This window comes from Schistocerca serialis, chromosome 4 (assembly GCF_023864345.2).
Source record: "Schistocerca serialis cubense isolate TAMUIC-IGC-003099 chromosome 4, iqSchSeri2.2, whole genome shotgun sequence".
NCBI lineage: Eukaryota > Metazoa > Arthropoda > Insecta > Orthoptera > Acrididae > Schistocerca > Schistocerca serialis.
Genome location: NC_064641.1, coordinates 435,962,676 through 436,106,854, shown reverse-complemented (window position 1 = coordinate 436,106,854; position 144,179 = coordinate 435,962,676). Strand labels below are relative to the sequence as shown.

At 41.0% G+C, this 144,179-nt stretch overlaps 1 protein-coding gene across 1 annotated transcript; it reads left to right on the top strand.

The window, feature by feature from the left end:
* The first annotated feature begins 58,187 nt into the window (after positions 1-58,187).
* Positions 58,188-134,917, top strand: LOC126475045 (aspartate aminotransferase, cytoplasmic-like). The gene is made up of 8 exons (XM_050102592.1): positions 58,188-58,372; positions 63,651-63,832; positions 63,927-64,035; positions 89,616-89,833; positions 110,210-110,360; positions 119,217-119,382; positions 121,496-121,638; positions 134,464-134,917. The coding sequence occupies exons 1-8, from the start codon at positions 58,261-58,263 to the stop codon at positions 134,613-134,615; spliced, it is 1,233 nt and encodes a 410-aa protein (XP_049958549.1). The 5' UTR covers positions 58,188-58,260; the 3' UTR covers positions 134,616-134,917.
* The last annotated feature ends 9,262 nt before the right edge of the window (positions 134,918-144,179 follow it).

Sequence of the window (144,179 nt, the reverse complement as noted above, 5' to 3'; positions counted from 1 at the left end):
TAAAACACTATACTACAGCAGTAAATCCAGAATTTTATGTGCTAGGTGGTTATAACTAAACTTTCCCTGTTTGAAATGTTATAAAATGAAACTAATTACCGTACGAGGTGCAAACTTGGTAACATAATGTCAAGGGGAAGAGAAATAATGCAGAATCAATTGAATTGAAACACTTTTAATGTACTGCTACGGTACATCATACCATTACATACCGGTACCATTACTGCTACAAAAGGGGCTCAGTATGGTACCCATCAGTGTCCAGAACAATCCGAAATCGCAGCAGTGCATTCTGCACATCAGAACGAAGCATTTCCGTAGGTATGCTGGCTACCTCTCTTGATACGCTGCGCTTCAGATCAGCACATGTGTGAATGTTCCCATGGTAAACCCTGTTCTTCAGGTAGCCCCACAACCAAAAATCACAGAGGGTGAGATCAGGTGATCGTGCCGGCCAAGTATTTGGAAACGATCGGCTGATAATTCGATCGTTTCCAAATGTGTTTCGCAGGAGCAGGTGAACTTCACGAGTAATGTGCGGTGGGGCGCCATCTTGCATGAAAAATTGTCGAGTTCAACGCGTCTCTCTCCTGTAGGGTGGATATGACAAGCTGGCCAAGCACATCGCAGTAGCGCTGGCCAGTTACACTGCACGTCTTTGGTCGTTGGCCGCCAACCTGGTCAAAAAAGGATGAACCAATGATTAACGTAGCCGTGAATACACACTAGAAGGTGACACACTCACCGTACAGAGGAACCATGCACAGTGACTGGAGGTGAATTTTGTGTGTCCATCTCACCCGTCAGAGAAAAATGAGCTGCGTCTGTCCATAGGTCGGTCCAGGGCCAGCCCTCGTCAACTTCAATCCTTGCGAGAAAGTGGAGAGCGAAGTCAACACGTCGTTGTGCGTCCTGTGGTGCAAGTCGCTGTACGATATGGATCTTGTTCGGATTCCATTCCAGAATGGTTCGAAGCACCTCCTGTACAGTGGACCACGGGATGTTCAACTGTTGTGACACAGTACGCGCACTGCTTGACGATCGGGAATTGTGTGTAGCGTTGTCTGCCATAGCAACAGCGATTTCATCAACCACCTGTGGTGCAACCGGTCGTCGGCCGCTTCCTGGGTTGACGCCCAGTTCTACAGTTGAATCGTTCATCATCCGGTGGAGGAAAAGGACCCGTACGTAATCCTTTCAACCAGCTATATTCTCGAAGTGCAGCTGCAGCATTATTGTTGTTTTGATCATAGAGCTTCACCAATAATGCCCTGCTCCTTTTGTCCAAGCTCATGTTGACAGGTCAACAAGTGCACTGCGATTATCTGTGAGACTATGAATCGCGATGACTGATCACGGCGCCTGGTGGCCGTAGTCGGAACTGGACGGTGGCACTGTGACGCATGGAAATCATGCACCTCTACTCTGGGCATTAATGCTACCAAGCTCGGTACTCGTATGGTAATTAGTTTCCGTGTTATAACGTGTTAAATAGAGGAAGTTTAATTATAACCACTCCGTACTTGTGAATACTTATCGATGAGCTATAAGTTGTCCAGAATAGACATACCTGAGAGAAGAATCCTTACAAAAATAATGGGTGCAGTACGAGTTACAGATGGTTGGAAAACGAGAAGTAAATACGAGATCTATTATAAATATACAGAACACATCAGAAGTAATGGCAAAGCGTTCGAAATCTCTACCGAATAAATGGAAACAGCTTAACGAAACAAATATTTCTGTATTAATAGGGAAAGAAATGAACAGCGGTACGCATTAAAGAAATTAAAAAAATAGAAAGAAACAACAACAAAGAATCGGAATAAACATAAAGAAATATTTTTATGAGAAAGATACTAAACGTAGAAGTCTTTCAAGGCGAAAGAAATTAGAAATCGGGAACAACATGGACAGAAGAAACGAAATGTGAAAACACAACATGAGTAGGTGGTGAAGGATTACCAGAAAAAATATGAAATAACATCAAAGAAAGAATAGGAATTGGCGTTGTTACGTAGTCCTAGTTGCTCAATAGGAAGATAAAACAAGATAAACAACGGATCTTTCGTGATTAATGAACATCAGTGCTAGATCGGAACTCGAACACAGCCTTCCGTGATTAATGAAAATCACTGGCATATCGGCACTCGAACGTGGATTTTTGTACAGGGTATCTGGGCTTGTACAAATGCTCATTGATCAGGATGTGTTCATCACAATTCGGGTTTGCATTTTTAAGCCTTGTTCACGTCGTTACGTCACAATCAGTTCATTTCCATCTGCCTCTTTCACCTCTCATCAGCGAATTCAGACTGTAAAATAACCAACACTAAAGCAGGAACTTATCACAGTGATGCACATGAAACTTTACACAGTACGCTCGTCATCGATTTTTCAGCAAGTCCAACGAAATCTCATGAAAGTGGTAAAAGTTACTGGATTCTTGTAAATAATCCTTTATTAGTCAAGATCTCAAAAATTGTTTATAATTACTGATAATTAGTTTCGGTTAGCCATCTTCCGATCAAATAAGACAATCATTGCTGTGTCTAATCACCAGGCCGAATGGAGATTCACTGACCTCAGTAAAATACATAGTTGTGCGTAGCAGCATTCATAGCCCATATTTTGTAGATGTAAAGCTCTATGAACGTATATAGACGTATCGTTGAAATATACGACATTATCGTAGACATTGCATGACAGCATTGTATCATTTGATATCCACATATAAAGAGCACTTATCACAATTAGCAGACAAATTTTCCCCTGTCACGTAGCACTGGTAAGCAGAGTAATTTGTCCATGTCAGAGCAGGCAGAACAGGAAAATGGATCGCAACGTTCAGACTGAAAGTAGTGAACGGGAAGTTAAGATTTAGTGCTGAGGAGTACTGGCTAGCATGTAGCATAGCGTTATCTCTTACAATCACGCTTCAAGAGCTGTACAAATAACACGTTGCGTGTCTTCCCGGCTATCGAAAGGTGTGTCTTACAGTCCGTGTAACAAAGTTTCGCTTTGTAAGCTGCTTGTGGCGTCCTCAGACAGAGCGTCAGTGACGTTTCAGGTGCAAAGTTTTGCGTGCTGTGTCGCATTTTCCCAGATTCTTTTCCGATCTGAGCAAGTGCATGGCCTTTGCCACCTCCTCATTCCACAGGAGTTGTTTACAGATAGGAATTTGCCCTTTGTATAGCATTATCAGTGCGTCAGATGTTTCTCAAGTCGTTTCCATTCTGATGACGTTGCCCAATGATATCTGGTGAATTTTGCTACTTGTCTATCTTTGAGGAGGCTGCAGAGCGTAATAAATGTTGAGATACGCATTCTCTCTCATTAATATCAGCTTTTCTGCAGTAATTCTGGCATGTTAGCTACACAAGTTCTGAACGAAAGACGAATAGAGACAGCCTCTTTCAACATCTGGATCTATACTTCGCAAGCCGCCTTAAGTGAGAGAGGGTACTTACGAGCTATTAAGATTTATCCCCTTTCCAATTACAATAGCAAACTGTGCATGGAAAGAATGATGCCTCCCTATGAGATCGAAGTCGAATGATTTTTTTACTGTGATCAGTTGTTAAGATATACGTGAGAAGAAGTAACATATGGCCCCACTCTTCTAGCAACGTACGGTTCTAGAGTTTCATTACTAAACCTCTAGGTGAGGCAACACACTCAAATTGACAAGTAATACTCTAGAACTGGTCGAACAGGGATTTTTGTAAGAAATCTTTTCGTCGTTGAATTACACGTCCTTAGTTTCTTACAACGAGTCTCAGTCTCGTATCTGCTTTTCCCGCAACAAGTTTCAGGTCTCTCTGGACGTCTGATCCGAGTACTAGGTAATTACATATTTCATAGATCATTTGAACGTTTCTTTTATCGAAATGATGTGGAACAAGTCCGTTTACAGGATACTTGTGTATATATATGTTTAGTGTTAACATTAAAGATACATTATTTTTTAGTACTACCAAGTTTTTAATAGAAACTCGTCCGTGGAATAGAAGGAGTTGTCCAATGATTTTAGATCAGATTTAAAACTTGCTTAGATTTCTTCCACAGATTTCATTCCTCGCTTGCACTTCTTAGTATTTCTTTATTTAGCAATTTAGGTCCGCTCAGTTTTTAAGCATACCTCGACAGCATCACTCTTCAATCGATTACAGTTTTTTCCCAATTTCCGATGGTCTGCGTGTCACATTCAGTGCTGTGCACCAGATGCACACTTTCAGTAAGTTTTGTCTCATAACTGACGGCAGTTCTCGAGAACTTTGATCTCAGATGTCGCAGTCAATAAATAAAGACCTTCTGGATAATAATATCACTTATTAACGACTACCAGTTTCGATCTACGATCGATCTGGAAAAGGAAAAAGTTACAAAAAATTATAGAAGTGTAACATTACAAACAATATCATAAAAAGTAGCACAAACACCATGAAACCATGAAACCCGCACATATCTGGTGTCACAAGGTACAGTTTGTCAACAGTGGTATGAAAGACAGAAAACTAACACAAAATACAAAGGATGTAGGGGGAAAAAGTTACATAGTTACACGTTTCATTATAAGGTCTCAACAGCGAGAGAATAAGTATTTACATTTCGGTATTAAAAGATGACACACGATGACCGTTAAAAGAACTATGCTGGAGAGACGGATCGAACATTAAGAACTCGTTTCAATTAACACACTCGTACATATAGTAAAACTGCACTAGATGCACATTTATTAACACATTACGATAAAATCACTGGTATCTGCAATAACATGGAGATTTTGGATGGAGCAAACAAGAGATGGTATATTGACGTACTTGAGATTTATGCTGCCAAAATAAAAGAACCATACACGAATGTTAACCCTTTCGGTCATGGCGTCCTCGTATAAGGACATACTAAATAAATGCTTAGTATATTAAAATTCATCAAATTTTACCATTGTGATTGTTTTCCTCATATTGTCACTAGCGGAGAGTTTATTTGAGAACAGTGTCGACATCTCCTGTTAATTTGGGGTACCACAAAACAAAACAAAACTGAATGTGCACAGTCACATGGGCGCTTCCCAGTAATCTTTGAACCTTCCATCAGCCGGTTAATATCTTCTGAGTTTAGGTAAATAAATTTATTTGTGCGTGGAAATGTGCATTCTTGAAGGTGAAAACTAAAGATGTCATTCAGAACGAAAGGTAAGTGACGTATTTACAACTTTATACATGTCTCCAAATGAGGACATTGTGATTGAAAGGTTGTAATAGGACATTATTTCGCTGTCTTTTTAGCCATCTAGGTGATTTCACAATGCCCCGACTCCAAGCTAGACGAAGGCCACTTACAGAAGAAGAAGTTATAGAGCTCCTTAATTCATCTGAAATTGACGATCTATCCGATGATCAAATGGTTCAAATGGCTCTGAGCACTATGGGACTCAACTGCTGAGGTCATTAGTCCCCTAGAACTTAGAACTAGTTAAACCTAACTAACCTAAGGATATCACAAACATCCATGCTCGAGGCAGGATTCGAACCTGAGACCGTAGCGGTCTTGCGGTTCCAGACTGCAGCGCCTTTAACCGCACGGCCACTTCGGCCGGCTATCCGATGATCCTGGGGATAATTTTGAACAAGAGGACAATGATGGAGGTAATGTAAGACGTTTTATACCATACAGTATACTGTAAGCTGAGTAGCCTAGACGCAAAGCCCGCTAACTGCATGATAAGTTACACAGAGATAATCACAGAACACTTGTCTCATCCAAACGACTATGCAATGGCAGCGAGAATGTTATTGTTGCGTACGAATTTGTTACAGCGTAGCCAACCTAAAGCTGAATAAGAGAAATATCTATTCTAATCGTGACAGACTGAAAGGTAACTTTGAATGTCCAAATTGGTAAGTCTGTCTGTTCACTACACGTGCTTTGCGTCCGGACATGGCTGGGCGACAGCCACGCCTATTGGGCATTTAGCGGGCTTTGCACCCGAAGACAGCGGTTAGCTGCTTTTGAAACCGAACGCGATTTTCGACAGCCATTTTTCAGGTTTTGCAGCCTGAAACATATTCCATCACTTAGGCGCTGAAAAAATCTATACGGCCGTGTGCCCACCTCAAAATCGACATACAAATAATTTAGCAGCGTTTTCATCTGGGTTACTCAGATATACTTTTTTATGTGTTTTTCTTTTCGTAATAGTATTTTTTATTATAGGTTCTGGAGAAATATGTTGAAATCTACCGGCCAGAAGTTATTCAAGTTTACAACCAACATATGGGAGGGGTCAACAAGATGGATTTTCTGATCACAATTTATCGCACATTCATCAGATCGCGAAAGTGGACGCTTCGCATGATCACTCATGCAGTTGATATTGGATGTGTAAATTCATGGATTGAGTACAAGAAAAACGCATCAGGGTTAGGTGTTCCATTGATTTGCTTGATTTTAGGGCATGTGTGGCCAAAGTACTGACAAAAATAGATAAGACAGCAGCCAGGAAAAGGGGGCGTCCCACTTGTGAGAGTCCAATGCCATCTCCAAGAACTTCAAAACGAGCCAATGCGGAAGTTCGTCCAGAAGCTGATGTTCACTTGGACAACAAGGCATCTTCCAGTGGTCAGTGACAAAAAATCATTTGGGGATGCAAGAAACCGGGTTGCAAAGGCAAAACCACATTTTATTGTGTAAAATGTAACATTCACTTATGTCTGGATAGAAAAAAATTGTTTCTTTGATTATAATTCTTCACACGTTTAATATCAGTTTATGTATATAATCATTAAGTAAGTTTCGTGTAATTTATGCATTTTGGTGAAATAAATTCAAATAAAACACTTTGACTTTTCGACTTACACTGCACCCACTTGAACACAGTGTCCTCATTTGGGGACGCGTTGTATCCCCCCTTGGGGGCCACGTCGGAGTAGTTTATACATCTGAAAAATTATAACTTAATTTGAAGAACTGGATAGCAAAGCCATGATTCTTTTTCAGGAGAAAAATAATTCATTACCGAAAGGGTTAATGAACAGAATGAATTTTCGTGTAGTGCTTATTATAATATTTACGATGACGTACTCCTGTTAACGTACAATGACTGATGTTATCCTTCGTTCCACCAACAGGAACGTGTTGATCGTGTTGTCAGTAGGTAGAAGGTGGTCAACATAAGCTGCACCCTGTGACACGCGTAAACGCACTAGTGCGTTGCTCATCACTTGACTTGTTATGGAAGGTGGTGCACTCTAGCAGGCACTCGAGTTCCCCACACTACTATCATGCAACACCTATATTTATATGTCGTAATACTGTTTGCTAAAAAGAAGGAGTAGTTAAAATCGAAGCGGTTTACAGCGAATAGTCTAGGGGTAAAGCTTTTCAATAGTAATCAAAACATCCTGGGTCCTAGGTCCGAACCTAGTCACTACTTAAATTTTCAATAAAAACCGTCCAGCATGTTACCCTCATTCTCCCAGCGGCCTTGTCAAACGGGTGGAGGAGCGGACAGATGTTCAGGAAACTCTCTTGCCCTTAGGGGGGAACTGCACCTAAAATGCACAAGAATCAACAGTTATCTACGACATGAGGATGAAGAAGGCAATGGAAACCATTGCATTAAAGACACATAATGTGTATCCATCTGACATGCGGCGTGTAATTGAGAAAGTATTTTGATAATTTGTTTATTGGCAAAAGATTCCGGATTAGTCCGCCACTCCGATCTCTGGGAGGGGACTACCAAAGGAGAGGTGACGATGAGAAAAAGATGGGGAATAACCAACGAAGGGAATGGAATATCGGAAGTTTGAACGTAGTAGGAAAGCTAGAAAATCTGAAAAGGGAAATGCAGCCTATAGTGGGAGTCAGTGAAGTGAAACGGAAAGAAGATAAGCATTTCTGGTAAGACGAATGTAGGGTAATATCAACAACAACAGAAAATGATATAACGGGAGTGGGATCCGTTCTGAACAGGAAAGTATGGCAGAGAGGGAGTTCATTGATAGGGTTCTTCTCATCAGATTCTACAGCGAACCAATGCCATCGATAGTCCAGATATACTTACGGACGTCGCAAGCAGAAGAGAAAGTATATGAGGACATCGGAAGGATAATTGAGTACGTAAAGGGAGATGTAGAACTGATACTCATGGACGACTGAAATGCAGTTGTAAGGTAAGGAATTGGAAAGAAAAACATAGGAATAAAGAAGGCAACTCCCAGAATAACAGTGGATGATAGAAGAAGTACTTCGATTCCTCAGCGAAAGGAGGAAGTAAAAAATCTGTAGCAACAAAACAAATAGGTATTGCGATGCAGCCAATGCGAAGAAAACGCAAAATAAATGATCGTCGGAATAACTTTCATAGCATATAGAAAAGTCAAAGCAACCTTCGGCGAAATTAAAAACAAGGGTGGTAAAATGAAGACTGCAATGGAAATTCCACTGTTAAACGCAGAGGAGAGCGGACAGGTAGAAAGAGTCCACTGAAGGCCTCAGTGAGGGGAAGGAGCTGTCTGATGACTTGGTAGAAGAAGAAACTGGAGTCGATAAGGAAAACAAAGGGAATACATTATTAGAGCCAGAATTTAAAAGAGCGCTGAAAGACCGGGGATCAAATAAAGCAGAAGGGATAGGTAACATTCCGTCGGAAATCGAAAATCGTTGTGGATCAAAGCTGCCTACAAAAGTAAAATACAGGAGAATGCAAAAGAAAGCTGAAGATCTGTTAGATGACGATCAACTGGGCTTTACAAAAGGTAAATGCACAAAAGAGCCAGTTCCGACTTCGCGTTTGATAATGGAAGCAAGACTGAGGAAAAATCAAGATACGCTCACGTGACTTGTCGAGCAATAAAAAGCGTTGGACATTGTAAATTGGTGCAAGATGTTCGGAATCCTGAGGAAAATAGGCAAAAGCTATAGGGGAAGACGGGCACAATATGCACAAGAAACAGGAGGAAAAAATAAGACTGGAACACCAAGAACGAGGTGGTAGGATTAAAAGAGGGTCTTAATATGGATGCAGTCTCTCGCCCCTACTGTTGAATCTGTACATCGAAGATGCAATAACGGAAATAAAAGAAAGGTCCGAGAGTGCAATTAAAATTCAGGGTGAAATGATATCAATGATAAGATTCGCTGAGGAAATCGCTATCCTAATTGAAAGTGAACGAGAATTGCAGAATCTGCTGAATGAGTAAAGAACATCGAAAGAGAGTAAACCAGAAAAAGACAAAAATAATGAGAAGCAGAAGAAATGAGAACAGCGGGAAACTTAACGACAAAAATTGGTCGTCACGAAGTAGACGGAGTTAGGAATTCTGCCACCTTGGAAGCAAATTAACCCATGACGGACGAAGCAAGGAGGGCATAAGAAACAGATTAGCACAGGCAAAGAGGAAATTCCTGTCCATTGGTCTCAAACATAGGTCTTAATTTGAGGAAGGAATTTCTGAGCATGTACATTTGGAGCACAGAATTGTATGGTACTATATCGTTGAAAGTGGGAAAACCGGAACAGAAGAGAATCGAAGCATTTGAGATATGATGCTACAGAAGAATGCAGAAAATCAGATGTACTAATAGGGAATGAGGCGGTTCTCCGCAGATCGCCGAAGAAAGGAATATATGGAAAATAACGACAAGAAGAAGGGACGGAATGATAGGACATGTGTTAAGGCATTAGCGAATAACCTTCATGCTACTAGAAGGAACTGTATAGGGGAAAAATTGTGGGAGGAGACAGAGACTGGAATACATCCAGCAAGTAATTGAGTTCGTAGAGTGCAAGTGCTTCTCTGAAATGATGCAGATTAGACGTGTTTGTTAATTTCTATCTCTCTTACGCAATGTATAAACAAGAACGAAAATATGCGATTTACAGTTTACTGTGAAGTTATTTCTTGTATGTGTATCTTATATTTTACTTCATAACGCATCACACACACAAAAACGTGTTAGGATAACGTGTTTTTTAATCATTTAATTTTATTTATTATTTCATTTTATGACGGAAGAATCTGCGTTACGCTCTATCAGTGAGCTAGCCAATATCTTGTGCATATGTCACGCTACTGACTATACATGTTTTTCCCCACTACATCTTCTGTATCTTTGCATTTGTTTTACGTTATTCATACCTCTGTTGACAAAATGCATCTTGCGGCACATGGCATACACGGTTTTCGTGATGTTATTTATGCTATATTTGATGGTATTGTTTGTTACGGTACGCTCTGTACTTTTTGTCTCCTCTTTTTCCTTTTCCAACTTAGACTTGCACATGATCTGCAAGGTACATCGAAACCAGTAGCCGTTAATGAAAGAAACCGTGACCCAGACAACGTTTATTAAGTTATTAATTCTTCCTCAGTTGCAGGGTATTGTACTTACGTGATCTCCGCCACTTACGTAAGAGAGAAAAGAAAAGAAAGAAAACAAATTGAATTTGGGTGCATGACCCTAGTGATATCGTCGAACGAACGGTGCGGAACGTGGCAGCCAAAACAAGATTACAGAATTTAACCAGACATTCAAATAACAGCGAACTACTCGCCCAACTAATATGAGTTTAGTACTGAAAACATCCATCGAGGATCTCAAATAAAACAGCGTCAATATAGGTTTCTACCAACAACTACACGTGAGTACTCGTGCAAGTAAGGCGGGAGCAACGGTTGACCGCTGCCAGACAGACAGACAGCGACAAGGAAAAAAATTAGCATATTGTTAATCTACAATACCTGTCAAAACAAGGGGAAAAATAAGCTGTAAGCTAACAACCCGAGATAATTGCGTATTACATTCGGACGATTTTATTTGTGTCTAGAAGGATTGTTACTCAGAGATGCAGGACGTCTTCCTGTTGAGGCCCCATGCTCGTTTCTTGTTGGGTGACTTTGTCTCCGTGCATAGTTGAATAATTGTGCTGTTAATGTCAATTGTAGCAGGTACAACAGGCTCCCAAATCAGCAGTTCCGTACCTCACGTATTATACGCTGCCCAGTCATATTAATGTGTCTGTCTGTCAAAAAGCCTGAATAACCACATTTTCCAGCTCGGACAGCTCCGAGACGTGCAGGAAGAGAGTCAACGAGGTTCTGGAAGGTATCGTCAGGGATGAGGAGTCCTGGCGACTCCAGTGACATGGTCAGCTGCGCTAGGTTTCTCAGTTGAGGCTCCATTTCGCGAACAGCCTGATCGAGGTGGTCCCGCAGATTCTTCATTGGGTTTAAACCCAGGGAGTTTGGGGGGAAGGAAAGTACGGTAAACTCACCCTGGCGCTTTTCGAACCACACACGTACACCGTGAGCTGCGTGACACGCTGCATTGTCCTGCTGGTAGATGCAACTGTGCCGAGGAAAAAAGACTGCATGTAGGGGTGAACATGATCCCCTAGGATAGATGCTTACTTGTGTTGATCCACTGTACCTTCCAGAATGACAACATCACACAGGGAACACCTCGAAAACGTTCGTCAGGCCTTAACGCATGTCTGAGCGTTTGCTTTCAGACGTTTCACTTCGAACATGCCAGCGACCATCTGTCCGATGGAGCATTAAACGCGATTCCTCTGAAACAGCCACCCGTCGCCACTCAGTGGGCATTCAGTTGTGTTTCTTATTGGCGTGCAATTTCCAGCCTTCGTCGCTGATGAACAGCAGTCAGCATGGATGCTTGAACCAGGCGCCTGCTGTGCAATCCCATGTGCAGCAATGTCCGCTGAACGGTCGTTGAGCAGACTCTGTTGGTAGCCCCTTGGTTTTCTGGGCCGTCAGCAGCTCAACAGTTGCATGTCTATTCGTCCGTACACATCTCCGCAGCCGTTTTTCAACACCCGCCATCTTTGGCTCGTCGTGCACCTCAGTTGCCTCACCGCCAGTTTTGGATAGCACCAGTTTGCCATACAATGTATAACTACGGCGTCACGCAAACTCTACAGTTAGCCGTCTTGGAAACGCTTCCATCCTTTGCCCGAGCCGGCCGCGGTGATCTCGCGGTTAAGGCGTTCAGTCCGGAACCGCGCGACTGCTACGGACGCAGGTTCGAATCCTGCCTCGGGCACGGGTGTGTGTGATGTCCTTAGGTTAGTTAGGTTTAAGTAGTTCTAAGTTCTAGGGGACTGATGACGACAGATGTTAAGTCCCATAGTGCTCAGAGCCATTTGAACCTTTGCCCGAAAGCCAATGATCATGGCCTTTTGTAGTCGGATACATCACTTCGTTTCTGCTTTACGACAACGACTACACAGTTGACCGCGCTCCCCAGACACACTGTATATACTCTCCACTGCTTGCGCTGACACCTGCCGTCTGGGAGTGGTTATTATATGTTGATGTCGAACACAGACGATGATTGTATTAATGCGACTGTACCGTGTTGTTGCGATGGTATCAAAACAAGATGAATTCATGTAGTGCGAACAACGCAAGCCAACCGGTGTGGCGGAGCGGTTCTAGGCGCTTCAGTCTGGAACCTCGCGACCGCTACGGTCGCAGGTTCGAATCCTGCCTCGGGCATGGATATTTGTGATGTCCTTAGGTTAGTTTGGTTTAAGTAGTACTAAGTTCTAGGGGACTGATGATCTCAGATGTTAAGTCCCATAGTGCTCTGAGCCATTTGAACCATTTTTTTGAACAACGCAAACATTGTTGCAGGCCAGTAATGTTAGACATGGTATCAAGTAGTGGTTTGGCCAATGATGCTCATCGATAGACCCTTGTCACGCCGAAAGACATCCACAACACCGTATTTCACGTGACGAAATGTTCAGCGGGTCATTACTGCACTTTACATCACGGAGTAATTCTGAGCAAGGACGAGGCGATCTTGTTAGACTTCGAAACAACCCACAAGATGTGAATAGTAAGTCGGAATTATTTTCGGTGCTATGAAACTAGATAAACTACCACTGAATCCAACAGCTACAACCAAACTAGAGGTAACAACGTTCCTCGTAAGAAAGAGTTTCAAAACGGTTCAAATGGCTCTAAGCACTATGGGACTTGACATCTGAGGTCATCAGTCCCCTGGACTTAGAACTACTTAAAACTAACTAACCTAAGGGCATCACACACATCCATGCCCGAAGCAGGATTCGAACCTGCGATCGTAGCAGCAGCGCGGTTCCGGACTGAAGCGCCTAGAACCGCTCGGCCACACCGGCTGGCAGAAAGAGTTTCATGTGATATGCTGTTCCTTTTGTCTTTGCCACTTCCATGAAAAGGAAACCAATTTGATCTAATATTTCTAGACTTTCAAAAGATTTTGAAGTACTATCACACTGACGCCTTTTGAAAGAGAATTCATTCCTACATGGTATCTAACCAGGCTTACGACTGGATGGAAAATTTCGTGTCAGGCGGGACGCAGGACGCTATCATGTATGGAAGACACCTACAGATACAGAAATAATATCTGTTGTGTATGACATATATTAACCGATTTGGAAATACTATTAGTTGCAATTTCAAGCATTTCGAACATGATATAGTGATTTATGAGCAAATTTCATCTTGTAAAAATACTAATGCCCTGTCAGGTCTCGGAAAAAATTCAACGTGGTGTAAAAATGCAATTATAGAAGCTATTATGTACGGAAATGAAAACTTGTGCATTTCACAAAATCTAAAAGCGGGGTTTCCTTTGTGTATGGGATCAATAAGTTAAACCTATGGTCAGTCACGTCATACGAATATTTTGGACTCACAATATCTGGAAATATAAATTGGAACGACATCATAGGCTCAGTTGTAGACAAAGAAAAGGCAATTCGCTGGTCAGATACTGGGAACCTGTACTATGTCTACAAAACAGATTCCAGACGAAACACTAGTACAGCTCGAGTTTGAATTCTGCTTAAGTGTATCTGACTCAAGTCGGATTGACAGCGGATATTGAAACTAGGCAAAGACGTAGAGACCTACGAAAGGCTTGCGAAAGTGTGCCACGCGAGAAATCTGGAGGTGTACGAGAGGGGCGAGAGCGCCAGAAAAATATGTACGTCTAATACAGGACATATATAGCGATGCCACAAAGCGGGTAAGAAGGGGTGTAGCTCTAACAGACTGGATACCACCTAAGATTGAGTCGCATGAAGGGTTGAGCCCATATATTTTCAATCTGGTCATCGATGTACAATCAGAAGTTAGAGAGCAAGCTCCTTGGTGTATGATGTACGCAGACGCTATGGTGCTACGCAGCACCAACAAGGCTGAGTTGGAAACAGATCAGAAAGTTGAAGAACAGCTTTGGAAGACACAGGTATGAAAATCAGCAGGATGAAAACGGAGTACATATGCCTAGGACAATAGAGAGAGAGAGAGGGGGGGGGGGAGGAGAAATATCCAGGTGGATAGACAACACTAGAAGAAAGTCGATAGCTTTAAGTACCTAGGATCAACAATGTCTAGGGATGGTAATGCAGATATGGTACCACCCGTAGAAAGCAGATAGGTTGGATGAACTGGGAAAGATCGTCAGATGTATTGTGCGATCGAGGAATAAATCTAAAGGTCAGTAGAGAGATCTGCAATGTTGTATGGAGCAGAGAAATGGACGCCAATTAAGTGACATTGACGAAAGTAGATGTGGCTGAACTGAGAATGTCAAGAAAGATTTGTGACGTTGTTAGATCCGACAGAATCGGAAACGCGAGAATAAGACGCAGCTTTAAAGTGACAGAGATATAAAGGAAGGTTCAAGAGAGAAGACTAGAACAGTAGGGACACTTCATGAGATGGGACGACACATACGTTAGCAAGAGAATGGTAGAAATGATAGTGGAATGTGATGGAGCAAGAGGAAGACCAAGAAGAATGGTTGGGCTGTGTACGTAAGAACTCAAGGGAAAAACATCTAAAGGAAAGGGAAGAACGGAACTGAGAAACTGTTAGACCCCACAAGAGTGGGAAAAGAGAAAGGAAAAGAAGAACAAGAAGATCGAGAATATTCAAAGAAGGGCAGTTTGTGTGACTGGTGAGAGCGAACAACAGAAATGTAGAAAAATCTGGAGTGGCAAAGTCTCGAAGAAAGACGCCGCGCATCTTGCGAGAAGCTGGTTAAAAAACTTCGAGAGCATTTTTTCAGAGCATAAACCGAAAATTTCAATAGACATCGCGCAGATAAAACCATGCAAATAATGTGCAAAAGCTTCATTTTTGAATGGAACTGGAAGAAACCTTAGCATATAGTAAAGTAAGAAGTATACTCTGCCAAGCACTTCAAAATGATTAGCATAGTGTAGATGCGGACGCAGATATAGAAAACGAGCTCTAACATTGTTATGAAATGTTTCCTGGCCCAGGTCCACAACAGATATTATCGTTTGAGGAATGTCTCCTCAAAGTTTAGCCTAACTATTTTGTACGTCTTGTATAGCGTCAATGTGTCTGATCTGTTGAGTTATTGTGTACCTATACTCTGATTTTGATACTGGATTACTGTTGCTGACTCTAGCGCCCGTGTGGTTTCTTACAACAAGAAAGTTGTTAAATACACGGTCCAATCACATTAATGTGACCACAGGCCATGTTCGATGTCAACGTGCAGTAACAACTCACAAACGGCAGGTGGCAGCAGTAGTAGTAGCGTGTCGGCGTGGGTGGCGGGGGGGGGGGGGGGGGGGGGGGGGAGAAGAAGGGCAGAGGAAGGGCGGGTGCGGGAAACAGTGCAGTCGTTGTCTTAATGCAGAGGTGGAAGTACTTCCGAAAACTGTTGGCGTGCCACCGTGGCTAAAATGTAACATGCGTGGCAGAATGGCATATTCGTGCACCGATGCTGACTGCTGTTCATCGGCGACGAAGGCTGAAATTTGCACGCCAGTATCGCAACTGGACGACCGGGCAGCCTTTTCACATCAACCACGTTCTGTGCTCCATCGTACAGAGGGCCGTTGGCGTCTATGGCCCCGCAACAATCGTTGGAAGGGTCTAGGCCGGAGGAAGAAGCATTTTCGTGGCATTCCGTGTGTGAACTCGTCATTCTGGAAGGCACAACGGATCATATGAATATGCATCTATCCTTGGGAATCATGTCCAACACTGCACTCAGTTTGGTTTTTCCTCGGCACGATGGCATCTACCAGTAGAACAACGCTACAGGCAGTATACGCACGTGGCTCGAAGAGCATCAGGATGAATTTACTGTACTGTCCTGGCCACCAAACTCGCCGGATTTAAACGCAATCGAGAATCTGTGTGAGCATCTCGATCGAGCTGTTTGCGCCATGGAGCCTCAACTGATAAACATGGCGCTCGAGTCGGCATGGCTCCACGTCGCTATCGGCACCTTCCAGAACCTCACTGACAGTCATCTTGCGCGCCTCGCAACGGTCTGCGCTGCGAAATGTGCTTACTCAGACTTCTGACAAGCGATCTCATTAATGTGACAGGATGGTGTACAATACGAACAGCAAGGCTCCCAACATATCTTCGTGGATCACGCCTGAAGTTACTAGGGACAAACCGAGTGAGGTAATATTGATTTAAACAGATTAGCCTTCTATTCTGGAGGGTGGAGGATCCAGTCTCCATCAGGCCATCCTGATTTAGGTTTTCGGTGGTTTCCATAAATTACTTCAAGCAAATATCTGGATCGTTCCTACTATAACACTACTGCTGGCTATCTGCCCCATGCCTGTCAAACTAGACATGTAAGTACGAAATGCCTGTATATATGAATTATTTTATTACTGATGCCTTTACATTGTAATGTCACGACACATACAATTTCCCTTGTAAAACTTATGTATGGACAAATGAAAATACTACTACTATTACTATTCCTGACGATGACTCTCCAACTATGATAACATACTACGTCGTCTCTGCCAAGAAATCTCTAATACGTCTCAAATTTCGAGTGAAAATCTTACCAAAATACAATCCGTCAAATCCGTAATTGCAACGAAGCATTGAGGAACCTGAAGGACTCTGTATCGGAATGTTGGAGAAAGTCTGTTGGAGGCAATATTAGATGAATATAGGGTGATTATAATTAAAGTTTAACTTGCAAACCGCTGTAGAAATAACACCACTCGTCAGAATGACGTCAAATTGCAACGGAATGCTATCAGAGAAGGGGGAAAACGTATGGCAGAAGAAAAATAAATATTTACTAATTGTAGCAGTAGATGCCGCTCTAAGCATCATAATTTAATAGTGGTCGACTGCAAATGACAAATGAATCACACAACAATGCCTAACGTTAAACAAACTGTACTATTCAGTGTACATGCGTGTACAGGTGTGATACTGTTAGTTACTAAGCCCATCCACCACAGCAAGGTCATACCACATCGAATGGGAAAAACTGGTGTTTAATTGTCCTGAGGCCAGAAACCGCATAAAAGCATCAATGAAATCCTATTATTAATTTCCGTATGACTGGCGCAAAACATGTTCAATATGCTGTCCACCGTTTTCTGCAAGTTGAAATCGAGAAACAGCATGTTTCATACTCTTCGGAGTGTTTCCAGGGTCAGGTTCAGAATGTGTTGCACAATGCGTGCCTTCAATCCAGCTAAGTTTGCAATGGGAACACTGAACACAACATCTTTCAGATAGCCCCACAGCAGAAGTCACACGAATTAAGGTCAGGTGATCGGGACAGTCAGGCTGTAGGGAAATGGCAGCTGATAATTCTAGCATTTCCGAAATGGCGCTTCAGCAGCTGCCTAACTGGATTTGCAATGTGCGGAGGAGCGCCATCTTGCATAAAAATGATCCCATCCACACATCCACGCTGTTGGAGAGCTGGAATGACGTGGTTGCGCAAAAGGAACTCATAGCGCTAACCAGTGATGGTATAGGTAACAAGACCGAAAACACCTGTCTCTTCGAAGACATGTGGCCCTATGATAAATGATGCCTTAAGCCCGCACCGCACAGTGACCTTTTCAGGATTAAGTGGTACTGGTTGATCTGCGTGTGGATTTTTCGTTTGCCCATATTCAACAATTCTGTGTATTGACATATCCTATCAGATAGAAGTGGGCTTTGTCTGTCCACAAAACCTTCCACCGCCAATCATTGTCCACTTCCATGCGAGCAAGAAATTCTAAAGCAAAGGTCCCTCTTGCTGGCAGGCCAACAGGAAGCAACTCGTTCACATGGGTAATTTTGAACGGATAGCAAAGATGGATGTTTCGTACGATTTTACGCACCGTGCTGACTGGTATGTCCAATGTTCGGGCAATTCTCGGAGCACTACACATTTGCTCACCACCACTCGTCTCCTCCTGCTTTGCTGTGGCCACTGCTTCCACTGACGTCGAATCAATTCGTTTCCTCCCGCTACCATGTTGGAAACCAAAAGAATCCGTCTTTTCGAGTATCCGAATCATTTTCTCCAGACCCAGGGCAGTCATCGGAACAACGCCTTTTTCCAAACCCTTCAGTGTACGGAACTTCTGCAGAGCGACGTGTGCACAGTCATCATTCTTGTAACAGATTTACGAGCAGAGCGCGATCCTGCATGGTGAACGTCGCAAACACGAAAGGAGGAAAAGGCGATCCTGCATGGTGAACGTCGCAAACGCGAAAGGAGGAAAAGCCGTGTACCCAGAGTGTTTATACCAACTTCATTGGGTCGTGCGCATGACAGGTGTTTTCATTTACGTATTCTGCTACATACAGCGCCATCTATTGATCAAATTTCGCACTATTTTTTTTCTTCTGCCATACGATTTCCCCCCTCTCCGAATATATTCCGTTGCAATTTGACGTCATTCTGAGAGTGGTGTTATTTCTAGAGCGTTTTGGAAATTTAACTATAATTATAATCACACTGTACTTCCGGCATCTAATTCGCGGAACGAAGCCGACGGGTCCAGGGGTTCGGACGGGCCGTGCAACGGGCGTGATTGATGCCACCGCAACTCCCCGCGCTGTGCTCTCTGCGTCCATTCAGCGTCACGCAACAACCGGAGAATGCGGCAGCCTCCGGGCTCTTGTTTCCGCGATTACCGCCTCCGTGGCTACAAAACACACCGTCAGTCCTCTTCTCCCAGATATAATTTATGTGCTGCTGAAACTGAAATCCCCGCCTTTGTGTTCTCTCCAGCCGCAGTTCCAGAAGCACTAATCCATCAACTCAACCTCCTTCAACGGTGTAATTGGCGAAAACAGAAACCTGGGAAATGGAAACAGATACCTTGCTTTCATAACCACACTGGAAAGGTAAAGAGCGAGCAGCTGGAAGTGGAAAACTCATCTAACCAAAAAACCGGAATTATTTCAGGGCACTCAGAACCGTAAGGGTCCAAATCACAGACCCAAAATTTAAGAAAACCAGATCTTTGTGAAAATCAAATTTATAGACAAAACAACAGTCTGACTTGTTTTTTAACGGGGTCCCAATATCCTATTATTTCCTACTACCTTCACGCCCGCTGCTTCGATTGCTTAAGCTATGTGGGCTGTAGAGATTTTTTCTGTTTTTATTTAACCAAATTTTTAAGTTGTTCACAAATTGCAAAACCTGCTAAACTTTTCACTCTAATTAAGGCCATCTAAGTTTGGTCTTTTCCAAATGTACATCTGGCCAAAAAGCTATTCTGGTTGCTGGAGTCCAAAGTTTTTGTTAATCACGCCTTTTGCGTTCTTGTGTATATACTTCCATAGCAACTTTCATCACCTAACAAATATTTTTTTAAATATTTAACCGAGAAGTGAGATACCAATTTTCATAATTAGCTTCAATTTTTTTTAACATAACTAAATATTTCCTTAAAAATTTTCATCCCCCGTTGTACTCCCTTAGGGGTTGAATTTCCAGAGACACTGAAAAATGCATTTTCTTTAAATTTCTAAACAAAAAGTTAAATACCAGTTATCATAGATGTAGTCTTAAAATATTGTAGTAATTCTCTAGTAATTATTTATTTTCAAAAACCACTTTCACCCACTATTTTACCCCCTTAGTTCTAGCTTCAAAATTCCCTTAATAGCGACAGGCTTTCAAAAAGCTTTTCATCCCCTATTTGATCCCCTTAGGAGTCGAACTTCGGACAACCTCCTTCTTAAACGATGCCCACAGCATAAGATCCACAGCCTCTCAAAACTTCAAGTTTCTATACTTAGCGGTTTGGGCTGGCGATGATGAATCAGTGAATCATTGTGACCCTATTTCACCTCCTTAGGGATGAACTTTCAAAAATAATGAAACACGTATTTTTGCATCTCTAACCGAGAAGCCAAACACCAATTTTCAAAGACTTAACTTTAAAAATGTTTTCGCGATAAAATATTTTTGTAAAACATTTCACCCTCTATTTCACCCGCTTAGGGGTTGAATTTCCAAAACAGTGACTTGCATAGTTCTAACAGAGAAGTAAAATACAAATGTTCGTAGATTTAGCTTCAAAAATGCTTGCACATCGAAATATTCCCATAATAACTTTCATCCCCCGTTTCACCGCCATAGGGGTTGAATTTCCAAAAACAGTGAAACATGTAATTTTTTATTACTGGCTGAGAAGCCAAATTTAAATTTTCATAGCTTTAGCTTTTAAAAATGATTTCATAATAAAATATTTTCAGAAGAAACCTCATCTCCTATTTCACCCTCTTTGTCGTTGAATTTCCAAAAACACTGAAACACGTATTTTTATGTGAAACTGAGAAATACCAATGTTCGTAGATGTATCTTTAAAAATACTTTAATTGTTCTTTAATAATGATATGTCTCCAAAAAAGATTTCACCGAAACCACTACTTCTGTATTTCTGACAGGAATCTAAATACCAATTTTCGTAGATCTAGCTTCAGAATTGCCTTAAAAGCGGCATTAAAAAAAAAAAAAAAACCTGCATTCCCTATTCGCCTCCTTAGGGTTGAAATTTCGAAACATCCCTCTTAAACGACGCGAATAGTATACGGTGCACACCTTCTCCAAGTTTCAAGTTTCTATTCGTAACGGTTTGGGCTGGACAATGAAAAGTCAGTCAGTAAGTCAGCGCGTTGCCTTTTATATATACAGAGGGAAAAAATAATGCATTCTTTACGTTATGAATTTTGATTAATATTTAGGGTTTACTTATTATTAACGTTAATTCACAATATTTCCATATACAGGCTAGTGACAGTTGTGTGTTTTGGCAATTGTAAAATTTGTAATTAATGTGAAACTAGAATCAGAACTTAAAGAACAGATGCTAAATTCACCACGCACACAATTATGATGCATTCCAACACTTCATGTTCCTCGTTATCATCATTTTCATTAACAGTCTTCTGTGGTTTGAGGTTCAGATAAAAATGCCGATATACCTCCAGTTACGAAGTACGGCTACTAAGTAAATGGTGCAGATACAAAATTATGTTCGCAATCCTGTATGACAACTCAGCTGTGCAGGGCAACAATATTATGCTTTGTGCTTTGGGACCATATGGAAACGAAAGTCAGAGAAATCGTTGACACAAATTTTCGTGACTGTTCATATGCTCTTGTGTGCGAGCAGTATAGACAAAACTTGTTTACCTCAAGATCCACAGATGTCAGGAACATGCATACATACTGCGATCTCAAAATCGACGGCGGTGTGCTTCAGGCCTCCACGATTCTCAGCGCCTGATTTTGTTTGACTCGATGTCAGTGCTGCTCTTTGCAAAAACAATAAAATTTGCATAAGGTTATTGGCGTCAGGCTTAACATAGGATCATAAGAATTAGTATAATGTACTCCACAAGCTCTAAAGGAATTTATAAAACGTGCATCAATGCACACTGTTTGCAATCAGCAGCTAGCTTCTGTCAGGACCAGTCTTGACCTGTACACCGCCTCGTAAGATGATGCAATTTTACACTTTTCCAAGGCATTAAATGTCCATACATAGCAATTCAAACATTCGAAAACCTCTCATAAAACATGGAAGCAAATAAAACATATAAGAAATATGAAAACAGAGAATTCCAAGCTAACAACGGAACATGCTTATAACAGAACTTAATCTCAAATACTACTGGAAATAATAGAATACTAGAAATAATAGAAATAAAGCTTACTGAATTTACACGCACAAAGGCCTGATTGGCTAACTTCAATGTTAATCAACTCGGAAACCGCCAACGTATCGAATTTTTTGTCTTAACAATTATTTCTCAGCACAACCTACCCTGCAGTGCCCTTACTAGCTTTTCGGATGTTAGCGACCACTCCGATGACAGCGGATATTCAGAGCTTAGGACACGTGATGTAGTCAGCCAACAGCAACATCAATGTTAAGTAGCGCGAACACACAAACAGGAAAAGTTAATGGTTTAAATTAATATACATAGAGTTGCTACAAGAAAAGCAAAGCTTTCACATATAATATTGGTCTCTAAGGTTAATAGGCTGCAAGAGAAGCTAAGCTTTCACATATAATGTTGGTCTTTTATGTGCGTATTACACTTTAAGATATATCACACAAATGTGCCAGTAAAATTTCAATAACGACATAAATGTCTGATCTTCTGGGCTCGAAATTCATCTAAATGGCTCGTCATCAAAGAGTTTTTGGGATGTAAATTTTCTTGGAGTGCCAGTACTTTGTTATCTCATGTTTAGTTCTTTATTGTGGCATAATGCCATACGTGCTATAAGATGAAAACGTGCACTTGAAATGCAGCGAACAGTTGAAACTAACCAATAGAGTGGAATTAAACACTTCGTTTCAAATATATTGACTGCCTCAGCGGAAAAGATTAATAAAAGAAAATTTCTTTCAAACTGATGAAAATAACTTCACTGTTCTGCAAAGGAATTAATGCTTGACTGTCAGAAAGATGGAAATAAAATAAAATCTGAAACTAATAACATATTTTAGCCTTCCGTAATTATGTGAATGTATTCACTTGATAGCTCCCGACCACAGAAAACCGCTTCGTTTTCATTTGGCGTGAGAGCTTAAGCGAAGAGGAAACAGCGAAACCACTAAATGTAAACACGGGTCACGTGGAGACTACCCACTTCCCCACTATAACTCAGACTGCTCTGCGCAACGGCCCCGAATCTACTATTACTCCGAACCGGGGAGATAGTAGATAGTGTGCCAGACTGTAGCGCCTAGAACCGCTCGGCTACTCAAGCCGGCTTTGATATTGGTACTTGGTGAATTATATTCTGTCGTTTTATAAAAATGACCATTTTGCCAAAAGAGCCTCGTTTATTTGGTGTTTGTTACAATAGCTGCAGTATTAGAAAGGCCTATTTTGTTTTATACAGCAGACAGTGACAAAATACACGTAATCAGATCGAGAACCCACACCACTCTTGGGTCCTATTTGTATTAACAGCTTTCTCAGTATTAGACACTGATATTTCGATGTTTCACGTAGCAAAACGTTTAACGAACTTCGATGAAGTAACAGATTCTTTCGCAGAAAGGAAAGCACGCTATGTAAAGCTGTAGCAAGATTAGGAAAAAAAAAAAATTCGAGGAGCTAAGGATTGAAGAAATGTGTGCTGTCTAGCTTGTCTTTACTTGTTTTTGTGTATCCTATATTTAATTTTATGTCACACAAAGTAGCTAGTTGTTAGCTAATAGGGAATAAAGGGTGCCAATTTTCTGAAGAGTTCTTATTAAAAAAAATAAAATAAAAGAAGAATAACAAGGGCAGGATGTCAAACCGGCCGACTGGAAGCAGGAGAGGCACCACAGTACAATTTAATTTCCACTGTCTTGAATATAGTTTGATGGCATCCATTACAAAATACACACGTTTCAGTTCCACAGAGCGAAATACTGTGACGTGCAATAGAAGAATTCTGTGTGAAGGGGCATGGCACTGCACGTTGGCACACTTAAGACCAAACAACATGTCTTACATTTCGTCGCCGGTCGCGGTAGCCGAGCGGTTCTAGGCGCTCAGTCCGGAACCGCGCGACTGCTACGGTCGCAGGTTAGAATCCTGCCTCGGGCATGGATGTGTGTGATGTCCTTAGGTTAGTTAGGTTTAAGTAGTTCTAAGTTCTAAGGGACTGATGACCTCCGCAGTTAAGTCCCATAGTGCTCAGAGCCATTTGAACCATTTTTGAACCAATATCAAATGCCTATTAGGCCTTGACGTTAGGAATAGTTTCAAACTTCATTCATACGCTCCAGTTTCTCAAGAATGACGTCGAAAAGCAGTAGTACAAAATTTTTATACAAATTTGGAATCGTCATATTCTTCCATAATTTGTGTGATGTTCCCGTTTCCTCTCCTTCCTCGTTCTAACAAACGGTCTTGTCATCACTAATTCTGTAACTATTCCTGCCAATGTCAAAGCTTATTCGTCGGTTAACTTCACTAACTCTGCCAGAATAATCGATTTAGTTATCCCGCGATTATTCTCCGGTAACGGGATACAGTAATATCCTTTGTTAGCGTATTGGTTCTTGCTAGTCAAAATTATAAAAAATTAACTGAAAATAAAAACAATGAAAAATTCCCGGGTTTTTCCCGGTTTTCTACCGGACGAAATAATTCCCGGGTTTTTCCCTGATCTCCCGGCTGTCTCGGGTCGTATACACCCTGCACTTCGCTCCACTGTGACAGACAGGAATCTCACCGGATATCATTTACTTCGGTCCTCTGGTGCAATAAACGAAGTACATAATTGCTAGCGATCAAGCGCCGCCGCCATAGGTTTCCCACTAGCCGGATCATTTCTTTTTCAGTGTTATGTTGCACAGTTGGTTTCTTCTCGCAAGAAAACAAAATCAATCCATTCTACAATGATGAGCAGTAGAAATAAACCGCTCGCCTTGCGTAAGAAACAAAAAGGTCGCACACCCGCGGCTGTATGTTGATGGTTACAAGTTGATCCCCTTGTCCTGCAAACAAGGTCCGGGAACGACGTCTCGAATAGTGCCGTAGGTCCCTCTCACTTTTCATGTGCTGAGAATTAGACATTCACTACGCACTCACCTCCTTATGCAAGGCGCACCCCAGCCGCGGGGAGGGTTGTGTAGGTATATGATGAAAGGCCCTGGGATGCCGCAGAAATAAGATTTATTAAAAAAAAAAAAAAAAAAAAAAAAAAAAAAAAAAAAAAAAAAAAAAAAAAAAAAGAAAGTTGAAACACCGAGCGACCAGAGAGTTGGCAAAGACGTTAAATATGAGTGCTCGATAAGGCGCAGACAAATGAAAGAAAAAACATTCAATTTTTGTACAATTTTTTGTGTTTTACTCATACACTCTCTCGTAGGTAGAAGGACGATGAAGATGTGCGATTTTAGATACGAAGTATTGCGAGCTCTACGTATCATATGTGTACGTGAATAATATTGTATTGAACAACAATATCAAGTATTTTTTTATTTATTGAAGTAGATGAAGAAACAGATAAGGAGGATTTTATTGATTACGACAAGCGCCCGTGTTTCCGGAGTCCACCGCATAATTAAAATGTAAGCGAAGTCCGATAGCCAAAAGATACAAATAGACACAGAACATTTTTTAACAACGCAATCGTATTATACCCTACAAAACTGTGTCTTCATACGCTTAGTCAATAATATTTAGTAATATTTAACTAATTTATTTATTCCTTTTTTTTATTACAGGCTCCAAGAACACATTGCCAAAAAATTGAGGCAGTACTGCCTATAGCGCGGGTGTTGCTGAAGACGGGTAAAACGCTCCTCTAGAGAATCCTAAAAATCAAGAATGCTCTTGTCACTGTTGTGGAACAGATAAGATACTGACATTCCTTTGATCCATGTTACTGCATTAGTCATATTCGAGGGGAAAACGCCTCACCCAGGAACAAAATGGACTGTCGGTCCACTGTGAGTGAGATCGTGTGAAGAAGAAGACAAGCATTTTTCTTATCAACTGCCACACCTCTACACGGGATCCGCATTCCATGCGATGACCAACGATGTCTGGCAAACGATACTGTCGGCAAAGTGGAGAGTTGGCCATAGTAATGGCATGGAGCCATTGCCTCGTTACATGTTTTTGGCTGACCACCAGATACCAGGTTGTCCGGTCTTCAAGTCGAGAAGTGGATGGTGTACTGCACGCACAACTCGGGCCAAGGTATCGTAGGTTGACGTCGTTCCATCACATTCCAGTTATATCCTTTCGTCATCAGATGGTAAACGTCATGCACCATAGGCGCCCTGGTGTATGGGAGATTGACGTAAATGTAACTGTAGTCAACAGAAAAAGTCCGCCCCCAGTAGCTGAGTGGTCAGCGCGACAGACTGTCAATCCTAAGGGCCCGGGTTCGATTCCCGGCTTGGTCGGAGATTTTCTCCGCTCAGGGACTGGGTGTTGTGTTGTCCTAATCATCGTCATTTCATCCCCATCGAGCGCAAGTCGCCGAAGTGGCGTCAAATCGAAAGACTTGCACCAGGCGAACGGTCTACCCGACGGGAGGCCCTAGCCACACGAAATTTCAAGGTCGTAATGTGAGAAACTGATGAGTATATATGCGCCACTGCAATGGGCGGTAATTGGGAGGTGGGAGCCAGCTCTTTTGCCAGGGTGCCCGTTAAGCTGTGCTGACATCGGGTCAACATCATTATCATCATATTGAAATAGAGGGCCGCCGCTCATACTTGGATGTGACGCGAACTATGCTGCCGTCGCTGGTAGGTAGGATGAGTGTATCGTAACCAAAGACCGCCATCAACCTGTGTGCCATCATCTTCGGCATCGGTATAATGGTAGCCAAGTGGGGTATTCTGGACGTCAGATGACTATTGACATAAGCAACCCTTTGAATCATGTCTGTCGTCTGCAGTAGATTGCCTCGAATGCTCGTGAGTATCCCTTGAATAAGTCGGGTTTAATCAATGACCATCATCCTCCTGACGTGACGTGTAAACCCAGTCCCCAAAATTCAAGTGTAATTAGTAATCAGAACAGGGCCACACTTCCTTCTGGAAGACCACTGCAAATTACCATTGCTCTGGACTTTGTTAAACTCATACAGCAGCCAGCAGCAGTCCCATATCTGGAAATTCACTTCATCAGTCGATCGTGCCTAAAGCACCACATCATCTGCACGCTCGGCAGATGAAGGCATGCCTCTGCCGCGTGAAGGCTTGGCAACCGGGAGAACGAGGTCTTCAACGAATTCAGGTGGTAGGGGGACGTCCGGGGTCATCAATTTCTGGTACATCGTTACCCAGCGAGGAGTCATAAGATCATTAAAAGCGTTGTAGAACTCTAGCGGGAAACCATCCAGGTACGGTGATTTGTTGGTAGTCCCTTTGAGAAGTACATCTTCAATGTCATCAGTCGCGATCGGGTCTGTTAACGTCGCTGTAGCCACTTCATCGAGAACGCTAGTCAGAGAATGAAGAACGTCGTGCTTTGCAGATGCGTCATGATACTCTGATTCATAGAACCGCCGGTAGCGTTCTACTAATGCATCTGCAAAATCCTTTTGGGCCGTCAGGTGTCACCCATCTGGCATGTCAAGGGCTTGTGACAATGGTCTCCAGTATCTGTTTCTTGCTGTTGATATGTGCATTTATGGGGTTTTGCCTCCGACCCATTCCTTACAATGTGCCCAACTGAGGGTGCCCTCCAGTTGGTGTCATGTGAGCGTGATGATCTTCGCCTTTATCCACCGTAATTCCACCTGACATGCATCAGATGGTGCTTGGGTGGAGATCTCACATGGCAGCATGAAATAATACTCCAGCATTGTATTGTTTCACGGCTGTATTGGGTCAGTGTGGGCAGTGCATTCGAGCCACTAAGCGTGAACAGATATGACGATAGGCGCCTTTCACATTCCCATCATTTTACTGTTATCAACTGCTAGCACTCTGGTTCCTTGAGGGACGCAACATTCTGTTTCCATAAGTCCGGTTCACGCCAAAACTCCTGCAGGGTTAAGGCAATGCACAGACTTAAGCAACATGGTTGGAGAATGCCATCGGCCATAGCTCCATATCAAACATCGATGATGTAAGTCCTGGGGAGATGTAGACATGATCCAGACGGCTCCCCATGTGGATGCTGACATAAGCGAATCCTTGCCTGTCACTGTGCATCGCACGTATCTATGAGATGCAGTTCATTTACCATCTAGTTCAATACTGAATATGTGGTGAAGTGTGGCATTTAGTCATAATGCTCCACAAGTAATAGCAATACCTTTTCCATATAACATTGGGTCTTTTCTCTTCGTTTATCAGTATCAGACAGCGCATATAAACTGATAGTACTGACGCTCCAAGTGGTGATGGAGAGGCTCTGAGCTGATGGGAGGTAGATCTCGCTGTCCATCTCGATACCTTACTTCAAAAAGATGGCTGTTCCACAGCCGTTATCCATGCACAATGAGTAGTAGAGGTTGTAAATCGTTGAGAGCAGATCAATGCGAGCTTCCTGCAGGAGGGACATATCGAGGTCCGCTGCCCTCAACGTGTCACAGAACATCTGGATCTTGACCCATGTACTGATGATGTGAGATTAATAGTGCCTATCCGATAAACTTGCATCTGAATGGCGATGTTAGAAGCGCTCATGAGAGTAAGAAGAGCCACAGAGTTCTGAAATAGCTCCACCACTTTCATCAGTTAGAATTTTCAGAATGACATGGTTGCAGCTGCCACAGCCACCCCGTCATCTGGGCCTTCATCGACTTCATCGGACCCTCACCATCACGCTGGATTCATGGTCATGCCGTTGAAGCACTCTACCTGTAGCGGTCAGTGTTTCATTCGCCATGGCGTTGTGAGTTGGCTCTCACTGCTATTCTACATCCACAGGTTTTTTGCTGCTCATGTGCATTACCATTGATGTCCCCTCCACAGGGCGAACTGAAAGTTCCGTGACTGTTTCATCCTGTGGGTAAGGATAGTCGCCATTGGGATCATCTTTCTCCTGAAAAAGTGTCTGGCAGGAATCCGACTGGGTCAGCTGGCGTTTCTTCCTACGCTTCAGAACCCTTTGTTTGCACACTTGGGTGTCAGTGTCCAAAGACGCCTAAGGGTCCTAATCGCAAGGGGCGAAAGCTTCAGTTGGCACAGCGATGGAGGCGACTTACATCACCATTTCCTGTGTCACCTCACTGTCTCCTGGTGAAGGCATAGCTGGAGGGAAGTCAGTTGACGTCTCCATTCCTTCTGCATCGTTCTGCTGCTGATCCAGAGATAGTGATGGTCCTGTCAAAGACGACGCTGCAGTCAATAGGTTGTGGTCGATTTGAAGAGCCTGGATCTACTTCAATGGGATCGTGTTGGTGTAGTCATCACCTGTTCCTCATCTGGAAGTAACTGGGTAATAAGAAGTTGCAGACTGCTGGAACGTATGTGACCTTCTTGTCCGCATCCCAAGCACATCTTTGGCTGACCGTCATCGATGATGGTGGTGATGATGATGATGACACAGTGGCGCCGATGTACAATTAGGACGGGACATGTTTGGAGAGTTCAATACAAATCTTTCGCACACTGTTAAGAATGGGGTATCTGATGAAGTGCGCCCATTTTTGCCCATACGGCTAATCACTTTTCCATAGGCGTTCAGTGCAGTAACCACCGTCTTGGCAGGAGCCTCAAACGGTAATTCGAAGGCGCAAATAGTCCTCTGTCTGTACTCCTGATGTTCCACCTGCACATTACTTATACATCCATCCAAATGTCGAAATTTAAGACCATCTTGGCCGCATGAAAACCGTGTTATTGACCATCTTCATGTACACCACAGAGCTCATGATTGAGAGACGGATGCTGACAAGATCATTACATCTACATCTACATCCATACTCCGCAAGCCACCTGACGGTGTGTGGCGGAGGGTACCCTTAGTACCTCTATCTGTTCTCCCTTCTATTCCAGTCTCGTATTGTTCGTGGAAAGGATTGTCGGTATGCTTCTGTGTGGGCTCTAATCTCTCTGATTTTATCCTCATGGCCTCTTCGCGAGATATACGTAGGAGGGAGCAATATACTGCTTGACTCTTCGGTGAAGGTATGTTCTCGAAACTTTAACAAAAGCCCGTACTGAGCTACTGAGCGTCTCTCCTGCAGAGTCTTCCACTGGAGTTTACCTATTATCTCCGTAACGCTTTCGCGACTACTAAATGATCCTGTAACGAAGCGCGCTGCTCTCTGTTAGATCTTCTCTATCTCTTCTATCAACCCTATCTGGTACGGATCCCACACTGCTGAGCAGTATTCAAGCAGTGGGCGAACAAGCGTACTGTAACCTACAACCAATCCGGACTTGATCTCATGGGAATTGTTCTACTTCTAGTGCCTTCGGCCTTGCATCTCGTTAGAGAAACTGAACTTAGTGGCACTTTGTGGTGTAAATAGTTCATTATTCTTCTATGTAAATTTAGCGCAGAACGACGGCTGAGGTACACAACAACACTGCGGACACGATACCGAGGCAGGGACGTAAACAAGACGTCTGAGTTGCTTCCCTGCCGAAGGCAGACTGACCCTTCAGACTATAACATGTTCATACCAAGGTCCCATTAGATGCAATAAATCGAGTGCGTCTACTCCAGCGGATCGGAAAGTGGAAGCATCGAATCCGTGTGCCTCATGTTCACAGAAGACAGACGAAGGTGTCAGCGTTTACATACAATACAAACAAAAACATTGCAATGTCTCCATCGAAGCGCTTGTATCGCATTTGCCAACAGCCGCGAAGGCTAGCTACACTCAAAGGCGCTAAGTGAGGAACACACAGTGACAAGGGGACCGCGCCTACTCGTCGTCGCCGATTTCGTCCAGATTTATGCTGTATAAAGGGCTTGGCCAGAAATGAAAGTAACAGATGACCAAGCGTTAAAAAAAATAGCATTTTTGGCGCAGGTCGGGTGAGGCATTAGTCCTTATGTTATCGTAGTTGCTGTGTACTGGTTGGCGCAGCGGAAAGAGTACACGACAGTACTACGAAAGTTGAGAAGTCGAGACCCTCCGGGGAAAGCTATTTTTTATTTTCAGTTTTTACGTTCCTTGCACTGTAAATAAACCTAAATGATGATTAAGACATTGTATTAATTATTAGGTTCATTAAAAGCATGGGAAGGAAAGGAAAAGGAAAATTGGGATCATAAATAAATTTCCAGGAAGGGATTTTATGTCGTACATGAGAACTTAGTGTATAAAATTGAATCCTTTTACTATTTTACAGTTGGTTTACGCGTGCTGGGGTAATGTTCATCGTAAAACAGGGAAAGCAGCAATTGTCTTGGAATCTTCCACACTTTATAAACACCACATTTTTAATAATACGTGGTTGTTTGAAAGTTTCTGTAGAAAAACAGACTTGATTCACATTCATAAAAGGTTTTCTCTCATCGCGTAGTTTGGCAGCAAACTATGCTTTGCACCTCGTTTCGCCAAATATTGCTGAGGACAGTTGGTGATGTACAGTTGAATGTATTTTGATGCAGTGTTCCAGGGATGTAATTTCCTTTTCTCATTCGATGGACCGATTTTACCTGCATTTGGAACCCGTTGTTCGTCTGTAGCTGTTGAGGGCTGCTCGAAGGTCAAAATGAAACTATATAACTAATTAGATACTTTTCTTAGAAAGTTATTTACAGAGTCCTTGTGGACGCCGTAATACAATGCTTTCATGGAAATTTATTTACCATCCCAGGTTTGCCTTTGGCTTTCCTTTTTCTTGTCTTTTATGCAAATGTTTCAAAAAATATTTTAAAAATATTGTAAAAATACAATACATTGCGCATTTTTTGGTTTATTTGCAGTGTAAGTAACATAAAAATTAAGAATAAAAGAAAGATTCCATCAGAGCGTTTTGAGCCCATCACTTTCACCGTTCTATACTCTTCCCGCTGCGCCATGCGCTGCTTGGCAAGTACAGTAATCTAAAAAACCCATGCCTCGCCCAACCCGCGTTTTTTTTCGTTTTTTCTAAACGTCGTACCATCTGGAGCTCCCACTTCTGTCACTTCCAATTCTGGCCAAGCCCTACAGATACCGAAAATTTGGTCAAAATCGGTGATAATGAGTAGGCGCTGTCCCATTGTGAGCCGAGAATGCGGATGCAAAGCTCTTAAATTGGGAAGGAGTGGCATGCTGCGCGCTGTAGTGTCACATGGTTGTACTCGTTGCTGGGTTACAATTTGCAAAGAGACAGAAAAGTGATGACTTCTATCGACAGTAGGTTCATGAGCCGATAAACGGCTCGTGCACTTTAATGCAGGCTTCTTCCTTTAAATTTCCCTATTAACTGTATTCATCTTTCCCAATGGCGTGAGATACCTTGCAACATTCTCTATGTTTATTCTCGTTACAAAAATGGCATAGGTGTGGTCACTTTTTCTTGGTTACGGAGGTCTCAGTGATCATAATGATCATAAACCCCCCCTCCCCCCCTCAAGAAAATTTTACACGAAGTTCATATCTTTACACATATAAGTTTCCAAATTTCTTAACTAACTTTCCGAGAATAGCCTTTATTCAGTAAAACGCCAAGGATTCTGTAAAATTACAAGCTATGTTTGACAAAGAGTTCTTTTCAGTTGATTATCTGAGGGCTAGCCCATGTGAGTGGGTCTGTGTGTCGATCTGCTGCATACAGGTGGAGAATTCCAGCCAAGAAAAGGCACACAATCAGCTTGAGAGGTCACCATTCACAGCCTGAGTGGTCCGCCAAACCTCTTGCTGACCTGTCCGATTGTGTGTGTGGATACTGGTGACTGCTTTGATGAGTGCTGTCTGCCCACACTCAGGAAGTGTGGGTTGGCAGGTGGCGGTCAGGCTAAGCGGGTAGATATCCAGACTACGACCACATACCCAATGTCCACACACAAGAGAATGTATCGTTCACCTGTCCACTGGGCTTCTTCGCAGGGTGACTGTACCTGCTGTCAACTACAAGTCCAGCCCGGTACTTTAGTCCACAAGCAGAACTAAGAACTAGTTGGCTACAGGAAGCCAAGTGAGGTAAAGGCCCCCATTCACAGGTGGACCAGTCCACCAACTCATCTGATGAGTGGGTCTGCCGCACCTGTTCACCTGTATTAGGGTGATGGGCACCCTATCAGAACCACAGTGTGTGTACATCAGATCGACTTGCAAACCTCCACCTGTTTGCCTGACTGCTGCCTACCAGGTCAAATGGTTCAAATGGCTCTGAGCACTATGGGACTTAACTACTGTGGTCATCGGTCCCCTAGAACTTGGAACTACTTAAACCTAACTAACCTAAGGACATCACACACATCCATGCCCGAGGCAGGATTCGAACCTGCGACCGTAGCAGTTGCGCGGTTCCGGACTGCGCGCCTAGAACCGCTAGACCACCGCGGCCGGCTCTACCAGGTCATACTCCATCAGTGCAGGAAGGTATGATCTGCCAAGCAGTCACCAATCCACCCACAGTCGGACAGGTTAGTGAGTGGGTTGGCAGATGGATGGGCGTACTGGTTGGGCTGTGAATGGAAGCCTTAAGGTAAGACAGAAGTGGATGGCTCCTCCATCAAGGGGGAAAGAAGAAAGACCAACTTTCCTCAACAGATGGAAACGACTAAAAGAAATAGCATTTTCCACCATCTATGTGCTCACACAGCCGTAGCCTACAGACTTGTATTTACAATCCTAGTGCTAAGTGAAGTACTTATAATGCTGGGTGAACACTGATGTTTATTGTGTAAATTATGGCACTGTCAAAGTTGTGAGAGTTTGTTTCTATAACAGCGCATATCAATCTAAAATTTTCAGAAGAATACTTTCCAAATTATTTATTTATTTTTGTTGTAATTTCTTGCAAATTATATTAATGTGATCTATTGAGCATCTAATGTTAACAGATTATTACCGGTGATATTACATTAAAACGTAAACATTATTAGCGTTATTATTGAAATCCTAGTCGTCTGTACAACATAAGGTGTGGTGGTAGCCATACATTGCCTGCCAAAAATGTGAAGCACGCAGAAGACAGGGTCAGATGTTAATGTAACTTCCTACATACATAAACCATCAGTGGGTACGTAATTGGGTGTTATGGAGTATCCACCCATAGGCTTTGCAATCCCGTCACGTTTCTTTAAACCTATGTTATAGACTGACAGATCATTATAAATGCGTAATTCATAGTAGTTCACAGTTCGTGGACTCGCAGTTGTGTTCTCGCTTCCCGGGCACGGGGTGCCGGGTTCGATTCCCGGCGGGGTCTGGGACTTTCACCTGTACCAAGATGACTGGGTATTGCTGTGTCGTCTTCATCCCCATTACCGTCAGAGGAAGGCAACGGCAAACCACTCCATTAGGACCTCGCCTAGTACAGCAGTGCGGGTCTCCCGCATCGTTCCCCTACGCTCTGTCAAGAAACATGGGACTTCATTTCCATTTCCAATTCATAATAAAATATTCAAATGCCAGTCTGCCTTGTTGGGTGCATTGAAGTAAGCGCCTCTCGGTATTGGCATGGAGAGATGCTAATATTTCTGCAGATACTGAAGCACAAGCATGATGTATTCGTTCTTTTAACACATCTGGATTTTCCGGTTCCGTTTCGTAAACCCTAGCTTTGTTATAACCTCATAAGAAAAAATCCAAGGGCGTTAAATCATGCGATCTCACTGGCCATAGAATGCAACCACCGTGATCTATCCACCGTTCAGGGTACACACAGTTGAGACATTCCCTAACCCTTCTACAATAATGGAGTGGTGAACCGTCCCGCTAAAACCAGTGCCCCAGACTCAACTAGTGGGATGTCTTCTAGGAGATGCCCAAGGTTTAGATCATTCTGTAGGAATTGCAGATACATCCGACCAGTTAGTTTGGGAGTGAAATAAACTGGTCCAGTGATTTTGTCCTCTAAAATGCCGCACCATTCGGTAACGCCCCAGTGTGCTTGCATGCGAGGTGATCGTAGCAAGCGAGGATTTGCAGGAGCCAAATAATGTAGATTGTGTCTATTGACAGTGTCGTTGTTGGCGGAGTAGCACTCATCTCCCCATAAAATCCTCCTCATGAGGTTCGGATTTACGGCTACTTTATTTACGAGAGTCAGCAGAACGACACCCGATTTTGCAAGTCGTTTCCATATAGCTGTTGATGTAGGTACAGCTTAAAGGGAGCCCTTTTTTTGTTCCTCCTGAATTGTTTGTATCTAAGACTTCGATATCCCCAGTTCCGATGCAGCTCTTCTTTGTCCTAATTACTGAGAAATAGGTATGTCTGGGGGAGGTCAAGTGACTTTCATAATGTTAATAATAATAACTATAGTAGCATTATTATTACTATTATTATTATTATAGCTACAAATAACCTAAATGCAACAGCACTATAAGACTTACGTTTATACTACTTTGTACGAATGCGTTATTTTTCTTTAAACCATGCTTGGGATATGCTGCAAAATACTCAGCAGCGTTCCGTGCAACATCAGGTGCGTCGCAGACTGGTCTTTCCATGACACGTTGTTTCAGGAAAGCTGCGCCTCGGTCCTTAAACGCATCTCTGTACGTCTTAAAAGATGTGCAGAAGGTAGACGTCGCTTTACATTATGGATACAGCCTTCGCGCCTCAGGTGCATTTGCGGTGCGTCTCCCCATAGATCGGTACCAAATCAGTGTAGTCTTTGCTGAAGTACATTGCGGTTGTTACCTGTTTCACTGACACGAACTGTAAATAAACGGCCACGCGACCTTATCAGAGCGGAACCAGGAGGAAAACACACGCAGATGGCGGCACAGCTCGGTGGAGTTTCGCCTGTACGTGCACTTTCCCTTTGTACAGCTGTGACGAGGCAATCCTTGTTGTACTGTCGTAGGCGGAGAACACAAAACTACAGAGGACGGCTTGCGTGGACCAGCTGCTACATCCTTATAATTTCTTTTAACCCTTTGTCAAGATCTACGTATCTTTTCCTTATTTTCTGAAGAGGCACGCCAGTCTAATTGTTTTTCATTTCAAATATGTAAGAGGCGATCAAAATATTTCCGTTTGAGGGCGTTCCTGCAGCGTATATGCAATGTGGAACTACTCTGATGCAAATATAAGCACCGACGTCTGGGCAAGGGGTCAGTGTGGTAGACGTGTCCTTCCGACATGTGTGAGGTAAATGAGGGAACGTTACCTATGGAGATGTAATTACCAAATGCGACCAAACAGGACCAACGTGTCTTTTCTCGATTCCAGAAGAACGAATACTAGTAGAATGAAGATTGTGTATAGGCAGCATGTCTGCCGAAAACTACCATTGTGGAATGGTGCGCCAACGGGTGCTACTGCTTTTCGATAATGCTATCCCCAATCGCAAATGTCGCAATGTTGAATTACGCCAACTCAAACGAGAGAACTCGAGTACCTACCACATAGTCCTGATCTCTCTCTATGTGGTTATCACGCCTTCGGTCACTTCAAAAAGGCCTCGAGGGTCGGCGATTCCTGTCGGACGAGTGTGTGCAGTAGGCTGTCACGTACTTCATCACGCAGCATTACACAGTGTTTTGCCAAACGGCTGTGCCTCAACCTGGTGTGTGGGTGGGAAGAATCCTCAGTGTACACGGTGATTTTGCCTCATTGGCACACCGATTTTGGACTGTACGACCTTCGAAAGGATACTTTTTGATCACCCCTTATAGCTTTTAATGCTTCCTCCTTCAGCTTATTTATCAGAAAGTTTATCTTTGGATGTTTCTGATTTATTGAGGAGTTTTAGTTTCCTATGCCAGCCTTTGGCAGCATTCGTAGTCCTGTGGCGCTGGTTAAAACATTCCACATTTCAATTGGTATAATACGATTTTCCGTCCACTGACTGACCGTACAGTCTGTGAATTTCATGCTCCACTGGGCATTTCCTCCATTGTTACCATCCACGTCTCATCGGCACTGTTCGGAGAAAGATGCGCCACTGCACCACACATGGCAAACGGAAATATTTTGATCGCCTCTTACATATTTGAAATGAAAAACAATTAGACTGGCGTGCCTCTTCTTTCCTATCCCCGTATTCATCAGTTAATCTCAGTTTTATATTTTCTTCCGCAGAAGTTGGTTGAAACGAAAATTTGTACCGGAAATGGATGTCTCAGAGAACACTGATTTTATAGTTTTAATTATAGTCATTTCAAACTCTAGCACTGCAGTTTTCGGTGACCATCCAGACATATAATTTTTGAATCCAGAAAATAGTGTTTCATGTGTATTTGGACTTTTATCTGGGAGAAGAACAAATAAAACAGGAAATACCTTTGTCTATGCTTCAGATGTCAAGATGTATAGTGTGCAGCTGCTTAAGTTATCTCAAACAACTGTCAAAGGCCCTCTCCGCAAGAACAGTTCCATTTTCACACAGGATTTTCTCGGATACTTCAAAACTGGACCCAAGGATTCTTTTGCCAGGAACAGGAACATCGTCAGTTTTCAGAAGGCTATTAGCTTCTGTTACTTTCAAAATGCCTTAGGGGAGCTGAATCTCTGAACCAGTGCGAGGGTTCTGGGTCGTCCCAGTAGCTTCTCTTCTCTCTTTACACAGTGCAGGTTCGATTCCCGGTCGGGTTGGAGATTTCCTCCGCTCGTGGACTGGGTGTTGCGTTGTCCTCATCATCATTTCATCCTCATCACCAGCACGCAAGTCGCCAAATGTGATGTCGACTGAAATAAGACTTGCACTCGGCTGCCGAACTTGCCCGCATGGGGCCTCCCGGCCAACAATGCCATACACTCATTTTCAGTCTTGGAGATCTCAAAATTTGGCATATTTGCTAGTAAATCTAAACCTTTATATTTCAAATCTTGGGTTCCTCTTTAAAAATTTGGAAAATAGACTCTGTCTGTTCTTCGCAGACTGTTCTTCCTACAGTATGTACTCTGTTCGGAATTCAAGCACAACCAGTCCGTATGCTCATCACACTTTTTGTGTACCTGGTAGCGATATCCAATCTTGAGAAGACACGGTTTTCCTTTCGTTATTGTAATTATTTCCATTACTCACAGCGTATAGATTTCGTGTAGCTTAGGTCCACTAAACTATACATAAACGGAGGCTTTCGGTGAGGACACTACCTGACCACACGTCTGCTGCTGGGAAACGACAGGCGTAAATTAGCAGTGGGGGAGGTTCTGTTCGGAAAACTGCTTGAACGGAAGTCCCACGGCACCTGTGGCACCTGCAAAAGGACTGGGGACACCACGGGCGGAAGCCTACATTGCCTGTAAATAATTAGAGAAGCAATCCTCTGTGACAGGGAGAACAGCCACCAGAGTATATTAGTGTCCTTCATCTTTAGTACTATTATTGGGCCTGGCAGGGTATACAAGGGGCGTGAACAGCACCAGATGTTGATTGATCACTGAAGACAGCATAATGAGTGCCTGACGGAGAGTGAAAAGGATCTCATTGTCGGTCCCCATTTGGCTGGCTGATCGAGTCGTTCAGTAACCAGGTGCAACAGTGTACTGATATTGGACTGTACAGGAATCTGAGGTCAGCCGTACTCTTTGTCAAGGTTCCAGTCGGAAACGTCTGAACACCACAGGTGAGGATTGCCATATTGTGTACCGAGCACATAGTAACACATTCACATCTGTGCCTGCCATCCAAAGACACGTATTGGAATCCGTGCAACATTCTGTGTTATCCCACGCCACTGGTCGGAGACTAACAGCAGTCAGACTAGGGACTTACCATCCCATGCGTAGGCTACAGTCAACACGACGACACAGGCAGTTTCAAGTGGTGCTGCGACTGAGAAACATGCAGCATTGCGTTATGTTCAGCGATGAATCGTGGTTCTGCACTACTGCAGATAAGCATCGTCAGTGAGTATGGCAACGATCTGGGGAGAATCCCATTCTCCCAATTTTTTGGAAAGACATAACAGTGTTACTCGTGGAGTCATGTTGAGGTGAGTGATTGACGGAACTCTTTTTTACCAGGACAATGCTCATCAACATGTGGCGTGTGTCTCCATGAAGTGTCTGTGTGATGTTGAGGTACTACTGTGGCCAGTAAGAGCCCCAAATCTATCCCTGTTAGACGCATGGGGTTAGTTCAAACGTGGGCCTTCGTGGTGGCTACAGGGAACCGTTCCCAATCAACTTAGCACATGTATCCAGGCCAGAAGGAGTGCAATGTCATACTGATAAGTGGGTTCATACCGCCATGTTATTTGTAAAGTTGACTCGATTTTTTAATCACCAAGAAAACATCACGTATCCTCTCAGCCCATGAAGTTCCATTATGTCTCCCCATCCCCCTCAGGTTCAGGCATTGTATTTAGCGAGGGGTAAAAGGAGAGTCAGTGCACTACCCCAGAACCGAGGCTCCTTCTAATCAGTATAAAAGGCAGTACATAGGCAATTTACTACAATATTTACAGTGCAGTAAGCGTCAGGGAAAAAAATAAAATAAAGAAATAAAAAACAGCCTCAGACACACACACACACACACACACACACACACACACACACACACACACACACACAGAGAGAGAGAGAGAGAGAGAGAGAAAGAAAATTAAGCAATTAAGCAATGTCTTTGGCGCCAAGTAAGACCATACTGCTTCACAGCTTATATGTTTGTATCACCCACCGAATTAACCGAGTTTCAAACTTTGATTCTTAATCGACTCCTATTTATTTTACTGCAGTAGCTTCTCTGTATCTAAATTCTATTTCTGTCTTATGGAGTGAATTTTCTGGTGATTTGCATCTGCAGGTGTGGATTGAGGATCCATGGACTGGCTCCCAAACAGAAAAGCACTTTGATTTTTACTTATGTCGGTTTACACATTTCTTGCCTATCTTTCGGCTACTAAACTAGCATGAAACAGGCATATAAGTAAGTCTGAATTTTGAGGCAGGGATCACTCCTCATCACCAGAAACCAGCAGCGCCACCACAAAGCCAGAGCTGCGCTGAACAGCGAGATGACTAAGCTCTGTCAGCAGCAGCCATGGGTTCGAGACCAGGCTGCACTTGCTGCCAGCACTAAGTACTTCACGGGACTAGCTGCCGTAGCCCTGATAACCTGCCGATCATGCCTGCTGAGTTTCTAAGCAAGACTTGGCGCCATCTGATCCTGCCAGAGGGCAGCGAGTCGCAACCCGCACACAACCGTCTTTGCATGTAGTCATAGTGATGGGGCGAAGGGCTATTGTTCCTCCACAATCCCAATGCAAATAGCGCGCCACTGACGTCAATGGCCGTGGCCTCTAAATGTTGCTGGCCTGCCACAGCCTGTAGTCAGGCAGGACAGATGCTACCGCCCAGGCACTAGCACTGGCCAAAGACAACAGGGAGAGGCATTGTTGCCTCACTACATCATATGTTGAAGTTTATAAAATCATTTCCACAAAGGACTTCTGACCCACCACTTATCCTGCACCCTTCACATCATTAGTGAGGTTAAGAACCACACTTCCAGGTAGTTTTCAGAGAAGGCATTCAGTAATGTTTCCAGAATGTCTTGTCATGCTCACCACTAACAAGACTGTAATTATCCCATCTGCTTTTTGGATGATTTAAGTCTCCTCCGACGACTGCCGTATTATTGGAGGGTGCTTACCTATAAGAAAACTAAATTTTTCGGTTACATTACGAGAGAACTGAGGTGATTGATAGAAGTATAAATACGAGGGCAGTTCAATAAGTAATGCAACACATTTTTTTTCTCGGCCAATTTTGGTTGAAAAAACCGGAAATTTCTTGTGGAATATTTTCAAACATTCCCGCTTCGTCTCGTATAGTTTCATTGACTTCCGACAGGTGGCAGCGCTGTACGGAGCTGTTAAAATGGCGTCTGTAACGGATGTGCGTTGCAAACAACGGGCAGTGATCGAGTTTCTTCTGGCGGAAAACCAGGGCATCTCAGATATTCATAGGCGCTTGCAGAATGTCTATGGTGATCTGGCAGTGGACAAAAGCACGGTGAGTCATTGGGCAAAGCGTGTGTCATCATCGCCGCAAGGTCAAGCAAGACTGTCTGATCTCCCGCGTGCGGGCCGGCCGTGCACAGCTGTGACTCCTGTAATGGCGGAGCATGCGAACACACTCGTTCGAGATGATCGACGGATCACCATCAAACAACTCAGTGCTCAACTTGACATCTCTGTTGGTTTTGCTGTCACAATTGTTCACCAGTTGGGATATTCAAAGGTTTGTTCCCGCTGGGTCCCTCGTTGTCTAACCGAACACCATAAAGAGCAAAGGAGAACCATCTGTGCGGAATTGCTTGCTCGTCATGTGGCTGAGGTGACAATTTCTTGTCAAAGATTGTTACAGGTGATGAAACATGGGTTCATCACTTCGAACCTGAAACGAAACGGCAATCAATGGAGTGGCGCCACACCCACTCCCCTACCAAGAAAAAGTTTAAAGCCATACCCTCAGCTGGTAAAGTCATGATTACAGTCTTCTGGGACGCTGAAGGGGTTATTCTGTTCGATGTCCTTCCCCATGGTCAAACGATCAACTCTGAAGTGTATTGTGCTACTCTTCAGAAATTGAAGAAATGACTTCAGCGTGTTCGTAGGCACAAAAATCTGAACGAACTTCTCCTTCTTCATGACAACACAAGACCTCACACAAGTCTTCGCACCCGAGAGGAGCTCACAAAACTTCAGTGGACTGTTCTTCCTCATGCACCCTACAGCCCCGATTTCGCAACGTCGGATTTCCATATGTTTGGCCCAATGAAGGACGCAATCCGTGGGAGGCACTACATGGATGATGAAGAAGTTATTGATGCAGTACGACGTTGGCTCCGACATCGACCAGTGGAATGGTACCGTGCAGGCATACAGGCCCTCATTTCAAGGTGGCGTAAGGCCGAAGCATTGAATGGAGATTACGTTGAAAAATAGTGTTGTGTAGCTAAAAGATTGGGGAATTCAATGCTGAATAAAACAACCCCTGTTTCAGAAAAAATGTGTTGCATTACTTATTGAACTGCCCTCGTAATATAGACTTGGAAATACTGGAAGTCGCACCCTATACATGTTGTTGATAAATAATTCAGATCTTTCAGATACTTTTGAACATGACACAAAATTCAGATCAAGGCTGGTAGCACAAGTGGGTTACTGCTGCCATCTTGTATTTTTTTGTATATCCCACTAGCACACCTTGGCTAGTTGCCTGATCCTTCATTATTTGAATTATACTCAACTGCCATCTTGCCCCTTTTTGGATTTCTTGCCAACGTTATCTAGCATCATTTAGTTTCCTGCCGAATCCATCTTTGTTTTTGAAATTTGCACCATCACCATCTTGTACTTTTAGACTAATGCAGCACCAACTAGTGGCAGCAGCTTGAACTGTTCCTCATATTCACCATAGCGATTCTGCTAGTAACCACAAACGTGAGACTTCTCGCAGTTTTGCAGTTACGTATCTACATCTACATTTATATTCCGCAAGCCACCCAACGGTGTGTGGCGGAGGGCACTTTACATGCCACTATCATTACTTCCCTTTTCTGTTCCAGTCGCGTATGGTTCGCGGGAAGAACGATTGCCGGAAAGCGTCCGTGCGCACTCGAATCTCTCTAATTTTACATTCGTGATATCCTCGGGAGTTATAAGTAGGGGAAGCAATATATTCTATACCTCATCCAGAAACGCACCCTCTCGAAACCTGGACAGCAAGCTACACCGCAATGCAGAGCGCCTCTCTTGCAGAGTCTGCCACTTGAGTTTGCTAAACATCTCCGTAACGCTATCACGCTTACCAAATAACCCTGTGACAAAACACGCCGCTCTTCTTTGGATCTTCTCTATCTCCTCTGTCAACCCGACCTGGTACGGATCCCACACTGTTGAGCAATACTCAAGTATAGGTCGAACGAGTGTTTTGTAAGCCACCTCCTTTGTTGATGCACTACATTTTCTAGGGATTCTCCGAATTAATCTCAACCTGGCACCCGCCTTACCAACAATTAATTTTATATGGTCATTCCACTTCAAATCGTTACGTACACATACTACCAGATATTTTACAGAAGTACCTGCTACCAGTGTTTGTTCCGCTATCATATAATCATACAATAAAGGATCCTTCTTTCTATGTATTCACAATGCATTACATTTGTCTATGTTAAGGGTCAGTCGCCACTCATGCACCAAGTGCCTATCCGCTGCAGATCTCCCTGCATTTCGCTGCAATTTTCTAAAGCTGCAACTTCTCTGTATACTACAGCATCATTCGTGAAAAGCAGCATAGAACTTCCGACACTATCTACTACGTCATTTATACATATTGTGAAAAGCAATGGTCCCATAACACTCCCCTAATGTACTGTCTGAAAAAGTTGCACAGATATTCAGTCACGTCTCGATATGTTTCCAAAGAAGTGCAAACAAATCGCTCCATGCATGCTTCAGTCACAAAATTGTGAAAATGAGATTATGATGGAACTCGTATCTTTATGGCTGGCCCCATCATTCTGAGCAAAAATGTTTTCCATCCAGTGCTTGGAAATACACAAACTGAGGCTTCTTGTTTTGAGTTATATGCAGAAAGGAATACAGTCCAGCACTGAAGCCCTTCTAGCTAAGCAACTGCATTTCAGCCACGAAGTTGAACACTTCACACAGAAATGTTAACTTCAATGTGCACAGCATGTTGGCTAACCTGCACAACTTATTCAGTGGAGGGGAACAGCTGAAAGTGTACGTTGTTAACCTAAACATTCGTTTGTTGACAATATTTCCAATTTTATTTCCAAAAGCGATGGAAGGCGCCACTGGATCACGAGAAGAAGAAAGTACACAAGGGAAGAAAAGGAAAAGGAATCCTTCAGCATGGAAGACGAATATTTCAAAAACAGCAAAGCTAAAAGGCCAAGAATATATTAACTACAAAGGACAACGTATATCAGCTAAAATTACAGGATGTGACTGCAGGTAATTTTTAATTATATTGGATGTTACTGACAGTTTTTTGAACACTGTAACTAGTGTTTTGGCTAAACTTTATTATGGATCGTCCATGACGCTGCTCTAGTTGACCACGCACATTTTGGCATCGCCTCTGCTAGTATGGCAGTCAATTGAGAATATGTTTCAAAATAGGATTCTTTTATGTTTTCAGGTGCAAGAGGTTCAAGTGCTTTCAAGACATCAGTGCAGATGAAATGGAATCTATTTTAGTACGGCTTCACAACTTGCATTCAGTCTCTTATAGACAACATAACGTCCAGCGATGTCGACCTAGAAAAGACGATTCAATTCGACAAGTCGACAAAGTATTTACTTACCATCTAATGGTGGGTAACACCAAAAGAAATGTATGTTACAAAGCATTTTTGGCTCTTCTAGCTTTAAGTGACAAGAGAGTGAAACGACCGAGAAAGCTGTCTGTATCAGATCAGAGTCCACATGATAAAAGAGGGAGAAGTCCCAGGATAAACGCTTTGTCAGCCACAGTCAGACAACTCATGAGAGAGCACATTAATAGCTACCCAGTAAGAGAAAGCCGCTACAGTAGAAGAACAACTAAGTATTTAGACGCAAGTCTCAATAATAAGTTGGTATATAAAATGTTCAAGGAGAAACATACTGACGTTAAATGTAGCTACCAGACATTTGCTTTGTTTTTCAATGAAAACTACTCCTTGTCATTTGGGCGACCTCAGGTAGATGCATGCTGCTTGCGTGAAGAATTAAAAGTTAAGATTCGAAATCCCCATTTAATGATGCAGCTAAATGGTGTGCAGTAGCTGAGTTGATGGTGCACAAGAGACGGGCTAAAAAATTCTATAATAAACTTGAAGCGGAAACTGAAATGAAACATAAACACCATGTATTATCTCTGGTAATAGATTTTATGCAGAACATTCAGTTACCAGTAATCCCTGTCCAGGAAACATTTTACATGCGCCAGCAGACTACTAATGTGCTTTGCATTCATGATATCGAGAAAAATAAAGCTAAAATATGCATTTATCTCAAGGGAATTGTCAGGAAAGGATGTAATGAGGTATGTCCTTTCTTATATAATTACCTGCAGGACATTCCTGCTGAAATCACAGAGCTACATTTGTATTCCGATAACTGTGCAGGGCAGAATAAGAACCATACTTTAGTAAGGCAGCTTCTATTTTTAAGAAACACTGGCCGATTTAAACAAATCGAGCAATTCTTTCCAGTCAGAGGTCATTCTTTTCTGCCCTGTGACAGGGATTTTACTACAATCAAATGCACCCTTAGAAGACATGATCGATTATGTTGTGTGCATGAAATAACAAAACTGATCATAGAAAGTAGTGCATCTGTGAAATTTGAAGTATGCGAATTTAAAACAGAGGATATCTTGGACTTCAAGAACTGGTGGCCAATTCTTTATAAAAGAAACTGCGTATCAGAAGAAACTATACCAAAGACAGTACCACAAGACCAGAAAGTACATTTTGAAATCAGTACAATAATGCACTTTTCATACAGTAGCCAAATCTATGGATGTATCCCCCTGTATTGATGGTATTGTGAAACACACATTCAGTCTATCTCAACCTGGCCATATGTCACATTCTACTTTTCTACCCAACTGTACATATCCCATGGGGAAAGTTCCAATAAAAGGAGCAAAAATAAAGGACATTACTAGATTACTACCTTATATACTGAATGAGCATGAAGAATTCTACCACAAACTGACACATTGGCCCACAAGTGACATTGTTAACAGTGAAGAGCAAGTTGACTAAAAAAACTTAAAATGATGTATTGAATTGTTTTTCTTCTGAGTCATTTTCTTACTAAATATTGATTGAAAACCAGTTGTTTTGCGTTATCTAATGCTTATGATCCTTCCACATTCCTAAACTATAAGCATATCCTCAAAGTAATATAGGAAACATTATATTTTCCTCAATAAACTACTAAAAGCTTCAAAATCTATTTTGGTCAATGCAGAAAGGACTTCATTCCATCACCAAAAACATTTTTTCCTAAATTAAAACCCTTTAAATGCCTGTAAACTCTGTAAGGACCTTTATACTCGGTCAATAAACAACATATATTATTTTTCTCTAAGCTTTGGTCTCATACTCTAGTGTCTAAATTGTTTTTTTTTTTAGTTTTCTCGAAACTAGGTATAATGGACTGAGGCCCCTTCTGCGTGGAGCAATTCAAATATTTGCAACTTGTTTCAAGTGTGCATGAAGTAAACTTGTATACTGGGCGAAACGAGAAAACATAGTATTCTATGACTAAAATATTAATGAGTCACATTTGCAACTGGTCAAATCGTACAAATACCTGGGTGTGACAATTTGTAAGTTTATTAAATGAAGTTATCACATAGGCACAGTCTTAGGTAAAGCAAGTGGCAGCAGGGGAGAATTTAGCTTTTTGCTGCCCTTAGATAAAGAAAAATACTTCCACCCCTCACCTGACATAACGCACAACTAACTAACTTACATCTGTAGGTAACTGAATACTATGATGGATGATGATAATAACAATAATAAAATAACGACAATAATAAAATAACAGTAATAAATACACAAATATTGAACTCACCACACTCAAGTCAGGCAAAGATGTTCATGGCATGCTTTCTTTGTATCAAATTCATCTACCACATCTCCATAGTCTGGTTGCTGTGTCATGTCAGAATTCGTGGAGAAGATGGCAAGACTGTTAACTTGATCTTGCGACATGCATGATCGCAAGTAATTCTTGCATCTTTTGAAGAATGAGGAAGAGCGCTTGACTAAAGACTAATTGAGTTGCAGCAGTTGACAAAGATACTCATAGTGCAATCTCCAAATCACATAATGCTTTAAATGAATAATCTCATCACTCAAAAATTCGTCCAGCTCATCTTTGTAATGCTGTTGCAGTTTTCTAGCACACTACAGTTGTTCAGTGTTGTCTCATCCAGGAAAATTACTTAGGAATTCAAAATTGCTATAAAGCTCTTCCAACAGTTTTTTTCTCCTATTCAGATATCAACTTGTCTGTAATAACGAGAAATGTGTTCGGTCCAAAATCTTCCTTTCCTCAACAGAAATATTATGTTGGGCTGTTTTGTCACTTTTAATTTTCTTGACTTTTTCCTTTTTGTGTCTTTTTGTGCTTATTTATCTTCCTCTTTTCGACGCCAGAGTTCTATATGTGTCACACATAGAACGATTCTCTGGAAAACTGAAGAATCATACAACTTTACTACAGTCCCAATACCAGCATCAACACTTTGCAGCAATTTATTTTCAGCATTAAAGCTCTTCAATATCGGTGACGAAGATGTTGACATTATTGCAGTTTCCAGACGGTGCAGACTGCTCACCCTTCCAGTTATCTCGCATCCTAGTGAAGGCTTTTGAGTTTCAGGATCCCGAATAGCTTCCAGAGTTGATATTATTCCTACCCATTAATTGATATAAAGTCTTCATGCATTTAAAAAGAAAGATATGACATGCTCCCTTTTCCATTGTTTCCATGAAATTCTATATGTTTAGCTAGAAAAGAATAGAATTCTCCTGTCAGCTGTCGTTCAATCTAGAAAGTTCTGCAATGTGTTTATCCAAACCCATAGTTGTGGCCCCTAAAAATAGGCCCTGTGTTGAGAAGTTTTTGAGAACGGCAACAATCCATTTCAACAAGTCCCTCCAATATTTTTACTTAGTCATAAGCTGTGACATTAATTCCTTATCTATTCTCCCTGTGATTTGTCCTCCAGCTTTAAGAGTTCACTCACATTTCCTGTGATCAGCAGAAGTTTCGTAGGCAGTCCTTTGGGAATGACTATTTTTCTAGTCATTAAATCATCCATAGGTTTTTCAAACTGTGATGTTCCATTAGATAATAAACATGGGATACAAAATACACCACCCTTGCTTTGAGAGTATTCTAAAAATGCTATTTGTTGTTTCTCGCCATTCCTCAAGGTTCTGAAGAACAAATCTTTATTTTAGTACTTGGCGAAGTCAGCTTGAATTACTGAAATCACAACCCCTACTCTGTGCCACATGACTTTGTTTAGCAATATGACTGCGAAGGAATTAATTTATTATCCAGTTCGCAGGATCGTCAGAAACAGAATCACTATCATCACTTGCTTTATATGCGTCATTTGAGTCAACTGAATTGACTGTTTCTGCATCACTATTACTGTTTCTAATATCGGATATGTTTGACTGTGATAAACCACATGCTGCACTATTTTCGTTGTTGTTCATCACATTATTGTACTGCACACTCCGATGTTTGTAGACTCGAGCTGTAACTAGCTGGCTGTGTATAATGTTCAAATAATGATTTTTGCACTCTTTCTCGTAATTTCCTCTTTCTTCACTGGCTTATCTTTCGGGGCTTTTCGGTACCAAGAAACAGTTTCTCTTTTCTGTCTGTCACCTAAAGTAATAAAATAGTTTATAGTAAAATATAAATTACAAACTAAACACTAAACAACTGCACTCTTTACAGTTTCGAATTAAACTGAACTGCCAATCAAGCGGCCTGCTGTTAGATTGACTGGCGGTATTTTCTTTGAAATCGGAAGTTCGAATGAGCACGACTGAGTGTCGACACCAGCTATTTCTATGACAGTGTTAGCGGCGTCTCCCATCACAAAGTGTAACTGTGAGCAAAGAGAATACCATTCCAAACATATACTACATGAGAAAGCACAACACTGAATAAAGTGCATAATGGAATTGTTGCCAATGTTATTCATATCCATTCCATTGTGAGTTAAGCTTCCATTCTTTTTTCAAGAGTTGTGAGTAAAATGTTTTGTAGAAACAGTAACAGCTTATGTGACTCCCATTAAAATCGACCGCCACTTAAAATCCGTCGCCCTAGGTACCTGCCTAGTCTGTGTAGGCCTAAATAATCCTATGGGTGGCAGACTGCAGTTTGTTAGTACAATACTGGGGAAATGCAATCACTCTGCAAATGGAGATTGCATGCAAAACATCCGCATGACCCATCCTAGAATAATGCTCAAATGTTTAGGACTTTTACCCTACAGGACTAACAGGGGATATGGAGCTTATACAAAGAAGGCCTGCACTAATAGTCACAGATTTGTTTGACCAATGGGAGAGTGTCACAGAGATGACGAAAGAACTAAACTGGCAGACACTTTAAGATAGACATAAACTATCTTGTGAAAGCCTGCTTAGAAAATTTGTAGGACAAGGGGCGGTGGCAATGGGAGGGGGGCTATAGCCCCCCCACCCCAAATGGAGTTTCATATTACACTAGATGAAATGACTTCAGAAATCAGCGAATATATTACTTCAACAGATTCAATCATCTTTTTAATAATTATGTAGCAATGTAGGTTGCAATGTATTTCAAATACATGTTAATAAAAGAATAAGAATGGCATTGGATGTATATTAATGTACGATTACCACTTACAAAAATCAAGAAAGCTGAATATGACAGGTATGTGTACCAACACTTAAATTGCTGACCCCAGACAAAAACTTTGAAATCACTGACATCTGGGTCAAATTGTATTATTTTCTCAAGCACACACATTCTGTAGACACGTTTTTACCCTGAACTCCAAATCAGTTACCGAAAACTACTTTAAGCAACACCAAATTTTTCCAATTTGTCTGTGGGGGACCCCAACTCTCCTTTTATTAAGCGATATTTCATTCCCCTCAACCCGCCCCCCTCTTGCCATTAGCCCCCCCCCCAATTGATCAACTTCTAGAATCGTTCCTGTGTAGAACCAATTATAATGGATGAATTTAGGCATATACTACAACCTGCTATGTATCAATCACATAGTCATCATGAAGATAAGATTAGACTAATTACATCAAGCACAGGCGTTTCAGCAATCAATCTTCCCTTGCTTCATTTGTGAACAGAATGGGAAAGAGCCCTAATAACTGATAGAGTGTGACATACCCTCTGCTATGCATTATAGAGTGGTTTTGTAGAGTATAGATGTAGACATAATAATTACATAAAGCCTGTGGATCCATCCCACCTCAAACCACTTACACAGGTATGACGACCATAGGCATCCATGAAGGCGATAGATCTGTGCCGGGCAAGAGGTGGCACTTTCCCCCTCCTGGAATCTCCACTTCTCATTCATTTAATATTTCTGATGTATTTCTAGAAACTATTGTAATTCTACATAACCACAGATTTGTCATTAAAATCACACAGGGAAATCTGTAGATTTAGCAGTCACTAAGCAGTTTAAATTTATTTGGTTGTCACTCTATTTATAGGAAAATATGCCGTTCCCTTGGAGCAGTTGCACTTCTAGCGTGCCCTACAACCAATGAGATTGTAAATCTTTTCAAAACATCGTTACAGAGCCCCCAACCTTTCATCCCTCTCCAGGTCATACAGCCGTTATCGGACTGTAGAAAAGTACTAGATAGAAAGTCGGTGCAGAGTCCAGTGGAAATTAGCACGACACCCTACCCTTTCCTCAATAGTGGTATGGTACATACACAAGGCTGTAATATATCTATCGGATATCCATCCTCAAATCCCACAAGAACACCTCCTCTCCAAGTTAATCATCACAGGAGTTTATCTTTTTGTCCATGGACAAACTAGACTCGTGACAGCTTGTTGAGACTATATTCAGGCATTTTTGTGGAAGAGAAATTATAGTAGACTCTGAAAAAATTGTCATGTCGTTCTGTAGTCCTACTAAAACTAAAAAACAAACTAAAATTTGAAGGTAGAAAAGATGTCCTCTCCAGATGTTGAATACTTTTTCATCTCGAAAGGTTGCAACAAAGCTCTACATGCAATGACACAGTTATGAATATAGCCTAGTCCTATAATGTGTCTGCCTGGATAGTCAAAGAGAGTCTTGATCCAATTAGTTCAATCCTATGCAGTGGAAAATACAACAACTGAGATAGGTATGTGAAAAAACATTTTGTGTGTCATATCTCTTTGAAAGTGTAGTGAGCTTGGATTACCTTAGGGTGACATGCTCTGGACTGTTCCAGTCACACACGTCATATTGTCTGATTGTATGGGGACACTTCCCTCACATCAAAAATATTTTAAAAATAGAGACAGGAGGCTTACACATAATGTGTAAAACAGTTCTTATGGAGCACTGTCGTCCTCTGTCCGCCCCCGGTAGCTGAGTGGCAGTTGCGTTTCAGCCGCGCTCGCGAGTGGCCGCTGTTACCTGCTGCGCTGCGCTTCAATGTTTACATCGCTGTACTTGTGCTTCGCCGAGTGCCGTCCGTCCGTTAATCTCCGTGTTCGTTCCTGTTCCTTGTGATCTGATCGCTCTTTCTGGTCTTGCTGCTGCTACTTGGAATTTCAGTTGTTTAACCGACATTGCTTCGCTGGATTAACCATGGCTACAAACCTAAGGAAGAATACTCTGGTATTTGCTTTTGACAAGGAATCCCGTCCTGTTCAGCCAACATCCCTGGAAATAGATGCCTGGATTACACATGTAATTGGTCTAAATTCTGAAACCGTTCGTACCTGGCAACTGGATCAGGAAAAATACTGTGTTTTTGTGAAGTTAATCAGTGCTTCGACTGTTGATGAAGTGTTACGAAAGTGGAGCTATGAAGTAGAGTTTGTGCGTAGAAATGGTTATAAAAGTAAGGTTTCCATCTGTAGAGCGGACATTCATTACAAAACCGTTCGGGTCTTGAAACTTCCCATTGGAATTGAAAATGATAAGATTAAGGAAGCTCTTTCGAACTACGGAGATGTTAAATCAATTGCAAATGAAAGATGGTCACCTTGCTTTAAACTGCAGTGTTTTAACGGGGTCCGCTGTGTAGAGATGGACGTTAAGACGAATATTCCGTCTCACATAATTTTTGTGGGTATAAGGCACAAATTGTTTATACAGGTCAGAAAGCTACATGTCATATATGTAACGAAACCGGCCACTTCAGACAGGAATGTCCGCGACGAACTGTTGTTCTTAAAAGTAATTTGATACAGCGTCAGAAGCTTACCTTAAATGATCTGTTACCAAAGAATAGCCCAGAACAACTGGTTGAGGATGTTAACGCAGCGGGCCAATCTGATGTCTCCCTTCACGATAACAGTCAATTTCCACCGTTAACAACAAAAGGAAACCCTGTTGCCACTACTCGTGAAACTGAAACGCAACCGAAAAAACGACCTCTGGAGGAAACTGATAGTTGTTCAGAGGACGAGCTGTCTTGTCCCTCACTTCGCAAGCAAAAACAGTGCGATGAGGAGGCAGAGGAACCTGAAGGCAAAATGCGAATGGAAAATAATGAACAGAAAGATAATACACATACGGTACCAGAAAATGAAGGGGGTGTATGCACCATTAATTTGCAAGAAACAACAGGTGCAGTAGCCGATTGCAAAGATCAGAATCTATCTGTTAATAAACAAATTCAGGGAGAGGTTGCAAAACTGCAGTCTCCATTTGTTTCCCTCGATCAGAAAGTGAGTGAAATTAATAAACAACGAAGAAGTGGTGACCAAACTGAAATCACGGTCAACACCTAGGAGCAGGCACCGGCAACCGAAATTGCGAAAGCGTCTGCTGCTGCTCCAGATAAGCCGCGAAGTAAAATACCGACGCAACCAAATGAGAATGTAGCTCGTAACTAAGGGAAGGGAAAATCCGGTAGGGGCGACCCAAGCCCAAAGAACGTTCGGTCCGAAACGGTCATACACGAATCACTGGAAGAAAAATCAGAAAGTTTACCAGGAAATCAGTCTGCTTGCGTTACAAGAGAAAACAACAGAAGTAGGAGAAAACGGGACAGTAACTAATAAACTGATTGAAGTGTTATTCCATGTTCAGCCTTCCGAGAAAACTGTTACAGCTTAACTGAACCCTGAATCACAGGAAACTGAATTAGTTCATCAAAACAAGTACATAGTGACAGCACAATGACGCAATCTTATTCTGTCACCACTATAAACATAAATAAAATCACGACTGGTTTGAAATTATCGGCCCTTAAGGAATTTTTGTACGACTGCTATTGCCCTGTTACAAGAAGTTATAATTTCGGATTTGGCAATTCCCGGTTTTGTCAGTTACATATATGTGTCTCCCGAAACAAGTGTTGGAACAGCTATTTTGGTGAGGGAAGGGATTACAGTAAGCGAGGTGGAACGACTGGAATCCGGAAGGGGAATAGGACTAAATATCTATGATGTGACTATCATCAACTTGTACACTCCTTCAGGAAGTTCTCATCGAGCTGACAGGGCACGTTTCTTCGAAGATGACCTGATACACTTGTTAAGGAAATCGCCAAGACAGTTATTACTTGGAGGTGATTTTAATTGTGTTTTAAATCGAAAAGATCAGTTACCTAATTTTAATTTCTCAAGTGAACTAAAACAACTAGTTACTGGTTTAGAATTAAAGGATATATGGGAAATCAAATACCCCTCCACTGTTGAGTTCACTTACGTCATGGCAACATCACGTAGCTGGATTGAGAGACTATATATTTCTAAAAATCTTGAAACTTCTGTGACCAAAGTAGAAACCATTCCTATGTACTTTTCAGACCATTCAAGTGTCTTAGCTTGCATAAATCTAACAAGACGGTTCGCCGATTCAAGAATCAGTGGAATTTGAACACTTCCTTGTTAGTAAATCATGATTTAGAAGATCTGATTAAAGAAACATGGGCAATATGCCTACGAGCCTGTAGTAGATATGCCACTGCTATTGACTGGTGGGTTAAAATGGCAAAGCCAAAGTTGAGGAAAGCTGTTATTCAATACAGTGCCCAGAGCGCAAGGGAAATGAAATGCACTATAGAGTATTAGTATTCCGTTTTGAGAGATCTATATGATCATGTCTCAGCAGGTTCCTCACTTCCGATAGCAGACATCAAAAAAGTCCAAGCCAAGTTACATAATATCAAGAGAAGTCAAATGGAAGGGTTGAAAATAAAATCGAAGGCAAAAGATGAAACTACTTCCCTATATCATTTAGTGAAGTATACGAAAAACGAGAGAAGGACTTTTATTGATGAAATTCGAACAAAACACAGTACGATTCTCAGAACCCAGCAGGATATCATGGACGAGATTTATCGCTATTATTGCGAGCTTTATTCTGTACATCAAAGTACAGATGCTTCCTCGGAAGAATTCCTTGACATCCTAGCCCCACAGCTGACAGAAGATGACAACGAAAATTTTCTCCAGGTTGTCAGTGAAGAAGACATGTATGAGACTCTGTGCGCCTCACCACCAAAAAAATCCCCAGGACCGGATGGTCTGCCAGCAGAGTTTTACATCCGTTACTGGCCAACAGTAGGTGCGAAAATCACAGACATTGTAAATGAGGTTATTCAGGGTAAAATGATTCCTGCTGAGTTAAAGGAGAGTAAAATTGTTCTGGTGCCAAAAAATAATGGAAACAAAGATTTAAATAATTTTCGTCCAATTTCACTGCTGAATTCTGATTATAAATTAATAGCTAGAATAATAAACAAGAGAATTTCATGCCTTACAGATAAAATTATTAGTCAACATCAGAACTGCACACAAGGCAGAAACATTTTTCAAAATCTAGCAGAATTCAGGGATATCATTGCAATAACTTCTGTAACAAACATAAAGTGTGCTTTATTGTTTTTAGATTTTTATAAAGCGTTCGATGTAGTAAATCATGAATATCTTCTACAGACATTAAAGAAAATAGGTTTCAACGATAGAATCATAAAGTTGATTAAGAACATAGCAGCTGGAATAAATGCTAAAATAGCGGTGAATTGTCAACAATCCAGGCCGATGCAAATACAACGAGGTGTTCCTCAAGGAAGTCCACTGTCCATGTCGCTCTTCGCCATTTCGCTGGAATCTTTCCTCCGACATGTCCATGATAGATTAAAAGGTTTAATATTATCAGGAAATAAAACAGTTACAAGAACCTATGCTGACGATATAGGGGTCATTATAAGGAATAATGACAAGGTAACCATGCTAGCAACTGTGATTGATTTGTACTGTAGAGCATCTGGAGCCAATGCAAACGAAAAAAAAGTAAGATGTTAAATCTCAGAGGTTTTGATAATATCAGCGTCGAGTGTGCAAAATTAGTCTGACAACATAAAACACTTGGGATCACTCTGACAGCATGCCCTATGAAAATGACGGGTTTAAATTGGAAAGCTGCACCAGATAAAGTGCAAGGAGCCATTGTAGAGAATTTAACTCGATATATGAACCAAGTTCAAAGAACACAGTATATCAACTTATGCATCCTTGCTAAGGCTTATTATACTGTCCAGCTGTTTACAATAGCAAGAATGATACCAAGTAGAATAATGTCCAAAATCACCAACTTTTTGTAGAGAGGTGAAGTGTTCAGAGTACCTGCTAAAGTAGCCACTTTAGATCCTAAAAATGGTGGACTAGGATTAACTGATATAACAGATAAAGCCTCTGCTCTTTTTATCAAAAGGCAAGTTAATTTAATAAGAGACCCGTGAGAAAGTGTAACCAGCCAACTTTTCGAGATCATTAAACCTCCAAGCCTGCTTCCTCAGATTGACGTGCAGAATATCAACAGTCGCCTACAGCACGTGAGGATTTTCTATGTTGAGTTTAGTTATGTCAGTGTCGAACTCAGGCAGTCTCGACACTTAACATCGAGAGCCATAATGCGGGAACGAAAGAAAAGCGAAGGAAGAAACAAAATAGAACGACAGTTTCCAAACATTGAGTGGACTGAGATTTGGAAAAAACATTAGTTCTTATGTGCTCACGTCTAATATAAAAACGTCATGGTACAAGACAGTTAACAACATAGTTAGCACCAATGAAAGACGGCATGCAATCGGACTCTGTGAAACAAATTTATTTCAACAATGCCATCTAGTTGACACAGTAATTCATATATATACTTGCAGTGGCCACATGAATAGTTGGAAGTGGATCCTGGAGGAAATAGCTCTGATTACAAGAACATCCCCTGAGTATATATCGCTGTCATTGATACACAGGCCTGAAGCACGCTATTTCCCAGAAGCAAAAAATAATGCTGTGTACTGGTTGCTGGCAAATTTTGTTAACTATATCCTTAACAAATTAGGATCCAATAGCATCATAGAGTTCAAGGTACACATGCTGTGTGAGTTCCACAAAATTAGAAGTTATTTGAATCACAAGAAATAGTTCGGTAATATGTTAAAAATTGTATTTGAAAGAATGGGCATTGGTTAATATAAAATGGAAGACTGTGTTGACAGTGATGTATTGTAGTTACCTTAAGGATACTATTGAAGATTTTACAGTATATTTATGATGTGTGCTTTTTCTACTTCAGAGACTAGTTTGATATTTATAAGCTAATGCACAGAACTTATGTGACATTGAGATTGTGTGTCTAATAGTGTCAAAACACAAAACATTAAAGGTGCATTATTGGCTTATACTAGAAATTTGGAAATAGACAGTTTTTATAGAAATGTCCTTATCGATTCGTTAAAACCATAAGATTCTATCTGATAAATGTAATATTCAATGGCTGGCACATTGCCCTGTTCATTTTTGCACTGTGATGCATAAGTCAGTTTCGCAGTGAAAGACTGATTATATAGATCTGATCACTTCAGATACTTAAGATTCAATTAATGTCCAGAAAGTGTAGTTGGAAGGCTAGTCAACTTTATTATATATCTCCTTTCCGCCATTCTCAAGTATTTCAGAAATTGTCTATATGATTATTAAATTGTTTTATATTTAAAATTATCCCACCAACTTGCTGATATCCATCATAAAGAAATTATACTTCTGTGAAGATTGCAGCTCATGTAATTCAAAGTGCAGATTTTACTTCTTCAGGTTGAAGTTTGAATCTCTTAAATTTTTTTTCTTGATGTTTAACTTAATTCTTTCTGGTAATTAGTCAGTAGCACAATCTTCTGCTGTCTTTCCTTAATGTCGGAGTAATTGAAATGATCAAACCGTTTTGTTTAAATAACTTCATGTATGTATAGCGTAGTATGTATTTGGAATGTGTAACATTGTTTTTTTTTAATAAATGTTTTTATAAAAAAAAGTGGTCAGTGCGATGGAATGTCAATCCAAAGGGCCCGGGTTCGATTCCCGGCTGGGTTGGAGATTTTCTCCGCTCACGGACTGGATGTTGTGTTGTCCTAATCATCATCATTTCATCCCCATCGACGCGCAAGTCTCCGAAGTGGCGTCAAATCGAAAGACTTGCACCAGGCGAACGGTCTACCTGATGGGAGGCCCTCGTCACACGCCATTTCTTTTCATTTCAATGTTGTCCTCTTTTTTTTCAGGCTCAGAATACTCAAAATTATAAATTTTTATAAAATAATTTTCCAAAATTTGCTGCTGGAGGGGGGGATGGGGGAATTTGTGAACACAACACCAGAGCTAAGGCTGATTTGGATATACCAAGGCACCAATTAGCAAGAACTGGAAATTCTCGCTAAGTGAACCCACACAAAATTTTCAACAAATTACCAATCTCTGTTAGATCTATGGATCTAAATTTTCTTAAAAATTATGGGGTACAGCTGGCAATCAGATCACTCATTTTACCATATTAAAGACTTCTTTGAGATGCCTGAGGAGGATATTAACATTTAACAAATTTTCCTACAGTTTGTTGTATTATTATGCGCTATGGTTGTTTGTATAGTTATTTTATGTTTTGTATAATTACGTCATGTATATGCACTCTACCCCTTTATTATGCAAAGGCTTTACACCATACTCTTTTATAGCATAACTTATTGACGCAAATTCTTAAATATTATCCTGTAGGGTGTTTTATTGCTGCTGTGCTTAATATGTATAGGCTACTATAGTTAACTGGCATTATTTTATTATGTTCTTCTATGCGTTACTAAAGCCTGTATTGTACTAAAACGCCGAAGCCAATTTCATGGTAAAATTATCAATGGTGAATAAAAATTCTTGATTCTGTCCAAAGTATACAGCCTGGCAGTCTGTGTGTTTTCGAAACTTAGATTGTCTGACCGTCTTCACAATAAACTCTTCCATGATCGTTCTGTTGTGTGATTATTGAAATGGATTGTTGTGTTGTCCCTATTCCTTGATCCGCGACAGTTCGGATCAGACCGATTACTCTTAAATCACTGTTTCCTCTCACAAGCAATGTGAAAATACTAGCACTGTACAATGAATAGAATAGAATATTTATTCTGTGAAAAATATTCACATTATTGGAAACAGAAAGGAGCACTGTTAAGTTGCGGGTTCCTATGTTCTGACGACGATTCGCTACAAGTCTGTAGAAATGATTGTTTTGACAGGAATCTTGTTTACATAGTCGCGACAGAACATGTTTTCTTCGTATCAAATGCTTTGGTTGGAGGTCGTTGTAAGGTCAGTCAAGCAAAAAGTGTGGAAGGTGTGGTACTGTGGTCTATCGGCTGGCAGCAGTAGAATGTCATCCAGATTTTCTGGCGTAAAGCTTGGGCCTCCCATTGAAGTTTTTGCATTAAATAAAGCATATTTAGATGATTCTCATCCTAATAAAGCTAATTTAACTATAGGAGGTAAGTGTCGTTGTGTATTTCCTTGTGACATGAAAAATGTCAGATATACCAGTCTGTGCGTGTCTATCATTCTAGACGAACGTGTGTGACAGAAATATTTTTCAGCAGTGAGGTGTAATAAACTTGTGAGCCAGTTATAGAAATGATTGAGATTGTAACTTGCACTTTTGTTAAATATGAAAAAAATTAATTCGTTGAAGTTTCGAAGGTAGCAGTAATGAATTTGTGTTAGTTGCTATTACTAGTTTGATACGGGCTTTTCCTACTGAGAACAACCGTATGCACAACAAGAGTTTACTGTTGCAGTTGTTATAATTGTGCCTACTCGAGGCAAGGGTGCCTGTATCGTCAGGGAATACCGTGCAAATAAACCTACGTAAAACTACGTTTCGTGACCACTACAGCATAGGGGAAAGATTTCCAATGACATAATGCTTGTTAAAGTACATATCACAGAGATAATAACACTTCTAAAATTTCCAGAGTTCATCATAATAAAGGAAACACATTACCGTGAAGTATTACTGCAGTAACTGAAGGCAATGTATGATCTTACAAGATCCATTTTCGGCATAGGTAGCTTTATGATCTTCCTTTCTGCAGTATGTTAAGAGGTGCACGTAATGTTTCTGACTGCTTATGTTATTTCCCCTTCACGGCTCATGTGTGAATTCAAAATATTCTGTATGTGATTGGTGCAGGTAAGGTGAACCTTTTACATAACTGTTATCTGAGAACTATTATGAAACTGGCTGACATTAAAACTGTGGTTGCGATTTTTATTGGTCCCATAAATTACCTTTTGTGCAGCTATGTACTTGTAACATAGAACCCATCATTATGATTATAATCTAGACAATTTGTAGGTTCTGCACATACTATCTTACACAGTATATAGGCCTACATAATGTTACATAATGTTTAATGATTCACAGTAGGCTTTCATATGTCTTTGACTACCCAGAGTTGAAAAAATGCTATTTTGTGATGCATTATCATCATATATTGTACATGAGTGGTTATAATTCTAGTTTACTCTGTAAGACTAGTTTCTGTTTCTGGTGTCTCTTAATGTGATGAATGAAACTTGTCACTTACAGGGTGAACTTCTGCCCACTGTCAACACACGTACTCAGCCTGACTATAGAATTCTTCTTCGATTAGAATTTTTTTTTTTTTTTTAGGGGGGTCTCAGTTTTGAGATTTTGTAATTCTCTTGATAGAGGATGTGTTAACTTGATACCAGAGTATTTACATGTTTGTGTGAAATGCACTGCAGTTGTTTGCCGTTTCTTGGGTTAATGGGGAGGAACAGTACCCTGTTCTCTAGCTTCGTAGGGTTTCATTATGCAGTCACAATGGTCTTCTCTATATGCAGTGGTGGAAGTGTCTAAATATTAAGGTCTTGATACAATTTCTTCAAAGTTATTCTTGCTTCTTTTTCAGTATAATTTGAATGGCTTTCTTCTGTAATATGAATATTTTGGGTTTCTAACAGAGGATGGCAGGTCATTTCATTTCCTTTATTTTTTCATGCAGTAATCATTTTACAATGTTATTGGGTTTGTCCTGATAATAAAATGAAATAACTGGCTCAATTATACATATAGATAAAATAGAGATGTCAGTGTTATGGGAATAGTCAGGTGGTTAGCCATGACCTTGATGAAGGCCCCATCCCAGCAGTGGCCTGAAATAAAAGGAAAACCACGGAAAAACTGAATCAGGGTAGCCAAACAGTTAAAAACCTCCATCCTCCTTAACAGCTGCACTCCCTCATTCAGTTGGTCCCATATGTATGATGTTCTTGTATGAAACCAGTTCTACACTGTTCCTTTGCATCTCTCTACACTGACTGCCCACACCACGACACCTTCTGGTGACTCAAGGACCATGAACATGCTGCTATGCCACTTGGGTTCCCTTTGTCTATCCGGAAAACTGACTCTGGGCTCAAAACGTACTGCCGCATGTTATGCACATATCCATATGCTCTCTCCAGTCTACCTGGATGTACAGAACTATTAATGAAATACTTAGTAATGTTTTCCCTGAAATGTACAACAGATTGGAACATTAAGGATGCAGATTTTTTTTTAACAGTTCTTCACGTTGGGCCTGACCACTGCTTGCAGTTTTATTCTTATGGTCCTTTCCTCCTTTTAAAAGTTATGTCTTTGTTTTGTGCCTTCAATCCCCAGAAAAGATTCCCATAGCTAAGAAATAAGTGCAGGTAGGAACAGTACAGCATCATATTGTCACAGGGGTTTGCATGCACACACGTAGAAAAACTCAATAAAGTTTTTCGTCATATTGTAAATGCTCCATATGTCCCACCCCCACCCGTCCTGCGTCCCCCTTACCATGTCTGCATGTCCCCTTTCAGCACGGCATGCCCCTTTCAATCTGTTCAAAAGCACTTTTGACGTGAGTGCGCAGTTCTGGTAGGTAAAAATTGAATCTTTTACGTAATCCCACACAAAAAAAGACATTGGATTATATCAGGAGCATTTCAAGCACAACATACACTTTCTTGGTGCCCCTGCTGCCATCTTGCTTAACTGTTCACTGCTAAGCTCTTGTGGCAGAAATCTGAAGTGTGGCTACAACATTACAAAACTTTCAGAGTTGTTCTATATGATTGGTGAGTTTTATGACAATGTCAATGTAGCTGCAGTGAATTTATGAAATCACTGCAATCATTTATAATAACATTGTATCTCACAACAAGACATTGGCTGTTACAAACTGATGCCAGAACCTTAAGACCAAAATGTACTGGTGAGATGTTTTACCAGTGACTATGATGTTGCTGTCATTAGCAAAGACAACTTCTTTCTATGTCTTCTACTGTCTGGGAAGTATAAGAAAGGCATTGCCACATAAGTGGTATTACCGGTCATCAGACCTAACCATGCTGGATGCCTCTGTGAGTGTGTGTTGTGATTAAAGCTTGATCCCATATTAGAGTGCTGATAGTTTTAACCTGTCCTTTTTAGCCTGGTATGTAGGGTATAGGCCTCTGCACAATGAAAAACCACGCAGTCTTTGAACTGTTTATCCTCGCTAGTTGCGATTCTAATGATGACAGCACTCTGGCTGTGAAAGGTTTCTTGGCTGTAATGCTCTTTGAGAGTTTATCTTTATTGGAAGATAATAAAAGTTTCATCTTGTGTTGTAGCTTACTCTTATGTAAAACTAAAAATTGTCTTAACTGTACTGTGTTGCAGGAACTGAGTGTACTGTGTGTGGTACTAGAGGAGCATTGTTCCAAGGAACCTTACATTTTGTATTACATCCCGAAGCTGCAATATTGCAGTCTGTCTGAAAGGATGAAAAAAGTGGGGCATATAATTAATCAGCAGTCTATCCATCCTGATGTTTGGTATAAAGACTGCTTCTGTGTTCACGGGAATTTTTGTGTAGGGTGTTCTCCTGTTGGAATGGGAAGAAAAAAAATTTGATTAGACATCTTATCACTGGTGGGATCATGAGAGACAGGGTGTAAGCTTATATGGAGGAGAAACGAGGGTAAACAGTTAGGCATAGCGTCACTGAAGAAATCATCTTATCATTAGCATCAGGTAATTTGCCTAAGGTGAGTTTGCAAGAGAGACATTTGAACTGTGAGCCTTCTCACATTATTTTGAGTAAATATGACTCTCTAACTCGATATGCATATGTTATTCCTGTAAAAGTTTGTTCTTAGTAATGGCCTAAATTGGTAATATTCAGATGTGCTCAGTTTTCTCGGAAGTGCACTGGTAATAACTGATTGAATAACATGGCTGAGGGCAACATGTAAATCACTGCAGCCTTTGTAAAATGGTGATGATAATCATCAGTGTTACATGTTGCCACAAAATAGAAGGTTTGAACTCGAAAGCGTACTTATTGGAAAAGGTAAACAGTGAATACAGCGTCCAAAGCTGTCAATGTTACCAGCCTATTGGAGATAGGAGCCTCAAAAAATGAGCAGTGCATGGTATCACAAAATGAAAACATTGTCAGAATAAAGATTGGCAAATTGCTAGGAGATCCACAGGAATAGATTTTGGGTGGCAAAACGAAATAACTTACGTTTAGCACATTGTAAAAAAAGTTACGTATACATCCACTGACAATCAAATGAAAAATGAGAATAAATAAAAATGAATAAAATAAATTTACAAAAAAAGGTAGTTTTTGTATTGTAATGTAGTGTCAAGGAAGCAGACCAATCACAGTGTACCTAGTCATTGCTTGGGACCCGGAGTACCTGATATGTGGTAAAGGCAGAGGGGAAACATCAAAAACGGGCATAAAATTGATGGATATATGTAGGTAACTGGAAAAGGGAAGCAGATTTCTAAATTGTAAGAGTAGCCAACAGATGGACAACATACATTCCAAAAGTTTGCTAAGAAGTCCCTGTCGTCCTCCTCTAGCTTTGAGTAATCAGTAGAAAATCTGATCAATGATCTACATTTTGGTACACACATTGCTGTCTTGTGATTGTTAGGTTTCCAATATTGTTGCAAAAATTGTGACTAACTCGCATAAGGGGTGAATGTGTTCCTAAGAAATCCATAGACATAACTGGAAATCATGCATAGTGATTAGGGTGTGACAGTCATTCAGACCTTCAGATTCACATGGGCTTCCTAAACTTATGTAAATTAATTGAAGATGAGTTAAAATTCCCTGTTTTTGTTGTTGTCGTCTTGGGGGTGGTTGTTGTTGTTTCAATATTGAGCTGTGTACAGTCATTGTTTGAAGAAGATTATTCTTTTGATGTTTGCTTTATCTGCCATTGTCAAAGAATACAGCTCCATGCATGAGAGGGTGTAGTACATAACACTCCTTCAGAAACATCCGAGAAAAATTAATAAAACTAACGTAGCACAAAATACTCAAGCTCAGTTCACATTGTACCATAAATACTTTCCAAGGCTTGTCCAGGTTGGTTATTTGTTTTGATGCAAGGAACAATTTGTCGTGACTGACATGTTGAGTAATTCATTTGGTTTCTTAACTCATACTTGAGTACTAAAAATATATGTACATCAATGTAAACATTAGTGATCCTGAATGTATGCTATTTTTATACAGAAAAGTTTTTGTTTCATGGTGGCAATTTGTTTACTCTTTCGAAATCTAGTAATGTTCCCATTTATAATATGATAATGCACCACTGAATGTCAAATAAGTATCACAAAAACCTTTTAAAAAGTATGTGTTATTACTAGTGTATTTATGGATTATATTTTCTCCACTGATGATTATTTGCTTTTATCAGCATACCGCACAAATGAAGGGAAGCCATGGGTGCTGCCAGTTGTCAGAAAAACTGAGAAACATATGGCAGAGGACAACACAAGCAACCATGAGTACTTGCCAGTGCTGGGAATGGAATCTTTCACATCTGCGGCAACAAAGATGTTACTTGGGCATGACTCGAGTGCTGTAGTTCAAGGACGGGTAAGTAAAGCTCGTACCAGATGTTGTTCCTGATGATAACTTTCAAATTTTTAACTTATTCAGAGTCCTGTATCTTAGTGTTGTGTGCTCTCAGGCTTTTGGCGTCCAGACATTGAGTGGTACAGGCGCATTGAGAGTCGGTGCTGAGTTCCTAAACAGGCACCTACACTACACCACATTCTATTACTCAAAACCAACATGGGGTAATGTAAATTTAGAAAAATTCTATGCGTTATAGAGAGACTTAGTACTACATTTGAAATATAAATTGTGCTCTTACTGACTGAATCCTGCTCTGGTTTTCCATTTAAAAGAACATTGATTGAAATTAATGTAATGTAACTTTCTCTCTAATGTGAAGAAATGTTGTTGGTCCTCAATAGAAATAACTCATAATGGTAACTCATGGTCACAACAGCCAGCCACAACAATACAGTGTTCTCCCCTCCTGAATTATCTATATCATCCAAAGGTTTCACTTTCACCTCTAGATCTGCATTTAATCATGCTGCTTTGGTAAAGGACCTACTTTCCTTCACGTGTAATGTCAACTGGAAATATCACTTTGCAACCACGAAACCTTTCAAACAGGAAACCAGATATTGATGTCAGCCTTGAACATTTCCAGTCACGATCCCAACTTGATACACCACCACTATTCCTACTTCAGGATCACCCCTTGCAAGCCTTCTGAGAATTTATAACATCCAGCATTGCTTCACAACCCTTTCTCAGGTCCTTACAAGATAACCCTAACCAGTCCTCATAAGAACTCCAGTCTCTTTGTTCCATAAAAAACTTATGACTCCATCATTATCTTCCAGTGGACGAGGATCTATCATTTTGGTACTTGACCAAAGGGAGTAAGTAAGTGAGGGTCTATGCCAGCTTTCTGCATACAGCATCTGCCATCAAGATACCACCCCTGTGATACAAACTGATCCACAGATCCTCCTTAAAATCTCATTCCCCTCATACGGACTAACACCTCAGTCCATAGAACATCTTATTCCCTTCCCCCCCCTTTTTTCCTTCTTTTTACCTTCTTCCAAAGACCGACAAATCCAGTTGCCCTGGGTGTCCCATCCCATAGTTGCTGGCTTCGAAGCACCTACTGAATGTATATTTGCCTTAGTTTGTAACATCTGCAGTCGATAGTACAGAGCCTCTCAGGGGCTCATCATTCATTTTCTGAGTATGGCTTGGTGATCCAGGGGTTCCTGAGTTGGGGATTGGTAAGTGCCATCAGTCTTGTATCACCATAAGCTCTGGGCATGCTTCATTGACCACTGTGTGGCACAGTAGTGGAGTGTTGTGTCAGAGGGAACGGGGATCTTGGCTTGCCGCCCAGATTGCGGGGACGGTAAGAACCTCAACTTAAAAACCCTCATTCACAAGGAGTGCCACATGTTGATGAGATGTGTGGCTGTAGAGGTGTAATAGTTGTCAGAAGGCAACCTCTGGGGAACCTGCTGCATCTCAGTTGTACGAGGTTTACCTAGGCAAGCAGGGCTATGTCTAGGTAGACTTCTATTTCCCTAGCTGCTCGGGGGCCAGTGTGGATCCTTCAAAATCTTCTCTTCCTCCTCTCAGTGGAAAGGGTGGTTGCTGGTATGTTACAAAACACAAACAAGAGGGCTTGTGTAGGCAGGCCTTTAGACCTGCTGATTACACAGACGTTTCCAGTATCGAGTAACAGAACACATGCTGGTGGCCAAAATGTGTTTCTTATAATTAAATGGAAAGAGGGAACTCTGAGAAAGTTTCACCTTTCTATATACAAAGAGGTTTAGAGGAAATCACTGGAAGTTTAAAATCTATCAAGTGCTTGTGAAACAGGATCCTGTTGCTAGAAACATCAGATTCCCAACAAGTGAAGAACATCCAGAAAACTCAGTGGCTCAGGGAGTATGCAATAGAAAGTGAACTGCACAACACCTTGAACTATAGCAAAGATATTGACTTGCTGGGATCTGTTTGACATTCCTGAAAAGAACTGAAAGCTGAGTGGTTTCAGGAAGGTGTCATGATGCACAGAACCTAATGAAATGGGTGGATGGCGACCTTGTGAAATTGGACTCTCTTGTACTAACTTTCACCAGCATGAAACTTTCAGAGCACATTAAGTCCTGTTGCCTCTGCCTCAGCATGTGGCCTTATTTTCCTAACCCAATGCGTGAGTTTTCAGTTTTCTGCAGTGTGTGTGTTCATGGCTCTCGATCTTCCACCATAATTGAGTCCATCAACATGAGGTGGCAAATATGAGGTAGCCAAGGAGGTGGAAACGTGGTTTCTACTATGCCAAGAGCATACAACAGGAAAACACAGTTAATTAGCAGGAGTACAAAATAAGAAAGTATTTATTACTTTGCTATAGTCCATGATCAGTTGGTTGACAATTATAGAAGATGCGACTAGACTAAGTGTCTGTAGAATGACATTGTTTACAAGTCACAAATCTTGCAGTGACAAGTTAATCTCTCGTAATCTTGAATGTCGAATCCGGTGAATTTGAAGACTAACTTGGAACGGAGCTACAAAGACTTGATGGCAGCAGTGACTGAGCTGCAGACGATGCCTAACATCGGCGCTGGCTGGCCACTGAGTGCGGCTACGAACTGTAGACTGGCACAACTGCACTACTCTCCTGCTGCACATGAAGTGGCCTAGTGGCGCCTCACAGTGAGCGTAAGTACTGCAACTGGCTGTGTACTCTTTGGCTAACACAGCTGTTCTTCCATTCCATTTATCGAGAGAATCACATCCGGTGGATCGATCTCTCAGGCGGCGGTGTGGTCGTATGACTTTTTTGACGACGTCACGTGTTTGTGTTTGTGTGTGTGTGTGTGTGTGTGTGTGTGTGTGTGTGTGTGTGTGTGTGTGTGTTTCTCCTCATATTTTTAATTTACCTGACTTGAATATGAGGGACATGATCCTATAATTGAGAGGCTCAGTGAAGTTTCTGGGTCTCATTTCTGACTCCATAATTGTCATGGTTGACCTGAAAGCCAGAACTCTTTGGTGCATCAGGTGTGTAAGTTCCTTGCAGCTATGACTTCACCTGGATATTGTACTGTTGCTCTTTCACCTCTGGAACACCTTTCTCAAACTGTCCACGAGCCACAGTGCCATTTGGGATCCATGTGCAGCCTGTGCTGCATTTATTTGGTGTGGACCATGTACAACCCCAGATGCTTGGTTTTAGCTGTCTGTCGTCCCGGTGACTACAGAGGCCTAGCATAATTTTAGATTTTGTGCAGCATAGGAAAGACTGCACTTCTGCTTCCGTTTTTCATGCGACATTCTCTGTCATTTTGTATGAGCCACTAATATGTAGCTGTCTTTATGGGTGGGTCTAGTGAGGGGCCGTCAATTGGTTGCTCTGTTACCCAGAATTGTGTCCTTAAGGGCTGACTGCCTCAAGACTATACTGTCTTAGATGCAGAATTACACTATATGATCAAAAGTATCCGGGCTCCCCAAAAACATGTTTCTTGTATTCGGTGCATTGTGCTGCCACCTTTCAGTAGTCATTAGAAATCGTGAGAGAGCAGAGTGGGGCACTCCGCAGAACTCGTGGACTTTGAATGTGGTTCTGTGATTGGGTGTCACTTGGGTCATACGTCTGTAAGCGAGATTTCCATACTCCTAAATATCCCTAGATCCACTGTTTCTGTTGTGATAGTGAAGTGGAAATGTGAAGTGATATGTACAGCACGAAAGCGTACAGGCCAACATCATCATCTGTTGACTGACAGAGATTGCTGACAGTTGAATAGGGTCGTAATGTGTAATAGGCAGACATCTATCCAGACCATCACACAGGAATTCCAAACTGCATCAGGATCCACTGCAAGTACTGTGACAGTTAGGTGGGAGGTGAGAAAACTTGGATCACATGGTTGAGTGGCTGCTCATAAGCCACACATCATGCTGGTAAATTCTGAACGACGCTTCACTTGGTGTAAGGAACGTAAACATTGGACGATTGAATAGTAGAAAAACATTGTGTGGAGTGATGAATCACGGTACACAAAGTGGCGATCCAATGGCAGGGTGTGCGTATGGCGAATGTCATCTGCCAGCGTGTGTAGTGCCAGCAGCAAAATTCGGAGGCAGTGGTGTTATAGTGTGATCGTATTTTTTATGGAGGGCTTGCACCCCCTTGTTTTGCGTGGCATTATCACAGCACAGACCTACATTGATGTTTTAAGCACCTTCTTGCTTCCCACTGTTGAAGAGCAGTTCGGGGATGGCGATTGCATCTTTCAACATGATCGAATACCTGTTCATAATGCACGGTCTGTGGCGGAGTGGTTACATGACAATAACATACCTGTAATGGACTGGCCTGCATAGAGTCTTGACCTGAATTCTATAGAACATCTTTGGAATGTTTTGGAATGGCAACTTTGTGCCAGGCCTCACTGACCGACATTGATGCCTCTGCTCAGTGCAGCACTCCATGAAGAAATAGCTGCCATTCCCCAAATAACTTTCCAGCACCTGATTGAACTTACGCGTGCGAGAGTGGAAGCTGTCATCAAGGCTAAGCCCCCCAGGCGGCTCGCCACTCTTTGTCCGGTTTGTGCATGTTTACCACGGGGCGCCAGCCTTTGCAGCATTTTTTCCCTTCTGTGCTGCATGTCTATCCTCTTGCTATTCTTTTTCCCCTCTCTTGGGGTTGCCTGAGCTGTAACTTTCCCAAATTGCCGATTGTTCCACCTGTCAGGTTGTTCGGGAGGCGTGACCTGACGTGTGAACAATCACCTAAGGTGTGTGCGCCCCTGTGTGAAGGGGTCCCACAGTTGGAAGGAGTGCGCCATCGGAGATGCTGGTAATCGTGGGGGATTTCCTCGCGATGAGTCAATCCACTTCACCCTCAATATCTACAAAGCATAAACGTAATGAGGCTAATGATTCAAAGATCCTTCCTGCTGCACCACAATTCCTTGTGGTCTCACGTACTGCAGACGGTCAGTCCTTTGCCACGGTAAATGTGTTTATTATTCAGAAAGGTGTAGATGCAGTTGTGGGCACTGAAATCCTGCTCTCGTTTACAGAACGGCATTTTACTTTTGGAGACCACTTCTGATTCTCAAGCACAACTGCTAGCTGCCTTGATTCTCCGTGGTTACCCTGTTCATGTTGGGGCGCATATAACTTTGAATTCTTCCCGTGGTGTAATTTACACCATGCTGCTCAATAGTCTAACCGAGGCCAAAATTCAATCATATCTCTCTGAACAGGGCGTCACTGCTGTCCACCGTCTAATGAAAAAGGTAGATTCCTCCTTTGTGCATACCCACACTCTTTTACACCTGTGATAGAGTGGTGCTTCTGTCCAAGCTCAAAGCAGGCTATGAAATTATCACCATCCAGCTGAACATTCCAAACCCGATGCCCTGCTACTGGTGTCATCGTCTTGTCGACACCCAGGTATCCTCTGTACTCTTAACACGTGGGGCTTCCATGAGCACCTGCCCTGTTTTCTTCGGGCATTTTTACAATACCGAGTTTTCAAGGTGCACGTGGGTTCTGCCTTGTCGTTTATCCAGGAAAATATTGTGCCTCAGGGTTCTGTCCGTAGCATTGTCCTCTTCGCTATTGCCTTTAACCCTATAATGGCCTGTCTCCCATCTGGCATCCCCGGCTGCCTTTTGTAGATGATTTTGCTATCAATTGTAGTTCTCCATGGACATATCTCACTGAATGGCATCTTCAGTGCTGTCGCGATCGTCTTCGCTCCTGGAGCATTAACAATGGCTTTCGCTTTTCCTCTGACAAAACCGTCTATGTGAATTTCTGGTGACGCAAATGGTTTCTCCCACCATCTTTACATTTTAGGCCTGTTACCCTTCCTTTCATTGAAACTACGAAATTTCTGGGGCTCATGCTCAATAGGAAACACTCCTGGTCCTCGCATGTATCTTACCTGTCAGCCTGCTGTACACAGTTCTCCAATGTCCTGTGTGCTTGATGGTACTTCCTTGGGTGCTGCTTGAAATACCCTCCTCCATTTGTACCGATCCCTTGTCCGTTCGAAACTTGACTATGGGTGCTTTGTTTATGCGTCTGCACACCCATCCCTCTTACGCCGCCTCAACACTATCCACCATTGCGGCATCCGTTTGGCCACGGGTGCCTTTTACACTAGCCTGATAGTGTCTGTATGCTGAAGCTGCTGAATTACCATTGTCCTACTGCCCTGACTTTCTACTCAGCAGCTATGCATGCTGTTTGCCTGCCTTGCGTGGCCACTCCTCGTATGCCGCCTTCTTTGATGATTCCTTTGATCATGAGTATGGGTCTCGTCCCTCTTCTCTGGTACCTCCTGGAGTCCACTTTCGGCACTTGCTAAGGTGGCTTAACTTCACACTACCTGCAACTTCCCAGTGGGTGTGAACCCTTCACCATGTTGGCTTCGTGAAGCAGCCCATTTTAACCCCATTTTAACCTTGGCCTTAGTTTGCTTCCTAAGGACGCTACTCTAGCCTTGGTATATCGCCTTCAGTTTCACAACCTTTGCATGGAACTTCGCAATAGTACCTTTGTATACCCTGGTGGGTCTCGAACTGACCGTGGGGTTGGGTGTGCCTTCATTATTGGCACCCGTGTCTTTTGATGTCTGCTTCCGGCACACTCCTCCGTATTTACAACTGAGCTCTTTGCCCTGTATCAGGTTACGGAGTACATCTGGTGACACAGGCTTTTTCAATTGTGTCCTCTGCTCAGACTCACTCAGTGCCCTTCAAAGTCTACACATGCTGTACACTGCTCATCCATTAGTGCAGCAGGTGCAGGAAGACTGTCACTTGCTCACTCTTGGTGGAGCTAGTGTGATGTTTCTGTGGGTTTCTGGGCATGTCGGTCTGCCAGGAAACAAGGCTGCTGACGCTGCTGCCAATGCTGCAGTCCTCGTACCTCAGCCCGCAAGTATCTATATTCCCTCTGATGATTTCTGCGTTGCTGCCTGTCAGGAGGTGGTGTCCCCTTGGCATCGCCAATGGTCCTACCTTCACGGGAAAAAGATTTGGCTTATTAGACCTCTCCCAGTGCCTTGGACGACCTCCTTGTTGTGTATTGGGCATTGCCTTTTTAGCCATTGTCATTTGCTAAGTGGTGCCACCCCACCACTTTGTACACATTGTGCTCAAATTTTGTCTGGCACCTCCTGATGAAATGCCCTTCTTCCTACCATTTACGTTCCAGCTTGGGTTTGCTGTCTGATTTATCAGCTGTTTTAGCGAATGACGTGCAGACTGTCGACTGCATTTTACTTTTTATCCGATGAAGCAACATGGCGAAGGCCATTTAATTTTAGTTTTGGCCCTCTGTTTCTGTATGGTGTCTCTTTCAGTTCTTTTTCCACATGCCTATTTTTATCTATCTTCTCTTCTGTCAATTGGGACTGACATATAGTAGTTGAACTCCTTTCAGTGTTTGTGTTCTATAGTTTTAACTTGGGCATGTATGACCCGATTTATTTTTTCGCCCTAAAGAAAAACAAAACAATCAAGGCTAAAGGTGGGCCAACACCATATTGAATTCCAACATTACCGATGGAGGGCACCATGAACTTGTAATTTATTTTCAGCCAGGTGTCCGGATACTTTTGATGACACAGTGTATATGCGATCTTGTGGGCACTGGAGCATATTAGACATTCATTCGGTGGTGATTTTCTATTCTGTTCATATTCTCAGTGTGTCCTTCACCCTCTCCATCACTTGTACCTAACAGATGTAGTCCAAAATATCCAGGATGCCCTCTTCCAACTAAAATGACTGGGGAAGGAGTTGTCTTTTTGTTGGGTTCCAAGGCTCACAGGTATTGCAGGGAACAAAACGGTGGACTTAGCAGTCAAGGAGGCATGTCGTGATCCTCAGCTGTTTCAATATGCCATCCCCCTACATGCTATAGCCTCGCTGTTGAGCTCAAGAGTCTTGCTTCAGGGGGAGGATGACTGGCTGGAAGTGACAGACAATAATCTCCATCTAGTAAACCCCACAACGCAACTGTGGCATACCTCCTTCCAGCTGTGCTGATGGGATGTGGTCTCCTCAGCCCTATGATGCATGGTTTCTTGTTCCAGAGAGAGGACCCTCCAATGTGTGGTGCTTCTGGCGTACAGATAACTGTGTGCCATGTTTTACTGGACTGTGTTTTATTTTGTGACCGACGGGCTGCGGCAGGTTTGCCGACAGATCTGCCCTGTATTGTAGGTAATGTTCGAATGAATGTGGTTAGTTTACTCACACTGAGTATGAGGGCAATCTGTATTTATTTTCTCAATAGAAGAAAAACTTCTTAGCCAAGATCGCAATATAACACTGTATTTGGGATAGCTGGTTTTGGTAAACTATGTTACCACTATCAGATCTGTAATAACATTACAAAAGGTGCTACAAACTGTTTAACAAATAATGCCAGACTAACGCATAGAGGAATCGGTGACAACATACCTTCATACAGGTTGTTATAAAAATCTTGTGCCAGACACACAATCTTTCCATTAAATCCCCAGATGCACAGTATATGAATGAATGATATGCTGGGACGTCAAAAGTAAAAGCTAAAATTGCCCACTAGGGTGCCACAAGACTGACTGTCAACAGTCAATGCATGATATGAACTGACAAGTACGACAGGCATCGCTGCAGTGCATAGTTTCTGCCATTAAAAGTTAAATACGTAATTTAAAACCAACCATGACCCGAAATATAAAAGCCGGCCGGTGTGGCCGAGCGGTTCTAGGCGCTTCAGTCTGGAACCGCGTGACCGCTATGGTCGCAGGCTCAAATCCTGCCTTGGGCATGGATGTGTGTGATGTCCTTAGGTTAGTTAGGTTTAAGTAGTTCTAAGTTCTAGGGGACTGATGACTTCAGATGTTAAGTCCCATAGTGCTCAGAGCCATTTGAGCCAAATATAAAAGTTCTGAAAGAAAACCTTATTAATGATTTTTTTCCTGACAAAACATAGTTCAGACATGCTATACATCATACTTAGGATAGACACATTCTATCACCACAAAACTGCTAGTACCTTTATGAGAGCACAACTAAGAAAGCACCAGCATAAATACTAAAGAAAATTAATTATTTTAAACATTATAAAAGGGAGTTAAACTGAATGATAAAAAAACTTTTAGGAAATTATTAAAATACAGTGGTGTTCAATCCAAAGTCTGGAGCTAGCGCAACTAATCCTAAAATTATACTATTATATTGCAACACATCATGTTTACAGAACTGAAAGATTAGGCAATGTGATTGTGTATTTGGCCATAATTACTACCTGGCATGCCAACAGAAAGTGGACAAACATGGTTACAGCCTGTTCTTAGATTGAGACCATGGATGTCTGTAACCAAATAATACTGAATAAAATAGAAAATGTGAGGAATCACAATGCTATGAAAGCTCATTCATTTCATTACACAAATATAAATCATGAACTTTTTTAGCATTTATTTTTGGCGTGCCAGCACATTACTCTTGTCATATGGTGTGCATATGGGAATTTAATGGAAAGATTTTGTGTGCATCTGGTACAATGTTTTTATAATAACCTGTACAAAAGTATGTTGTCATCAATTCTACTATAGGTTAATAGTTTCCTCGATTGTGTGAAATCTGCGCCTGTTGCTCTCATATCACGCTCCTCGCTTGTCACCATGAATGCCACCTCCCATTATACCAAATACCCCTATGTATGTGGTCTGTCTGCTGCTGAACATTTCCTCAATCACTGCCCTCCTCATTCCAGTCTTATGACATGCTTCTTGCTCACTTTAATCAGCTTTATACTTCCCAACAATTACTTTACCATTGAGTGGCAGACATGCAAACAGATCAGGGGCACGGCCATGGGAACCAGGATAGCTCCTTCCTGCTGTATGCCAACCATTTCATCGACATTAGACTTCAGCACCTGCTTTTATTTAGATACATTGATGACATCTTTTTCATATGGCGTCACGGTGAGGCTGACCTGTTAAAATTTTTGGAAACTCGCAATACTTTCTCCCAATTAAATTTCACATGATCCTATTTTGAATCCCAAGCCACATTCCTTGATACTGACTTCATTCTCACTGAGGGGCAGCTACAGGCTGCTGTTTACATTAAACCTACTAACAAACAACATTCCTTACATTTCGACAGTTACCGTCCTGTTCATGTCAGAAGTTCCCTCCCATACAGCCGTGGCATTTAAGGCAAACATATTTGTTCAGATGCAGACTTTTTACAGCAACACACCACCAGTCTCACCTCAACCTTCACTGGACATAATTACTCCACGAACCTAGTTCAGAAGCGGATTTCCCTCGCCGTAACATCTAATCCAGGTATTGCTTATTGCTTCAAAAAACAGCTTAGGAGTACAACTCTCGTCTCTCAGTATTAGTCAGATCTCAAATGTATTAATCAGCTACTTTGACAAGGCTGTGGCTTCGTAAAACTGTGTCCTAAAGTGAGTCCCAGTCTCTGACATTTGGCCCACCATACCTAGAACAGCTTTTTACTGCTCCCTCAGTCTCCACAATATCCTGGTCAGATGCTGTGCTGGTACTGCACCAATTTCTCTACCCTATGATTCCTGTCCCTGTAAACATTCCTGCTGTAAGGCGTGGCCTGTGCACACTTCTACCACCACCTATACCATCCCTGTAACCAGCATAACGTACACTGTCAGAGGGAGAACAACCTATGAAATGACATGTCATGTACCAGCTATTATGGAAATACTGTTCGGCCTTCTAGATTGATATAACTATCATCAGGTTACCAGTTAGGATGAATGGGCATAGATGAAGGGTGTATATTGTCAACACTCACTATCTTGTTACAGAGCATGCTCCAAAACGTGACAGTTGTGACCGCAACATGACAGTCGTGACCTGTTTCACCTCACCTGATAACAGAATTTTTTCCCTAGGCACTACTTTCACAGAACTGTACAGGTGGAAACTGATATTAAAACATGGTCTTGCCTTTCGCCACCCACCTGGCCTTAATTTACATGAATTACTTTCTTTAATTTCCTTTGTATTAGCATTTCTTCTCAGTAACTATTTATTCATTCCCTTTTAGTTTTCTTTATCTTTTATTTTCTGACCTGTCTGATACACCACCCCCTCCCTCCCCACCACTATTACCACATCCCCCCAGGGGGTCCACAACTCTTTTGTGGACACGTGCGTAGCGAGCACGGGACCCTGAGCTAATGTGGCCCTCCTTCCTTTCCGGGCTGCATACCTTCCCTTCCCTTTCCGCATCCCTCCCCGTCCCCCATCTTCGCGCCCCCCCCCCTCACCTCTGGCTCTTTCCGTCCCTTTCTCCCCCTCTGGGAGTATGGTTTATGCCTACGTCCGGAGACGGACGCTCAAATCTGTTCCAAATTCCTTGCTTTCTACACTTGCAAGTCCTCGTCCTTCCTCTGTCCTTCTCTTTTCCTTCCCTCTTCTCCTTGCCCTTTTCTCCGCTGCGGCGTTTGAGACCCCCTCTTCTTTCCTTTCCCTTTCTCTTTTTTCCTCCCTGTGCGTGTCTGAAGGCCGACCCACGCACTTCCATGCGTAGCCGGTGACGGGGTAACGCGTAATTCCCCGCCCCGGGTAGACAGTTAGGACACGTACGTACCCCCTGGTAATGGCCAGGCCCAGGGATGGGTGATTACCCGAGCTGATACCTTCCGAAAGTGCCGATTGGTCCCTCCGTCCGTTTGTCGGGAGGTGTGACCTGAGGTGTGAACAATCACCTAAGGCGGGTGTGCCCTCGGTGAGGGCCCCCACAAGGGAGGAGCGCGCCATCGGAGACGCCGGTAATCGTGGGGGATTCTTCCGCAATGGTTTCCTCACCTTCCACTATGTCTGCTCACAAACGTAAGTTCATTGAGTCTCAGCCACAGACGGTTCTTCCATCGTTGCCACAGTTCCTTGTTGTTTCTCGGTCTGACGAAGGTCACGACTTTTCCACGGTCAATGCTTTCATTATTCAGAAAGGTGTCGACGCAATTGCGGGTCCTGTAAAGTCTTGTTCCAGATTACGGAATGGCACCCTGTTGTTAGAAACACACAGTGCCCTCCAGGCTCAAAAATTGCTGCGTACTTCTCTGCTCCACACCTTCCCTGTCCGGGTGGAACCGCACCGTACCTTAAATTCCTCGCTTGGAGTCGTTTATACACGCTCCCTCGATGGATTGTCTGACGAAGAAATTCAGCACTACCTGTCTGACCAGGGCGTCACGGCTGTTCATCGGGTTATGAAAAGGGTTGACTCGAACATCATTCCAACCCACACTGTCTTCTTGACATTTGACAAAGTTCAACTCCCATCAAAAATCAAAGCAGGCTATGAGATAATTTCCGTTCGCCCTTATGTCCCAAACCCTACGCGTTGCTATCGATGTCAGCGGTTCAATCACACCAGCCAGTCCTGTTCCAATCCGGCCAAATGTGTCACGTGTGGCAAGGATGCCCTCCATCCCCTCGCTGCATCAACTGTATGGGTGACCACGCTGCTTCCTCTCGAGATTGCCCCGTTTTTAAGGACGAAAAGCTCATCCAGGAAATAAGAGTGAAGGAAAAGGTGTCGACCTTTGCTGCTCGAAAGTTACTCGCCAGTCGACAGCCCACTGTGCTTCAGAAAGGAAAATACAGCACTGTCCTTGCTTCTCCTCGGCCAACAAGGGAGGCGGCCACGCAGACTTGCGACCTCACCTTTAGTACCACGGTCGTCAGATCGGCCAGCGCAAAGATCGCCCGTTCAACCTCACCACTTTCGCCTGCCCACTCTATGGCTCACCCTTCGTCGGGTTCTGCTAAATCTCGAGCCCAAAAGTCAGACGCCAAGTCTTCGAAAAAAGAGCATTCTCGTGAAGAGTTTTTACGTACCGCAACTTCACAACCATCGGTTCCTCCTTCATCTAAACATCATACTTCCAAGAAGGCTACGAAGAAACACAGTTCCTCTCCTTCTCCGCCAAGGCGTGTCCCATCTACAGCACCACCTGGCGGAAATCGCCCTCGGCCGTCTTCTGTGTCGCTGAGGCGCACTGCTGGTGGCCGGTCAACTGGCCGATCGTTGGTGGCAGGAGCTGCTCCTGACCAACCTATGGATCAGGATCTTCTGCCTTCGACTGGATGCCATTCCATGCTGTCGGTCGCAAGCTCTGAGCAGTCGTTGAGTTGACAGCACACTTGGTCACGTTCCTCCATTTTCTGTTCACCCTATGTCCATTATCCAGTGGAATATCCGCGGCATTCGAGCCAATCGGGATGAATTGTCGATCCTCTTACGATCCTACTCGCCGGTCATCTTCTGTCTTCAGGAAACAAAGCTGCGTCCCCATGACCGCTTTGTTCTCCCTCATTTTCAGTCTGTCCGATATGACCTCCCCTCTGTTGAAGGCACTCCAGCCCATGGAGGACTCATGATTCTGCTCCATGATACTCTCCCTTATCACCCAATCCCCTTAAACAGTTCCTTCCAAGCTGTCGTCGTCCGTCTTTCCCTTTCTGGATACACGTTCTCTCTTTGTACGGTATACATTCCATCGTCCACACCACTGGCACGAGCTGATCTCCTTCATCTTCTTGATCAGCTTCCACCCCCCTATTTTCTGGTTGGGGACTTCAATGCCCACCACCCGCTTTGGGGATCTCCACATCCTTGTCCACGTGGCTCACTATTGCTAGACGTCTTCCACCAAGCGGATCTAGTTTGCCTCAACACTGGGGTCCCCACATTTTTGTCTGCCTCCACGACCAATTTATCTCATTTGGACCTTGCGGTTGGTACTGTTCCGCTAGCTCGGCGCTTCGAATGGTTCGCCCTTGATGATACACACTCGAGTGACCACTTTCCATGTGTTCTTAGACTGCAGCCTCAACTGCCATATATGCGCTCGCGACGCCGGAAGTTTGCCCAAGCCGATTGGACACTTTTTTCGTCTCTAGCGACATTCGATGACCGTCGCTTTCCCAGCGTCGACGATGAGGTCACACATGTTACCGACGTTATTCTCACAGCTGCGGAACGTTCAATACCACGCACCTCCGAATTGCCCCGGCGCCCCCCAGTTCCTTGGTGGAACGAGGCATGCCGTGACGCAATACGTGAGCGGCGACGTGCTCTTCGCATTTTCCGTCACCATCCAACTTTGGCCAACTGTATCCGATATAAGCAGCTCCGTGCGCGATGCCGTCGCGTCATCCGCGATAGCAAGAAGGCAAGCTGGAAATTCTTTATTAGCTCATTTAACACCTTCACTCCCTCCTCGGAAGTTTGGAGTCGGCTTCGACGGTTCTCAGGCGCGCCTAGTTTCTCCCCGGTCTCTGGGCTCACTGTCACGCATGATACCTTAATGGACCCCGTCGCAATTTCTAACTCATTGGGTCAGCACTTTGCTGAGATTTCGAGCTCTTCAAATTACCCGCCAGCGTTTCTCCCGAAGAAACGTGCAGCGGAAGTGCTACATCTTGCTTTCTCCTCTCAAAATCACGAAAGCTACAATACTGTTTTCTCCATGCGGGAACTCCAACATGCCCTCTCTTCTTCTCGCTCCTCCGCCCCAGGACCGGATGGTATCCATGTCCAAATGTTGCTGCATTTATCAACCCATAGCCTGCGTTACCTCCTTCGCCTTTATAATCGAATTTGGACCGACAGTACCTTTCCCAGGCGATGGCGGGAAGCTATTGTCGTTCCCGTTCCGAAACCTGGAAAGGACAAACATCTCCCCTCTAGCTATCGCCCCATTTCTCTCACGAGTAGTGTCTGTAAGGTTTTGGAGCATATGGTGAATTACCGTTTAGCTTGGTGGCTGGAATCCCGCAGTCTTTTAACACCAGCCCAATGCGGATTCCGAAAGCATCGTTCTGCCGTTGACCATCTTGTTGCTCTCTCCACTTATATCATGAACAATTTTCTCCGGAAACGCCAAACGGTAGCAATATTTTTTGATCTGGAGAGAGCATACGATACCTGTTGGAGGACAGGCATCCTCCGCACATTGTTCTCTTGGGGCTTTCGAGGCCAGCTGCCCCTTTTTCTTCGCGAATTTATGGAAGAGCGCACATTTAGGGTGCGGGTGAACACTACTCTCTCCCGTACTTTCTCCCAAGAAAACGGGGTACCCCAGGGCTCCGTGCTGAGTGTTATACTGTTTGCCATCGCCATTAATCCAATTATGGATTGTCTCCTTCCTGATGTCTCGGGCTCCCTCTTTGTGGACGATTTTGCGATCTACTACAGCTCTCAACGGACCAGCCTTCTTGAAAGACGTCTTCAAGGATGTCTCGATCGCCTCCACTCGTGGAGCATCGAAACCGGCTTCCGTTTCTCACCCAGTAAGACCGTTTGTGTTAATTTTTGGCGACGTAAGGAGTTTCTTCCGCCCTCCTTACATCTAGGTCCTGTCAACCTTCCGTTTTCCGACGTCGCTAAATTCTTGGTTCTTATGTTTGACAGAAAACTGTGCTGGTCCTCCCACGTTTCCTATCTTTCGGCTCGCTGTCTGCGTTCCCTTAACACCCTTCGTGTCCTGAATGGTACCTCCTGGGGAGCGGACCGAGTGGTCCTTCTCCGCCTCTATTGCGCCTTAGTGCGCTCGAAATTGGATTATGGAAGCATAGTCTACTCCTCTGCTCGGCCGTCTATTCTTCGGCGTCTCGACTCTATCCACCACCGTGGATTACGTTTAGTGTCTGGAGCTTTTTACACCAGCCCTGTGGAAAGCCTTTATGCTGAGACTGCTGAACCTCCGCTGTCCAATCGGCGGGCAGTCCTTCTGAGTCGTTATGCTAGCCATCTGTCTTCCATGCCTGCTAATCCAGCCCATGACCTTTTTTTCGACGCCTCCTTTGATGTCGGGTATGCAGGCCGCTCCTCCTCCCTACTACCCCCGGGAGTCCGCTTCCGTCAACTGCTCCATTCTCTTTCCTTCCGCTTTCCTAAAACCTTCTTGACAACTTGGGGTACAGCACCGCCTTGGCTCCGTCCCTGGATCGACTTGCTCAGAGACGTATGTCAATTTCCCAAGGATGGTACCCCTACACTTGTTTACCGTCGGGCATTTGCTGCTCTATGTGCACAAATGACGGAAGCCACATTTATTTACACCGACGGCTCGAAAACATCGTTAGGTGTAGGAAGTGCCTATATTGTTGGCGACACCCCAAATCACTTTCGGCTTCCCGACCAGTGTTCGGTTTATACTGCGGAGCTTTACGCTGTTCTCCAGGCTGTCCACTACATCCGCCGCCATCAGCGGATACAGTACGTAATCTGCTCAGATTCTCTCAGCTCTCTCCTAAGTCTCCAAGCTCTTTACCCTGTGCACCCTCTGGTCCACCGGATTCAGGACTGTCTGCGCTTGCTCCACCTGGGGGTCGTCTCAGTGGCGTTCCTCTGGCTCCTGGGACACGCTGGTATCTGTGGGAATGAGGCGGCCGATATAGCGGCCAAGGCTGCAGTCTCTCTTCCTCGGCCAGCTATTCAGTCTCTTCCGTTTACCGATCTACGGAGCGGTTTATGTCGCCAAGTTGCTCATTTATGGCATGCGCATTGGTCAACGCTTCCCCATAATAAATTGCGGGAAGTGAAAGCCCTTCCTTGCGCTTGGACCTCTTCCTCCCGAACGCGTCGTCGGGAGGAGGTAATTTTAGCTAGACTCCGGATAGGGCACTGTCTTTTTAGCCATCGACATCTTTTAAGCGGTGATCCTCCCCCACTCTGTCCCCACTGCTCTCAGCTGTGGACGGTCAGACACCTTTTAATTGAATGCCCCTATTTTAATCCGTTACGCTCCCGTCTGCAGCTATCACCTGATCTATCGTCGATTTTAGCAGATGACACGCGCTCAGCTGACCGCGTTCTACAGTTTATTAGTGACAGTGAAATGACGTCAGTCATTTGAAGCTTTTTTGGGGACAACCAACCCCTTTCTACAGTGGATTTTTAAGCATTCCTTCTGCCTTTAGTTTCTCAAATTTTATGACTTTGTTCCCATTGCTGCTGATTTTAAATTTCGTTTTTTTCCTGTTTCCTACGTCACGGGCTGGGTGCTAATGACCATAGAAGTTTTGCGCCCTAAAACCACAAACAAAAAAAAAAAAACAAAAAAAAACAAAAAAACTATTACCACATGTAATATACTCGTTTGGTGCAGTCCCCAATAGCCAATCTTTCTTTCTTATCCTTTCTGGTAAATCTCTCCCCTGATCCAGGGTCATGGGCAACATTGCCAAACTCTCCCCATTTCCTAAAGCTTGCCAGTCCTTTCCCTTCATCCCTCTTCCTTCTCCTTCAGCCTTTCTGCTGGAAGAAGGAGCCACTGGCTCTGAAAGCTTGCACATTTCTTTAACCTTTGTATGTGTTTTCTCTTGCCACTGCTTGATGAACCAGGTTTTTTTATCGGTCCAATTATATTTTGAGAAATTATTTTTGTTGATCTGTTAGCTATCAAAGAGCTGGAAGTGTAATGTAATGTACACAGGTATTTCGCAGATCCTATGTAAAATCACAAACAGGTTTTAAGGCTTTAATTCAGCCACTCATTGACCTGGCAGTAGAAGATAGCTAAAGGAAGGAAGTGGAAAGTTTTAAATTCCACATGTAAGAAATTGTTCACACAGGAGAATCGTACAAACGTATTGTCGTTTGACCATCTTGCTTGGATGACGTGATCATAAGGATCCCTGGTGTAGAGAAACAACTGAAAGAGTTGAAAAAAAAAATAAGTCGCCAGGTCCAGATGGAATCACAGTTCGGTTTTACAAAGAGTACTCTAAATCATTGGCTTTTTACTTAGTTTGTACAATGTGCCAAGTGATGAAAAAAAGTGCAGATGACTTCTATATACAAGAAGGGTAAAAGAACAGACCCACAGAATTACAGACCGAAATCCTTAACATTCGTTTCCTGCAGAATCCTAGAGCATATTTTGAGTTAGAATATAATAAATTTGCTAGAGATCAAAAAGCCTTTGTCCACGAATCAGCACAGCTTTAGAGAGCATCGCTTGTGCGAAACCCAGCATGCTCGTTTCTCAGAAGATGTACTGTGAACTGTGGATATAGGGCAACAGGTTGATTCTATATTTCTAGATTTCTGAACAGGATTTGATACAGTACTCTGCAGACTGTTAACGAAGGTCCGTGCATACAGGCTAGGCTCCCAGATACGACTGGCTCAAAGACCTCCTAAGTAATAGAGCCTGGTATGTTCTCCTCGCTGGTGAGTGTTCATCGGCGACAGGGGTGAAACCAGGAGCGTCCCAGGGAAATGCGATAGGACCATTGCTATTTTCTATATACATAAATGATCTGGCAGACTGGATGGACAGCAATCTGCAGTTGTTCGCTGATGGTGCTATGGTGTGCTGAAAGATGTAAAAGATAAATGTCTGTAGGTTGGTACAAGATGACCTAGATAAAATTTATAGCTGGTGTAATGAATGGCAGCTAGCTCTAAATGTAGAAAAATGTAATTTAGCGTGGATGAGTAGGAAAAACAAACCTCTAATGTTCAGATCTAGCATTAGTAGTCTCCTGCTTGACACAGTCACGTTGTTTAAATATCTGGGCATAACGTTGTGAAGGGATATGAAATGGAGTGAGCATGTGAGGATTGTGGTAGGGAAGGCAAATGGTTGATTTTGGTTTATTGAGAGAATTTTAAGAAAGTGTGGTTCATCTGTAAAGGAGACTGCATGTAGGGTGCTAGTGTGACCTATTCTTCAGTGCTGCTTGAGTGTTTGGGATCCATACCAGAGCAGATTGAAGGAAGATTGAAGCAGTTTAGGGGCAAGCTGCTAGATTTGTTACTGGTAAGCTCAGTCAGCATGTGAATGTTACAGATAAGCTTGAGGAGCTGAGGGGGGAGTCCCTGGATGGAAGAAGACATTCATTTTGAAGAACACTACTGAGAAAGTTTAGAGAATCGGCATTTAAAGCTGACTGCATAACTGTCCTACTGCTGCCAACATACATTTTGCGTAGGGGCCACAAAGATAAGATACGAGAAATTGGGGCTCATGCAGAGGGCATAAAGATACTCACTTTTCCCTTGCTGTATCTGCGAATAGGAAAGGAAACGACTGTTTGTGGTACAGTGTACCCTCTGCCATGTGCCATATGGTGGCTTGTGGAGCAAGAATGTAGATGTAGATATAATCACTCAAACAAATATATACTAAATGAATTAAAAATTACTGCAACATTGTAAGCTATAATACTAAACAAGTGCTGTTAATAATAATGTGGAAAGGATCACAATCAGAATAGTGTGGAGTATTCCAAATAGAGAACATCTGCTGGTGAGGTATGCTGAACTTCCTTGTTTGGATGACTCTTAAAAATTTTTATGCATATGCTGCATACATACTTCATTGCTGTGGAAAAAAAGTATTTTGTGCTGACATGAAAGAGCTGGATGAAATTGAGGCACCTGAAAAAAAAAAAAGTTTGTTTTGATAACATGCAGCTTCTTCTGAGAATCGCCATTACTATAATGAAGTAGGATCACACTGTTTCACGTACGTAAATCAAACTTGATTTTTCAACTTATTTAAATAAGTGCTTCAGTACAAAATCTGATAGTGTGAGTAAGCTAAGTGAATTTTGGCTTTCCATCAGTGTCTGTATATGTATTGAAGAGAAATTTAGTAATAATGTTTCTCAAACTTGGATGAAAGTTTTGTAACAGTCAGCATGTTAAACTGATATTATGATAGAAGTTCGTAGGCTTCCATGGCCAGTGTCATTTTTAATAAAATAACTTTGTGTTTTGGGCTGCATCATTGTAAATTACTAAAGCAATTAAATTGGTGTTGTTTCGGTTGACTTTGCGTGGTTCTCTTCAGGGCAATTCACTGCTGTATACTGGTGAATATCTTCCTTTATATGCTAATGAAAATAATCAATTATTGATAATATAATGTGAATGAATAGGTAAAAAATCTACTCACCAAGTGGTGGGAGGGGATCACACACACAAAAGGATTCAACTTTTACAAGCTTTTGGAGCCAATGGCTCCTTCTTCTGGCAGAAGAGTTAAGGGGAAGGAAGAGGGGTAAAGGGAAAAGACTGCAGAGGTTTGAGGAAATGGGTAAAGTTTAGAAAAGTTACAGAGAACCTCAGCTCAGGGAAGACTTACTGGACAGAATGAGAAAGAAAGACTAAAGGGACTTCAGAGGTTTAGTGAAAGGGGTACAGTTTAGAAAAGTCACCCAGAACCCTGGGTCAGGGAGACTTACCAGACGGGATGAGAAGGAAAGACTAAGTCTTTCCTTCTTGTCCTGTCCGGTAAGTCTTCCCTGGCCAGAGGTTCTGGGTGACTTAAAGCTGTACCCCTTTCCCTAAACCTCTCCTATCCTTTTCCTTTACCTCTCTTCCTTCCCCTCCAACTCTTCTGCCTGAAGGAACCACTGGATCCAAAAACTTGTAAAAGTTAAATCCTTTCGTATGTGTGTTCTCCTGCCACCGCTTGGTGAGTAGATTTTTTATCTATTCCTTTATATAGTGTCATTTTCAGTTATCTGGTGGCTACTGACATCACATATCTGAGGTGTCATTGGACAGTTTGAAGTGACAGTTATTGAGGGGCTGACAGTACTGTGCCATCCAACAGATACAAATACCACCAGACACCTGTGACCGAGTGCAATTGTGCTTGTCATCGACATATTTTACTTAGCGGGGCAAATTATATGAGCAAACAAATTGAGTGACTACCCCCCCCCCCCCCCCTCCCCCTCCGCCCTCACCTGCAACAGCTGATATATTCACGGAAGCCAAACAGTGCTAATTTAAATGCCCCATTGCATTCACACTGCATGCTAAAGTATGTGGGAAACATGTTTGTCACCTGGCAGAAAGAGAAAGTAGCAGCACTACACATATTTTTTGAGCACCTCAAAGGCTTACATAAGAATGTACAGTTCTCACTAAAAATGGAAAACAGAGTATTTCCTTTTCTGGATGTGGAGGTCTGAAGAACATCTAGTGGCAAACAAGGCCATAAAGTCTACAGGAAGACAACGCACACCAACAGGTACCTACATGCGGATTTGGACCATCATCCAGCACAAGAGAGTGCTGTGCTATGTATGCTGACAGCCCAAGCTTATTGAACTAGTGATGCCATCCACATAAAGCAGGAACTGAATGAGCTCAAGACAACATTCTATGCAAATGGATACAATTGAGACATACAACAAGCTGTGAGGTGCAGCTAAGACAAAGCAAAGATACTCTTCATGTTGCTCACATTCCTTACACAAGTGGTGTCAGTGATCATGTAGGCAAGTTTCTGCATTGGACAGGTATCAGATTTACATTCAAGAGTGCTTGCAAGATGAGAGATTTGTTGCCATCCACTAAGGATCCTGTGAAACTTCTCCACACTGCAGTTGTTTAAACAGTTACAGCTAGTGTAATTGCTGTTGCAAACAGCATCTCATATGAGCAAACCAGTTGCTTCTTTACCTGCAGTTACTTGTCCTTTGGGTACTTGGGCTATGCATGACTCTGCTTAAAGACAATAGCTTGCTGTAATCTTAGGGTCAATCTGTGCACATCTGCTTTCATTCCCTGCAGATGATTCACTGAAAATTACAACCTGTAGCTGTGATCCTGCAGTCAGTCTATACATTGGCTAGAACTGTGAATTAATAAAACGCACAGAAATACAAAATAAAAGTTAAATGAATAATTTAATAACATGGGTTCTATTGTAATGGATGTAGACAACAGAGAATTATGCTGAATAATGTTTGTTCAAGAAAGGACATCTCAAACAAACAGGAAATCGTCCTGCAATATTCCATTAAATACAGACAGAAAATGTTCATATCAAATGTAGTAAAGTTGTGTTGAGAGCCTTACAAGAATCTTCATCTACATCTACAAGAATACTCTGCAAATCACACGGAAGTGCCTTTCTTGGAGTTCAATGAACCACCTTCACACTAATTCTCTATTATTCCAATCTTGAACAGTGTGTGGAAAAAGCAAATGCTTATCCTTTCCATGTGAGTTCTGATTTCCCTTATTTTATTATGATCAATATATCTTCCAAAATCCTACTGTGTATCTACATTAATTATATGGGCCTGTAATTTAGTGGATTACTCCTATTGCCTTTCTCAAATATTGGTGTGACATGTGTAACTTTGCAGTATTTGGGTACAGATCTTTTGTTCAGTGAACGGTTGTATATGGTTGTTAAGTATGGAGCTATTGCGTCGGCATTCTCTGAATGGAAGCTAATTGGTAAACAGTTTGGATTGGAAGACTTGCTTTTATTAAATGATTTAAATTGATTCACTACTCTGAGGACATCTACTTCCAAGTTACTCGTGTATCAAAATCCCCAAACTAAATGGTCATCAAATACACAAAAACTAAGTCCATTTTGTAATCACAATGTACAAAATATTTGAAACTTCCTGGCAGATTAAAACTGTGTGCCCGACCGAGACTCGAACTCGGGACCTTTGCCTTTGGAAGGTAGGAGACGAGGTACTGGCAGAAGTAAAGCTGTGAGTACCGGGCATGAGTCGTACTTCGGTAGCTCAATTGGTAGAGCACTTGCCCGCGAAAGGCAAAGGTCCCGAGTTCGAGTCTCGGTCGGGCACACAGTTTTAATCTGCCAGGAAGTTTCATATCAGCGCACACTCCGCTGCAGAGTGAAAATCTCATTCTGGATACAAAATATTTGTCAACAGTTCAGGGTTCAACATTATGATTTACAAATTATCAAAGGTAATAAAGAGTAGTAACTCATACTCCATCACTTCTCAGTTCTTAATACAAGCGGAAAAAATTGAGAGCACTACTCTGGGGCACATACAGATCTCTAGTGACCTAGAATCGCTTCAAAAGTTTAAGTATTGTAGCAGCCATTCTCCACCCTGAATCGATCACCTCCATTGGCTGAAGGCCATCCCCACCAAAAATCATTTTTCTTAAGCTGCATGGACATGACATGACTCATCTTGGCCACCTGCAGGACTCAACTCATATATTGAACATTTCGTTGCACTCAGATCATTTACAATAAATATAAGGTATAGTTGTTTCACAAATAAATAAGCCACCATTTTGATGTGTGTGTGTTCTCAATAAATGACAACAGATTGTCCTTAAATATTGCTTACAGAATTATTTATGGCTTCTTGACTTGCAGTTGTGGTGCTCACTAACACAGGCGATTAACCACTTTTAAATTAGCACAGTTTTTTAATAGCACTTACAGTCAACATTTAAAAAATGTTACAGGCAAAATAGTAAACTCTTCATTAAATAAAAAAACAAGATATAAAAGATGTAATAAATCAAGAAATAAAATAGATACAGGTAAGTAGCTTTCACAGATAACAATACTGCAATATTATCATCTGAGATATTGTATGTTGAAATCACATGAAGCGTTTAAAAGTTGTTAATTCAGAGGTTCATTATGAAAATGTTTGTTTGCTGTAAAATATTAACTTCTGTAGTTTTACAGATAGTAAAATATTGTTGTCATGGAATGCACATTGTTTTTATGGGGTCACTGAAGCATTCAGATTTGCATTAATATTAGATTGTAAATTATTGTAGACCCTCAAAGAGCTGTAAGAAGCAGTCTTTCAGCTTGCCAGATACTCCGTTATTTCATGCAGCATTGTTAGACCTCTTTAAGTGTCAAAATTCCCTGTACCTGGATTTTCCCATTACCGGCCACACGCTGCTTGTCTCTGCATCTGCACCTAGCCAGACCTGCCGCATTGTGCCCTGAGCCCTCAGGCTCGCTTGAGCTCTTGGGCCTACTAGCATTCAGCTGTACAACAGTTTCATCTTATCTCGTACCACTACTTTACCACCAATTAACTCGCCTAAATACACATAACGTTACAGTATCTATGAACTTCGATGTGCATGTGGTGAAATCTTAGTTGGTGAAACCGGGAGACCCATTAGCATTAGCATTTTTGAGTGTGAACATTATGTACTGGGATGAAAAAAGTTAGACATAGCAGAATACCACCAGAAATGTGGCCATCATATGAGTTTTCAAAAACCTTGTGTACTTGCTTGGTAGCCAGGGAATGCAGCAACAGAAAATGAGATAGGCTATTGAAGTAATTAGATGCCCAACAGTATGAACAGGGAGTATGGCAACATGTTACCTATGACCTGGACTCCAGCTATTCCAGCCCGGTGGTCCGTGTGTGTTTGCCAGCCAGCAGCACCACCTGATCAAGGTTTGACAGTACAAACAAGGCTATGAGAGAACTCCTATGCATCCTTACTGTTTTGCTGTAGGAAAACAATACCCCCTGGATACAAGCTGCTGATTTGCTATTGTCTTCCAGTCACTGTGAGATTGGCTACTAATCACTCATCAGAATGGCAAAGGCAGCAGACAGCTGATACAACACCTTCTACCAAACACCTACCTGAGTTGCCTTTCAATCAGCCACCAGGGTAGCACAGGTAGTAGCGTACCATAGAGCCACCTTCTTCATAACAACCTCTTCAGATTGTCTGACGACATCTTAGATATGTGATGTTGGTAATCAAAGATAACTGAAAATGACAGTATATAAAGGAAGACATTCACCACTGTACAGCAGTGAACTGTCCTGAAGAGGACTGCAGCAATTCGGTTGAAATGTTGGCAGTTTAGTTATTTTAACTGTTTACAATGATGCGACCCAAAACCCAAAATTATTTGATCCAAAATGATGTCATGATGCTCTTTAACAATAAATGTTTTGCTGCATTACAACTACTGGATGTGAATTCTGAAGCCAACCCAGTTTTTCACCTCATTTTATTTTGTGGTTTAAGTGGAGCTTGTCAAATTTCTATATTGTTGAGCTATGCTTCTTTACAAGCATAACAAACTAGCGGTCTTATCTCTTTAACAAAATTACCATAGTTTTGCACATGGAAAAGTCACTTGTACAGTCTTTTGCCACCTTTTTATTCTCCCATTTCACACTCCCACATTACTTCGTTTTAATGTTTACAGTGTGTAAAGCCATCCGTGAAACAACCACTTCGTGTTCATATGTAATAGTCAGAGTGCTTCCTTGTGACATGCAAGTGGCCAGTACGTAAAGTTTGCAGTATAGCTGATGTCATATGCACGATTTCTTCTGGTCCGTTAAATGACATTTAAGTCATCTTCCACCAGGTTTTTAATTTGAGGAATCTTTTACCCATTGCCGTGGAGTGAAGGTTCTTAGATGTGGTTTTCTTCAAACTTCATGCCGAATAATATAATCTTTTATTTCATATAAGCAGTTGTACACACAGTGAAAATGGTATCACAATGATGATGAATTTCTTTCAGATTAAATTATGTTTAAAGTATTTGTGTTATCTCTTGTAAACAGGAGACTTTGAGTCTACAATAATTTTTGCACTCCTAAGTTACCCTCAGAGCAACATGCGAGCTGTAACTACTGGCATAATAATATGACTAACATAATAATGTCACAATAATTATGATGGAATTATCGGTTCCAGTCCTATAACTTACATCAGTAATTTCTCGACTCATCAGTTTCTCAGTGTGCAGCTGCAAAGAATGTCTCTTGAGATAAGTTTTATTTGTAATTCCCGCAACCAAGGACACTTTTTCCAGTGTTAGTAAGCTGATTTACCTTTTGTTACGTGTTACAGTCTTTGAGTTGCAGAATGGATTGTTATTTTTCTTGTTGTTGATTAGTCCATAAACTGTTGACTTCATAATGGATTTTATTCAAACTGTAATATTTTTACAGAAAATCATCACTTGGTTTTTACAAATGCTGGCTTCACTGATCCAAGGGAATATCGGTACTGGGATCCACATAAGAGGGCAATAGACTTCGACGGATTGATTGCTGACCTGCGGGACGCACCTGAAAATTCTGTTGTTATATTACATGCTTGTGCCCATAATCCTACAGGGAGTGACCCAACACAAGAGCAATGGATAAAAATTGCAGATGTAATGAAGGTATGCTAACCTATATACCGTAATCTAGCATCAGAATTTATTGTGGTAGACCAATTGATTAAATTACCCTCTTTCGCTGGTCCCATTTGAAGGTATGCTAATATACATACTGGGATTTAAAGGTAACTGAAAATTAGTGTATGATGATTTCATAATTAACATTTATTGGCAAACATTTTGTTTATCATTGTGTGGTGTAACACTGAATTGATGGTTGGCATACAAGCACTCTTGAAAAGAACTTCCGATGAAACTGTAATTATTTTCTTTCTCTTCAGTGTCTGTAGTTTTCCCTTCCTCCTACTGAATTTTTAAAACTTCAAAAGTTGCAGATGGAACTACATGTATAAAATCGTTTGTCTGTGAGTCTTCAGATTTTTTTTCCAACAACTGGCCAGTTTCTAGAACGAGATTTTCATTCCACAGTAGAGTGTGCGCTGATATGAGGCTTCTTGACAGATAAAACTGTGTGCTAGACCGTCACTCGAACTTGCAATCTTTGCCTTCCGTGGACAAGTGCCCTACCAACTGAGTTACCCAAGCACGACTCATGACCTGTTCTCACCACTTTATTTCTGCCAGTACCTCATCTCCTACCTTCCAAACTTCACAGAAGTGCTCAAGTAAACCTTGCAATACTAGCACACTTCTTCCTTCCAGATTTGTATTTGCAGGGTTGAGCTCTTGTGCACCTTCATAATGAGGTGTTGCAAGCACGGTAGTGCACAGAGCACACAAAATCGCAAACTGTAACAGCCTAGCAGGTGAATTGCAGCTCTTACAAGCCATGTTCCAGACGAACAGTTACAACAAATGCTAGAATGAAATAAATAGTAAGTGCAGGAAAGTTAAAGGTGAAATGGCTACAGGGAAAAAAAGAAAGAAAGATTGTCAGAAGGATTGACTCAGCGAAATTAGAAGTAATGGTGGTAACATTGTGTCATGGGAATTCCACTGTTAAATGCACAGGATAGAGCAGATAGTTGGAAAGAGTACATTGAAGTCCTCTGTTAGGGAGAAGACTGGTCTGATGGCGTGATGGAAGATGAAACAGAAGTCGATAGGGAAAAACTAAGGAATACAGTATTGCAATCTGAATTTAAAAGACCTTTGGAAGACTTAGATCAAATAAGGCAGAAGGGATAGGTACAATGCCATCAGAATATCTGAAATCATTGGGGGAAATAGCAACAAAACAGCTATTCACATTGATGTATGGCATGTGTGAGACTGGTGATGCACTATCAGATTTTTAGTGAAACATCATCCACAGTATTCCAAAGAGATCAAGAGCCAACAAGTGCAAAAATTACTGCACAATCAAATTAGCATCTTATGCATCCAAGTTGTTGACAAGAAAAATATGCAGAAGAATGGAAAAGAAAATTGAGGTTCTGGTGTATGACGATCAGTTTGGCTTTAGGAAAGGTAGAGGCACCAGAGACACTGTTCTGATGTTGCGGTTGATAATGAAAGCAAGACTGTTGGAAAGCAAGACATGTTCATAGGATTTGTCAACCTGAAAAAAAGGCGTTTGACAATAAAATGGTGCAAAATGTTAGAAATTGCATATTTGTGAGAACCAAGAAGGAACAATAAGAGTGGAAATAAGTGCTTGGATTAAAAATGGTTGTAAGACAGGGACATAGTCTTTCACCCCTACTGTTCAATCTGTACATTGAAGAAGCAGTGGTGGAAATAAAAGAAAGGTGAAAGGATGTAAATAAGAAGTGAAAGTGAAGGCGAATTAGAAGATATGTTGAACTGAATGAACAGTCTAATGAGGAGTACAGAATATGGATTGAGAGTAAATTGAAGAAAAATGAAATTTATGAGAAGTAGCAGACATGAGAAGTGCAAAAAACATAACATCAGAATTGAAGATCATGAAGTAGATGAAGTTAAGGAGTTCTGCTACGAGGGCTATCCACGAAGTACATTACGTTTTGGAATTAAAAATAAATAAAGTATTGTAAATTTTTTTTATTATATACAGATGAAAGCCACACTTAAATACTACTTTTCTACATAGTTGACATTTAAATTAAGGCACTTATCATAGCGATGGACGAGCTTGGAAATTCCTTAGTCGTAAAATTCGGCCGCCTGTGCCTTCAACCACATGGTTACCTCTTCTTGAAGCTGTGCGTTGTCATGAAAACGCTGCATAGCCAACCACTTCTTCATTGCTGGGAATAAGTGGAAGTCGCTCGGTGCCAGGTCGGGACTGTACGGCGGATGAGGAAACAGCTCCCACTTAAAAGATTCGAGAACTTCACGAGTGGCATTTGCCATGTGGGCCCGGGCGTTGTCGTGAATCAGCAAGATCTTTGAGCCCAACTTTCCCCTGCGCTTGTTTTGTATTGCTCTTCTGAGGTTGAGCAGAGTTTGGCAATACCTTTGAGAGTTTATTGTAGTGCCTCTTTCCAGGAAATCCACAAAAATCACACCTTTTCTGTCCCAAAAGAAGAGGGAACCACATGGTTGAAGGTGCAGGCGGCAGAATTTTACGACGAAGGAATTTCAAAGCTCGTCCATCACTACGAAAAGTGCCTTAATTTAAATGGCAACTATGTAGAAAAGTAGTATTTAAGTGTGGCTTTCATCTGTATATAATAAAAAAATTTCCAGTACTTTATTTATTTTTAATTCCAAAACTTAATGTACTTTGTGGATAGCCCTCGTATCTAGGCAGCAAAAGAACTCGTGATGGACAGACCAAGGAGGACATGAAAAGCAGATGAGCACTGGCAAAAAGGACATTCCTGGCCAAGAGAGGTCTATTAGTATCGGACATAGGCCTTAATTTGAGGAAGAAATTTCTGAGAACGTATGTTTGGATTGCAGCATTGTATGGTAGTGAGACATAGACTGTGGGAAAACTGGAACAGGAGAGAATAAAAGCATTTTTGATGTGGCGCTACAGATGAATGTTGAAAATTAAGTGGACTTACAAGCAAGCAGTGAGATGGTTCTCTCCAATATCATTGAGGAAAGGAATATATGAAAAAGCTGACTACAAGAAAGGACATCTGTTAATACATCAGAGAATAACTTCCATGGTACTAGTGGGAGCTGTAGAGTGTAAAAACTCTAGATGAAGCCAGAGATTGGAATACATTGAGCAAATAATGGAAGATGTTGATTGCAGTAGCTACTCTAAGATGAAAAGGTTGGCACAGGAGACGAATTCGTGGTAGCCCACATAAAACAGTCAGAAGACTGATGACTTAAAATCATATCAAGGCTCAAGCTTGCAGCAAACAGAAAATGGTTAATGACCAGAATTTCACAATGAGAAATGAGGCTACTCACAGGAGAGTAAATGAAGTTGACAACAAATTACTCAACTTATGTAGATGGTGTCGTATTCAGCCGTTAATAGTGCGAAAGTCACCCTCTGTTAGAGTGGACACTTTCATTCGAGTCTGCCATTTCCTGCATCTCAGGCAGAATTTGCAGGATTCTGAACGGAGCAAAACAAGTATACAATATAAAACGTTTACTACAAGCAACTAAAAAATGACTAGATTAGATTTTGCTAATTCACATGGATTGTATTTTACAGCAATGATCTCATTCACAAAATATTTAGAGGTTTAAGAAAATACGAAAAATCAAGGAACCAGGTTATGTATCTACTTTGGGAATAACTCATTTACAAGAACAGATGCCTTATTTAGATTTATAAGTATTTATACCAATTTTAACCAATTATTAATTAATGGCCTAATTACTTAGTGAAGCATGTCATTTGGTTGGGGAAATCTAGAGCAACAAAAGTATTTTGGCAAAAGTTGGAATCTAACAAGCAGTCTGGCTAAGTTTGCGATGGAAAATCTAGGGATGTTCGAACTGTAGTCTTATCTCTTAAGTTGATTAGTTTCTTCAGAATCAGAATGTTAATCTAAAGCCTAGACACCAGCCTTTCAATTGAGTAGTGTCATTGTTGTCAGGTGTGTTAGCTAAAAATGTTTTCCCATTATGTACTGTAATAGAATTTTTTTTAATCCCATCAAATATTTATGGGACGTAATTGAGGGGTCAGTTCATGCACAAAATCCTGCATTGCCAACACATAAGCAATTTATGGATGGCTTTAAAGGCAGCATGACTCAATATTTCTGCAGCGGACTTCCAATGACATGTTAAATCTTGCCACATTCAGTTGCTGCACTCCACAGGCCAAAAGGATTTTCGACACGATATTAGCCGGTAACTCATGACTTTTGTAGCCTCAGTATATATAAAGGGCAATGTACTGACAGAGTGAGTCATAGCTGTCCAGTCGAAGCTGCTAAGGATAGAAACTTGAAATTTGAAGAGGGTGTTGACCTTACCCTACCGGCATCAGTTTCAAAATTCCACCCCTCAGGGGGTGAAATAAGAGATGAAAGGCTTTTTGAAAATGTCATTATTAAGGCAATTTTGAAGCTAGTCCAACAAAAATTGTTTTTAGGTCAGAAATAAAGAAATATGTGACTCAGCAGTTTTGGAAATTTAATCCCTTTGGGGGTGAAATAGTGGATAAAAAAATTATTTTGAGAATAATTATTTATTTAAGAACCATCAAAGTATTTTTAAAGTTACACATATGAAAATTGGTATTTGCTTTCTTGGTTAGAAATAAAAAAAGTGTTTCTTTGTTTTTGGAAATTCTATACCAAAAGTTCTGTGAAGTTATTTAATTATGAAAGCATTTCCAAAGCTAAATATATGAAAATTTTATTTGGCTTCTGTGTTAGAAATTAAAGAAATGTGTTTCGCTGTTTTTGGAATTCATCCAGAAAGGATGTGAAATAGGGGATTTTCCAACTGGAAAATGATTCAAATCCAAATAGAGGTGTTTTGCAGGATATGCTTCCTGCAACCACCCTAGAAGGAAAACAAAGACAGAGGATGAGATGGTCAGATGAAGTTAATAGACACCTCATGTTCTGTTATTACCAAGCAACAAACCTAGGAACCAACACAACGGGATACATATCACAAGTATACACAACATTTATTACCAGATACCCAGAATTAAAATTTTTAACAGAACAACGACTAGCTGATCAGATCCGTGTAATAATCAAAGATAACAGGATACCCCAGTCAGAATTAGAAAACATCAAACAACAAGTACAACAAATACTGGAATAAAATAATGTGCAAGAAGAAGAAGAAGAAGAAGAAGAAGAAGAAGAAGAAGAAAATACAGTAATGGACTCAAACATCCCAGAGCAAACAAACAAAGAACAACATGCATCAATTAAACAGTCAGAGGAAAACGAAATCTTAAGACAGCCACCAGAACAAGCACAAATAGAACACGAAGTGACACACATGTTAGATATAGAAGAAAAATTTCAGCTGACATATATAGAATACAAAGACACAAATACAGACATTAGACCATTCTTGCATAGACTGCCAAATAACCCATAAGTCGAAACAACAATAAAAACTATCAACACAATCATACACAACAAAATAAATGAAAACACAACTATGGAAGAGTTACAACTACTGGTTTACATAGGAGCACTCACTACACTAAATATACACACTAGGCAGAGATCAGAACCAACCAACACAAGGAAGAAACCCACAAAACTAGCATGGCAACACAGGCTACAGATCAGAATAGAAAAACTGAGAAAAGACATCGGACAGCTAACACAATTTATAAGAAATGAAATGTCAGAAAAAAAAACGAAAAAGGTTAGGTAAAATCTCACAAGAAGTAGTGATAGAGCAATTAGATGAAAAGAAGCGAAAATTACAAGCATTGGCCAAACGACTCAGAAGATATAAAAAAAGTGAAAATAGAAGGAAACAAAACCAAACATTCAACACAAACCAAAAGAAATTTTACCAGACAATAGATAACACACACATTAAAATAGACAATCCACCAAACATAACAGATATGGAACACGTCTGGAGCAACATACGGTCAAACCCGGTACAACATAACAGGCATGCACGGTGGATACAAGCAGAAACAAATACATACGAGATGATACCACAAATGCCTAAAGTGATAATTTTGCAACATGAAGTCACCCAAGCGATTAATTCTACTCACAATTGGAAAGCCCCTGGAAAAGATAAAATAGCAAATTTCTGGCTAAAGAAATTCACCTCAACACATTCACATCTAACTAAATTATTTAACATATAAAAACAAAGATGAGGTGACTTACCGAACGAAAGCGCTGGCAGGTCGATAGACACACAAACAAACACAAACATACACACAAAATTCAAGCTTTCGCAACAAACTGTTGCCTCATCAGGAAAGAGGGAAGGAGAGGGGAAGACGAAAGGAAGTGGGTTTTAAGGGAGAGGGTAAGGAGTCATTCCAATCCCGGGAGCGGAAAGACTTACCTTAGGGGGAAAAAAGGACAGGTATACACTCGCACACACGCACATATCCATCCACACATATATGGATGGATGGATATGTGCGAGTGTGCGAGTGTATACCTGTCCTTTTTTCCCCCTAAGGTAAGTCTTTCCGCTCCCGGGATTGGAATGACTCCTTACCCTCTCCCTTAAAACCCACTTCCTTTCGTCTTCCCCTCTCCTTCCCTCTTTCCTGATGAGGCAACAGTTTGTTGCGAAAGCTTGAATTTTGTGTGTATGTTTGTTTGTGTGTGTATCGACCTGCCAGCGCTTTCGTTCGGTAAGTCACCTCATCTTTGTTTTTATATATAATTTTTCCCACGTGGAATGTTTCCTTCTATTATATAAATTATTTAACAGTTACATTGCAGACCCATACACATTCCCTGATACACTTACACATGGAATAACTTATCTGAAACCTAAAGATCAAGCAGACACAGCAAACCCAGCTAAATATCGCCCCATAACATGCCTACCAACAATATACAAAATATTAACTTCAGTCATTACACAGAAATTAATGACACATACAACACAGAACAAAATTATAAATAAAGAACAAAAAGGCTGTTGCAAAGGAGCATGAGGATATAAAGAGCAACTGATAATAGATGCAGAAGTGATATTCAAGCTAAAACTAAACAAAGGTCGCTACACTACGCATACATTGATTACCAAAAAGCTTTTGATAGTGTACCCCACTCATGGTTACTTCAAATATTGGAAATATACAAAGTAGATCCTAAATTGATACAGTTCCTAAACATAGTAATGAAAAACTGGAAAACCACACTTAATAACCAAACAAATTCAAATAATATCACATCGCAGCCAATACAGATTAAGCGTGGAATATACCAAGGAGACTCATTAAGTCCTTTCTGGTTCTGCCTTGCTCTGAACTCACTATCCAACATGCTAAATAATACAAATTATGGATACAATATTACTGGAACATACCAACACAAAATCACACATTTGCTATACATGGATAATCTAAAACTACTGGCAGCAACAAATCAACAACTCAACCAATTGCTAAAGATAACAGAAGTATTCAGCAATGATATAAATATGGCTTTTGGAACAGACAAATGTAAAAAAAATAGCATAGTCAAGGGAAAACACACTAAACAAGAAGATTACATATTGGATAACCACAGCGACTGCATAGAAGCGATCGAAAAAACATATGCCTATAAATATCTAGGATACAGACAAAAAATGGGAATAGATAATACAAATATTAAAGAAGAACTAAAAGAAAAATATAGACAAAGACTAACAAAAATACTGAAAACAGAATTGACAGCAAGAAACAAGACAAAAGCTATAAATACCTATGCTTACCAATATTGACCTACTCATTTGGAGTAGTGAAATGGAGTAACACAGACCTAGAAGCACTCAGTACACTTACACGATCACAGTGCCACAAATATAGGATACATCACATAAAGTCAGCAACAGAAAGATTCACATTAAGCAGAGAGGAAGGAGGAAGGGGATTTATCGACATAAAAAACCTAAATTATGGACAGGTAGACAATTTAAGAAAATTCTTTACAGAACGAGCAGAAACTAGCAAAATACACAAAGCAATCACTCATATAAATACATCGGCTACACCATTGCAATTTCATAACCACTTCTACAACCCTTTAGATCACATAACATCAACAGATACGAAGAAAGTAAATTGGAAAAAGAAAACACTACATGGCAAGCACACGTATCCCCTAACACAGCCACACATCGATCAAGAAGCATCCAACACATGGCTAAGAAAAGGCAATATATACATGATTGCAATAGAGGATCAAACAATAAACACCAGATATTACAGCAAGCATATTATTAAAGATCCCAATACCACAAAAGATAAATGCAGACTTTTGCAAACAACAAATAGAAACAGTAGATCACATCACAAGTGGATGTACAATACTAGCAAATACAGAATACCCCAGAAGACATGACAATGTAGCAAAAATAATACAATAACAACTTGCCATACAACATAAACTAATAAAACAACACGTTCCCACATACAAGTATGCACCACAAAATGTACTGGAGAATGAATAATACAAATTATACTGGAACAGAACCATTATAACAGATAAAACAACATCACATAACGAACCTGACATCATACTCACCAATAAAAAGAAGAAATTAACACAACGAATCGAAATATCCATACCCAATACAACAAATATACAGAAGAAAACAGGAGAAAAAATTGAAAAATACATCCAACTGGCTGATGAAGTCAAGGACATGTGGCATCAGGATAAAGTTGACATTATACCAATTATATTATCAACTACAGGAGTCATACAACACAATATTCACCAGTACATCAACACAATACAGCTACATTCAAACTTATATATACAACTACAGAAATCTGTAATTATTGATACATGTTCAATTACCCGGAAGTTCCTAAATGCAATGTAACATATACCGTACAGTTAAAAGGAAATCATGCGTGATCAAGGTCCGCGTCACTTTCCATTTTTAACCAGACATAACATCTGAGACAGGAAAGAGAAATGATGATGATGATGATGATGATGATGACAATCTGTGGAGACCGTGCAAGCAGGACAGTGGGTGATAAGCTAGTACTACATATACTTATGGAAAATCAGAATTGAATAGCAATCATCAGCAGAGCTAAAAGTGTGTGTTCTATGTATATTAATGAAAAAACAGTAAGCTGCCCGTTACAGAATAAAAGGCAGTTGCAGCATACAAATTGGATTCAACATAAACTTAGAATTAGCCAATTGAAGAAGGCTGAAAATCCATAACACAACCAATAAAACACTACTACTATTATTATTATGAGGGCAGAATACACTTCTTCTTCATCATCATCATAATCATCATCATCATGAACTATGCAGCATCTTAGATGAGCATTTGTGTGATTAACTTACCTTTGAGGAGGATGAAGTACTTGATTTATTCATGTGTAAGTGGGGTATGCACTTTGCTTTGATTAAAATTTCTTTTTAGTTAACACAGCATACTCAGTTTCTCCAATCAGAGCTCTCACTGTCACCCACCACTGTCCCCCCTGCGGGTCCAGGGATTAGAATAGGCCCGAGGTATTCCTGCCTGTCGTAAGAGGCGACTAAAAGGAGTCCCTCCCCCTCAAGGGGGTAGTTAGCGCCTGCGTCTGGAGACGGACGGTTCCACGACCTCTATTTGCGGTCATTTTGCTTTTTCACTTCTCGTTTCTTCCTTCCTTTGGTTGGTTCCTTTCTTTGCTCTTCTCCATCTCACTGTCTTCCTTACTCTTTCCCTTGTCTTCTTCTCCTTGCCTTCTCATTGCCTTCTTCTCCTTGCCTTCTCTGGTCTCTGCCTCGGCGTTTGAGACAGTCTGTCCTCTCTCTCCCTCTCTCTCTTGTTTTTCCTCTTCTTCCTTCCTCCCTGTGCGCGCCTGAAGGCCGACCCACGCGTTCGCACGCGTGGCCGGTGACGGGGTAACGCGTAATTCTCCGCCCTGGGTAGACATGTAAGGCACGCACGTACCCCCTGGTAAAGGGCAGGCCCAGGGAGAGGTGATTGCCTGAGCTGATACCTTCTGACCATGCCGATTGGTCCCTCCGTCTGTTTCTCGGGAGGTGTGACCTGAGGTGTAAACATTCACCTAAGGCGGGAGTGCCCTCTGAGAGTGTCCCCACAAGGAAGGAGCGCGCCATCGGAGATGCTGGCAATCATGGGGGATTCCTCCGCAATGGATTTCACTCCATCTCTCTCGACTTCTGCCCAAAAACGGAAACTTGACCAGCCACCAGTGACAAAAGTACTACCGCCTGCCCCACAGTTCCTCGTCGTTTCTCGATCTGAGGACAGAAAGGATTTTTCCTTTGTCAACCCTTTCGTTATCCAGAAGGGCGTAGATGCCATAGCCGGATCTGTCAAATCTTGTACCAGGTTGTGTAACGGTACCTTATTACTAGAAACTGAGAGCGCCTTTCAGGCACAAAAACTGCTTCGGACCACACTCCTGTACACGTTCCCTGTCCAGGTGGAGGCTCACCGCACTTTGAATTCGTCTCGTGGTGTGGTCTATACTCGATCACTTGACGGATTGACTGACGAGGAGATTCAGTCTTTCCTCTCTGAGCAGGGTGTGACGGCTGTCCATAGGGTCATGAAAAAGGTCAACAATGACCTTGTACCGACCTGGACACGTTTCTTGACCTTTGACAGTGTTCAGCTGCTGTCGCGTATCAAAGTGGGCTACGAGGTTATTTCTGTTCACCCCTATGTCCCGACACCTACGTGCTGCTACCAGTGTCAGCGTTTTAATCACACTTGCCAGTCTTGTTCCAATATGGCTAAATGTGTCACTTGTGGCAGGGATGCCCATGAGGGTGACTGTCCACCTCCGTCTCCTCATTGTGTGAACTGTCGGGGAGACCATGCAGCGTCCTCCCGTGACTGTCCCATCTACAAGGAAGAATGCTGTATCCAAGAAATTCGGGTCAAAGAGAAAGTGTCCACCTCGGCTGCTCGCAAGCTATTGGCTAGTAGGAAGCCCGCGCTGCTCCCAGCGGGAAAGTACAGTACTGTCCTCGCCTCTCCTCGGACTACCAGGGAGGTGGCGACGGTCGTCCGTTCGGCCAGTGCTAAGATCGCGCGGTCGACATCTCCTCTTCCTCCCGTCACCCCTCCAACACAAGCACCTTCATCAGCTTCTGCCAAGACGAAGACCCAGAAATCAGATGCACGGGCCTTCAAGAAGGAACCGTCCCGTGCAGACTTCTTACTTACCTCGCACTCCCAGCCGTCGACCAGTACTTCCACTAAAAGACCTTCCAAGAAGGCTCATAGGAAGCACAGTTCTCCTTCTCCTCCACGGCGCATTTCTTCTCCTGCGCCACCCAGCGGTTGCCGCCCCAGGCCATCATCCGTTTCGCCTGGCCGCACCGCGGGTAGCCGAACATCTGGCCGTTCACCGGCAGAGGAAGCTGCTCCTCCCGGCCATCTTAACGAGATGGCCGATGAACCTATAGAACCGATGGACGATGACTGTCCGCCTACTGATAGCGGCGGCAGTACTCGCTCGAAGCCAGGCCCTCAGCGGCCTTCGAGGTAACCCCTTCATTCATCTTCCTTTTCTTCTCACGATGGCACTTATTCACTGGAATATTCACAGCATTCGCTCCAACCGAGAGGACTTGAAGTTGCTGCTCCGCTTGCACCGTCCGCTCGTCGTAGCCCTCCAGGAAACGAAGCTGCGCCCATGCGATCACATTGCCGTGGCACACTACACCTCTGTGCGTTTTGACGTACCCCCTGTGGTAGGTATTCCGGCTCATGGAGGGGTTATGTTGCTGGTCTGGGATGATATTTACTACGATCCCATCACATTGCACACTGGCCTGCAGGCAGTTGCCGTCAGAATTACTCTCCCCACTTTTACATTTTCTATTTGTACCGTTTACACTCCATCGTCGTCTGCCGTTACCAGGGCAGACATGATTCAACTTATTGCTCAGCTACCTGCACCGTTTTTGTTAACTGGAGACTTCAATGCCCACCATCCCCTTTCGGGCTCTCCAGCATACTGCCCGAGGGGCTCCCTGTTAGCAGACCTTTTCAACCAGCTCAATCTTGTCTGCCTCAATACTGGCGCCCCTACTTTCTTTTGGACACATCTCACACCTATTCCCATTTAGACCTCTCTATATGTACTACCCAACTTGCACGCCGGTTTGAGTGGTATGCCCTTTCTGATACATATTCGAGCAACCACTTCCCGTGTGTCATCCATCTCCTGCAACATACCCCCTCTCCGTGCTCCGCTAGTTGGAACATCTCCAAAGCCGAATGGGGGCTCTTCTCTTCCAGGGCGACCTTTCAGGATCAAACCTTCACAAGCTGCGATAGTCAGGTCGCACACCTCACGGAAGTCATTCTCACTGTTGCTGAATATTCCATCCCTCACACCACTTCTTCTCCACGTCGCGTACCAGTCCCCTGGTGGACCGCAGCATGTAGAGACGCTTTACGTGCTCGTCGACGTGCTTTACGCACCTTTAAACGCCACCCTACAGTGGCGAATTGTATCAATTATAAACGATTACGTGCGCAGTGCCGTCGTATTATTAAAGAAAGCAAGAAAGCCAGCTGGGCTGCTTTCACAAGCACCTTCAACAGTTTTACTCCTTCTGTTATCTGGGGTAGCCTGCGCCGTCTGTCTGGCACTAAGGTCCACTCACCAGTTTCTGGCTTGACGGTCGCGAATGACGTCCTTGTGGCCGCTGAGGATATCTCCAATGCCTTTGGCCGCTTTTTCGCAGAGGTTTCGAGCTCCGCTCATTACCTCCCTGCCTTCCTCCCCCGAAAACAGGCAGAGGAGGCTAGGCCACCTAACTTCCGCTCCTCGAATCGTGAAAGTTATAATGCCCCTTTCACCATGTGGGAACTCGAAAATGCACTTGCCCGGTCACGGTCCTCCACTCCAGGGCCTGATTCTATTCATATTCAGATGCTGAAGAACCTTTCTCCTGCGGGTAAAGGTTTCCTTCTTCGTACTTATAATCGCATCTGGATTGAGGGACATGTTCCCGCATGCTGGCGCGAGTCTATTGTTGTACCGATTCCTAAGCCGGGGAAGGACAAGCACTTGCCTTCCAGTTATCGACCCATCTCGCTTACCAGCTGTGTCTGTAAGGTGATGGAGCGCATGGTTCACTCTCGTTTGGTTTGGCTGCTCGAATCTCGGCGCCTACTTACCAATGTACAATGTGGATTTCGTAGGTGCCGCTCTGCTGTTGACCATCTGGTTACCTTGTCAACCTTCATTATGAATAACTTCTTGCGGAAGCACCCAACTGCGGCTGTGTTCTTTGATTTGGAGAATGCTTACGACACCTGTTGGAGGGCGGGCATTCTCCGCACCATGCATACATGGGGCCTTCGCGGTCGCCTCCCTCTTTTTATTCGTTCCTTTCTAATGGATCGACAGTTCAGGGTACGTGTGGGTTCTGTCCTGTTGGACACCTTTCGCCAGGAGAATGGGGTGCCACAGGGCTCGGTTTTGAGCGTCGCTCTCTTCGCCATAGCGATCAATCCAATAATGGATTGCCTCCCAGCTGATGTATCAGGCTCCCTTTTCGTGGACAATTTTACCGTCTATTGCAGCGCGCAGCGTACATGTTTCCTGGAGCGCTGTTTTCAGCGTTCTCTTGACCATCTTTACTCCTGGAGTGTCGCCAATGGCTTCCGTTTTTCTGCCGAGAAGACGGTCTGTATTAACTTCTGGCGCTACAAAGAGTTTCTCCCACCGTCCTTACGACTCGGTCCCGTTGCTCTCCCATTCGTGGAGACAACAAAATTTTTAGGTCTTACATTTGACAGGAAACTTAGCTGGTCTCCACATTTGTCTTATTTGGCTGCCCGTTGTACCCGTTCTCTAAATGTCCTCCGTGCTCTCAGTGGTATATCGTGGGGAGCGGATCGAACCATCCTACTTCGCCTATATCGGTCTATCGTCCGCTCCAAGCTGGATTATGGGAGCTTCGTATACTCCTCTGCATGGCCGTCCATCTTACACCGCCTCAACTCCATACAACATCGGGGTTCGCGTCTTGCGATCGGAGCATTTTATACTAGTCCCGTCGAGAGTCTGCATGCTGAAGCCGGTGAATTGCCACTAACCTACCGGCGCGATATACTGCTTCGTCGGTATGCCTGTCGGCTACTGTCAATGCCTGACCACCCGTCTTATCGTTCCTTTTTTGACAACTCCCTCGATCATCAATACGGGTTGTATGTCTCTGCCCTGCTTCCCCCTGGAGTTCGCTTTCGTCGCCTCCTTCAACACCTTGATTTTTCACTGCCTGCAACCTTTAGAGTTGGCGAGAGCCACACGCCACCTTGGCTCCAGGCTCAGGTTCGCGTTCACTTTGACCTCAGCTCGCTCCCAAAGGAGGTTACCCCCGGTTCGGTATACCGCTCCCGTTTTGTCGAACATCGTTCGAAGTTCATTAATATGACCTTCATTTATACAGATGGCTCTAAGACCAATGACGGGGTCGGTTGTTCTTTTATTGTCGGGCACAAAGTTTCAAATACCGGCTCCATGGCCATTGTTTGGTCTTCACAGCTGAGCTCTTTGCCCTCTACCAGGCTGTTCTTTACATCTGCCGCCACTGACATTCTGCTTATGTCATCTGCTCTGATTCCCTGAGCGCCATCCAGAGCCTCAGTGATCCGTATCCAGTTCACCCTTTCGTGCACCGGATCCAACGCTCTCTTCAGCAGCTGGTGGACCACGGTTCTCCGGTTAGCTTTATGTGGGTTCCTGGCCATGTCGGTATCCCTGGGAACGAAGCTGCAGATGCCGCGGCCAAGGCTGCGGTCCTCCAGCCTCGGACAGCTTCTTGTTGTGTCCCTTCATCAGATTGTAGCAGGGTCATTTGTCGGCGCATTTTATCGCTGTGGCATGCCGATTGGGCTGCACTTGCGGACAACAAGCTTCGAGCATGGAAACCTCTTCCCGCGGCTTGGACGTCCTCCTCACGCCCTTCTCGGCGGGAGGAGGTAGTTTTGGCCCGGTTACGAATTGGACACTGCCGGTTCAGCCATCGCCATCTGCTGACGGCTGCGCCTGCGCCGTTCTGCCCATGTGGGCACTTGCTGACGGTCCACCACATTTTAACGTCCTGTCTGGATTTTACTCCACTGTGTCTTGATCTTGGCCTGCCATGTACTCTCGATGCCATTTTAGCGGATGACCCAGGAGCAGCTGCTCGCGTTCTTCATTTTATCAAATTGACCAATCTGTCTGAGGACATTTAATTATGCTGGTTTTTTTTTTTCAATCCTATGCCTGTCGATCTTTTATCGTGTTTTCCCTTTTAGTTGCTGTTTTAACTTGTGCCTCGCGGTGCATTCCTAATGTAGTCTGGACGCTGATGACCGTTGAAGTTGTGCGCCCTAAAACCACAAAAAAAAAAAAAAAAAAAAACACCACCACTGTTGCTAACTTGCCTTAACAGAGCACCAGCTGACTTGAAGTATTAAAGCTGTGTGACTTACATGTGTATTCAATGTTGGACAGTGTCAGGTGTCTATTTAACTGTAACTACATGCAGTAAGCAAGAATGAACTCTGCTCACATTGGCAGTCCACTCTCCATTTTACGAGCTTTAACCAATATACTATGAGAAATGCATGGAGGAACTAGACTTTCGGTCAGGTGAATACAGGGTTATAAATACAAAATCAAATAGGGGTAATGCAGGAGTAGGTTTAATAATGAATAAAAAAATATCGTTATATACTTGGAAGAATCCTGGAGATACTAAAAGGTATCAGATAGATTATATAATGGTAAGACAGAGATTTAGGAACCAAGTTTTAAATTGTAAGACATTTCCAGGGGCAGATGTGGACTCTGACCACAATCTGTTGGTTATGAGCTGTAGATTAAAACTGAAGAAACTACAAAAAGGTGCTAATTTAAGGAGATGGGACCTGGATAAACTGACTAATCCAGAGGTTGTACAGAGTTTCAGGGATAGCATAAGGGAACAATTGACAGGATTGGGGGAAAGAAGTACAGTAGAAGAAGAATGGGTAGCTCTGAGGGATGAAGTAGTGAAGGCAGCAGAGGATCAAGTAGGTAAAAAGATGAGTGCTAATAGAAATCCTTGGGTAACAGAAGAAATATTGAATTTAATTGATGAAAGGAGAAAATATAAAAATGCAGTAAATGAAGCAGGCAAAGTCTCAAAAATGAGATCGACAAGAAGTGCAAAATGGCTAAGCAGGGATAGCTAGAGGACATACGTAAGGATGTAGAGGCTTATCTCATTAGGGGTAAGATAGATACTGCCTACAGGAAAATTAGAGACCTTTGGAGAGAAGAGAACTACTTGTATGAACATCAAGAGCTCAGATGGAAACCCAGTTCTAAGCAAAGAATGGAATGCAGAAAGGTGGAAGGAGTATATAGAGGGTTTATACAAGGGCGATGTACTTGAGGACAATATTATGGAAATGGAAGAGGATGTAGATGAAGACGAAATCGGAGATACGATACTGCGTGAAGAGTTTGACAGAACACTGTAAGACCTGAGTCGAAACAAGGCCCTGGGAGTAGACAACATTCCATTAGAACTACTGACGGCCTTGGGAGAGCCAGTCATGACAAAACTCTACCATCTGGTGAGCAAGATGTATGAGACAGGTGAAATACCCTCAGACTTCAAGAAGAAAATAATAATTCCAGTCCCAAAGAAAGCAGGTGTTGACAGATTTGAAAATTACCGAAATATCAGTTTAATAAGTCACAGCTGCAAAATACTAACACGAATTCTTTACAGACGAATGGAAAAACTGGTAGATGGGGACCTTGGGGAAGATCAGTTTGGATTCCGTAGAAATATTGGAACATGTGAGGCAATACTGACCCTACGACTTATCTTAGAAAATAGATTAAGGAAAGGCAAACGCCGGCCGAAGTGGCCGTGCGGTTAAAGGCGCTGTAGTCTGGAACCGCAAGACCGCTACGGTCGCAGGTTCGAATCCTGCCTCGGGCATGGATGTTTGTGATGTCCTTAGGTTAGTTAGGTTTAACTAGTTCTAAGTTCTAGGGGACTAATGACCTCAGCAGTTGAGTCCCATAGTGCTCAGAGCCATTTTTGAAAGGCAAACCTACATTTCTAGCATTTGTGGACCTAGAGAAAGCTTTTGACAATGTTAACTGGCATACTCTCTTTCAAATTCTGAAGGTGGCAGGGGTAAAATACAGGGAGCGAAAGACTATTTACAATTTGTACAGAAACCGGATGGCAGTTATAAGAGTCGAGGGGCATGAAAGGGAAGCAGTGGTTGGGAAAGGAGTGAGACAGGGTTGTAGCCTCTCCCCAATGTTATTCAATCTGTATATTGAGCAAGCAGTAAAGGAAACAAAAGAAAAATTCGGAGTAGGTATTAAAATTCATGGAGAAGAAATAAAAACTTTGAAGTTCGCCGATGACATAGTAATTCTGTCAGAGGCAGCAAAGGACTTGGAAGAGCAGTTGAACGGAATGGACAGTGTCTTGAAAGGAGGGTATAAGATGAATATCAACAAAAGCAAAATGAGGATAATGGAATGTAGTCAAATTAAATTGGGTGGTGCTGCGGGAATTAGATTAGGAAATGAGATACTTAAAGTAGTAAATGAGTTTTGCTATTTAGGGAGTAAAATAACTGCTGATGGGCGAAGTAGAGAGGATATAAAATGTAGACTGGCAATGGCAAGGAAAGTGTTTCTGAAGAAGAGAAATTTAACATCGAGTATAGATTTAGGTGTCAGGAAGTCGTTTCTGAAAGTATTTGTATGGAGTGTAGCTATGTATGGAAGTGAAACATGGATGATAAATAGTTTGGACAAGAAGAGAATAGAAGCTTTCGAAATGTGGTGCTATAGAAGAATGCTGAAGATTAGATGGGTAGATCACATAACTAATGAGGAGGCATTGAATAGAATTGAGGAGAATAGGAGTTTGTGGCACTCCTTGACAAAAAGAAGGGACCGGTTGGTAGGACATGTTTTGAGGCATCAAGGGATCACAAATTTAGCATTGGAGGGCAGGGTGGAGAATAAGAATTCGTAGAGGGAGACGAAGAGATAAATACACTACGCAGATTCAGAAGGATGTAGGTTGCAGTAGGTACTGGGAGATGAAGAAGCTTGCACAGGATAGAGTAGCATGGAGAGCTGCATCAAACCTGTTTCAGGACTGAAGACCACAACAGCAACAAACACTATGTTTAATCCTAGACTTCTGATATGGACTTGACACTGGAATTGTTTTAGTTGCTGTTTGGTTTTTATGCTCTCTGCTTTTAGTGGTTACTGATTCTCATAGTGTTTAACATTATATATCTATGCAAATTTTGTTCAGTATTCAAATCCTCATTTTGTTAACACTATTTGTATCCTCAGACCTCTGGCTGCTGCCAGTTTGAATGATTTGTGATAGTTGTATTGCCTAATATAATTTTTTGCAACATTGTATACGTATGTAGAATTTTACATGATATAGGTCTTACTTAATGGTCAGTTAGTTTTTAACCATGTGTGGCATTGCAATAGCATCACGTGTCTGTTTTATTGCATATTATTGTATGCAACTATGTATAATTACCTGCTATTGTTTTGAAATAAAGTGAAAAAAGAAAAATAGGATTAAAAATACATTTATATCTGTTTTTATTGTTTTCCTTTTATTATAATTGTAGTGCATGTATATTTTTCTGTGACTATAGTGTAGTGCACACGTTTTGGTACTTGTTCTTCGACTCTGGCTTGTAGCTTCTTTGATCAACACTTGTGTGTTGACCTACTGCATATTGTGCCTGAGCACTGGTGCTTTGCACTTACTGCTGACACATGGTTTCATTTTTCAATGTTTTCTGTTTGCTTGAGCCAGTATTATGGCATGAAGTGTCGTTTTCTGATGTTTTCAAGTCAGCTATGGCACCTTACCTGGATAAATAGCATGTGTGACATGGAAGTTGTCACATTATTTTTTATTAGTGCACATCATGTTCATAAGTAATTTTTCTGACTAATAATTCTCATGAAAATGTAATTGGTGTTGATATTCACAGTTCTCACTTTGTTCCCATTTTCGTGCCAGCACTGTGAAGATGACCAACGATTGAAACTGGTTGTGAATAAATGTATTGTAAGGCAGCACAGTGTTTACCATGCGTTTCTCAGAGTATATCAATGCTGATGACAGTTGCCTGAAAAAAATTTTTAACCGATACACAGCTAACAACCAGTGGAACAGCACTGTAGCAGTACATGACAAATGTCAAATAAGTTGTTTTAATGAGCGTGTTGCAGATAAATGGTAGCAGAACTATGTAATTGGCTAACGGCCCTCCCCCCCCCCCCCTCCACTCCACCCCCTCCCCCCAAAATAAATTCATTGCCTCTAACATCATGTAAATAATGTTTTAATCTAGTTTATAATGTGGCATGTAAAAGTAGTTTCTAAAACCTGTTTCTTTGTTTTGTGTTCTTTGGTTCATACCATGAAGGTTTTGTCACACAATAGTGTAGGGAAAGTGATGAGTTGCAAGAATGTTGTGGCATATCCAGTTGCACTCTACTATCAAGGTTCTTTGCACGCAACAGGCACATGTAACGTTCAGTGCTAGAAAGATTTGTGCAAGAGTTTAATAGCCAAAATCATACACATCACAAAAAACATGAAAAACTCGACAGCAATGTGCAGTTATGCATCTTACTGTTAATCCACCCCCTACTGGCCACTATTGCCATCTTTTCTCTCTCCCTGCCACCCAAAGAGCAACCATGCAATGTTCTTGAAGTAGGCTTCTTCGACAATTTTTTATTTAATTCCCAAATTGTCCTCTTTCTTAAAACAGTTATCTTTCCAGATTAAGTAAGTATGTACAAGTTATGAAAACTGTCATTTGTGCCTCCTTACATTTTGTGTCTGTTGGTTAATGCCCACAAGTATCTGTTCTATCTTCATTTGGTTTTAATTGCATTTAGTGTGCCTCTATATCAAATAGCTTCTGTTTTAAATTCTTACCCACTGTTTTGAATTATATTTTATAAATCTATGCTCTTCCCTTCACTTACTTTCCGTTACTACTCTACTAGTTCTGCCATAGATAATTTCACATTCTCCATTGCATATCACTAGTAATATAGTTTTTATGACTTTTTCAGAAATGACAGCTAAATCTTAATCCTACTGCCTTTTCTGCCAGTCTTTCATTTATATTTCATTTTCATTTGTTTGTGTAGTTCCGTGTTCACTATTCAGATGTTCAAAATGCAGTCTTTCAAAAAATTAGTTGCATTATTAATTCTGTACAGTTTTTGTCAGCTGTAATTTTTTATCAAACAACTTAAAAACTCTTCCTCTCTAAGTAATTTATAAAGAAGATGATCTTTTTTTGTTATTGCAGGAAAAGAAACTTTTTCCATTTTTTGACTCTGCGTACCAAGGCTTTGCTTCTGGAGATCCTGATAAAGATGCATGGGCTGTTCGTTACTTTGCTCAGCAAGGCTTTGAATTTGTGTGTGCCCAATCATTTGCCAAAAACTTTGGCCTGTATAGTGAGTATAAAGTATACTTTATTTAATGTTTGTTTTTAATTCACATTGAATGGTATTGCTTGTATTTAAAATTTTGAACTTTTAATTTAAGAAATCAGTTTTTGTCATGTACTTCTTCTTGATTATTGAGACTAAGTTCCTTTTAGTTCATTTGTTTGCCATGCATCTGCTTATTTTTTCATTTTGTATGTTGACCTGTGGTTATTTGTCACGTCAGTGTGTGCACACATTATTTACTAAGTATGGTAGATTTTTTTTTCGTTTGAAGTGTTGCATGTGTATGTATCTTTGAAGTATGTGTTGCTTATTGATTGAGCTACCATCATTGAGAACAAGAGAAGCATTTAACCTAAATGTCAATAGCAAGACTTGTTGTTGTTGTTGTTGATCACACATTTTTGGCATTTTCTGTATTTGTCGTCAGTTTTGAACTATGAGTTGCCCTTTGTTTCTCAACACCCTGTTTTCCCTAGTCTATATCTTTTTGCCTAGTTCTCCTTTTGTGCATTACTTATCTTAAATATTCCAGTCATGATTTTGTTACTACGTCCTGCATCTTGTGTCGGTGTGTTGTTTGCGAGATGCATTGCCATTTGTCCACATGAAACCACTTCATTGTACTGTTGTTTTCCCTTCAAATTGTGTGTTGTTGTGGATTATTTAGTGATTTTTCACTGATTTTGTTTTGCCATTAGTTTTCTTTGGAAAGTGCAGTTTCTCAAATTTACCATTTGAACTGTCCACAGAAATTAATTAGGCTGTGCTTTTGTCTGACTTCATCATATTTCTTTCTGACTTAGTCATAGGACTAGTGTGGTTGTCAAGTACATGCTGCAGGACAGTGTTGTCTCCAGTGGTGTGAAGTTTTGTAATTGATATCTGGCCTAGATACAGTTGACTTCAAATGGCAGATTCTTTCACTGCTTTCAGTCTCTCTCCAAATCCAACCATCATTTTTTACTTTTGATAAGTTGTTGGATTTAATTCAGTTCTATAAAGGAGATTAAAAAAGCTATGGTTTTGGCCCTTAATTAAATCACTGTTCTCTCTTCTCATCTGAGTGTCATTAGATGGAGCAACTGGCATTTAATCTAATGGGCATTGTTTCACTAGATCTCTTTTACAAATTTTATTTCTCTAAACAATGTTGTGAACTTTCATGATATCTAAAATAGTGAAACATTGCTTTTCTTGTCCTCATTTTACTTCCCTACTGTCATCTTCATCATGAAAGTGAAATTCTGTGATAGTGAAGCATGTCACTTCCTTATGCTGACTGAATCAACCAACCTCTCTCTGAAACTGCATGTGGTAAAGAAAGAGCACATGTTGTGTAGGTTTTGGATGTTGTGTAAACTTAGCAGTTTACTTAGGCCCAAGGGTACGTATTCAGCTTAAAGAATTTTTAAAAATTTTATCATGATAAAGGTAAATGGAGAACAAGAAAATAATTATGAATAATATAAGCTTCACTCCTCTATTCGTCACATATTACATGAACAGCATTCGGTAATTTAATTCAGGCATTTGGAATTTATTTGAAAGGTAGAGCTCTCAAACAGGCAAAAAACCAGAGTTGCACGTTTTGACTGTGTATGTAGGATCCCTTCTTTTTCCCTGTTTTTGTTTTGTTGTAACTTCCTTTCCATGCTTAATGGTTCTTTAGCAGATACAGGAGCAAGGAGCAGATGCAGTTCGTTGGCAGAGAATTCAGATATTAATTTATTTACATCTAATATCAAATAGTAAAAATAATACAGTAGTTGCAACATCAGTTGCTAACAGTAGATTTGAATGTTGAATATATATACTGATATAAAGATTTGCAGTTTGATGACTACTCCGTAGATGACACGCCCTGTCTGTAAATGTTACTAAGCGGCAGAAACTCAAAATGAGGGCTCTGTGCATTGATATTTGAGCTTAAATAGACCTGCCACTGGAGCTCCGGATAGGGGATGCTTACAATCTTTGTTAGTAGCTCAGTCATTTCCGGTAGGTAGTGCCGTCATACCGCCATGGCTGCTGCAGGAATTGCAGCGGTATGACTTGCGGTGTGCATGTTTTAAAGTGTGACACTCCGAATGGCGGATGATATCTCACCCTCCCTGCCTAACTTTGTGGGTATGGTATCGGGGGAGGCCAGTGCGATGGGAAATCATGAGGCTGGTTGCTTGGCTGGCTGCAGAGAGATCAACCTGTGTCCCAGTATCGTGCCTTGTGAGTGCCAGGGAAACTGCCCCAGAAAACCAGGCACAAGATACATCTGAAGGCACGGGTGGGATCGTAGAGGGTGCTGGTGATTGGCTGATGGCAACGACGTCGATGTCCAAGGGAGAGGTGACCTGGGGTGTTGATGGCAACTGTATCGCAGGTGGGCCGGCATCAACACCCATTGGTGAGATGGCTTGGTAAGCTGTCTAGGAAGCCATGTTGTGACAACCAAACATGGCTACATTGTGACGGCCAGACATGGCTGCGTCACGGCAGCCGAACATTGTGCAATGAAGAAATCTGAAACAGTTTGACCTATGGCAGGATCACTGAATTCATGGAGCCATAGCTGATTTTAGTGGTGTTGGTGCATGCCTGCACTGCTGTGAATAGTATACTGCACTCTACCAGCTTATCTAAGAACAGCACCTGATTCCCCTAAATGTGGCTTCTTGTCACATGATATTGAACTCCGACGTTTGGGTGAAACTTCATAGTGAGGCTGGAAGCTGGACGAGAGTGGTAAGGATGAAGCAAATGCAGCAAAACCAATGGCATCTCCCATGCAAACATACTGCCAGCGAATGTCAGGAGTAGGCAAAGTTTGATATGAACTCAAAAACATCAGTGAGCCATTATAAAGTGAATGTGAAGCTTGAAGTTTCAACATTTGTGGCTTGAATGTTCGACAAAAACTTTCCATTAGACTGTGGTGAGAATGGTGTTGTGCAGACATGCTGTATTCCATTTTGTTTGAAAAATTGTGCGAATTCCTTTGAAGAAAATTGAGGTCCATTGTCAGAAACAATTCTTTGTGTCAAGCCTTGGAGAGAAAATACAGAAGCAAGTACCTTCATGGTGCTGGCAGCATTCATCGAATATATTGGAATAACAAAAGGGTATTTGCTATAGGCATCAGAAACCAAAGAGGCAGCAAAGTCTAGATTCCATGACAGCAACCGAAATCTAAGAACTAGTAATAGGAAAACTATCCATGTTGTTTTGGGCTTCGATCTCTAAATGGAAACACAACAGTTCATCCTGATCAAATACTGCATTGAGAAAGAGCATCCACATTAGTGTATTGTGCTTTGGTTTGGAATGTATCTCACAGTTATAACATGACAAAAACAGAGTCCAGCATTGCAGGCGATGTTTCGCATTATCCACTAAAGATGCTGAAGAACTGAGATGAGAAACCAGAAGTTTGATAAGCAATCAATCAAAGCTTGGAACCATATAAAACATGAAATTTTTGAGTGCGTACCCAATAGCAACGGCTTCTTTTCCTATCTGCGGGTACTGCTGTTACATTTGATCAGAGTTTTGGAAGCACAAGCATTAGTGTGTTCAGAACCGTCTGCACACTTATGCATGAGAACAGTCTGTCTGGAAGGCAACCAAGCCAGGTGCTGAGTATAATTTTGATCTTAAGAGGGGAAAGGCTTACCTGCAGTTGGGCGACCTGTGAAAACAAACATCTTTATGTAAGACTGTATGAAGTGGCTGGGCCATTGCGGCTGTACTAGTAAGAAATTTATTGTAGTTCATAGTCTTTCTGAGAAATGCTCACAAATCTTTGATGTTGTTGGACACTACAAAGCTGTAATGGTCTCAACATGCTGGCATAAAGGCTTGAGCCCAGCACATGATACTTCAAAACCGAAATAGATGATAAAGGGCTGAAAAAATTGTGATTCGTGCAAGTTACATTTCAAACTGGTGACCTGTAGCACTGTGAACAAGGCGCAAAGGTTTTGCAAATGTTCATCTGTTGGAGAACTTGAGACAACAGAATCATCCAGGTAGTTGACACACCCTGACATGGACGCCCTCAGTTGCTCCAAAAATTGTTGTAAAATGGTAGGATTGCTAGCCACATCAAATGGCAGCTGCTGGTATTGATATAACCTGACGGGGGTATTCACTACGAGGACATGTTTGAGATCACCACCCAGAGGCGGTTGTAAGCAGGCTTCTGACACGTCTATTTTGGAAAATATTAGCCCCAGAAAGCTGTGCTAAGAGTCCTTTTAGATTGGATAAAGGATAGGTATCAATAATAGGCTATGACACTTCAAAATCGCCACAGAGCCAAAGACTATCATTAGGTTTTTTTGACACTTACCCTTGGAATAGGTGATCCACTAGAAGAGACAGGCATGATAATGCCCAAAGATGTAAGTCGATCTAGTTCAAATCTGACTTGGTTTCTGTAAATCTACTGGGACTGGGTGAGGATGAAAGAAACGGGACTTGCTGTCAGTTTCAGTGTGATGTGAGTGTTGAAATTGGCAGCACACTGAAAACTTTTCGAAAACAGGGAGGAATATTCCAAGCAGAACACGTCCAGTTATTGGCATGAAGCTTGATCTGACACCCGATGCACTTTGTCAAAAATACAGAAGCCAAAATTTTTGAAGGTATCTAACCCAAATAAGTCTTCAGTGTTGACATCATCCACGAATAGAAAGGTCAAAGGCTGAAGAACTGCTTTTTACACTAAGGAAGTCTAAAACTACCCCAGTATAGATATTTGTAGTTTGTTGTAATTCCCCAACCGATAAGAACAGGGACAATGTGTGTGATCCATATTCACATAGCTTTGAGAATTTAACAAAGTCACTGCTGCACCCATGTGCACTTGAATTTTTAACATCTTGTCCATCACATGTACTTTAATGTAGAGTTTGTTAGGGGCTACCTTTACTTGGGAAACATGATTCCCAGCCATGTTCATGTCTGGTGAAGGACTTTGAATGTTGCACACAGTGTGTCGCCCCCCCCCCTCCCCCCTCCCCCCACTTTTACAATAGCAGAGCACATGACCACTGTTGTGATTTGTCTGCTGCTGCTTAGCATGGTGCTGCCCCATGTGCTGTGGAGCCCACTGTTGCATGACCGCAACGTCTTCTTCCCCCATGAGCTAACTGATGGCGGCTGAGTAAGAGAAGCAGCTACTTCACACCATGCTTCTGTCTGATTTCCTGCTGCCCTAGATACTTCAAAAGACTGAGCACTGTTCAGAACATCTGCAAGGGAGGGATTTTCACATTGTAAAGCACATTCACCAAAACTTCCCTATCAGGCCAGGTATATTACAGCATCATGAAGCTGTGAGCCTCAGTAATGAACTGGCAACGATGCAGAAGTTCAAGAAATTCTCCTACCTAAGCTCTGTACGACTGTTGCGGCTGCTTGTGACAACAGTAGAATTCAGTGTGAGCAGCAATGACATAACTACATTTGCAGTGATAATAATAGAGCAACTGACACACTTCATCAAAAAAGAGACTGGCACATTGCTGAAGAAGAGATAGCTGACTCAAAAAGTGATAAACATGAAGGGAAATCTGTGAAAGAAATAAAGCCCTATACGAGTTGGGGTCTGCAGCACAAAGAGCTTGAAAATGTTGCTGAAGGAATTTTTCATGTGTGTCCCAATCTTCTGCAGAATCATGATATGGAGGAAACAGTATGAGTCGCGTCAATGGTGGTGGGACATGGTACGTCAGCAAGGCTGCTAAGTTGTTTGGTGCCATAGTGAGAGCCTGCTGCTGGTCAGTGAGGGTTCACTGTTGTTCAACAAGAGATTGAAGAACTTCTTCCACTGACATGTTCGCTGTATATCGAACTAAGGAAACAAAACACGCAGAGTGGAATATCACACTCATTGCCAAGTATGTTGTACAGACACAATACCAGAAGTAACACCAATCAAGTTCTATTCTGCTTTCACATGAAGAGATCCACAATAACACTGAATGAAGTATAGAATAGTACAAAGTATCCTAGCTGTAGAACACATCAGTATATAGTCTTGTAGGTAGCATATGATAAGCAAGTAAATAAGTGATGCCGAAGACTCGGCGCACTGGGCTTACATTGGTCTGTTGAGCAAACGGCACAGAGCTTGTTGCGTCGTGTGTCCGGGTAGTGAGGTGACCTCTCTAGGCTGGCCTTGGAGGCATTTGTTTCATGCACTGTTTGATTGTGTGTGCTCACACTATAGTGTTACAACAGGAAGAACTTCTAATTTGACTTGATGGGTAAGTTTTAAAGGGATATTTTTATTTTTTCTGCCTGGCTAATGATACTAAATAAACACTCTTGCTGCCTTAATTATCTTAGGTATTTTGCACTGTGTCTGTAATTCTGATTACTTTCTAATTTAAAATGCACCATGTTATTTCAGAAAATTGGATGTGCAATGTTATTTCCCATTCCACATGTCGTGCAAAGTTTCCACTTTTTTGAGAAATACACTAAAAAACAAAAAGAGAAAAAACTTGAATTCACATTGTGGAGCTATACAGTAGTTTTTTCAACAATTAGTTGTTACATGCTGGTTCACATTCAACATGGAAGCATTCATTTGAGAATATCAGTCCAATGCTTCACATTATTTCCATTGCAACTTTAAGCACTGCTGTGGATTTTGAAAAATGCAAAAGAATTGCTGTTAAGGCATGAAATCTAAATCTGCAGCTACGTCAATACTCTGCAAACCACTGTGGGGCATGGCAGAGTCCCATTGTACCAGTTTTTGAAGTGTCTTCCTGTTCCATTCACATATAAAGTGCGAGATGGATTGTTAGATTGCCTCTGTGCATGCAGTAATTATTGTAATCCTAATGATCCCTATGTGAGTGAGTGATAGAGGGTTTAGAATATTCCTAGAATCATAGTTTAAAGGAAATTCTTAAAACTTTGTTAATGGACTTTCTTGGGATAGCTTAAGTCTATCTTAGAATCTTCCTGTTCACTTTCTTGAGTATCTCTGTGACACTTTCCCATGGATCAAACAAACATGTGACCATTTGTGCTGCCCTTCTCTGTATATGTTCAATATCCCCTGTTAGTTATATTTGATATGAGTTCCACACACTTCAGCAATATTCTAGAACCAGTCCCATGAGTAATTTGTAAGCAATGTTCTTTGCAGACTAACTGCACTTTCCCAGTATTCTATCAATAAACTGAAGTCTTCCACCTGCTTCAGCCATAATTGAGTCTGTATGATCATACCATTCCCACAGGTATTTGTGAGAGATGGCTGGTTCCAACAGTAACTCATTCCTATTATAATCATAGGGTACTATGCTTTTTTGTTTTGAGAAATGCACAGTTTTACGTTTTTGAACATTTAAAGCAAGTTGCCAATCTTTGCACCACTTTGAAATCTTATCAAGATCTGACTGAATATTTATGCAGCTTCTTTCAGACAGTCTTTCATCATAGATAACTGCATCACCTGCAGAAAGTCTGATGTTACTGCTAATTTTGTCTGCAAGGTCATTGATACACAGCATGAACAGCAAGGGTCCCAGCAAATGTCCCTGGGGCACCCCTGAAGTTACTTCTGTTCCATCCAGGATAACATGCTGTGTCCTCCCTTCCAAAAAGTCCTCAATTCAGTCACAAATTTCCCTTGATAGCCAATATGATCGTACTTTTGACAATAAGTTTATGGAACGTTAAATATTGCTGCTTCAGTAACACAGAAGATATTGAAAATTCCAGTAATATACTTCTCGCAATGCTCATTTCCTTTGGATTTTGTATTTGCAGGAATTGAACCTACATAAAAACATTAAGACAACAGAATTGCTTCAGTTCCTGTAAGAATGCAGAGGATCTCTTCAAAAAGTTGTTTTTTGTGAAAATATTCCCCCAGTATCCACATATCTAAGTTGACAATAGCTGTAAGTACTCTTTAGCCAGCTGAGATTGAAACTGAAATGGATAAATTTCTTTAAACATTTCTGGAAAACAGTTGACTTGGAAAGAAGTAGTTGACAGTTATTAGACAAACTCGTACAAAGTGTCCAAGAAGAAGTGATGCAGTTGCATAGGAAAAACTGTTCAGTCATTTGTGGAGAGACTTTATGGCGAAATCAGTTGTTAGATACATATTTATATGGATGTACACCTTCTCCTACAGTAGTGTGAATGTGGTTCAAGTGTGTGCTTGAGGATGTGAAAGAGAAATTGGTCATTGCATATCACCAAGTTCTTCTAATTTCAAAGTAGTAAGAGTCTGATAGCTTCATATACAATGTCATCCTCATGTTACTATTCGTCATTGAATATTTCATTTAAAAGTGGAAATGGTTCTAAAATAGTTGATTTATGCCAAAGCCAGGCTGCTGATACATCTCACTATATCCTTCTTTCTGTATTGCACCTACAGATTCTTATGTATAACCCAAAAACTGGTGGTGAGAGCTGGGAAGGTAAGCAGAGAGTTGCTAAATATCCCATCAGGAGATTATAATGTACTGTTAGTGTGCATCAAGTACATTTCAACTGGCCTGTCATAATGCCATGTGTCGTACAGACTGCTTTAAAGAATAAAATACAAAATTGTAAAATTGAATGTGTAGTTCACTTAACCTCATTAAAACCACATGTTTGGGGCCATTTTGTTGACCATAATGTGTGCTTTACATTTATTACTTCGCTACCATTTGTTTTGTATTTTATGCTGTCCGCGGAAGATTTCTAAAAGATAATATTTCTTCCCATTGCTGCATTGTAACATATTTTGAAAGATGTGAGATAAAGGATGCAATATCCTAGTCAGTAGTTACGTACTATTGGCACTTATGTTACAGATATATATATTTTATTCTTTTTCAGATGAACGAGTAGGAAATCTGACAGTGGTACTCAACAGCAACGATGAGATTATAAATGTTAAATCACAGCTTACTCTTACTGTGAGAGGAATGTACTCTAATCCACCTAATCATGGAGCAAAGATTGTCAGCACTGTTCTCAATAATGAACATTTGTGCCAAGAATGGTAGGTTTGCACTGTTAAAAAATTCTGACTTAAGTTTTCTCTTAAACCAATGAAGATTGATCTAAAACTTTTTTATGCTTGAAAGCCTGAGCACATTGTGGGCAAATGATCATTTGCCATTAATTTATAGTACTAAGCACACCTCCACATATGTTACATTTAAAATAAATATTAAGTTGTAAATGAAGTTTGATTCAATATTGAAACTTCAAACTCAAAGAAACTTGTTAGCTGTAATTGACATCATTTTATCCTGTGCTGTCACCATGTATATGTATAAGGGTCATCTAGGAAGTAACGACATTTTGCATACTCCCTCTGCACAGATTAATTAAAGGCTTCTATGCAAGGTTGAGGTGTTTCGTCATCTTGTCTGTGCTCTGAGTACCATTTGAAATTAGCTGCCATTGTTCTCCATTTTGTGATTCATTAAAATGAACTGAATGACAAAGCCCTGTGAAGTGTGAGCCCAACGAATTTGTTTAATTTTTTGAATGCTTGGAAACTGAAACTGGCAGAAAGTGTCAAGTGGTACCAGTGAACAAATGACATGTGGGAGTGTTGTACGAAATGTTCAGCAATGAGGGAATAACTGTGCATGACTAAACTTGACCTGAGCAACTGTTACTCATTAGACATATTGTAGAACGAAATGAGGAATGAAATCATGTAGCACAGACACGGAACACAAGACGAGTTACATATGCCTTTTTCAAATATTTCTCATTCTTTTTGTGGTGAAATTGTGTTCAAACATGTTGGGTATAGCAAAATTTCTCTCTAATGGGTTCCCTGGCAACTGAGTGGCCAACACAAAACACAGTGAATTGCCACAGTACTGCCATTACCGACACAGTGCAATGAAGATGTAATACCTTTCTGGATTAAGATGTTTACAGGCAGTGAGACAAGTATTTTACTTCTCCCACATGTCAGTCACTTAAATGATGTCATCCCTTTTTACCCAAAATCCATGAAAATTCAGACTAACTCTGTCGGTGTGGAAGTTTAGTGATTTTTATTTTTAATTCTTTTTTTTATTGTAAAGGTGTTTTTTTGTTGCAAAATATTTGATCAGGTGAACATCCGTGACAGCAGATGTTGTCCAGGCACAGGCAGACACTGCGATTGCTGCACCTGCGCTCCAATACATTTGTTTGACATGGGTGGGATCACCAATGGCTGACTGACCCGACTGCCACACATTCTTGTTTTCATAATTATTTTGTTGCACCTGAAGGTGAACTTTAAGCTTCAAAACCAGTTGTAGAATAAATTAAGAAAATTACTAGTAGCTGAAGTGGATTTTTATTTTTATCTATTGGTAGTCCATATCAACAGTGTGACATCACCTGAAAACTATAATAAGCAATCCAAAATGCTTCAACATGGTATTCTTCTCGTTCATGAAAGTGTGTGCTCTTACAATGCTGCTGCAACCAGAGGCTTACTTGGATGAGAAAATTTTAAACATCTACATTACATTTCATATCTTTCTCTTAACAGTTTTCAGTTTCACAAAGCTCTGACAGTTGATAAGTGGGAAATATTTCAAAAATGATGATGAGGCTAAGAATGCAGTGAATAACTGGCAGTGGCCATGTACTACATGGAAATTATTAAGCTTGTAGACAAGTATGAAAATACTTAAACAGGCTTGATTATGAGCAGAACTGAAGGAGGATTAAATTTCAGTAAATGATAAGCTTTTTGTTAATAAAACATGTTGCTTGGCATAAAGGAGGTGACTCGCCAAATAATAGAAGTTTGGAATTATCGATAGGAACACAAAAAAGAGTGAAACACACACACACACACACACACACACACACACACACACACACACACATATATTGTGAATTAGTTGGGAGTGTGCCTGGTGTTGCTCCCTAATAACTGGATGGGAAAATGAGTTTACAGAATAGACTAGTAATGCAGTGATGTACTATAGATGACCTAATCAATAATTGATATCATTCTCTCTCTCTCTCTCTCTCTCTCTCTCTCTCTCTCTCTCTCAGCTATTGTTATGAGTACAAACTTTTTGTTTTGATTTCACTTCACTCTTCCCACAGAGGTGTTATGTACTTTTGGCATTGTGTTTGAATTCTAGGAAAGATTGCATTGTTACCATGTCATCTCGTATCAAGGAAATGAGGCAAGGTTTAAAGGAGCGACTTCAACGACTGGGTACTCCTGGTACATGGGACCACATCACACAACAGATTGGAATGTTCTCTTACACAGGGCTATCACGTGAGTATCCTCTTGAAACTTTTTTCTTGTCAAAGCATGAAAACACATTTTACAGCCTCTGACAATAAAGTTCGGTGAATGAAGTCAGAACAGTCGATCGGGCAAAACTGATGTCTCACAATGCTGCACCTGTGTAGCTGCTGGTGTTGACAATCTGTCCCCACCGTAGTTCAGTTGAGCGTTGTGTGTGTTACACCTGTTGGACAAAGTGCATGTGTAGTGCGTTGGTTCTGAACTGAGAACAGGACAATGAACGAGCAAAGGGTCAATTTAAAGTTTTGTTTTAAGCTTGGCAAGTCACTGAAAGAAACGCATGCAAAGCTGGTAAGTGTTTAAGAGGTTCAAGCACTGTCCATGAAGTACAGGTGGTACACCTGTTTCTGAGGGGGCAGGGAAAGTGTTTCTGACAATCTCCGTAGTGGATGACTGGTGACTGCCATCAGTGACGAAAACGTTGAGAAAGTGAGGACATTAATCATGAGCAACCGTCGATTGTGTGCATGATAGTGGATGAACTGCAGATGAACCGTGATTCTGTGCGACAAATCCTTATCCAGGACTTATGGAAGAAGAAAAGGTGTTGTCGTCTTGTGCCACATCGCTTGACTGATGATCAGAAGCAGGCACATTTTGAGGCTCCAGAGGATTTTGTGAAAACAGTGGATGTGACACCCAATTTCTTGAACTATATTGTCACAGAGGATGAAAACCGATGTCTCTGGTATGATCCTGAAACGAAATGGCAAATCATGGAATGGTGATCTGACATCATTGGGAAAAGGTCAGAGCTGAAAAATTACGCATCAAAATGATGTTTCACCTTTTTCGATAGTCAAGGCATTATCCACAAGGCATTTCTACCTGAGGGAACGACGTTGAACGCTGCACGGTATGTTGAAATTTTGACCTGTTTGATGCAATGTCTATGCAGGGTATGACCCCAGTACGCACAACGAGGTTTCTGGTTTTTTCTTCACGACAACTCTCAACCGCACACAGCCAATATCGTCAAACATTTCCTGGCAAATAAAGGGTGTTGAAACTTGAACATCCACCATACTCGCCGGAACTCAAACCTCCAGACTACTTATTATTCTCTTGACTCAAACTCACTTTGACAGAAAAGAGATTTGACAATATTCCTGACATCCAATGAAATGTGATGTGGCTTTTGAACACCATCCCGAAGGAAGACTTCGCGCAAAGTTTCCAGGACATGTATCACGGAGCTCAGTGGTGCTTAGTTATGGGAGGTGGCAGTTTCGAAGGACAGCAAGGTAACTGTAGTTAACATTTCATCTACATTAATGTTATAGTGTTATTCACAGGAATTTATTGTCAGAGGATGTGTATGGGCATTTGACTTCGTTTTGCTTGCATGTTGCTAGTATGTAGTAGGAAGGAGATCCTAAACATAGTGCAATCACATGCTTGTGTTTAATATCAGTATTCAACCATTGGAATTAACCACGAGTCCTTTTTCATTACATGAGCATGTGAAATCTCTCATTTCTGCATTTTGAGAGAAACAACTGTTCTGTAAGCCATGTACCAGAGACCAACGCTATAAAACAGCTATCTTTCATCTCATGCAAAAGTTGTCACTTAGTTGTACTACCAAGAAAAAAGTTGGGATTTCGGTGAAAATTAGAAATGGGGTTCAAGTTGAACTTATTCCACCCTATATGCTTAAAAGGGTAGATTCCTTACTATCTATAACAAGTTTTTGTGTGTACTACACTTGAGTGAAATATATATACCTTCTAAAGAATAAAATGGGCTTAAAAATTAGCTTCAAAGTAACATTAATAGTCTAACCAAAATTACTTGGTAGTTGACACTCCCCATCTTGAAACTTTTCCTACAATCAGTGCTTCGAGTGTCATACATTCTGGTATTGCAATGCACCACAACAAAACATAAGTTCACAGGCAATTTTCAGGGCATGCACCATATGTGCATAATTATTGGGCACTGCTGGTAGTTCATTTAACTGCAGCACTTTCTACTGATTTTAGCAGCCCAATTCCTGTTAAGCCTTAACAATATAGTGGACGGCCAGTGTGACAGCTTTGTATTAGGGGCCAACAATTTTGAATGTAAGCATTCGTGACTACTTGGGCTGTTACATGCAACAGGGTGTATACGACCCAGGACAACTGGGAAATCTGGGAAAAACCTGTGAATTTTTTCATCTGGGAGAAAACAGGGAAAAACTCAGGAATTTTTCGCAATTCTGGGAATTTTTCATTGTTATAGCATTCAGTTAAATCTTTGTAATTTTGACTGGTAAGAATTGATTCTCTAGCAAAGAATGTTACTGTATCCTGCTACTGGAGAATGACACTGCAGCAATAAAATATAAACGAGACAAAAAATAAAAATAAAACTTGAGTGGCAAAGGAAATGCGCCATTTACAACAACAAAGCACGCACAAGCGTCTGCAAACAGCAAAAATATGTCAAAAGCCTTAGGGTGGAGACTGTGCAATACTTTGTAACAATAAACTGCTTTCTATGAGTGTGACGTCACGAATGTTTACATTAGGTTCGTTTGACCAGTTGCCAGCGGGCTCATGCGCAGTTGATTCGCGTATGAACAGTACCCTCTCCCACTTCCCGCTACTTGAAGTGTGGGTGTTCGCTGTATAGGCAGTAGCAGCAAGCAGCCAGATGCTAACGAGAAATTTTTCTCGCATACCCTAGCTGCCAGATTCGCACATGCGTTGAGTTGACTGAGTTGTAGTGGGGAGGGGGTTAGTCTCCATGTGACCCGTGTTTGCGTTAAGTGATTTCACTGTTTCGCTTACAGCTCCCATGTCAAATGAAAACAAAACGGATGTCTGCGCCCAGGACTATCAAGTGAATTAAAGTAGTCACATAATTACAGAGGACAAAAATGTATTATTAGTTTCAGTTTTCTGATTTTATTTTATTTCTAAGTTATAAGCAGTCAAGCATTAATCGCCTTGCAGAACAATGAAGTTACTTTTGTCAGTTTGCTAAAGAAATTTGGCTTTATTAATCTTTCCGCTGAGGCAGTACATTTATTTGAAACGAAGTGTTTCATTCCACAGTATTGGCTAGTTCCAACTTTTCGCTGAATTTCAAGTGCATGTTTTCGTCTTCTGCTATGTATGGCATTATGCCGTAATAAAGAACCAAATATGAAATAGTGCTGTACTGATATTACAAGAAAATTTACATCCTAAGAACCACACTGAAAAGCTTAATATCAGATGTGACCTACTTCATTGTGAATCTGGAGAAAGCCGATGTGTACTTCAAGCCAAATTATGCATTTTAGTATGGTTTACAAAATTTCGATGCTCTTGGAGTATCCTCTGATGTCCTGTTTCTTTTATGGTGTAATGTAAGCTCTCTTAGTGCTTTATACATATGAACATGCGGGCTTCCTACACCACTACAGCTGCACACGCACAATAATGCCTGTTTTCTGGCGCTCTCTGGCAAATGCTAAATGGAACCTATTTATAATAGTCTTGGAGTAGTATTGTGAACGGTGGTTCGAAAAGTGTTATTCGCAAAGTAAATTTCTTTTTATGCAAGATGAATTGTTACATGCGAGAAAGTGGGATGAATTTCTTAAATCACAGAGCATTTAAAACTGAGCACTGTGAGGACCAGCCATGTACAAGAATTTCAAGCTTAGAAGACAAACATTTGTCATTATTTTAAATTTACTGTCACATTCGTGTGGTGTATCTTAAAGTATAACACACGCAAAAAAAGATCAATATTACATGTGAAAGCTTAGCTTCCCTTGTAGCTATATTATGTATATTAATGTAAAGCATTAACTTCTCTTTGTGTGATTGCACTATGTAACAGTGATCTTGCTATTGGCTGACTGTAACATGTGTCCTGTGCTCTGAATATCTGCTGTCATCGGCTGGCGAGATCATGTGGCATGAGATACGACTGGCTTACAAAAGGACATCACAATCACAATCTCGATTTCAAATCTCCGGAAACTTACGTGCTGTGCTTGGTGCAATTCGAATTTGTACTTTTGTAATATGAAAATATGCAGCATATATGTTGCTGCACATCAAAGGTCTTTCCAAAACTTCTATCCTTTGTTTATCATCAAAAATCTTTCCAAAACTTCTCTCACGTTTTTTTTTTTTTTTCTGGGAAGTTTTACGCCAGTGTATAAAAGTTAACCATTCAAAAGGATTTATAAGTTTTGCAGTTCTGAGGGAAAAATCTACAGAAAACCTACTGTCACTTAGTATGGAAAAAGTGTATTTTCGCCCAGGAAAAAGTATATTTTTTAAACGGAATATCCGGGAATATTTTTTCCTTATCCGCATATACACGCTGTACAAACATAGTGTGGCTGCGGGGTGGGGACACAAGTGCGTGCGCGTGCACAAGGGAAGCACCAGCTGTGAAATGGGGGAGGGTCAGTTTTGACAGTGAGCAGTGCCAGATAACAGCAGTAGTTGAGTCAGCATTGTGTAACACTGACAATTGTTTTGCATTTCAGTCCGCAGTATGAGGAATTGTAGCTTGTCACTTGGAAAGATTGGCTCTCAAAAAATGTTCAGTGTTTCTTAAGAAATTGAATATGTTCAGGAATTAAAGTTACCAAGACTCTCTACTTACCTTATAGTGATAAAGAATACAAAAATGGAAAATGTGGATGACCTGAGCACGTAGCAGAGGTTTTTAAACTTAAAAGGAAGCTCTCTGAAGAGGGAGTGAGCCTGCTGTTTGGGTGAGCTACAAAGTAGTGCTACTTTCAGTAAAGTGCTGTGTCATACTTGGTAGTTGCAACTGTCTACTGTACTCTGCAAACCACCCTAAGATGCATGGCAGAGGTTATGTCCCACTGTACCAGTTATTAGGGTTTTTTCCTGTTCCATTCATGTATGGAGCACAGGGAGAATGATTGTTTGAATGCCTCTGTGCATGAGGTAATTACAATCTTACTGTCAATATCTCCATGTGAGTGATATGTAGGGGATTTGCAGTATATTCCTAGAGTAATCATTTAAAACAGTTTCTTGAAACTTGGTTATAGACTTTCTTGGGCTAGTTTACCTTCATCTTCAAGAGTATTCCAGTTCAGTTCCTTCAGTATCTCTGTGACACTCTCCCAAGGATCAGTCAAACACGTGAACATTTGTGCTGCCATTTTCTGTACATGTTCAGTATCCCCTGTTGGTCCTGTTTGGCATGGATCCCATTCACTTGAGCAATGTTCTAGAACTGGTCGCACAAGTGATTTATAAGCGATCTCCTTGCACTGGTTGCACTTCCCGAGTATTGTACCAATAATCTGAAGTCTACCTCCTTCTTTACCCATGACTGCCAATGTGATCATTCCACTTCATATCCCTAAAAAGTGTTACAAGCAGGTAATCATTTGAGTTTGCCGATTCCAACACTCATTGATATTACAGTTGTAGGCTAACACATTTTTTTCGTTTTGTGAAGTGCACAATTTTACATTTCTGAACATTTAAAGCACGTTGCCAATCTTTGCACCACTTTGAAATCTTACCAAGACCTCTCTGAATATTTATGCAGCTTTCTTCAAATAATACTTCATTAGAGGTAGCTGCATCATCTGAAAAAGTTTGAGGTTACTATTAGTATTGTCCGCTAGGTTGTAAATGTACAACATGAACAGCAAGGATCACAATACAATTCCCTGGGGCACACCCGAAGTTACTTCTACATCTGATACTCTGTCCATCCAAGATAACATGTTCCATCATCCCTACCAAAAAGTCCTCAATTCAGTCACAAATTTCACGTAATAACCCATGTGATTGTACTTTTGATAGTAAGCATAGGTGTAGCACAGTCAAATGCTTTTCAGAAATCAAAAAATACTGCATCTACCTGGTTGCCTTGGTCCAAAGCTTTCAGCACATTATGTCCATGTAGAGCAGTTTGGTGTGGTGCTGCTACCATACATTATATTCAGTACGTCCCACGTAGGTTATGGCACACAACACAAGCATACAGCTGGATGTGACATTCTTAGCAGTGCGAAAGAAGTTGTAGAAGATGTAGGTTTATTACAGAATTTATTAGTTTGTGTGTTTACGGATGAAGCATGAGTCACATTTGGAAATAATCGGGATTCATAGTGCAACTGAAATTCAAAAGCTTCCAGTATCCAGTTTATGCTTATCTGTAGCTTGAAGTAATTGATTTGAAGTTTGATAGGGAATATAGAGATATTGGGTCATTTCACGTCAAATTACATAAGTTTCAAACAATTTAATGCTTGAACATCATGGATTTTGACGAAATTTTATGTCAACATTCACCCATGTCCCCAATGAACATTGGTAAAGTTTAACATTTGTTACAATAATACTGGCCGAGATATAGTCACTGTGGTTGCTTTGAACTGTTATATTTCGGGCAATATTTTGTTGGAGGAAATGACTGAGCGAGGTGGCCCAGTGGTTAGCACACTGGACTTGCATTCGGGAGGATGACGGTTCAATCCCGTCTCCGGCCATCCTGATTTAGGTTTTCCGTGATTTCCCTAAATCGCTTCAGGCAAATGCCGGGATGGTTCCTTTGAAAGGGCACGGCCGATTTCCTTCCCCAGCCTTCCCTCACCCAAGCTTGCACTCCGTCTCTAATGACCTCGTTGTCGACGGGATGTTAAACACTAATCTCCTCCTCCTCCTCCTCCTCCTCCTCCTTGGAGGAAATGAAATTTGGCCATCTTGTACAACTTTGTGCATTTTCTGAAGAATAATAAGGAAATGAGTTGTACGAGCTATATTCAGCCAGAAAATTTTAGACAAAGTTGCCTGAAAAAATTAGCACTCAAAAACATTTCATAGTTTGGCTTCTTACTTCCTGTGGACTAAATGCATTATGAACATGAAAGTTGGGATGTAGTAATCTAATGACTCAAAGTTGTGAGATATAAAGTTTCATTTATGTACCACTTTGTAATACTGAATGAATGAAGTGTAAAATTGCAATAAAAAAGGGTATTTTCAACCTGATTTTGCAAAAATTGTGTTCTGTAAAATTATCCAAACTGGGCTGATTAGAAAGATTCTGGTTTTAGCCAGTAAACAAAGTGTATTGGGGCTAGCAATGCTAGACGATTTAAATGCTACATGATTTCAGTCAGTCAGGCGCAAACATTTTGGCAAGAAAGAAATGTAGACTTCAGATTCTTATGTCATGTCCTTGGTTTTGAAACTTTAATAGAAAATGGCATTTGTAAAAAGTGTCTAATAAAGCCTATTTTCACTTTCCCAAAAAATCATCATATTTTGTAGATTATTGCAAAATAGTAGGTGAACGAAATTTTGTATTCCAGTCCTTGTGCTACCAACATAATGCATATTAAGTTTCATGTTCAGCAAGCATTTATTCTGTGACATATAAGAATCTGAAGTTAACGTTTCTTTCATGATGTGATCATTGCGCCTCACTTGATTCAAATTGTCTAGCATTGTCAGCCCGCATTGGATAATGAAGAAAAAAACAAAAATTAACAGTTAAAACCATGGTCTTGCTAATGACCCCAGTTTGGAAAATTTTATAGAATATAATTCAGGCTGAAAATACCACATTGTTCCTTATTAACAAAATCTTCAATTTTATACATCATTCATTCAGTATTGGAAAAAATGAAACTTTGTATCTGAGAGCTATGTGTCGTTAGGTTACCACATGCCAACTTTCATGTTAGTCATGTGTTCAGTCCCCAAATTATAAGAAGCCAAACTTTAAAATTTTTTCGAGCCATTGTGTCTAAAATTTTCTGACTAAATGTGGCTCATAAAATTCTTTTGATTATAATTCTTAAGGGAATGCATGGAATTGTACAATATGACCAAATTTCATTTCTTTCAACAAAATATTGCCTGAGACATAACAGCTCAATGTAACTGTAAATTCACATTCACTCTCTGGAATTTCATGCATGGAGTCAAACAAGTAACTGTATCTAAACAAGTATTGTCTTGACAGACATTAAACTTTACCAGCATTCACTGGGAAGTAGTCAAATGTTCACATAAAATTTCATTGAAATCTGTGATGGTTGAGCAGGAGGCCTGGATGAGTTGGTGTGGAATGACTCTATTCTAGATTTTTCAAAGACTTTTCATCAGGATGGATTTTCTTGTTTCCAAAATCTGTAAACGGTTCCCCACCGTATCCCATGAAGTGATGAAAGGGATACGGTATTCACTGCTTGCAGGCATGTGCTCACTTTGTACTCATGGAATGTGTTTGCTGTAAAGCCCTCGGGAGTGTATTACCATCTGACAAATGTCAAAATATAAATAATTTCAGTGAAGGTATAGCAGTGGTCATTAGTACTTTGCTACACTGAAATCAATACTATGTTGATAGACATCATGCACAACAACATGTATATTGCTACTATGGTTGTCGTCATTATTATTATTGTTGTTGTTGTTTGTGGCAGCAGCAGCAGCCATACTTGTGTTAAAAGTACTGCCAGTATTAACTTTATTAGTTCATAGTTAGTATTATTTACTCATGTTGCCAATGAAGGCATTCGTATCATTTTAATATTTATTATTAAAATTATTTTGTAGATAAATAAAATGTAAAAAAGGTACTGTACTTGTGAAACCATGGTCTGATGGTGCTAATCAGATCAGTTGAAGTAAGTAAATGAATAAATGACCGTATCACAAGGACAAAATAAACAATGAAGAAATACTTGAAGAGAAACATAAGAGCTGTGTTCTGAATTGGGCTGTGTATGTTTTAACAGGATAGTGCAAATAACCTTCGATTTGTCACAGTAAATTAAGAAAATATTTTCTTCAATTTCATTATAGTGACATAGCTTTATAATAATACATTACGAGTACAGCATTTAATATTTTACTACCTTATGTTGATGAACACTGCTGGTCACAGAAATGACATACAAGTAAACTGGTTTTTCTTTTTCCTTCTGGGTATTCTAAGGACTTACACTTGCAGTTCATTCTTCCTTTGATGGTCCAATCTCCTGTTCTTTCCCTTGGTTCTTTCACATTCTTTCCTTGAAACCACTGGATGGTGCCCGTCTTCTGCTTTCTATCTTTGTATCCAAGTTTGCTTTCTTTCTTTTCCTTCCTCTCCTATACTCCATTGCCCCTAAGGCCTCTAATTTAATTTTCTAGAAATAATATAAACTGGTTCCCACTTCAACCATTTTGGATCTTATTGGCACTATATGGAATTCAAATTTTGATTCTGCACGTATAAGAACCAACATATATCGATGCATTTTGGGTAATATATGTAATATATGTAATATGTCAAAGCAAAATGTGTGCTTGTAGCACTGTGCTGTACTGTGTTTTGATGTGGTATGCTTTGGTGTGATATGAGGGAGATGCTTTTCTGCTACTAACTACAAGTAAAAGAAAAGGTAGTAACAGACAGGAAAAATTCACTTCACAGGGAAGGAATATGGATATGTATTGAACAAAGAGGTCTTTATTACACCAGACAATGATCTATTCACAAAAATTATGCATTTTGTTCTTTGCTTCTCATTATGTTGCACATCCACAGCTCTTACTGTTCAGAGAACACATTGTTTGACATTATGTTCTTTTTAGTACATGCAAGTCATTTGTGCAATCTATATTGTTTCCTGTAGAATGAAAACTGGTTGAGAGGCTGAGTGGGCTCCAGTGACCTCTGTGTGGCTCAATTTTATTTTTCCTATTCATCCACCTTAACTTACATTATTCTACATTTAGAGCAAACTTCCATTCATATCACAAATTAGAAATTTTGTCTGTCAACTTGTATCCTCCTAGTCACCCAACTTTGACACCTTGCCATACACCACACCATGATCAGCAAAGAACTGCAGATTGCTGCACACCCTGTCCGACAAATCATTTATGTATATAGAGACTAATAGCATTCCTATCACACTTCCCTGGTGCACTTGTGACAATAACCTCGTCTGTGATAAACGCTCGCCATTGATGACGACGTACTGGGTTCTATAACTTAAGAAGTGTTCAGCTATTCACATATCTGTGAATCTACTTGATATGCTCATACCTTCCAAGTACCATGTCAAACGCATTCCGGAAATCTAGAAATATGGAGTCTGCCTGTTGCCCTTCATCCGTAATTTGCAATATATCATGTGAGAAAATGGCAAATTTAGTTTTGCATGAGCAATGCTTTGTAAAACCATGCTGATTCGTGAACATAAGCTTCTCGTTCGCAAGAAAATTTGTCATATTCAAACTGAAAATATGTTTAAGGATACTGCACCAAACTGATGTTAGGGATATTGGTCTGTAATTTTGTGAGTCTGGTCTTCTGCCCTTCTTGTAGACAGGAGTCACCTGCACTTTTTTACAGTTGCGTGGGATTTAGTGCTGGGCGAAAGATTCATGATAAATGCCACTAAATAAGGGACCAACGCCATGGAGCACTCTTTGAAAATCGAAATTGGGGTTTTGTCTGGACCTGCTGACTGACTTGTTTCCAACTCATTCGGTTGTTCCTCTACACCAGTGATGCTTATTACTATGTCATCCATACAGGAGACTGTTCAGTGGTCAGACAGTGGTATGCTTATGTGATTCTCCTGTATGAATGATTTCTTAAATGTGAAGTTTATAACTTTGGCTTCTGTTTTATCATCTTCAGCTAGTACACAGATTTTAGAGGACCAGATCAGTGCTTCAAATATCTCTCTGATTCATCCTATCCCTGTGACATGATATTTTGCATTTTGGTTTCCCCAAGCAGTAGCTACATTTACTCTGAAGGTGATACGATATAAAAATGTTAGTTACAGAACCTAATTAATAGTGCTCTGTTGGAGCAGTCTTTCATTATTTATAAAATTAACAAACATAGTGTTATTCCTACTTTGTGCAGTTGCAGCATTTTGCCCCATGTTGAACTACTGCCTTTCGGGTTAAGTTACACATGCATGAAGTATAATCCTCATTAGGGATGGTCTCCTCTATATGGTGAGCAGCTGTCTATCCCTATCATAATGTTATTGTTATTCCATCTTGGAATTTCCGCTGAAGAGTTTATCATACACTTGCAGGCTGGTACAGAATTTGTATGAAGGTTGCTCACATAATACAGTAGACTTGGGGTTATCTGTTATCACTGCTCAGCAAAACAAAATGGTATAGAAGGATTAGAGCCCATAGGTTTACTGACCATAGTGCCTTTATCTTAATAAATTGTGATCATAGTGCCAGTTATTAAAAAATAGTTCAATTATCTAAACAGTTTCAAGGAGTCCAGTTAAATGAATGGTAGTTTGTAAATATACGTGTAATCAAATTCATGGAGACTGACTTCATGGAATATTACTCATTGAAGATTGACCGTCAATGGCATTGGAATATTTTTTTTATAAAATATCAAAATACAGAGCAATTACATACTATGACACTCTCCATAGCCGAACAGTTAGTGTCGCTGCCTTCAGTGCAAAAGGACACGGATTCGATTCATTGGATTTTTTCTGAGGTAGGGAGGCCTGGTATGGGGTGCACTCAGCCCTTGTGATGCCAAATTAGGAGCTGATCTACTGGCAATAATGGCTTGTCGCACCATCATAGATCACTCCCTATACTGTCTTGTAGGTTCATTTGACCAGTCAGAACAGTTGTAAGGCCTAATCTGTGATTGCTGTTCACTTTACTGGTACATATGCAATAAATAACGTAGATGGCATGAATAATAAATAACAATTATTCATATCTGCTGATAAAGTTAATTCTTTTAACTGTAAACCATGTATTCTTCCGCATTAATACTAGGTTCTATTTTGATGAGCATATTTTTAGGAGTGCACTTTTTTCTAGCAAAATTTTTTCTGTCCAAGATTCTATAGAAATCCAAATTTCAGATTCATGAAATTTCCATCAACTAACACGTTTATCTAGCAAAAGTATGGGCTTTTGAATACAGAAAAAATAGGGCTACAGCATAGCTGGATTTTTAATATGGTTATACAATAGCAGCTTTGAATAATAATGTCTTACATTTAGAACAAGACAAGATGTTCCTTACATAATGGGAAATGTGGCTCTCAAACAAATAGTTACTAGCAAGAAGAGATTCTAAGGTGCACCTGGGTTATCCAGATTTTAAATTTCAATTATTCCCTTCAGTAAAACGTTTCTCTATGAAATATTTATGCCAAAAGGCATAGGAATAACATGTGGAAAAGATAGATTGCTACTCAGCACAACGAAGAGGTATTGAGTGCAGGCCGGAGCAATGCCGAAGAGTGCTAAAATAATTAAGCTTTGACGCAAGCTCCTTCTTCAGAAACAGGAAGGGGAAGGGAAAAAAACAACAACAACAAAAGAAAAAGCGCACACCTGCACATGGTTGAGCGCTCAGAGGCAGTTGGTAGCAGTGTTCTTCATTGTGCCTGTGTGTGACTGTGTCTCTCCTATGCGATGAGAAGCAATATAAACCATTGTCATGAAAAAGTACAGACTGAACAATGAAGGTTATAAAACACAGTTTATAACAACATTATGGTATTTTATGTAGACTGCACACAAATAATTTAAATGGAAGAGAGTGAAAAAATGAGTATTGAAGTCTTTAAATATGCAGAATATGGACTTATTTCACCTTGCTATGTTTCAAACCCACAAATTCCATTTAATTATGCCCATTTAGGACTGAGAATTCGGCAGTTTTAAAAGTAATTATTTATTATATTTTGTGGCATTTGATATATTGCACTTCAACTAGGTTGTTGTACCTTTATAAGTTCCTATCTCATTTATCTAGTATCACCTTTATCTTTTTTTCTCTTTGCAGCTCGTCAGTGTGAACATCTCATGAGTGAATACCACATCTATCTCCTGAAGAGTGGACGTATTAATATGTGTGGTGTCACTACGCATAACATAGATTATATTGCCAAAGCAATCCATGATACAATCCTACTGTTGCCTGAAAGCAAAATATGATAAATTTATTCAGTATTAATATGTGACATACTTTGGTTGTCTGCAGCCAACCAGATTTGTTGAGGATTTGTCTTTGTAGTCTTGGCGAATGTGTGCAGTTGTACTGGATAGTTTTAACTTCTGCCGTGGCAACAGTTTTGAGTAGCCATTGCAGTACGTAGACAGCTGAGTTTCTTAAAACACCAAGTATATATAAAGTCTTACGCTGATCTTAGGGCCCAATTTTATACTTTTTGTGTGTGTGTGTGTGTGTGTGTGTGTGTGTGTGTGTGTGTGTGTGTGTGTGTGTGTGTGGGGGGGGGGGGGGGGGGGGGGGGGGGGGGGGGGTGGAAGGAAAAAGGAAATATTGTGTAAGTACACTAAACATCGTGGAATGTGGTTTTATGAACATTGTTTGCTCTCAGGGAAAATACATTTAATTATTTTACTGTATCAAATTTATTCTTTAATCGAGTTTATGAAATAGAAACAACGTTTAATTAGAATAATGTAGACGGAATTGCACTCTAAAAAGGGGGAATTTTGGTTGTTGAAAAAGTAAATATTTTTATACTTTGAATGTCGTTCAACATTATATAGATTTATGAAATAATTGAGAAAATTGGTATTATGAGTTTATTGCTGACAAAAAAAATGACATTATGCAAAAACATATTGAGACGGGTATAGAAATCAGTGTTATGTGATTTTTTTTTTTTTTTTGCATTTTATAATATAGAAGCTCGCTGCTGTATAGAACATTACCAGTTTATTGCAGTTCTGAAATATTTATTTGTGCTGTATTACATATATTTTCATTTGGAACGTTTTAGTGGTAATCTGCAGCAGTCATATATGATATGTTGCATTATGCCTATAAAGTTATTTAGCACATTCAATTTTTGTTAAAGTCACACTGATGAATTTAATTATTAATTTGAGATAAGCTACGTATAAGCCTAATATTGCAATATTTGCAAAATATTGAAAAAAATAACTTTGTTCACTGTGAAAATATAAGTGATAACAGCAATTAATTTTAAGATTGTAACTGAGGACTCTGCATTTGATCACAACTGCAATTTTTATGCTTTTTGTTACATGGTCTCAAATTTTATTTTTGACTTTCTGCATTTTTTTATCATTACACCATTTTTACTGCCAGCCTGTTCAGTATTTTGTACCATTTTACTATGAAGAAAGTTTTCCCATTTCACAATTAAATGTTTCTTCTGTATAATACTATAGAAAACCTTCAAACCACCTAAGTGTTGTTCAAATTATTGAATGTCAGCAAGACTGTAAATAGTTAACCTCAGTGACAGTTATTTCCAGAATGCCCCTTGCATGTTAAAACATTAATTTCATTAGATAACTTTTATTTTTCCTAGAGAACATCTTTTAGCCATGCCCTTGCAGAAAAACTTGTATTTACAGTAAACAAAAAATAACTCCATAGCCTTCAAAAAATTTGCTCTCTTAGAGAACAATGGTCATTAACTAATATTACTTACACAAGACCTGAGACAGCCACTAATCATTCATTGCATTATCATGTTATATGCATGATGATGATGATGATTTGGCTAGGACCTCCCATCGAATAGACACCACTTCGGCAACTTGCATGTCAAATGTTAGGTATACGAAACTGTAAAATCAGATACCTAATTATATTTTCCCCAGTGCCATATTCCACTCTTACCCCCAAGGATATTTCAAAGCTTTCACTGATGTTGGAATCAAGAATTTTGCTATGTACCTAAATTCTCCTAACAATGCTTGCAGAGATATTTGGAGATCTATTTTCATATAATTTGGTTTTACCAGAGTTGGTAAAAAATGAATTTATTTTGCATTTAGTCCAAGGCTCCCAGACCTGCTACCCATCTGTCTGTATTTTTCACACAAAATCATACTCCATGGTGTTAGTTGAATGTGTTGACTTTAAATGGCTGTAAGCTGAACATTGTTAATAAGATAGGAAAAGAAAATGTATCAAGTAACATCAATACAACTGTTGTCATCTTATTGTCCTTTGGTTGCATACGAAGTTGTTAGGCATGAGATAGTAAGATACACTTACTTTGTAAGATTGTAAGGTATTGCTATAGCCAACAGCTAATGTTTAACAGCCATTTGAAGAGTATTACTTTTGAGATTTAATCTGCATCCACTCATGCCTGTTACTAGATTTTAGGGTGTGGGCAATGTACATGGGTTCAGATGATATTCAGTACATTTGGTGATATCGTTAAACCACTGTAACTGTATGACAAGGCAGCTATGTCATATAATTTCAAATATTTGTTCCTTTGTTCAAGTTGTGGTACTGTTGCCTTTAACACGACTAGTGAAGTCTTTCAGTAATATTTGAATGAAAACTAATTTATCCAAGTGTTTTTCCCTGTATTGGAATCATGTGTTACCTATGAGAGTGATTTATTTATGTAGTTCCTGGTATAACAAATTTAGGGAAGTACAAAGTGTGATTTTGCAGTTAGCAAAATATAAACAACAATTAAAATTATAAAAAAATATTTATTCAGTGTTGATTTTTTTGTTGAGTTGTCTTTTGTTCAATAGTATGTTGGCAGTAAAAATAAAGTTGTAAGATTTATCTTGTTTTGTAATATTTTATGGCCGTATGTGACCTGACTATGTATTATTTACAAGGAAGTCATTTTTGTGAAGTATGAGTAAGCACTTCTACCTTTACAATTAAACGCCTCAGTTAAAAAGTTTGTCTGGGTAAGTATTGTAAATTTTAGTACTAGTTTCCCTCATGTCAGATCCCCTAAACGAAAAGTTTCAGCTTCATATGGCAGTTAGACAGGGTACTGATAGAGAAGTGATTGCTAGAAATAACTGGGAAAGTATGTTATCTGATGATTTAAAAACTGCTTTCAATTCAGATAGAACATATCAAAGGAGCCTTGAGTTGATGTCCAGCTTTGGTTTGGTCCTTAATATAACAATACCAATGTGAGTAGGAAACATAGTGCAAGAACATTTGTTAGTTGATATCTAAATACAACTGTTCTCCTCTAAACAGATGTGGACCCCCATAATAAATTGTCTACGACGGTTAAACAGCAGCAGTTAGTTATCAATTTGGTTTAGCTAAGAGAGGAAAAATACTGGTTCAGCCTCACTATTCAGGAATAATTTACAGGCCAGGCAGCTGGAAGCAGTTTATTGACTCATTACTGCCCAAAACTTTCTCGGATCATTTTTTGCAAACTTTATATATAAATACGTTACATTGAGTGATTAACTGAATAAAAAGTTGTTTTGAAAATTTTCAGTTTATTAGAACAAAAACTACAGACCATCCCATTTTTGGGACATTGGCCAAATGTGCTATCCAAATTCACAACCTTATTCTCCATGCATAATATTGTAAGAAACAACACAAACCATAAATAAAGAATGTTTTAATATTATTGAATGTCTATTCAGTATGAAATGAAGCAAAACACTTGTCGTGTACACAAAAATTTCACCTATCACAAATTTTTGTTGTTTTTTTCTTGCAGTAAGCACATCTCTTCTGTGTTTTACTTGGCACAATGAAATGATTTCCTGGATCTAGTCGTACATCTGTGCTCACCCGTCCTCACATCAATTTGCTTCCTTGTGGTCCTCTGCATTTTGGTACTGATCCTGTTTTCTTTGATGTCCGTCGGACATCCAAAAGTGAGAGCTTCTCATTAGAGTTAGCAATTTGGTATGCACGCCATGTGTTTACTACGCAGATATCTATCATCTGTGTGAATAATGGCCACCACCATTTCTTTGACCTTATCCTCGTCCTACAAAGTGATTTCTGTTTGTCCAGTAGATCTACGCCAGCCATATGGGCATTGTATTCTTCAATGAGGTGAGGCATTGTAACAGATATTTCCTTTTTCTTTGCCCGTGAGTATCTTTTAGTAGAACTCAGAGGAGTAATGGTACTGTAATTTGTCACTACACATACTGGTTTGTTGTCAGTCCATTTCACAACCGAAACTTCGTTCTCTTTGTCAAACATGTGGTCATAGAATACTCGTTCCTTTTCTTTTGCCATTCTTTTCGAGTCAATCAAAGGACATCCATTAGTTCGGATCTCTCTTATTGTTCCTGTAGCTTTCATTTTACTCTTTCCGAGTGTGGTCAGTGTATCAACACTGGTGAAAAAATTGTCAAAGAAAAGCTTATAATTCGGACACTCTGATTCTAGAATCATGCTGGTTAGTCCATTTATTACCCTTGCACCTAAAGGCTCCTGTTTATTGTCAGTCTTGCCTTAGCATGGCGAAAAATTATAAAGAAAGCCATTTTATATCCAAATTTTATAGGCTTTCCCCTAAGAAACATTTTAGCTGAATGTTTGCCATAATAACGTACCATCATTTCATCAATTGAGAGTTCTGAATGAAATACGCCAAATTTTCCAAATTCGTTTTTTAGCATTTCAAAGTACAACCTCCGTTTGTACATCTTGTCGTTTCTGTCTGTTTTGGAGTTGTCATTGAGATGCATGAATCTCTTTATTTCCCGAAACCTATTTCTTGACATGGAGTTGAAGACTAAAGGAACACCGACATCGGGAGCCTGTTCCCAGTACATATTCTCATAGGGAAGCTTATGATAACCAGTCAGAAGTAGTATGCCAATAAATGATTTTAGTTCTTCTTTGGTTAGCAGAAAATTTATTTTGTTATGTTGGCAAGCATAGATTTCGCTTTGTTCAATAATAGTATCCATTAGTTTCTCAGAAAAAAAATCCTCAAACACCTGGGGCACTGTCTTATTTGCTAGAAATTCCGAAACTAATGTTCGTTGCTCTTCCCTGGTTCACTAGTGTTTGTGTACGTTGGTTGACATTTATACCACTTACATTCATTTATTTTTTTTTTTTTTTAATTTTTTTATTTTTGTAGATAACATACCACTTTCTGCTCCATCTCCTAACACTTTCCTTCTTTTGGTTTCTGGAGGTGCATTTGTAGCATTAGCTTCATCTCAGTTGGTTATGAGCTCTAAAGTACTGGCTACATCTTGTACAACACTCATTGTTCAGTACATTTTCGTCAATGTCTTCTTCATCTGTTATTACATCTGCATCGGGTGGAATAACCGCCAATTCTACGTCATCATCTTCGTCACTCTCTTGATGGTTCTCTAGTTCTGCTAGAATTTCTTCAAGTGTAAGTCCACGCGGCATCTTTTTATCCTGTTGGAATCATAAAATTCGAATAGAATATGAAAAAAAGCAGATATAAAGAATGTCAAATGCACTTCTTCTCTGTATAATACGTGTGTACAAGAATAGGGCACATCAACAATAAATGATAGTGTAACATGCCATTGTCCCATTATTGGAACGCATAAAATACATCGATATTGCATTTACTTGAAAAAACCTGCAGTATACTTAACCTTACACGGACATCCATATGATCATAACAAACACACCCAGACGACTAAATCACAGCTCATTTTCGTCCAGGAACTACCAGCAGACATACAGTGCTGCCAAGTGCGAGAACAAAAAATCGGCCAGTTTATAATCTTCCTGACGTGAAATACTAAGAAAAAAAAGTTATTTATTTTACGTTTACAGGCATTATAGCAGTTAGTTGAAACTACAGGTGCAACAATAAAGGCTAAAAGCTCCATTGCTTACGTAGAAATAAGTAAAATACATGCATCCCAAAAAGGGGGCAATGGCCAGTAAGGGGTTAAGTGAACAAAGTAGGTGAAAATTCAGTTCTTTCCTAAAAATATTCTTACAACACTAGGAATCCAGCTTTCCTTTAGATGGATGCCAAGACACAGAGTGATTAACATTTGCGATAAGAGTGTCTTGTACCAGGAGGAGGGCTCTATTTAATGTAAAAGATTAACTTTAATGAAGACAGAAAGCAAAGTATAAGTAATGTTGCAAATTAACTATCATCAGAAACCGAGACTCTATACACAAAAACGAATTGCAAATCAAAGCAAAGACTGTTTAGCATTATTAAACATGAAAAGAATAAACTGTGTAAGGCAACTGATACTAATATAACTTCAAGACAGATGATGGTAGTTTAATTCATTGCTCGCTAAATTCTATGAATTTGCTTTAACAGTAGCAGAAAGGAAAGGAACAAAGTATGGAACATCAAACGTAGATCCATTAAATTTGCTGTGATAGGAATTGCATACTTTGCCCCCCCCCCCCCCAATCGTATAATTACTGATTCAAATTACTTAAATTCTATCTCTACTGATTTTCAGGACATATACTTTGTCCTTCGTAATAGCACAGTGAGCAAACAGGGTCGAAAGTTTAGAAATGTTGATCGATCAAAATAATGGTTACTTAACTGGTAAAATTATTCTACATTGTTTCTTGTGGTTCACATCTAGGGGTCTTTTTTCTCACTTTCCTGTAGAATGACAAAATATTTGGAGTGGCAGGAGTTCATGGGTTTGATCTTGTTCTAGCAATTGAAATCATTTCACAAATTTTAAGTAACACTTTTCTTTGTGATTCACAGTTATGGAAAGATACTTTCGAGCAATGTTGTTTAGAGATAATGGGCAACTCTCACCCAACTTTCATCACATGTGGCCATACAGATTCTCTAGACAAACAACTTCCCAGCAACTTACGTTACCAAAGCATAGTCCATAGATTGCTAAATACAGAGATAACAACAAACTGGTCAAAAAAGATTATTAAATTTCTCTGGCCTACATACTCCTCAGACATTTACATTCATCAAAATAATCAAGACAGTTTTTTTACAAGAAATATGTACAAAATATATGACAACTGCAAAGGGTACTGCAAAACACGTGACAAAAGTCTTGTACTGGAAATTACACTTGGTACATGAAACATAGTAATCAGACCAGTTTCATTACACAAGCCCATCAGTCAGAATGTGAGCATGAGATTGAAAACAGGCTGACGAAATCATAAAGGGAACTGTTCTGTCTACACTTTTACAATTTGTTGTTGTTGTGGTCTTCAGTCCTGAGACTGCTTTGATGCAGCTCTCCACGCTACTCTATCCTGTGCAAGCTTCATCTCCCAGTACGTACTGCAGCCTTCATCACTCTGAATCTGCTTTGTGTATTCATCTCTTGGTCTCCCTCTACAATTTTTACCCTCCACGCTGCCCTCCAATGCTAAATTGGTGATCCCTTGATGCCTCAGAACATGTCCTACCAACCGATCCCTTCTTCTAGTCAAGTTGTGCCACAAACTCCTCTTCTCCCCAATCCTATTCAGTACCTCCTCATTAATTATGTGATCTACCTATCTAATCTTCAGCATTCTTCTGTAGCACCACATTTCGAAAGCTCCTATCCTCTTCTTGTCCAAACTATTTATCGTCCATGTTTCACTTCCATACATGGCTACACTCCATACAAATACTTTCGGAAACGCCTTCCTGACACTTAAATCTATACTCGATGTTAACAAATTTCTCTTCTTCAGAAGCGCTTTCCTTGCCATTGCCAGTCTGCATTTTATATCCTCTCTACTTCGACCCTCATCAGTTATTTTACTCCCCAAGTAGCAGAACTGCTTTACTACTTTAAGTGTCTCATTTCCTAATCTAATTCCCTCAGCATCACCCGACTTAGACTGCATTCCATTATCCTCGTTTTACTTTTGTTGATGTTCATTTTATACCCTCCTTTCAAGACACTGTCCATTCCGTTCAACTGCTCTTCCAAGTCCTTTGCTGTCTCTGACAGAATTACAATGTCATCGGTGAACCTCAAAGCTTTTATTTCTTCTCCATGGATTTTAATACCTTCTCCAAATTTTTCTTTTGTTTCCTTTACTGCTTGCTCAATATACAGATTGAATAACATTGGGGAGAGGCTACAACCCTGTCTCACTCCTTTCCCAACCACTGCTTCCCTTTCATGCCCCTCGACTCTTATAACTGCCATCCGGTTTCTGTACAAATTGTAAATAGTCTTTCGCTCCCTGTATTTTACCCCTGCCACCTTCAGAATTTGAAAGAGAGTATGCCAGTTAACATTGTCAAAAGCTTTCTCTAAGTCTACAAATGCTAGAAACGTAGGTTTGCCTTTTCTTAATCTAGCTTCTAAAATAGGTCGTAGGGTCAGTATTGCCTCACGTGTTCCCATATTTCTACGGAATCCAATCTGATCTTCCCCAACGTCGGCTTCTACCAGTTTTTCCATTCGTCTGTAAAGAATTCACATTAGTATTTTGCGTCTGTGACTTATTAAACTGATAGTTCGGTAATTTTCACATCTGTCAATGCCTGATTTCTTTGGGATTGGAATTATTATATTTATACAATACAAAATAGTACATTTTATTTTTCTTCATGAAGGGCTCATTTGACCTGTTCTCCATAACATTGTGAGTTTCTCCTGCTGTACTACTTTAGCATGATGGGTTGTATGGCACATCATCATACTGATTCACAATCATTTTATATTTCTGGAGATAGCTACAACAGATATGACACTTTATCGTTAACTGGTGAGGATACAATTGCAATGGGATTTGTGGATGAGACACAGTAGATTGTAAAATGTGAAAGACATTGTCACAGAACTAGGATAATACAACAATGTCAATAATATGAAAGTACATAGCATAAAAGACACAATAAGTAATACAGGAATGATAAGTGCTAAGAAAAAAGAGAAACTGTATCATACCGTGCTTATTGTAGTTCATTAGCTACTTGGTTAGATATTTTAGTGTAAGTATAGGCATATTGCTTTGTAAGGTTTGCTTTATTAATCAGACATATTAGTTTCTGTGCACCTTTTAAATTCAAGCACCATGTGAGCTACTCATGACTATTCCAACTGGTATCTGTTGTTCTATACATTCACTTTCTTTTTTTTCCCCCCCCCCCCTCCACTTGCATTTTTAAGTCTGACCTCCCTTCCTTTGCTATAACTACGTTTTTATACATAATGCAGAATCAGTTTTTTTATATTTTGTTTAAGCTTCATTTTCTTCACCATAAAGCTGCTCCCTATTCATCACAAATTATCTCATTCCACAAATGTGTGCAACAAGCACGAAAAACATCCTTCTCAGTAACTCAGTACAACATTTCTTCTATGATAACCCAATACATTATCTCTATCTCAAATTCAGCTCAGTATCACATTTATTACTTTTCCTCCATACAGTTAACCCATTTATTAACAAGAAGTTACTCAAGTCACCTCAGAAGTTTTAGTCTCACTTTATTCTCCAGTATACACAGGTTTGAAAAATATTACTTTCTTTTTATTTCCATTGTATCTACTTCTCTCAGCTACATTATCATCCTAGTGGACTTCAGTTCACAAAAGAATAATTCAAAAGTGTGGTACATATCAAAATTCAAAGGATAGATTAGAAGTTTGTATCACAGTAGGTACATTATGTAGTGTTAAATCAATAGAGAGAATTTTATAGCTAAACATTTTCCAGGTAAATTGCTATTGTTCCTTGATTATTGATGGTTTCAGAAAGAAAAGATAGCATTGACAGTAGAAGAAATATTGGTAGGTTCAAAGCTAGCAGAAGAAGCTATAGTACAGAAAACTAGC

Bases quoted from the DNA above. Each gene is read 5' to 3' on its own strand.
- LOC126475045 (XM_050102592.1), top strand. From the start codon at position 58,261: ATGTCATCCAGATTTTCTGGCGTAAAGCTTGGGCCTCCCATTGAAGTT. The intron at 58,373-63,650 runs GTAAGTGTCGTT...TGCTTTTATCAG, and splicing joins AGCTAATTTAACTATAGGAG to CATACCGCACAAATGAAGGG. The intron at 119,383-121,495 runs GTAGGTTTGCAC...TTTGAATTCTAG, and splicing joins GAACATTTGTGCCAAGAATG to GAAAGATTGCATTGTTACCA.